A 136092-nucleotide genomic window follows, 5' to 3' on the forward strand; every position below is an offset into this window, starting at 1 on the left:
TTATAGAGTAATTATTACTTAGGTATAGCTAAAAGTATTATAAGTAATAATTATAAGTTAATTGCTAAAGAGCTATAGAAGTTTATCCTTAAGCGGACTTAAGTCTATCCTATATATAGGTCCTGGGTAGTCCTATTGCTGGGTGCCGTACATGCCCTGTACGGCTCCCGTATCCTTGGCATACGGCTTCTGTCTTTCTGGAATATGGATGCCGTATCTTGATCATATAGATCTAATCTCTTATCTTATCGTCACGTAACCTATACCATAGTTCTCCCGTTCCCGAGGGATCCTTGCGTGTTCCCGTGATCCTGCATACAAGTGTGTTGTTATAACCGCCTAGTATCCTAGTGGGGCGTCCTTTGTTGGTTATGCCTAATGGGTCGTAACACTAGAATAATATCTCTATTATAAATCCCTCTTTATAATACCCTTAAGGTCCTTTAGCTAGAATAATATCTCTATTATATTATTAAATAGGCCTATAAAGCTAGCTATTATTCTAACTCTTAGGCTAGAGGCTTATTCTTTATCTTTTTATAATCCTTTTTTATTACTATATTTAAATTTTTTCTTTAAGATATTATTTAGTATATCTCTTAATAAATATAATAATATAAAGGCTTTAGCTACTAAAGATAATATTTAGAACTTAAGCTTTAAATATAAAGACTTAGAGACTTTAGTTAAAAAAAAAACTCTTATAAAATTTATTTTTAACTATAAATAGCTTTTAGGGCTTATCTTATATTTTTTAAAGTAATTAAATAATTTAGAAGTTAATAAAGTAAAGCTATTTATATAGATTAAAGTTAATTTATCTATTTATAAATATCTTATAGGCTTCCTCTAAATAGCTATAGATCTAAAGCCTAAAGTAGTTAAAAATCTATAAGTTAAGTCTATTTAGATAATATATTATAAATATAGCTAATAATAAGTAATAAAACTATAATAGCCTTATTAAATAGTAATAATAATAATAATTAGTAAAGAGTTTTCTATAAATAATTTTAAAAAGCTTAATATTAATAGTATAATAGTATAATAGTATAATAGTATAATAGTATAATAGTATAATAGTATAATAGTATAATAGTATAATAGTATAATAGGGTATTAGCCTAATAGCCTTAAGGCTAATTATCTAGTAGATAGCTAAGAGAAGTAGCTTAGAGGAAGAGTATTAAAGTATTAGATATATCTTAATAAAAAATCTATTATTATTATTATTATTATAATAGGGGAAGTTAAGGTATAAAGTAATAAACTAATAGCTAAAGTAGAAGCTTAGGCTTATATATAGGGTCTATAAGTTATATAGCTAAATAGCTATTAATTAGTTAGTAAGCTAAGCTAAACCTAAAGTAAGTTAAATATATAGTTTAAATTATAATATAGTGCTTAAAGGTGCTTTAATATAGTTATAATAATAAAAGTTATTATTATTATTTATATAATATTTTATAACTTTAATATAATAATTAAATATTAATTATAATATTAAATACTTTAAATAAAAGACTTTAAAATCCTTAATAGTTTAATAACTATTTTATTTTTAATAATTAATTTTATTACTATTAATATTATTTAATATAGCTTTAAAATATTTTTAGAACTTTTAAATAATATTAACTATATTAAAGTTAAAGATATAATAGAGATTTTTAAAGATATTTAATAATAGCTATTAAATAGCTTAAGATATAATATAATAAGAATACTATAAGTAAAAAACTATATAGTACTATAGAGAAAAGAAGTTTTAATAGAAGTTTAATAATTATAAGTATAATTAATATTAATAAATAAATAATAGTTGATAATATTATTTATTTATTTTAGTTATTATAAAATAATTAAAATAAATAATTAATAACTAAATAGAGTAAGGCTTAAGAGAGTATACCCTTAGTGATCTTAATAGCTTTAAGCCTTAAGTAGAAGTAGGACTGATTTAATGCGGCTTAGTAAGGAGACCTAAGACTTGTGTGTTTCGACCTTGACGAAAATGGACTTTAACCACCATTTGGAGACTTCTGTGGTAATAGGAAGGGCCGCTAACGGTTGATGGCGCTTGTTAGACAACTTGAGACTAAATACCTAGCATTCCAGCTCACTGGGGCTTCGATTTGGCCAGCCTAAAGACAATAGGGGCAATGTGTTTGAGAATCTGTGTGGCATTCCCGTTGAGGCAAACGATACCGTAATTGCGAGTTTTTCGGTCGCCATTGATTCTCATCGCTTGCGAACCGCAACTGCCGTTCCTTCCACAGCAGGTTGCCGGTTTGACGTCTGACAGGAATAGTAATTTCAGCAACTATGCTATTGGCAGCGTCCGGAGCAACACATAGCCAGACGACGGTTGCCGACTTCCGGGTCATAAAATCGGATCAGCGTGCATCCCAACTCTTCATGCAAGGGTGATTTCGAGTAAAAAGCGACATGCTGTAGGTAAGATAGACTCGGTTACATGTGGTGACACAAAAAAAGCACGACAAAGATGACACTCTGGGGATGAATGATATGATTTTGGGTTCATGTAGGTTGCCTATCGGCTTGCAGTATGCAGGTAAGACAAGCTGTTTGGGGATGATGAAGACCAACCAACCCTCATCAACGCGGAGGATGGAGGATTACTGACCTGCTGGCAGGCTCGGGTTAAGTATTGTGAGACCTTGGCGAATATAGAATCTTACGCCAGCAATAAGCAACCGAAAAGCAGATTGACCAGCTGATGATGGCTGTCGGCCTGCGAGCTGACGATAGGCGAGTCCGTAGCTGGTCGGTTGCAGAAGTGATTACGTACGCCGTGATAAAGGGAACAACGGACGACGACAAGCCTCGTGTTTTTCATTAGCCCGTGTTGCGCGGCCCAGGGCTCTGAGTCGCGCTGCCGTCGTCGACGACGGCTTCAGCCTTTGTCAATCACAGTGATCCGAGCGTCCGCAACGGTGTTGATTGTCCTGATGCAGAACGGGAGCCGGCATGGCAGTCCCGGGGATGGAGCTGGGTGGCATTCCGAGGCTCTAGCTTCGGCGTGGCGCAGTGTTGCCATGGGTGTCGCATCCCGGCACCAGTTGCCAGTTGCCAGGGCTGGGACGCGGTCGAAATCCTGCTGGGTGAACAAGCTTTGGATGATCCGGAGAGCTGGCCCTCACCGGCTTCCTCAGCTAGGGCAACACGGCAGCCGCGTGAGGGATGTGGGCGGCGCTGTCGAGAAAGGGCCAAACAGCTGAGAGCGGATTGCCAAAATGGCAGAAGGGGCGCCGTATTCGGGGATAATCGATGGGATTTGTCCAGCAGATGGCCCGTGGCGGCGGGATCTCATTTCGCTTAGGGTTTCACAGCCGGCGCCCCAGGGCTTGGAGTTGGCCAACTTGGCCCTGCCGGGACTGACGTTGTCGGGACTGGAAGAGTCGACGGCCCCCCAAGTCTTCCAAGTCCCGGGCTCGCTGGGCTGGACTGGATCCGTTCGGTTCCACGTAATCGACCAAACGCAAAAGGGGATAGGCTCAAAGGAAGAGGAAGACAACGACGTGGAACCAACCCAAAGTGGTGAAACGGGTCCGAAGGGCGGGTCTTATCGTGTTCTCGGTGGCCTCGCATTCGTCCCATTTTCCTCACTGATGGCATCAGTCTCTTCAGTTGATCAAAGCGCCTGGGCTGCCGTCCAATCTTTCGTTTCTGTCATCTCTCGTTCGTCTGATGCTGCGGGACTGATACGAAGAGACAAGGTATTCGCAGCGTAGGGCGGACCCCGTAGGCTTCTCAGCCCTGGATCAGCGCAGCTGAGAGAGCGTGAGACCGGGTTTTTCGAGCGGGTGAGGGCCTCGTCAGTCGGGACTGCCTTCAAAGGCGCCAGGGCGAGTGACTCGTCGTCGATGAGGCTTTGCCTGGGGGGCAGGCAAGGGATACGCAGGCGGTAATGTCCGCAAACGGCACTGGCCTCGTTGATTGTCTGCGTGTCTCCCCGGTGATGGCGTGGAGGTCATGGAGGGTGAGAGGGTAACTGAGCAGGAGCATGGTGGGTGAAGAGAGTGACTTTTCGAAGATTTGGTAGGCACATCTAAGAAGTTGGTGGAGGCCAAAGCCAGGTTTTCGAGCGAGGCCAAGGCGTAGTTGAGTTGCATACAGCAACGGACCCAAACAGCTTTAGGGTTGGAAGAAGTTGCGGAGGTGCAGGTTGAACGGACGGGAACAGGCAGGAGAGAGGGATTTTTCTTGCTGATGATTCTTACCTGCATCACGCTTGCAGCTCCTACCGTTCCTGACATATCTACCGCCGACCTACCTACCAAGGACTGCCACCTGTGTCTCTTGCCAGCCTGTGCGGATGCATCGTCGTCTGGCAGCCGCTGACTGGACTGGTCGATGGGGGCACGGGGGCCAGGAGGGCGGTTGAGGGGATTAAGCAGGGAAGCAGTCAGCTGAGGAGACTTGTGGTGCGTGGACTTGGCCTGTATCTCTTGGCCGTAAAGGCCGCGGCGGGATACTTTCGGCAGATGTAGCGGCTCACCGAAGTATCCTTGGCGCCCGGTGTTCCAAGGTTGCGCCGCGGTTCCGGTTCCTGCAGCAGTTTGCCCCCCGTTCCTGCATAAGCCAGGGGTGAAAATGGCGCTTCTTGCTCGATTGGCTGTCCGGTTGGCCAACTTTGCGGTTCTTCGACCCTGCCAAGTTGCAGTCCCCCTCCCTCTTCCTGCCGCACCGGTTGCTGGCAAAAGGTCCAGGCCAGCAGGTGTTGCAACGCGGAAGGAAGGAAGCGCTGCTTGTGCTTGTTCTTGTGATGGTGGGTGGGCGGCAATCAGAAACACCCAAGAATGCAGCAGTTTGTTTCTCTCCCTTCGTTTGGACGCCGAGTAGCCGTATTCGTAAGGAGCGCGGGGATTGAAGACGAGTGAAACCGAGACTCGGACTATTAAGGATTAGAGACAGATATCCGGAGAAGAAAGGGATTGTTCAATGGTCCTCCTGATGTCTCGGCATCCTGGGACCTGACGTCGACTAACACGCAGAATTCCAAGCGTACTATGTCACTGTGGGTGTCTTCTGCCCTGCGACGAAGTGAATGAGTGCGGCAGTTTCTTGATTCTCCGCCGTGGGCATCAAGTCTCTGGGGAATTGTGTCGAGGAAGTCCTGGGTAATCTTCTGTCATCAGGTCGTAACGCCAACACAGTGATCCCAGTTGTCGCGGACGTCTCCCGCCCCTGTGCCCAGTGAGCGCTTGCCAGAGAGTCAGTTGAGTGTCCAGACCCTCCAAGCCATGACGAGGTGCCACAAAAATAACCGGGACTGGCCCGAGAAGAAAGCACGGCCTGCAGGGCGCTCGCTGATCTCTACCCCCCGAAAAACGAAAAACGAAAAAACGAGCAGGAAAAAAAAAAGGTGTCAAAGAAAAATCGGATGAAAAAAGATTTGATGAACTGGGCAGGGGGTTTCCACTCGCCAGTTCCGTCCCATCTGTGCCACCACCATGAACCATCGACCTCCATCGACCACCGCAGCAGTGACGGTGACGGCTCCACCTGCCAGTGCCAGCGCCATTTGATGTTGGCAGTGAAGTAGGTATGAAGTGGGAGCGAAGGTGAATCAAGAGAAGATGGCGCGTCCATTGCTCCTGTGTGAGAAACCACTACCGCACCACTTCCTTTCCCGGAAAGCGCGACACCTCCGGCCCGTCCTGAGCCCCTGCCTTTTTAGCGTCGTGATGTTGACCTTCTGTGCGCGCGAATAGGCAAGTACGGATATTTGTAGATACCTCAGGTAGGTACACTACAAGTAGGTAGGTGCGGATAGACGGGGATAGATGGTACCTTCCACTTCTACGAATATTCGTACCTCCTTCCTCGTGGTGAATCGACAATCAGCCCCGTTTACCTGCAGCGCCCCCGTCGGGACCCACAGTCCGCACTTGCTCCCGCGTTGCTCACCAGTGACCAGTGGCAGTGGCCGCCGCCCTTCCCAGTCCCACTCCCACACCCGATCGTTCGCTCGCTCCTTCTCCCGGTCGACTTCATCTGGGCCGCCAGCGCCCAGCGCCCAGCGTCTAGACTCCACCCACCTTCACCTGCACGTTTCCTTGCCTTCCCTTCCACGTCCACGTCCTTGCCATTTGTTTCCCCCGGTATCCATGGACACTCCTCTCCCTTCTTAAACTCCTTCTTTTCCCCCACACAATCTCTGCTTGTTTCCCCTTCCTTCCCAACATCAACCGGCTCGTCACTCCCTTTTCCAGCCATCAACACATTCCTTCAGCAACCGGTCGCCAGCTTCGACCTTGCCTTCGCAGTTCGTTGTTCCACTAACTCATCGACAACAACCGCACCACCTTCCTTATTCGCGTCTTTGATAGACCGAACAACAGCAGAGATTAAACACTCCTTCCGTGTATCTTTAGATATCACAACATTCACTCCAGCGGCCGGTATCAACGCGGATTCGACATCTTCGGGAAAGAAACAGTCAACGGCTTTACAAGCACCAATCTCGATAGACCTTAGTCACGCAAACACCACCTCGGAAACCACACCTCGATTTCATCGACCACTTACAACAAAATGTACGCCAAGAACGTTGTTCTCGCCGCCGCCGGCCTCGCTCTCGTCGAGCAGGCCCTGGGCTTCAACGCTCACCGTCATGCCCACCAGCAGGCCAAGGAGAAGCGTGGTGACGACTGGGTTATTGCTACTATCGATGGCCAAGTCGTGTCCTGGATCAACAACTGGCACGGCCCTACCCCTGCCGCTCCCGTCGCCGCCCAGTCTACCACCACCGTCCCCGTCGTCGTTCCCACTCCTGCCCCCGTCGTTGCTGCTGCCGCCCCGACTACCACCTTGGTGACTTCCTACGCTCCCAAGGTCCAGGCCCTCGCCGCCTCCCCTTCCTCCTCCAAGGCTGCCGCCGCCACCGGTGCCGTCAGTGCCAAGGGTGCCTACTCTGGCAGCAAGCGCGGTCTCGCCTACAACGATGCCAGCCTCGTCTCCAGCTTCATGTCCAGCGCCGGTGAGAAGTGCGGCTGGGCCTACAACTGGGACTCCAGCTCCAACGGTCTTTCCGCGAACCTCAACTACGTCCCCATGCTCTGGGGCCCCATTCCCACCCACCTTGAACGCTGGACTAAGAACGCCAACGCTGCCATCGAGGCCGGCTCTACCCACATCCTGAGCTTCAACGAGTGCGACCTGCCCGCTCAGTGCAACATGGGCGCCTCTGCCGCTGCCGCTGCTCACATCGAGCACATGAACCCCTACAGCGGCAAGGCCAAGATCGGTGCCCCTGCCATCACCAACAGCAACATCGCTGGTCAGGGTCTCGACTGGCTCAGTGATTGGGTCAAGGCTTGCAAGGAGGCCGACCCCGAAGACACCGAGAAGCAGTGCAAGTACGACTTCTGTGTCACTCACTGGTACTCTCCCGCCGACGCCGCCGACACCCTCTTCTCCCACCTCGAGAAGGTCAACAAGATCTGCGATGGCAAGCCCGTCTGGCTCACCGAGTTCGCTCCTCTCGGCAGCGACGACCAGATCTCCAGCTTCGTCCAGGCCAACGTCCCCAAGCTCGATGCCGTCAGCTACCTCGACCGCTACGCCTACTTCATGGTCAAGGATGGCGTCCTCATGTCCGGCAACTCCGTGAACGCCCTCGGCAGTGCTTACGCTTCCGCCTAAGTCGTCCGAGGTTGATTCGTTTGATTATGAGCGCATTGGGTTATGGGATTTTCGGTTTTCGGGGTTCAAGGTGGATAACTCATCAGGAAGTGTTCATCACTTCCTCTTCTTCTTCTCCTGTACATACAGTTAACATTTTCTTCCTTTTCGGGACTCTCGCTTCACATTCAGAGGGTGGTCGCTCGCTGGATATTTTCCCACTGGATGCTCTTTTTTCGGCTCGGGTTTGGCTCAACAACTTGGGATACCCGACACACAGGTGTTTGCGGACTTTTGAGGCATAGAAAAGGGAAACCGGCTCCGGGACGATCCTACGAGGAACCAAAAGGATAGACTCACGAGCTACGAACGCATTGAATGGAATACCAGGCTACAAAGCCACGTTAAAATCGCCCATCATGATGACTGTCGTCCGTAATGCTGTGATGTCCGAGGACAATGTGCGGAATAACTATGAGACCGTTGGTCCTTGTCTGTTTACATTCCTGGGTCGAACGGTTTCCAAAACGGTGGTCGAAAGAAGGGACCTCCTGCTGGTGATTTGGGGTAGGACGGGTAACTAACTCCAAACGTTCGGTCCCGACAGACACAGCATAGCCCTTCCCCGCGAGACACAGACACAAGCATATGCTGTGGCCCGTTCCAACCGTCTCCGAGTCTCCGCCTAGGTAACGAGAGAAAGCAGGCAAACGTATGAAGCTCGTGCGGAGGGGGAATTTAAGCTTCCGCCGGATGTCACGAGCCCGTGCGCCGATCGAGTCCCGCATGGGGCTTTGCTTTTTGTCCCGTTGGTCGGAGGTTACCAGCAGGAAGCGCTTTTGAGTTGTTATGTTACGTGTGTATGTGAGCTGCCTATGGACCGACGATGTCTATCCTGCGTGGGATGCGTGGGATGCGGTGAGGGGCTTGTTGCTGACACACGCAGGTAAGCAAGCGTCCTCTTCTGCCGTCGCGTTTCGTGCTGTTCGTGGTGAATGAGACGTATTCCGTGGAGGCGTTCGCGATACCCAGTCATGAGATTTGAGTTCTGGTGAAGGAGGGGTTCGGTGATGTAGACATCGCAGATCATGATGCCACAAGGCCGACTTCACCTGCCTTGGCGGATTGCTCTACTTGGCGGTACATGTCATTCTCTCCGTCCAGTAGAGGTCGCCAGGGCCCGAAGTAATTTGCGCTGACGCAGAATCAAAAGCGAGTTCTTACTCAAGAAGGCGTGACTGTTGATGGTGTGCCGACGTGAGGAGAGATGGGGGTTAACTCCATCGGCGTTGTGTCTTTCGGCGTTTTCACTAATTAGCCTCTGAACGATTTTCGGCGTTGTTTTTTATTCCATTTCTCTCATTTCGGCCTGAAGAAGTCGGCGCGCCAAAAGTATCCCACCCGCCGGGCTGTCACAGCTAGCGGGCTTGGAGAAATCTTGAGGAGAGATGGTGGTGGGTGCTAGTCAACGCGGCAGCCTGGTTGGTTGGACGAATGGAAGAAGGATGGAATGAAGTTAGTAGCGGCAGCGTTAGACATCCCGAACATCTCGACGGCTCATCGCCGGTCGTGGGGGGATGGATCTACGATGCGCACACGTGTTTGACATGGCAACGTGCAGAGAACACTAGCAAGAGGCTTAGATCCGTTGTTGCCAGGGGAGGAGTGGGAAGACGAGATGGTGTCGAAGCAGAGAGAGAGAGAGGAACGAACGCACAAGGGGGAGGCGAAAGATAAAAATCGGATCGTGATCTACGGCATTGTGCCATTCTTTGCCATGTGGTTTGTTACAATGGCACTTTTTCGCCACGGCCGGGGGAAGAGACTTTGCAATTTGCCCATTATCATGTTGATCCTGAGGAATGGGATTCTCGCCAATGGCGGCGGCGCCGAGTGAATATACAAACTGCCGATGGGAGAAAGAGGTCAGGCTGCCGAGCGAAGTCGCGCGGCTGCCGGTGAAGCCACGCCGACGATGGGACGTTTGAATGTCGTACAGTCTCTGTAAGGTATGAGTATTTGTGTGCTGCCGGCGGGCTGGAGAGATGCGTGTGTCTCGTGTTTCTCGCATGTAGACTGGACTTGAGGTCGATATACTGGACGAGCGTGGTGGTGTAGATAGTCGCATGTATCATGGCCTTGGGAGTGATAATACGATGAAAGATGTCAGCGTACGGGGGGCACGGGTTATGTGCAGACGACATGTGAAGGAAGTATGGACGAAAGAAAATCCAGAAAAAGGAGTATCAGATGCTGGCCAGTGAGGTGGCCTCGCTCTACGAGACGGGCTCAGCCCACGTCCGGCTTACTATGATGCCGTTGCGGTACGCGGGAAAGACATCCTCTTGGCGCGGATTGCAGGAAACAGAGCAGGAGATATCAAGAAGAGAAGGGAACGGACGAGGTAGCGCCGTGGTATGTCGGGAGAAAAACTGCCTCGAAACCAGTTCGAAGCTTCATTCTCGGAGAAATCTCCCGACACACACACACGGCCACTACGAATACAGACGAAAGAAACCAAGAAAGCCAAATGGGCGTCAGTGACGTTGAAATCAGGCCAAAGACAGGGAGGCAGGGGGCGGAAGGCTCGAGTAGAGTTGCGTTGGGCTGTTGGTTCGAAAAAGCTGAGGACGGGGATGGATGGAGGAAAGCAGCCAAAGAACTGGAGGATTCGCCGTAGGATTTTATCATAATGACTCGCGAGAGGTGGAATGGTGCATGAAGGAGCGTGTTTCTCCCGTCTCTTTGGCCCCGTTACTGTAGGACGAGACGAAAAACGATGGAGGTACGGATACACCGAACCGCCTTTCCCCGGCTGGTGGAGGGGAGGGGGGGACTGCGCGGCGAGGGTGGGTACCCGTGACCCGAACCGAACCGTCGACGGTACTTCCGGTGAAGTGGAGATGGCGGCGGCGGTGGTAGGTATCGTCTTTCCTGTCTGTCTACCTGCCTTGCGTTTTGGTAACACGCCGCAGATGATCCTGGCATGTCACGCGAGCTGAAGAGACGACGTGTTTGAACGCCTCAGGTGAGTCTCTGCGATTTAACCCCTTGAACGAAAGTCCGCCCAGAGTTCCAGGACGGCAGGCGAGAGGAAGGTCCAACGGGCCTCCGACGAGACGAAGCACACGAGGCAAGAAGATGTCACCCTGAGATGTCATAGTAGGCTGACGTGACGTCTGCCGCAGCCTGATAATTCAGCGTCGACGTTGTATCGTTTTCGCACCCTTGCTAGACGACGGGTCCCTCGTAGACTACGTTCTCAAGCTTTTCCTATTCGCTTCTTCTATGCATTCTTAGCGTTGGCGGCTTACCGCAGTAGAGTTGTATCGCTGTACGAAGGGACCACACTCCATGTTTGGAACTTCGCTTCGCCACGGTAGCATCACATCAACAGTCTCCGACTGGCTAGGTGCTGCAAGTTCACACGTGTGTTAAACACGGAAGAAAGATGAGGCTGCACAACGTGCTCCGGCAGATCTCATATCTCGGTAGATAGATCTCTAATTTCATCCTCGTTTCGCCTCCTCCAGGTCTTGGGAGTTGCTACCCTGAACCTTTCGTCCAGTCCAAACCGTTCCGTGTTGGATTCCATCGAATTACCGCTTTGGGACTGGATAGCGTGATAATGCGTTGGTCGAAGGTGCGGACACTCATAGGGCAGAACGCTTTTTGCCCGCGCATAGTAGCGCAACACTTTATCCCATCTCTTGCTTCATCCCGCAGTGACATGGTTTAACGCTGTTACACAGCCTACCAATGGTCCAATACTCTGTCCGCAGAATTAGAAGGAATTCAAGTTCAAAAAACAAGCGATGGAAAGGAAACATACTTCTCCGGCGCGCCTTACTGACCACCTCATGTGTAAGAGACGTTCTTGGTATCTCTGCAGGCCCGAAGCCAATGGGCGTGGCAGAACCGTCTCGGCAGGTCTACCGAGACGAAGAGCTGGTCTCCTTGTCGTTTCCTGTCGCCAAGAAATAGCGAGGAATACGCGAGGATTAACACGGACTGAGCCAGGGTGGCAGCTGTTGCAGCGACACAAGAGGCCAATGCTCGTTTGTATGCTGCTTGGCGTGCCCAATGCTTCATGCCCATGCCTATGCCCAGAGGTGCCAATGCGCCAGCGTCTCGTTTTCTGGTTTCTGTCTGCCCGTCCTTTGCTTGTGATGTGTTATCGAAACCCACCTCTCAATGCCAGATACAAGCATACCCGCAGCCAATATCAAGCGCAAACCGGGGCTGGGTTGAGGATGTTGGCGATAACACTGCTTCTTCGCGATTCCATCATCTCTTGCTACAGCAGCAAATCCCGAGAACGGTCGCTCGAGTTAAAATCGTACAATTCGTACAGCTCGAGGGGCCAAGCCGCGCCTCTTGCGTCGCTGGGCAGACACCGGTGGGAAGCAGGAGCCACTCCACCGTCCGGTCCCCCCCAAGCGGGCACAGTCGAATGAGTGTCGGCCAGTTTCCAGAGTCAGGAAGTCCAACCTTGTCCGACCTCGTTGACTCGGAGAAGGGAGCCGCTCTTCACAGCACACCAGATCGCAGCAACACTCCACGGCACCATGGGTGATGCCTACCGCAAATAGGGACGTCCCTTCCGACGGACGGCAGGCCCACTCGGTGGAGCCACACGGTAGGGCAAACGGAAGGAATGGGGCCGCAAAGTGGGAAAGCCAAGACCGGGGAAGCGACAGGCCCTCCCCTGCCTTCCGTTTGCTTGTCCGGGTTGGCGCGCCGTGGTGGGTAAACATCTGCCAGAAGAGAAGACCGCATGACTTGGGCAGAGAGGTCCAATGTATGGGAAGAGCATGACGACCAGAGTCATGAAAAACGAGAGTGACGGGTGAACGGGCGGCCATCTCTTTACCGGACGAGAGTAGGGCGTGGAATCGCTCTCTGTGCAGCTCTCCAAGAAAAAGAAAAAAAACGGCCCGAGTCTCGAATTCCTGAGCTTCTTATTTTTGGTTTTTTCACCATGTTTTCCATCGCGAAGCCTCCGTATTGGTGAGAATATGACAAGGTTCTGGTCAACGTCAAAGGCACCGGCCGGTCACTCACTCAACCCCACGTGTGTGAAAGGGGGTGTTTGGATCCTTCCGCTGCTGCGCATAAAACAGACGTACCGGAAGGGGCATGTACGTCCAGTCCGAGAGATACAAACTCCGTAGATTGGATGGAGACACAGATTGATAAGGCCGAGAAACAAAAAAGGAAACACGTGGGAAGGGCGAGTACGAGATACCCGACGCCCGCGCGTACTGTGACGCATGGCGTCCCCGACCGTGCAGGCACACTCAGAATGACAAACAAAACGCATTTATATCTTTCAAGGTTCGTTGGAACAGCCGTAGAAGCCCGTTCGGCAGATGTAGAAAGAATACACACCAAGACGTATTTAGAGAGATTGGTGGTGTTGGCTGGCCGGGATATAGCACACACGTGTGAACTGAGGATGGGTGGCGGCGGATCCGCATACCGTGCAGTAGTCTCAGGCCGTGGCGGCGGCTCTTGAGGCTCAGGCAAATCAGGTTGCAGAGGGCAAAACTCAGTTCGTTGAGTATGAGATTGTTCAGATTGAGGTTCGATGTGGCGACTGGCACAGACACGACGAACGCTCACGAGATGACAGAGACACGAGGCGTGTTTTTGAAGCTTTGTTTTCCATGGAATTCTCTGCCTGCTGCTAATGCCTGTAGAGTAACATGGCGGATCGCCAATCCGCTACAGTCCTGTTGAATTTCGTCCCTGCTGTGGTAAACCCCGTGTCTTGTCAACCCCTGATTTTCCCTGATATCGCCGTCTTCGTATGAACAGTAACTGAGAATCCCATTTCTCCAGTAAAATAGCAAGCCCCTCTTGATAAACACCGAAATAATATCATCCCATGAGCCGTGGAGAGTCGTCATTGCCGGATGCCCTCGTGTATACCAAAACCGCATCCAATACCTTCCCGTCGTTCAATAGACCCGTGTATGTAAAAGAAAAACAGGACATCTGGCCCCTGTTGAGCTGATCGTGTCGTGATATCAATGCAAACAAATGACTCCCGTAAGTCTTTCGTCCTAGAACCCCCGTGAGGGCAGTCCGATCCCGGTACATGAAAAGAAAAATAAAACCGTTGCGCCGTAGATGTGGTGTGTACGTTGATCCGTTTCGCGCCGTAGGAATCCCTGGATATAATGCCGCCTGTCAAAAACAAAAGCAGTCGAAATGCCCTTTTTGGAAGATTCCCTCGTCAACGCTTGCCGGCCGTGATTTTCGTCCGCGAATTCCTCCCATACACATCGTACTCTCTCGGCTCCTGCTCGCTCGGCGGACGAGACGCGTTTGATGATGCCGTGTACCCATCCTCGATTTGCATCTCCTCGAAGAGAGCCGGCCCCGGTTTCGACTCGCGCCTAATCGTCGTCGTCACCATTACTCCGCCGTTCGATCCCGCAGACGACGCCTTTCGACTTCTTTCCACCTCGCTCGATGTCTTGTCGCTGTTGGCGCAGTCAGAGCGGGCGCTGCTGTCGAGCGAGATCTCGCCAATGTCGTGCAGCACATGCTTCTGGCTCGGAGCGATGTGCGGCGAGTACTGGCCTTCCGGGCCGTGACGGAACTCGTCGCCGCCGAAGGGGTTCTGGTCGTTGCTATGTGAGACCCCAGAGGAGCCTTGCGTGGCAGCGTTATCCTTGGAGGTCACCCATTGGACGACCACAGCGGAGAAGAGGACTGCACATGGGTCAGCGGAAAGGCGGCAGGGACATGGGGAGGAGGGCGGCATACTATCGCTGTTGCAGCACATGAGGCAAACCCAGCCGGGCTCACCGTTAAGGACCATTAATACGGTCAGGTTCCTGGAGCGAGTCAGAAACTTTGAGCTTAAATCTTACGTTCTGCCCAACTTACACAATGCTGCTGGTCAACGTGCACAGGGCACCGATGAAAGTCCGCAGCGCGACTGTCCTCAAGCGCACGTTGGCTGGCGTCTTGGGGAAGTGTTTGAAAGAGTAGAGACCTTGGTCGATGTTAGTCGTTGATCACGATGAGCGCGGGCTGTGGCTTACTCTTGAGAGGGATGAGGAAGAGGATGGTAAGGTAGATGTTGACGACGGCGTCAAAGGAGATGAGAGGGATCATCGAGACCTTCTGCATTCCGATGTAGCACTGCCCGTCATCTATCCGTGTAATTCGGCTGTGTCACTGTCAGTTGTAGTCCACGCTTCTCGGACGGGTTGCCGTACAAGATGAAGTTCAAGATGGCAATGACGGCATATACGCCAAGCATGCCAAACGAGTTGAAGATGTAGAGCTTCGACTTGAGGCGCGGCTTCGTCCCTCGGATAATATGCTTCGCGAATCGTCAGCACCGACTGCGCAGTTCTTCTGCGGGACCCAAATACGCACTGCTTTTTCGACCAGAAACAGGTAGATCAGCACCTTCGTCGTAATGTAGCACACGAGGCATAGTAAAATAGCGCCGTCGCAAATCTGGATGTTCGTGTTCACGCCGAGGGCGAACTGCAGAACCGCGGTGACGAATACGAACAGGTATGAATCGAGGTAGACAAATAGCACCACTGGAGAACGTCGTCAGTATCCCTGACCTGCCACCGCATGCCGTCGAGTGGTCCAACTTACACCACACCACGAATGGCATCCTCTTCCACTGTTTTAATGCTGCGCCTCTCTGAGCTGTGAAACCGTGTTAGCGAACCCGTCTTCGCCCCCACGCGTCCATCCCGTCGCGATCGACGTACCAATGAAGCCGGAGATGATACTGATGGAGACTAGGCAGATGATAACGCTCATGATCGTGCCCGCGAGGGGCTCTGTCGTGTGCAGCCCCGCGGGGTCTGCCCGGGGAAGCACCATGGGAGCCATCATGTCCCGAGATATCGTGTTCTCGTCGTGTGTCGTCGAAAAGGACGCGAGAAGATCCAGGGGATGTCGGTTTTTTGGGTCGTTTTCCGTGTCACGATCGTTCGGACATGAGAAGGCAGGGCCGCCGGGGAAGGGGGTGTAAAAGGACCCGGAAGAACTATATACGAAAGGCCAACCAGGAATCGCCAAAGGCAGGAGATCGACGGTTTGGGTGTCCGAGCTACCTTCGTCTCGCAATGTCTGGGAGGGGGACACAACCGTCTTTAAGTTTCGTCCAACAGGTGATCGAGGCGTACGTGCAGGGACAGACGGGGGAGAGGACAGGAAGCTAAGGTACGGTGCGGTACAGAGCAAGCCCAAAAAGCCAGTGCTTGCTACAAGGATGGAGGAAGAACCGATACGCTAGAGGCAAGGGGTGGGAAAGAGACTTGCAGGAGAAGTTGGGTCGGTTTGCAGGCTCGTCTTCTTGGGTTTTGGTCTCTTTTCCGCGCCTAGTTTGTAAGAGGGCGATGTCCGGGTGAATGGTCAGTAGTAAGACCCCAGCCCACTTAGCACGAGAAAAGGCGTTTCTGCTTGTTTTTTAGGTGGCAGCTAGTTGACTCGGAAGAATAGCCACGAGCCAAGACCTGCTAGTACGAATGGACGTTGGAACAGTCGACGGCGTGGAAAAAAGGGAAAATGGGCTATCGTATAGACACAACTCGAATAGCGGAGCAAGCCACAGGGAAGACGATTCCAAAGAAAGCTGCGATGTGTTCATGTGGAGAAAACGGTCTGTACACGGGCAGCTCGAGTACATGGACTGGATACTGAGAGATACCATGTAGAAGCTGGAGGGATACAAGGGAGAGTAGTGACGGCTCGGAGAAAGGAAGCGAGAGACACGTAGTAAAGCACCAGCCGCACACACATGAACGTAGGGGACGCCTTGCTTCGAAAAGCACAAACCGTAGGTTCAGTCCCTGACGATGGGGAAAAACGGTAAGGCAATGGGTAAAGCCATCCGTCGGGCACACTGCAGCACCCCAGACACCAAGTGACGACAGGAAACAACCTGCACAGAAAGGCTGTTTCGTCGCCAAGCTCATGTCATGGTGACGGGACGGGGAGGGGGGGAAGAGAGAACAGGGTAATTGAGTCGAGGTGGAGGGGCAAATCGTTACGAGAGATAAACTCTAATCCGATGTTAGTCCTCTCCTTCAGTCCTCTCTGCGTTTCTCGTATGCAGCAATCCGCGACAGGAAGGTCTATTTCACCGAAGCCGTGGTGGTGGATGGCCAGCTTGATTTGGTTGCTTAGTGTGTGAAGCTGACCGGGAGGGCGAGAGCTGCTCCCAGATAGAGCTGTGAGGTTCTGCAACGGAGGACAGGGAACCATGGTCGAGCCCGGCCGTAGATCCCGCCCTCGAACCAACCAGCGTAATTCAACATCGACAAACCTCTGGGCTAAATCATCGAAAGACCCAATTGTTCGCCCTATCTCGCCTGAAGCAACTTAAAGACTGATGATCTTGTTCGCGTTTTGCACGACCCGGCTTCACCGTCTGTCCACCATCCTTGACCAGTCTGACTGGGGATAAAGTGCGGACTTTTCGCACTAATTAGCACTCTGTGGTTCGCATCACCAGCGGGCCGCCACGACTAGAAACCTAGATGTCGAGTAGCTTGGACCCTTCTAATGCTGCCTCCGAGCGCCTCTGACAATCGAGGCACGCAGCGTAGACGCAGCAGCTGCACATACCATCTAGTCCGTGACACACGGGACGCCTCGTAGTCCTGGGTCTTGGTGCTTTTTGTCCCTTCGCGACACAGCATGTCGACGGCATTTCGCGGTTGCGCAGTGTAATGAGGTTTGCGACAAAGAACACCGCAGTCGCGGGATCTATCGCGGAACAGCCGCCAAGGTTCGACGACAAAACCTGGGGGTAAGGGATCGATCAGCGTAGCCGCCTCCTAGCTAAGGAATTGATCGTTCCCGACGCGGATGGATGTGAGACCTCGTGGCGCGCGTTATCCGGGCTCGTCGAGACAGCCCAAAACGGGACATTGTAACCGCCTGGCCACTTAGACTCGCTGCAGTCGCCGATAAAGCCGATTGATAACGACCTTCAGCCGACGGTGACCTCACTCGTCCAAAATGTCGCCCGGGACATGAAAATCCAAAATAGTAGGTTCGCGAGTCAAATCTGTCAAAGGGTTAAATGACCAGAAATATCGACGGCGGAGCAAGAATAAGAGATGGATGGAAGAAAGTGGCAGTGCGCCGGCCGAAGAGAATGTCTCGCGGATTTCTCGTCGCCTCCGAGACTCCCTCTAGAATTATCCTTCTTGCTAATTCGTTCCAAAAAGGCCATGCTGCCGGTGCGCAATCGATTTAGCGTTGGGGTGAGAACTCTTCCGCGATGTGTGGTGTTTCTTGCTTCGAGTCTGTGGGTGGGCGGGCAGACAGGCGGGCAATCGTGCATCGTGGCCGCGATCTAGAGTTCGGTCGACCGTTTGAGCTGTAATCATCCGGCATTGTCAGCCAGCGAGAGACCCTTCAAACATGCCTGCTCTTGAGGCGCCCTAGATGCCCTACTACGCAGTAGATACGCCTCACGCTTCTTCTGTGCCAACCGTCAGCCTTTCGTGGAACATCATGCGCGCGGCGCCATGTCGAGGCATGTCGAGGTGGCATGGAGACAAGCCAAGTAAAACGTCCCAAGAGGTTGCGTAGATGAGGCTTCGACCGGTGCGGCTGACCTGCCATAGCACCACTGGCGAACTGCTTGGAGGCACGAAGGGTTTTCTTCCCGCACCCGCGCGCCCTCAGCCAAGGGGTCGAGCGCTGTCGCTGGCATCCAGATGGCAGCCAGCTAGCCAGCCGCGGTGACGGTAGGGAGATCTTGGTGAGATCTCGGAGGTCTCCGGGGCTAAAAAGCTACGGATGTCGCAATGGCCGCCCTGGAGGGAAAGGCATCTACCGCAAAGTAATTGTGTGCTGCGTATGATATTCGTCCAGTCTTGTTGTGCAACCGGACGCCTTCCCCGTGCTGAGACTTTTCATAAAGCGCGGTCCAGGAGTGAGAGTGGCTGAGAGAAGTGGTTGCCGGCCGGAATATCGTAGGGAGGAACGGCTCCGACGCCATCTTGTTTGCCATCCGCCATGGCTTCGTCGGGTCTCGAGCGCATCTCGTACCGTCTGTACGTCAGACTGCCTGCCCGCTGCTTGCTTGCCTGCCTGCTTGTTTGCCTGCCTGCCTGCCTGGGAGCTTTTTCTCCCGCGGAGATATTGGTGCGGCGCTTGACCCCTTCGTAAATGCAGCATCTTCGTGCGTGTAGCGGCAGTCACGGACGAGCAGAAGAACAGGCCTGCCGTCCCAGAAACGACGCCCGAGCTGAGGTTGCATTCTGCCAGCTGCCCATCATGCACTCGAGGCGGTGAAGATGAGGCAGGTGGTGTGCCAACATTCGTATGCAATCCGACCCCTAATTGCGACGGTACTCGCACCGCGGCTGCCGTTGCCGACAGATAACCGAAAAGGAAAGAGGCGTAGAAAGAGACCAGCGTCACGAGATGTGTGGGAGGTGTGCCAAGAACGCCATATTCCAAGCCCCAGGTATCAGGGAAAGACGCACCTGCTGTCAGCGAATGGTGGAGAAGGAAGCTCGGTTATTGGACAATTGCGCACAAGGAGATCCAGAAAGTACCCGCTTCCAACTGGATACAGCGCAGGGTCCGAACCTTAGTTTGATCTCGTAGCCACGGAAGAACGAACCTCCATCGTTCCGACGACTAAGCAACCAATGACGGCAGGATCTACGGCCCCGCCCAAGATGTGAGCGCATCTCCGAGACCGAAGCCGGACCACACGGACCTGCCACACGGAAATAGGGGACCGTGCGCGTGCTTTCCCCGGATGGAAGGGGCTCTCCACCCACATGATTAGATCCGCAAGCCTCCCATTATTGCGATGTCATCACCGTTCAGCCACACACGGCAAGCCACGCCCGGTGAGTAGTTCACGATGCTCCAAGGTAGGTAGCTTGATTCAGTTCCAGGGTTTTGTCACAGACGCCATACTAATTCCATCGCTAGCTCGACCGTCTAATCACGTATTCCGCTAGAAACAAAACGCCTGGTTTTCGGCATTCTAGTTTATTACGTACAACGCCGTCGCCGTGAAAGTCCCCCCTTTTTCATTCAAATGCCAAGTTATTCTGATGCGACACGGAATGTTCATGACCCAGAAGAGATCACCGGGCCGTCTCTGGGCGATCGACATCTAGTTGGGTCGTTTATTCGGATGGTCCCGTGTCTGAGACCCTGCCTTCCTCTTCGCCGGGGCCACCAGGGACCTGTCTCATTCACGGAGATCACCCCTGGGCAATCTCCAAGACGCCCTCACGTGCTCTGGCTACGAGCCTATATGGACTAGACTGGGAAACGCAACGCGCGTAACGTGTGGGAGAAGCAGCCATACCCCCTAGCCGGAGCCTGACAGAACGCTGGATGAACGAATGGAATCGAGGAGGACGGAGCCCATTGACGCTTCGATCGCGACCTCCTTTGACCTCCGAGACACCCGCGCCTTAGTTCCCGCCGAGAGCTGGTTTGCACAACTGCCGCGATTCTTCGCTGTCGCTGATTGAGAGCAAGTGGTCGGGTAGATTACGACCGTAATCGTGGAAACAAGAGGCTCGCCCAGGGACACTCTCGGGTAGCAGGACTTTCACGAGACGGTCCACAGACAAAACTAAGCAGCCTCCTTCAAAGGCACCTCTGACGATTCAAAGCAGGCAGGATGTATGGGGAAATAAGTCACGATCTTCGGCATCGATCCTAGACGACCGGACCTTCGCATCCACCAGCCCGTTCGCTCCTGCCAAGAAACAGAGATCATAATCAGCATCGCATAGCAAGTCACTTGTGATATATTTTCACATAGAAAGTACTAGTGTACGAAAGAAAACCATTCTTTGGAACGCAATAGTTCAATTCTTGGATATAACCGATACCCAACCTCCACCTGATCTCGTCGTGAATCGAATGCTCTTCCCCTGAGTACAACTCACCAGCCACCCTAAGCAAACAACTCCAAAGCCTCCTCCCCTTCCATCCCGCCCCTCCACGGCAGGCATTCCTTCGAGGGCCCAAGGACGGCACAGCAAACCGGGCTCGAAATCCCCTCCCTGCCCCGCCGCCGCCGCCGCCCAGACAACAAAAGACACACCATCACTCAAAAGCGCTAGCGGGCTTCCTCCAAAGACTTTTGGAATCTTCCTGGAAGAAGAGAACAAACACCTCCCGCTCCTTCGCCGCTCCTTTGGCCAAAACGCCGGCCGGGAAGGATTGGCCGGCCACATCGCGCCTCGCCGCGCCTAGCGGCTTGTCTGTCGTTCTTGGCGTTTCTCCATTCGTGGACGAACAATTACTCAGAAGCTGGAACGCGATGCCGACTGCCAAGATCACATCACCGCCGCTAGTCGAGTCAGGTAATGCAAATTGTCATTCACGTAAGTCTAGCTATGTGTCTCCCCCCTGTGAATGCCACCATAGTCTTGCTTGCTTCGTGATCAGTCGTGGATAATGGTTCCTGGCCCTCTATATCGGCCTCTGTTTCCTCGTTTGCCCGTGGCGAAGTGTCCCTGAATGATATAACCCTATGCTGAGAATGCTCAAACACCAGTCCACCGTATATACAGTCACCTTCCTCCACGGTCGAAAGTATTAGGGCTCGCCAGTGGCACAGTCCGCCATGATGTCGTATCCGCTAAACGCCGTGTAATGCTGTGTGTGTGTGCCAGTGTGTTTTCGTTCCTGTAACGCCAATTTCTATCCGCCGGATAGTGAAAAAGGGACCTTGTCCGCTTGCCAGCGTCAGCAAGGTCCTTGAATCATCAATACGTGTCGACATGCTGTTTTCGTTGTCGCTCTCGGCCTCGTCGGCCTCATCTCAGGCCCAACGTTGTGGCCATCGCCGTCGTCTGTTACGTGGCTCGGTTGTGCATACCGCTCAAGACTGCGGTCCCGTCCGAATGCGGAACTTGTCGCGTAATTTGTCGGCCAACCTCGCTCTGCGGCTCCTCTCATCGGGCGCGCTGCTCGCTCCCTCGGCAGCGTCCTGGCCTTGCTGCTGTGTTCTATACTGACGAAGGACCTGGATGCGCTCCTCGGCCGAAGCGTGCCTCAACCTGTTGAGGTCAAACAACCGGGTCCGCCGTCTCTGCGCTGTTGTCGAAGACCCGTCACTTTCGTGTCCGTCGAGGTCCAGCGGAGGCGGAAGCTCCTCGCTTGCGTCGTTGGTCTCCTCGCCCTGGGGTCGAAGATCGAGACGGCTGGGCATTGTTAGTGAGATTCAATATCTTCTGGAGTCGTTCACTTACCAGAGCGGACACGTGCCCGAAACGTTGACCAGCCATGGGTCAACACAGTTGGGGTGGAACTTGTGATTACAAGGCAGCACACGGACGTCTTCGCCGACAGTGAAGTCCTCCGTGCAGATGGAGCAGCCAAGGTTCTCTTCTTGGCCCTCAGTAGGATTATCAGAGCCTGCCGTCTTTGCGGCGGTCGTGGCAGCGGCCGCGCCTACCGCACCTGTTGCCTCTGGGGCTACGGCAGCCGTCGTCGTTGCTGCCGCACTCTTTGTGTTTACGGGGACAGTATCCTGCTGTCTAGATTCGCCGCGACTCTCAATGCCCCTCTCATTCGTGTGAGCGATCGACGCGCTCTCCAGTTCTATGTTCGGATCCGGCTTCGCGATACCCTCCTGGCGCTCGCCAAACTTGACGATGGGCAGAGTGTCCAGAACGGCACGAGCAAGGCCCTTCGCACGGCTTTGGCGTGGACGGCCGTTGAACGCGCTCCGTGGACCGTACCTCTCGGGGTATCGATGGGCCCTGACGGCACCAGTGGCGATGATGATCAAGAAGAGCAGCGTGATGAGACCCGTTATGCTGTAAAGGATGCTCATGGCGACCGCTGAGTTGTTACCACCTCCGCCATTTCCGCCGTCGCGACCGTCGGACGTCGTGTTTCCCGTGATGGTGACCTTGATTTCGTCCACCTCATTCGTACCGTTGAGAATGTGCAGGGCTTGCGACGCGTCTCCGGCGTCTGCCATTGTGAAGATTGAGTCGAACGGGTGATCGCCGGCCAACGAGCACCAGTTTCCCACAGTGCTGTACAAGACAATGGCCTTTGGCTTATTCTCCATAAGAGTGCCCAGCATCATGTTCGGTTGGATGAAGCCGCTGCCATCGGTGGTGTCGCAGGATAGGTACGCGATTTGGTTTCCATTGATCGAGTTGTAGTTTGACGACGTGGCGGAGACCATGGTCCCCTCGATTCTGATTGACTGCAATAGCGTTAGTGATGTCGCCGAGCCAGACGATATGCCAGGATGATTCATACCCCGCGAACCACGTCGGACTGGTTGAGACCCAGGTTTTGTGTCGAGGGCATGATTATGAACGTCAAAGGCAAGACGTCGCCGCCGGCAGACGCCAGCATCAGCTGCATGGCCGAATTTTTGAGCCACGAAGGGATTTCGTCCTGGGCCGAGATCGTGGCAGCGTGAGCCGTGCCGAAGACGGCAGCGGCGCAGGCCAGGCCGCGCAGCAGCGAACGAGTCATCTTTCCTCGCCGCGGCCTCGCGCTCTTACTCTCTCTCTCGCTCACGTTCGCGCGGCGGTCGACGTCGCTTGCTGCGGACGGAGGAAAAGAAGAAGGGGATTTCGGATGACAGGAGGTCGATGATCGAGGTCGGAAAGCCGATTCGACACGGAAGCCAGATTGAGGAAAAGTGGGAACGGTCTAGGCGGACAAAGGGACGGGCGACGATGGAGGAAGCGCAGCGCGGGAGGGCATGCAGCGCGGTGGGAAGCGGTCGGTGCAGGTAGGACGGGTGGTGGTCGGATTCGCTCGCTACACAGACTGGATGGAGTTGATAGTCGGGATGGGGGGATTGGCGTGTCACATCCCCTCGGAACCGTCAATATCAGATGGACATGTTCCTAAGTGGATTTGCGCTTGGTTTTGATCGTCGCGGCGGGGTGTGATGCGCCGGATGGACAGACGAGCGGTTGGGTGTCGTCGAACGGAAGCGGCGGCGGTTGGATCGCTTTCTCGGCGCACTCTCGTGATGATGTCGTTGAGAAAGGTTGGCCGATAGGAACGGCCGGGTCGGAGGTTGAAATGGTGATGAGTGGTAGTGGTCGTGGTGGTGTGGTAGTCGAAGGAGGCGGGAGGGCAGCAGACAAAAGTGACCGGAAGGGATGGGAACGGTAGTGGCGGCAAGCGCAGCACACACGAGGTACTTTGCTCTCTGGTGGTCGAAGGCAGGGAGAGCCAGGTATCGCACTTCAGCGGAGGATGTGCGAGTGCCAAGACGAATGTGGAGGAAGTGACGGCGGAGGTCAGTCTCAGTCGCAGCGACACAGGCCACTGGCGAGCCCGGGAGGTCTGGTCAGCTGCAGCAGGACGGGGATGCCACCCGGGCGAGTTAAGAGCGCGCTTCAACGGCGTCCACCTCAGTGTGTGATAAGGCACGCAGCACGGCAGTCTCTCTGCAGAAAGATGCTGACGACGACTACGACGCTATCGTAGGTAGGTAACTACACAGACGACAAATGACAGAGCCGCAAGGAGAAGAACCGATGCAGTAAGGTAGCAGCAGACGGGGAGGCTTTACTTCTAGATGCAGTCATTCATCTCTCTCATTCATCCCCATAGCGTATCCCTACCACATCTCACTATGCCGTCCGTTAAGGCACCTTAACTCACACATCGAGACCTGAGATGAACCTGGTCCGGTTCCCAGGCGCCTGCTTACCCGTGCAAGGAAGGCGGTAAACTCAGCAGTCAATTGTGCTTTCTCCTTCTTATTCGCTTGCATCTTACTGGTTTGGAGGCCTCGCTTCTGCCTGGGGAATTGCAACTCAGTTTTGCCGCGGGAATACTGCCGTGCGGATACCTCGCCTACGAGCCAAGGTAGAGAGAGAGCAGAGGTACCCGCACAGCTAAAACCCGGCGGGGAGGTACTTCGAAACCGCGAGGAATGCGAGACGCTGCCGTGATCACCATGAGCCTCTGGCAGGTTCCAGGCTTCGAATGCCTTCCTAGGCAGGTGGACCTCGCCTCGATGGATAAATGTGCCGTGCCGTGTCTGTCGCCCGCCCGCCAAACGGAAAATCCGTGAAAAAAGTCTCCGAAGGCGGGCAGTGAAACTTGTTCGAAGTACAGTGAGCCGTTAAGCGCGAGGTTTCTGATGCTTTGCTTGTTATTTTCCCGAAAAAACGGCAACATCTGGCGATTTTTTCTTGTGAGAGGTCTGGAACCGGAACCACTCTGAATCAAAGGCCAGGTCTAGGCATTCGTTAAGCTCAGAGTCATTGTGTCGTTTTGCATCTCTTCCAGCCAACTTTGACTTTGATGAATCCGACGACATGCAGCATCACATCTCGTTGATCACCCACGTAAATCTAGATCATCAGCAGAATAATCGCGCCATATCAGACCCGATAACCAAATACAACATGACAGCACATCAACACAGCCGCACCCAACCTGGTCATCAATCCGTCTCCCGGGCGAATACGAGACGTGTCGGAAGAGCCTCATGCCCCGACAACACGGAGAACGGCTATCGGGTCCTGACCGAAGCAACTCCCTGGCCCCCTTCCCTCTCATCACCAAAGACGACGCGCTTAAATTCCAATGTTATTACGATGTGTTGTTGGTGTGGCAGGACTTGAGGCTGGCCCCCCTCCGAGCCTCAAAATGCTTCCACTCGAGAGCCCGGCACTGATCGCTGACGCATCTGATGCGACCGTTGGACCCGGTCTTGGCGGGTTTTTCGAGACTCGCCCTGTGACATGTTCAATGGGTTTCCGAACTGAGGCGATACTCACGGCCCCCCCTTCCCTTCCCTTCCCACCTCGGGCGGAAAAAAAAAGACACAGACAGATCTTTCTCCATATTCAGCCCACGGCATCAACGACCTGCAGTCCCTTGATCCATGACATCAAAACCACATCCCCGCCATCCCGTCCGTTCCCTTGTCACAACCGGGGTCGACTCCCCTTCGGCTTTTCCTGAGGTTGGGTGGGTGAGTGGCCAACTGTATGAGAAAGCGAACGTGTTCTGTATGCGGTAGATTGTGGCCCCCAGCTGAGCACCAGCGATCGCGAACCTCCGACCACGCTGAGACGGCGAGCCCCGTTTGAGCGCAACTCAAACGCGATAGAGCTCAATGCTATATTGCACCAACCCGCCAGTTCTCTCCCACGCGCGCTTCAGTTCGTTCATGGGTGATGGCCCCCCCCCCTTCTCACCTTTTTGCTGGCTGTCCTCACTGAAGCACCCTCGATTCTGCGTTGCTTCCTCATGGCTCATCCCAACCGCCAGTCATCACCACGACTCGCACGACGAACAACAGGCACCATCCTCCATCACAGCCGCCTCCTTTTCAATTCCACACACCGCTGGTGTCGCTTGTCGCTATTAACAGAACAATCCCCACCAGCCATGCGCGCGGCAAAAAGAGAATTGACACCGACAAAACGACGATTCCGATCGGGTTGAACCCTCGAACCAAAGTTGCCTCTTCGGCAGTTCGGAACCGCCTTCAAGGACCAACCATAACCACATGAACCGGTATGACTTGTGATACAGTTCGGTCGGATCACGTCCACGGCCACTATCCAGACTTGATTCGGGCTAGGCCCAGAGTCTCTTGACTGCTAGAGTTCAAAACATCAGGTGATGTCGGGCCTCCGGTCGGCTCGGAGGCGCGGGCGTCGTCTGTCGAAAACGGCTTCCTCGGCTTGCTGCTGATTATTATCGTGAACCCGTCGCACTCGTCCTCCGCGTGGCTTGCCTCGTGCTGCCACTTCTTGCTGAGTTTTCCCCATCGCCAGCACCCCTCGCTGCGCATCTCTCGGGGACTCCATCGACGCCGAGCCGAGAAAACACATGATCTAGAATTCGTGGGCGTCCGCGTGGTTGAGTTCGGCCGAATCCCATGTCACGATGCTGCCATCGGTGAGCCTCTTCCGAGCTTGTGCGATCAGCAAAACCCTCGAGTCGCCTCTTCGCCCAGCTCCAGGGCCCGAAGTGCCCGTCTTCAGCATGCAAATGTCTCGCCATCTCCCCGAGGCACAAAAACTCTTACCCCTTACCCCAACTCTGTCTCCCACTTGTCGACCAGCAAGCCCGGCTTTCCTCTCGGCATGCGGGTTACTGGGCTGTTCCCCGTTGCGGCATCAAGAACAGAACAAAAAAAGGACAGCAAACCCTCATTGTCAAACAGCCGGACCCCGGTGTTCTTAGACGCCGCCCCGGCACCCACCTCCGATGTCAAACTTCGAATTGCAAGCTTCGTTCGTCATACCAAAGACGAACTCTGGACGATTCGGTAGGGATGGGGGACGAAAACGCTGTCTCAACTCTCCAACTGACAACATAGCCTTTGCCGTTGCATTATCTGCATTGATCTCACGAGCGCCCTGATGCGCTCTACTCGTCCATCATCGGACAAGTTGACGAACGCCACGCCAATGCAAACATTGTTTTCCTTCTCCCGCCCTCCCATTCGGCTGCTTCGGAACTTTCTTCGCGTCTTTGCTTGGTGATCGACCATTGTTCAGTCTCAGATGCCAAACTCGTGCTCCACGCCACACGCTGAGAAATCCATCTTCCCATCTCCTGCCATCTCAGGACATTTCCATGATGACTCGGATAGGGATCCCTGGCGCCACGTAGATCTGATAGGCGATCGTGGTTGATATCCACTGCCACTTTTGACTGCGGCCAAGCAGATACGAATATGTGAATCTGCGGTGTCATAAGTAAATAGAGCAACTTGACGAGACGTGTTCGCTTTTCAGCCGCATGCCGCGTTTATGGCCTTCGCTGAACCTGGACGTGCTCATAGCTCAGACACATCTTGTGTCTGAGGAGCTGCTCATCCCAGATCCTTGACTGCTGTTCAGGATTCACACCACCGTCCTTTCCCCAGACAGATCCCGTCTCTTAGCCGCTCCCCAGGCTGAGCCGCAAGAAACTCCCAGCACGAAGTCGGCACTTGCCTGTCATTCATGCTCTCCAAACCATAGTACTCGACCCAAAGTTGGAGAATCGAGTATGGTTGCCCGACATTGATCATGATGCTGGTCTTTCTTATGCTCGGTCTCGACGCAAGCTTTTCTTGGTAGCCTCTCCCACACCCCACAAACTCTTTCGTGCTCGTCTCCTCATTCTTTACCTTTGGCCCATCCTCAGAAGTTCAGGCACCGAGAACGAGTTTCTTTGCTTCTTGCCACGATCGAGTCACGTCGAGGGGACGGACCCTGCGTAATGAAGTCATTACCGAAACGCGGTGTTGTAATGTTTCGACGGTTAGAGACAGAGAAGCTCTCTGGAAAGGAATTCCCGTCATCATCTACGTTTGTTAGCGCAAAGTAGACCATCCCAGCTCCAGTCTCCGGGAAACGTCGTGGGAGGCCCGCAAGGAGGAGCGGCTCGCCGAATGGCATTCCGTAAACCACTGTTTCTGGCGAGTCTTCATCGGCGCGCGTTGCCGTCATACCCCGACGAAATCCGGCATGCAGCCCGCGAGCTTGCTGAACGCGTGATGATTCGTCCGACCCTACGAATCGTCAGTCTTGAAATGGTGGGCGTTCGCCAATCGCTCCCGGGTTTCGGACGTCAAAACCAGTGATGGGCATTGTGCGCATCGACCTGGCTCGGGAAGCAGCCGGTCGCAGAGCCAGGCTGTTCTTATGCCGCCGGGTCCGAGTCGGAAACTCTCTGCCCGGCGGGAACGAGAGTTGGTTCGTCAAACCCAGTACATCAGGTCTGATCTTGGGGAGGAGAAACGAACCATACCAGGTAGCCGGTTCATCTGAATGTGCGCCGAAAACAGGAGAAAGCATCGAGTCCTCGAGGAAACCATGGCTTTGGACATCGTCTGATATCGCTGACACAGGTTTGGTCTGGTCGTCGACTCAAATTGTCAAGCCTATCGTCTTGCACACACGGCGATGGACTCGAAATGGGAAAAAGCATCGAAATTGTCTTTACTGCGTCGACGCCCCTTTAACGGTCCTTGGTCAGTGTTTTCTGCGAACAACATGGGATATTCGATCAATGCATGACCGAACTTCCACGTTCGCGTTCGTCTGAAGCCTGCGTTCGGACTTGGGCTGGGGAATGTTCCAGAGAAGAAATGGGGTTCGTTGTTCTCGTCTAGCCTCGCGACCACCTGGTCTGGTCTTTCCCATGGACTCCAAAACGCGGCAGCGTTGGCGCCGAGAGAGCGCCTCCTTAGATCTCCTCCATGTCTTCCAAGTCATCCAGGACCGGCCAGTCGCCAACCTCAACCCGCTCGGGCCTCACGAAAACACCATGCTTCAAGGTTGACTTCTCGCCCCAGTACCGAGTTCCCTCGATGCTGCCGTCGTTCTTTCCAACGGGTTCGTCGAGGTGAATTCCGACCCAGGGACCCAGGCCGCCCGGGATCTCCTTGACGTCGCCGACGTACTTGACGACACCTCTGCGGGAATCCTCGCCGCCTACTCGACACCGCTTGCCGACCTCGATGCCCCGCTGCTCAATCTCTTGATAGAGAGCCGCAACCTTGGCCTGTTCGAGGCTTGGCGCGTCAGGATCGAACCGACCGAGCTTCTGAGCCTTCTTCCAGGCCAGTACGGAGTCGGTCTTCTTGGCGTACTCCTCCTCCGGCATGACATACTTCTCAACACCCGTAGTGTCCGTGAAGTTTGGACGCGCCCCTGCCGGTCGCGTGTCGGCGACCTAAAGACGGGTTTGTCAGCCAAAAGAAATTTGTAAGAGGGTTGACACGAAGCATCACCCTAGGAGGCCTCAATGTGAGAAGAGAGGCTTGGGCGATGACATTGCAGCCTCACCCCCCATCATTGGATATGTGAGGCGGCCGGCCATGAGCGCCTCCTCGGAGGCAGTGGCGATGCCATCCTGCCGTGGTGATGCGCCAGCGAGCCGCCACAGGCGAGCGGAAGGGATATGTGGGTAAGAGAGGTAGGAAACAGGCCTACTTACATGCAGCTCGGCATACGGGGCGAGCGGGAAAGCTGTCAATCGTGCGTTGTCCTCATCGGCCGCCTCAATCGGAATGCTCGCCGAAGCCGTCTTGAGGCTGATTCTCTGGGACGAAGGCGGGACGCCCGTGATGGGCTCCAGCTTAGACCGCAGCTGGGTAATGGTCCATGATGGGGTGATACGACGCTCTGACGACGAGTTTTCCGAAATGACTTGCAGAGGAACGTCGGCCATGGCGGATGACTTGCTCTGGTTTCTGGATCCGGGTGGAATGGAATTCGGACCAAACGGTCTGCTGCAAGGAACACGTGGGGAGGGTGAAGTTCCTTGGACGTTCTGGTCTGTGGTCCCGGTGGTGAGAAGGCGGGATTTGGTCAAGAGATGCTGCCGAGCGTTGCGACGGTACGACAGGGTCCAGGAACCAGGCGTCTTGGGTGTCAACCGGACAATTATCTCGTTGGCTCAGGAAGGAGCAATGCACAATAGGGCTGGATAGTCCCGTCGTATGCAAGTCAGACGCACGACCCAGTCGGTTGTTGGGCTGCTCTAGGGAAATTTAGGTCAGAACCTTTGCCACAGACGATGGCACGCAGGGTTCTCGCAAGTTCCTTGGACGATGACGTTGGGTGGTGTTGCAAAGCGCGTCTCCGGTCAGGTCGGGCTCCAGGAGTTGACGAGGTGTGGTTGAGTTGTCGTGTGCCTGAAATGACTTGAGATGGGCGAAAATCGGTCGAGAACGTGGAGGCCGTTCAAGCCTCACTTACCAGGAAGTGGGTAAGGGAGGGGCGTAGATCTAGCGCGTGCCTTCCATTCACATTGGCGCAGACCCCCAGCGTCAGCCCCACCCATTAGGTCAGGCTCCAGCCACAGCGGGTACGTACTTTTCTTCGCTGTCCGCCCCCAAAAGATACGTTCCTCTGCCATGATGACTTGTCAAACCACCCGCACTTCACCTTTCTCTTCCTCACCCGACCTCTGCCTTGTACACCGCCATATGACAACCATCAGCGCAGGAAAGGAACAGGAACAAAAACGACACGCAACTGCGGCACACCAGCCATTGGCGGGTATCTGAACCTGAGTCCGCCTTGCTTCGTCACCTCCATGGTCCTGCCCGGCAGCACCTGGACGCCAATGTGAAGCTGGGTCATCCACGATACGACGAGATCGAAACATGTCAACCCGGTTCATCAGCTACGGTAAACTCGTCCCGCGAAAATAAGAATCTGGCTTTGTGACACGGTCACACAAGAATCAGGCGCGGCCGTCCGAGACCGCTTCAGACCAGTTTAACCTTTGGCCGGCGGGAACAATACCATTGACAATGATTGGCGAGTCTCCGTTTGCAGATAACAATCTACGGGAACCGTTTGGTCGGGAAGCACAACATGGCATCAGCGGCATCGATGCAGTCAAACGCCAGATTTCGCGCATGCAAAACCCCGTCTGGTCTGCCTTTGTCTGACGACTCAATTCGGGCTCGCCTACGCCTGTGCAGCATCATCAACCACCGGCGACAAACGGAAACAACGCGGCACTTGTGGGAGAGGCGAGGGTGGGTGGAATCGGGCAGAGGCATTGCATCCCACCACCATTCGGATACTACCAGAGAGCCCCTCGCGATCCTTCTCTTGTGTGTGCATCCGGCCGGCAGCAACGACAAGCACCATCACAGTGCATATTCATCCATGATTTCGTCCCTAAAAGAGGCACCACCCTGCGTGCAGGACCGCCAAACAGGATCTAGCCAGTGAGAGGGCGCACAGCACAAACGGATAAGATGAAACATCCATGGTCATGTTCGTTGCAGAATCATGATAACCCACCCACACATCTGCGTAGCGCACATACACATCACCCTCGGGCCCATCTGGATGAGGCATGGGACACTCGCTCGCGGACGACGGGCACGGCAAGGAGCACGTTCTCTGCTCGACTCGGGATGGACAAACACTTTTGACGCGGAGCGCTTGCTTTTCCAGAACAATCCTTGCACCCTTCTTTTGAAGGAAAATCCTTCCTGATGTCTATGCGTTGTCGTCACAATTCTCGCGTCCGAACTCGACAACAGCCCTGAGGAATCACTATTATATTGGTTCTCACTGAACTATTGGAAAGGCCTAGGGAAGAAGGAATTCAGCATGTTCCGTCAGATTGTCAACCGCTGGCCGTCAGCTCAGGGCAGCTCAGCCCCAGGCGTCAGTGACAACTGCGAAATCCTTGGACGATGTTGATGCTCGATCCGTCACGGGCAAACCACCTCCACCACGCGCCAGATCTATCCTTGCTACCCGATCCGCCAGTGGGCTGCCGCTATGCCCAAGAAAGATCCGGTTCTGCAATGTTGGCTGCCGTTCACCGCCACGTTGGGTTCTCTTTGTGTCACCGACAATTCGTTGTTCTCGTCGAGTGGCGCGAATCCGATCTCTGGCTCTCATCCCGAGACGGGAGGAAACACTAGCAGCAGGCCGAAGAAGAACAAGAAGAACAAGAAGCGGAAGACGAGATGTTGTTTTGGTGAGGCCAGCTAGCAGCAGGCGGCATACGGATGACGACAGGGATATGCGGAGTGCACGTATCAGAGGAGCAGCATTTCTGCCCCGGAATTGCACGAGCTTCGCTCAACGCCCCCGCGCTGAACCCGCGCTGGGCAAATGGCCTCGCTGAACAATTGGCGATGCGCCCATCTGGACATGTCTGCCAATCTGTTCGTTCTCGCAGATCCCCTCATGACGTCGGCACCAGTCATGGCGCGGAACAACTGGTGAAGCAGCTCCGGGACAGGGATCTGGCAAGGCGCATAGCCAGCACAGCGCTTTTGGCTATATCACGTCGTATTAAGGTGGTCGGAAGACCTACCGACGACAAAGATGGAAGGCCTCTCGCCCGTTGTCACCCTGGCCCTTGTTTCCAATCTATTGCCAGACCACCATGTAAATGGTTGGAAAGTCTGGTGTTTCGCCTCGGTGATGGGATGAGAACTCCCCAGGGCTGGGTTCCCCTGAGACGACATGCCCTCTGCGCGAAGCCACGATGCAAGGCCAGCAAACGAATGAAAAATAATCGATGGAGCGGCGCAAGGAGATTTTCCAATGAGAATAATTTCTTTTAGACGCCAGCCCCGAAATGGGATGCAACCCCAGCCTAAGCAGTGCCTGGTGGATTGACAGGCGGCTGCTAATTACGTCGAGAGCTGTTTGATAGGCTCCCAGCTCTTTTGGCACCGCCAACGTGGAAAACGACACACATATGCTTCAGCTCACTTGACCTGCTTACTCGTTGACGACACGGCGGCGGCTGTGTTAGATGCCCGCAGGCCGCGCGCAGATTGCGGCTACCAAACCGCCAGAGACAGGGTTCACATTCGATGGCGGATCAGGTTACGATAAAAATGGCATTGTGAGGACGAGATTTGACCAGATCTGGGTGCTCCGCACTCAGCTCGGGTTCGCTCACCTTGTCGACGTGCAAACGAAAGACGAGACGACGACACGTGCGTACAGGCAGCGCCGTGTTCTCAATTGCTTTGTTCGGACAACGACAGGCCAAACATGCCGGGTCGCCCGGTGTCGGTGATCCGCCGTGTTGCTGCCGGGCCACTGGAGAGAGGTTGGACAGATGGGCCCCAAGTTCCGGCGTTTCTGGTCCCCGCGTGGTAGAGCCCCGGTCCCTGGATGATGGGCAGCTGGGCGTCGAAGCTGGCTGGCGGCAGAGGGCGGATGGCTGGCCGGGCACTAGGCCGCTGGACCCCAGCTGTATGTATGTCATCTACCGACTGAACAGGGTCTGGATCTGAGCCGGTAGGAATGAGAGTTGGACGTATCTCTTCGAGCGCGAATCGTCACAACTCATGAGTGTCACGATGCTTCCGAGATGGTGGGCGATATGCTCTCTCTTGCCGAGTCAAGTTCGTGTAAGTCAATGCCTTGGGCAAAGCAGCGGTGAGGTGTCTTAGTCATGTCGGCGACGGCGTCGAGACGAGTCGAGCTGGAGGCAGACGGTCAGCATCGGTGTAGAAGTGTTTGGGTCGGGGAGTAGCAGCAGCAGTGAAGTCATCTCGATGCCTGGGCACCACGCTGCCGGCTGACCGACACGTCCCAATGTCGATAGCCTCGCTTTCCAGACCTCTGGGTGTCGGCGTTCAGCTAAGCACGAAGCGACTTCAATTAGCGTGAGACTTTTCCAGCTGCGACCTCCCGGAAGGTAAGGCAAAGACAATGAGGGTACGGTACCTAGGTAGCTTGCCTACAATGTACTTCTTCTCGAGCGGGATGATGAAGGGGAGTTGCTAGCCACGCACCTCTCCGCCTCATCCCATCCCAAGACTTCACCAGGCTCACCTTCCCCCCTGGCTCAAGCTGGGGAAAGGTTGCAAGAAATCATCCTAGCGCAACTGCCTCACCAGGCCATCGTAAGCAATAGAACACGCGCAAGGAGGAAATGACCGGCGTCCAAGGGATGCGAAAGAGGGAAAGAGCATCAAGGTCGTAGCCCGATGCGCCTGCTAATGCGAGAGGTACGTTGCGCGCGCGATACGTACTTATCTTACCTAAGGTACCTAACTACCGGGACATCTGTTCGGAAGGTGCTCTGGATTTAGGTTGGGAGGAACGGAAAGAGCAATTAGGAAATTGAAAAAAAAGTAAGGAAAGATCGATATCATTTTTCTCAACCTCACACCGCGGTCTTCACCTGCTGTCGGGACTCACCGGGGAAGACGCTTCCGGCACAGCACCCCATATTCAATCTTGGAACCCTATCCAGAAAAGTCTCCGTGTCGCCGCCATCGATGCAGATGTACGACAAACCTGTCTCTCCTTGTACGCGCCTTCGAATCCGAGTGGTCACGATCATTACTTCTTCTCCTTCCGCTGACCTCTAGTCGCTCCCCGATGTACGGACGTACCGCCCCGTCGTCATGTCAGGCACCGATACCGTGGTGGCTGGCGCAGCTTGGAGACCCTGGGAGACAACAGACAAACACCAAACGGCCCAATCAAGCCAATTGTGGCTTGACCGACGGCGAACGACGACGTCCACATCAACGTTCGTGGCCGCCTCGCCGACATGGTGGGTGGTGGTGGATTGATCACCATGGATGATGGTGGTGCGGCAAAAGGGAACAGCAAACTTCCAGGATGCGACGACCCCAAAGGAAAACAAGGGCTGCTGGAAAAGCCGCTAGCCAGCGCAGCACCCAGCACCCAACAAGCATGCCCCAGGCTTGCATGGCGATCATGGTTCATGGCAACTTGATGCAGCCAGGCCAGGCCACTGCACCCTCACTCACACCTGCTCCTGCTCCTGCTCTGCCGCCACGGGAAATCGTTACCGCCCCGGTCCTGGGAGCCTCTGCCGGGCGGACGCTGGACGCTGCAAGCTGCGCACCCGCTGCATATCTGACCGCCAGTTCATCATCAGACCAAGGGCCAAGCCGAAAAGCTTCATACACACACGATAGAGCGAAGCAGCGGACAACTTAGCGGGAGGGCACGCAAACCCCAAGCCACCGCGAGGCAAGACAGACCGACTCCGTGAAGGCTGTTCCTGGCTCGTGGCCAAGGTCATGGATGGTCCAGGACGACGACGACAACGACGACGAGGACATGGGAATCCGGCGAGGCATGAAAGGCATTGATGAATGTTTCTTGAGCCAACCCAGCCCTAGGCTGTCCTGCGGATAGTCAACCGCCCTCGACGACTCGCTCGGCAGTGGCGCATTGTCAACGTGGTTTGTTGGCTCTATGGCCTTGTCGAGACAAGCCTCATCTTACGCCCATTGTCGACCGCACAGACGTCGGGCTCGCTGGGACTGTTCTTCGTTTCTTGTTCTCCCGCTGCCGCTGCCGCTGCCATATGCAGAGCACAGCACCCAGGAGCACTACCGGCGTCTTTTTTCGGACTGCCCAGCGCAGCTCATCAAACCGAATCGCACCGTCGGAGTGTCAGTGGCACTAGCACTAGCCCGCGGAAGAGGAGCCGTCCAAGACAGCACAAGGACAGACATGCAGCCTGATTGCTTGATCGAGCAGGGCCCCGTTTAGCCCGTTAGGATCGGCGGCGAACAGCATAAGCACTTTGAGATTTGGGACTTCAGCGACAAGCTGCCAGAACGCGCACAGGTGCAGACATCATCCGTACAGGCTCAGGCACTCGTGGCGGCGGGGACTTCAAACCAAAATTCGACCTGAAGCAACCAGAGCAAAGCAACCGCAGTTCGCCCTTCACTTCACTTCGGTTCCTGAAGCATGTCCATAGTCCGTCCGGCCCCCAAACATCGGAACCCTCGCTGGCGTTTTCCCCCCCTCTTCGGCCGATTGATCCATCCCTCTTGGTCGAACTCGTCCCGCCGGTGTCCCAGTCTCCGGTTCTCGAGTTGTTTCTTAGCTCTCGCGGTTTGGCTGCTCGACTATGCGCGCCGTCATACTTTCGCTTTTGACTTCTGCGAACTCGTGCCGGATTCAGGGCACCAACCAACCACGGGACCGCGAGTACGAAGCCACCCGCAGTCTCCGGAGTCACCAGAATCGTTTTTGCGAGGCCTTTCCCCGCCAGCTGCCAGACAGATCGTCAGCCGGCGCGAGGAGGATCCCATCCACAGACCAACCCACCAGCCCAGCTCATGTCCACTCAAGTCTTCACTGCATCAGCAACCGCAGGTTTCAAACATGGGCTCCACAGCACCCGTATGCGGTTTCGCGACAACTGCTTGTTGCCCACCACATTCCGCCCTCTCTCTCTCTCCTCTTTCTTGTCCTCTCCACGCTACGCTACGCTTGCTTGTCTTGCCCTAAGCACACACGCCGCCAATTGCCCGGGACCCTACTGGTACGGGATGGGCCTTGCACGTTCGACAGACAGCCTCTTGGTTTTTCAACTCTTCTCGGACACGTCGACGAGATTTCCACCCGCCTCCAACTCGGAATCGGTGCCCTGCGAGGAGCTGTGACCAAGTCTGCCCATCAGACACGGACACGAACATACCCTTATCCAGGCAAATCCCATTGTCTGCGTTTCTCGGATTCCATATTTCGGAGCAGCTGTCATCCAGCTTGCACCATCGATTCATTTGGCTTGGGCTTTGCATTAAACGCGCCGGGTCAAGCTGACCACAGACGGCGGGCTGTCTTCTGCATGACTTCGTGGCTATACCATCAGCACCTAACCCGATAGTCGGCCTTGAAGCCCAGCACTTGGATTTGGACATTTTTTTTTTCTCTTCTCACCGATGCCTTCTTCTTACAATACGGTATTCGGGGTGTCGACGTACGGGAGAACACCAGCCCAAGGCAGACGCTAGACAGGGCAACGGGTCAAGGGGCGTGTGTCGAAAAGAAAGCATGGCAGCCACCTGGTGTCTGTGTGTGCTCTGCGGGAAGGGGGGGCGTGTGTTTTTCAAACATGGGAGCTCAACTAGCCCATCCATGTAGGTTCCCAAACTATGCCTGAGTGAGGTTGTCCTTCCTGAGCCTTATTCGACCACCTCCACCGCATCGCATTCTTCAATGAGGGCAGGGCAAAAGACGGGCTGGCCCAGGCAAGGCAAGGGACGGGCGGCACCAACAAGATCCCATCATCTGCCACTCGTCATTCCCTCCCTATATGCGAGCTCGACATATATGTTCTGCCCTATTGCTACGTACACAGCGTACCATAATGCTGCTGTTGCTGGCTGTTACTGCTGCTGTTCACACTGGAAACTGGACCTGCTTTCCAAAACCTAACCAACCTCTCTGCCCCCTTCTCTTTCACACACCTCCTTCACACGCGCGCACACACGCACACTAGACATTACTCTCGTCGTCGTCGTCTCTTTTTCCTTCTCCACAGCCGTGGTGGCTCTGTTTCTCGCTTTCTTGCTTGCTACTGCTGCTGCTGTCCTACTCTTCTTCCTCTGCTCTTCAATATTTTTTTTTATTCACCGCACCCCCTCCACACGCCCCTCCCTTGCTCCCACTCAAGTCTCCTCTTCGTTTCTTCTTCGATGACTTTCCTCTCGTCAGTTTAAGAGTCTTTTCGGCCCTGGCTGTCACTTTGGTTAACCAGACCCCGGTATCCGTCCCCCACCTCTCATCCACCTCTTCAACCCATCACCGTCCCTCCAACTACTACTTCCTTGGTCCATTTTAATTCTTTTCTCTTCCATTCACAATCTGCAGCACCGCAAGTTCCCGACGTAGACCGGCTTGTACCTTGTTTCGTTGGCCTCTACCGACTTTCCGTAGGAGAACGATGACTCTGGCAAAGCTTCGCTTTCTGATGAAGACTTCTAGCAGCCTAGTTTGACTGACGTATACTTCCGCCGCCGCCCTCCTTTTCTGCCCTGCCCGCTCGCCTGCCTGCCTCATCACCGGGCAAGCTCATTTCTCCCATCATTGGTCACCGGCCTCTCGGACTGGCCCAATCATGTTCATGACTTGCTTCAAAAACACCAGCACGCCGCCGTCTTGATCTGGGCTCAGGTCCTCTTTCCTTTTCAGATCCCTTTCCCCCCTTTCACTCTCCACCAGGACACACGGGACGTTTCCCATTCCACGAGGCCAAAACCGTCCATTGTCCTGATACGACAGACCTACGAGAAACCCGCCGCTCCTCTCGTCCGCAGCAACGGGCTATTGTCACTAATACCCACTCGCCGACGCTCTCTCTCCGTCCTAACCCCTCTCCGCCGCCGCCTTCACACAAACCGCCGCCAGTCGACCTTGCCCGGAGCTTTGCCTGCGAAGTGAGGAGCATTTCCCGACGAGCATCGAGCGTCCGATCCGCTTCCAAGCCAGGTCGGGACGACTGACCGACCACCGCCCCTCCAGCTCCATTAAAAAACCCGTCCGCCTTCTGGGTGTGGCGTCACGCAAACCGAAAAGCTGGCGCGCGTCTATCGCGCCCATGACCCAAGGCCGTATCCCACTTACCTAGGTGGCAAAACCGTCACCGTGGATATCGCGTCTCTCCTAAAGGCCCCCGACTCAGATGAGTCCTCCGCTGCTCCTCCTCAACACGCCCGATCTTTGTCAGTCCCCTCCACAACCGCAACCACGGCGGCCACGGCGCCTGTCAGCGGGCTTCCTCCGTATGTCCCGCCACCCGTAGCGACGGGCCTGGCTGCGAGCGGCAAGCGTGCCATGCCGCCGCACGTCGCGGAGTCTCCGGCCAAGAAGCAGAGCAAGTGGTCGCCGGAGGAGGATGCGCTGATCATCGAGCTTCGGGGGAGCGGCATGAAGTGGGAGGACATCTCGAAACGTCTGCCGGGACGAAGCGCCATCAGTTGTCGACTTCACTACCAGAACTACTTGGAAAGACGCAGCGAATGGGACGAGGAGCGCAAGAACAAGCTCGCACGACTCTACGAGAGGTATGGCACAAGAAGACGTCGGGAGGGGTTGAGTCACAGGAAGCTAACGGGACGACCAGGTTCAAGCCGGAGATGTGGGCCAAAGTCGCGGAGGAGATGGCGGTTCCTTGGCGTGCCGCCGAGGCCATGCACTGGCAGCTCGGCGAGGCCGACATGGCCCGGCGAGCCGGCGTGGTCCCGTTCTCCCTGACGGCGGTCAACGTCGACCAGCCGGGCGGCAGCCATCGACAGTCGCCTTCTCGGGGCCACATGCACACGCAGTCGCAGGGCAGTTTACCTCGGGACATCGGCGGACCTTCCCCACGATACGGCCGACCTCCACCCGGCATATCGCCGATCCCCGGCGGGCGAGTCATTGCCGCCAGGCGCGAGAGCATCCCCGGACGGCCCCCGCTGGGCCCGGACCCGAACGAAGGCGTACAGCTGGCGGGGCTTGGACCGCCGGGCGGCCCCGGATTGGCACCGATCCAGGGCCTCCCGCCCGGCCGAGGCGGAGGAATGCTTCCGGGGGTGGCCGAGCTGACGACCGGCGTGAGCCCGTACAGCACTCCGGCCTACGCGATGGGCGGCATGCCTACCGCCAGCCCCGTGCCCAGCGCCAGGGCGAGCCCCGGACCGCTTCTCCCCGCCCTCCACTACCCGCCACACGAGCCGGCCGGATCGAAACGACGAGCGAGCCCAGGCACCGAGATGGGACCACGCGAGACGAGCCGACGTCGGCACTTGGACCCCCGCCAGGAGGAGATGGAAAGGAGACGCTTAGCATGACCGTAGGGCAAAGCAAACGTGGCGCGGCGAACTTGGAGTTGGGAAAAAAAATCTTTTGTCAGGAAGGGGGGGCGGCTGAACCTCACACGTTCTCCCCCTCCCGTCCTTTTCATGATTGCATGGGGAAACCTCCGGGGTCTGTTTTATCACGTGTTGCGGGAGGCACCACAACCGGGAACACCAGCATGTTGCATCGGGATCGGAGCAGAAATTCTTGTCTCTTTTACCTTTCTTCTCATACACAGCAACCAACATCGTGACCACGCACGCCGTCCCCCCCTCCCCCCACGTGCGGCCGGTCGACGGCGTGTGTCCAACCCTGTTTCCGGCCTCTCAACTTCTACTTCATGTCATTTTACTTTTTTTTTTTTTCCGGGGGAACTTCCTCTTTTTTGTCACAACATTTCTCAGCCGGCGGCGCGGTGTGTGCAAGAGAAAAAACAAAGTTTTGGCCGTTGGGTTTCCACGGTACCCGGCAGGTGGGAGGGGAATTGGGACACGGGCGAAAAAAATCCTTGGCGGCGTGGTCAGGTCGGTTGGGGGTAGTGTGCGTGTGTGTATGTGTGTGTGTGTGGGCATGAAACCTTCAGTGTATGTATTGTCTCTGCGTGTGTGCAGGAGCGCGTCGGCCGTGGCGAGCACGGCGAGCACGGCGAGCTGGCGGAGAAACGAAAGATGCCACTTGATGATGAAGAGATGGGATACGGTCATGATAGAATTGCAGGTCCCTAGATCACTTGTTTTCATTTTGCTTTTTCCGCCCGTCCTCCTTCCTGTGCATGTCGTTCATGAATCCCGGCAGAAGATGGCCCACCAGTTGTCCCTCTCGTAGCCGCTCTCGAGGACCCGGCCCCCGACGGCCACGACGTCCTCTTCGAGCTCCCCCTCGCGGTAGAGGTGGTAATACCGCTGGTACGTCGTATCCGTGGGCTTCTCCTGGGCCTCCGTCTTGGACCCCTTGGTCACCCACGAGACGAGCTGGTCCTGCTCCGCGCCCGAGTCCCACCCGCGCCGGCTGTTGCCCTGCTCCAGGGCCCAGACCATGACCAGGACCTTGCCCTCGCGGGGCCGGACGGCGGACAGCAGCGCGGCGACGGCGGCTTTGCGGCGTTCGCGGGTCGACATGTGGTGGATCACGGCGATGGAGATGGCGAAGTCGAAGGCGGATTGGCGGTAGGGCAGGGCCAGGGAGTCGGCCACCAGGACTTGGTTCTTGGGGGACGGCTTGGGAGGTTCGGGGGGCGGCGCTGCTTCTGCTGCCGCCTTGTTCTTGGCCTTGCCTTTGCTCTTGGGAGCGCCCTCGTTGTAGAACGGCGGCTGGTAGTCCCGGGCCAGCGAGACGAGGTTCGCGCTGCGGTCCGAGGCGATGATGTACACCGCCGGGTTGACGCCGATGTACTTGCCGTTGCCGCAGCCGGCGTCGAGGCCGAGGGAGCCTGGGGCCAGGGAGAGCAGGAAGGAGGAGACGAGGGGCCAGGGCTTGTAGCGGGTGGAGGAGAAGTGAGGGGCGATGGCCTCGTAGACGGTGTGGACGTGGCGGGATTCGTACGACTCTGCGTCTTCTTGTGGTAGTTGTGGCGCCGAGGGTTGGACGTCGCCGGGATCGGCGGCGGCGGCGGACGGGGCCACGGCCGGGCCGGAGCCGGGTTGGGGGCCGGATGAGGAGCTCATGTGGGTTCTCTTCCCTCTGTGGACTGCTCACAGCTAATTTCCCCTTTCAGAAATTCAGGAGGTGAAGCTTCTTGCACTTGCGGTGAAAGCCCTTGTCCGTCGGTGTCGGTGTAGCTCTCCCCTGACGATCCAGCGTTGTACGGATACGGGCAGAAGGAGGTGCAATCTCGGCCGGGGCCCTGGTCTGCGGTCTCGTTAAGGTTGGTATGCGTCAATAATGGCGGCCGTTGTCGTTCCCTCGGCGTCCGGGCGTATGCGTTTGCGCGTGCGCTGCCGGAATAATTATCTAATGCAAGGAAGAAAGCAAGTTTCGAAAGATTGGCGTCAAAGGGTCGTGCGCTGCTGCGAGTTCGCTTTTCTTCTTGGGGGGTGTGGTTGCAAGAAAGGAGTGACGATGTCGAGGAGAAAATTGATGCAACTGGAGACGGTCTGAGCGCGCGTGCGTTCCTGTGGCGCGGCCGCCTCTTCTTCCATTTCTTCCCCGCTGGTTTGCGCGCGAAAATGACGGCTGGCGTCGTTGTGCGGTGGGTCCCGCAGCAGACGCGGGTACGGTGCGGCACGGTGAGCCTCGAACGGGGATGCGTTCCGGGATTAGGGGGGAGAGCCCACATGTCCACCCCCCGGCTCGGAGTACTCCGAGTTCCCAGTCGAGTCCCGGGGTCCGGAACACCAGACATTTTGGTCGTCTTTGGCCAATGGGACGACTTCAGGGCCGTTCGTGCATTGACGAACGGGCGGCATTTGGATGCTTCGGGGACAGGACCGGTGAGAACTGATCCATGGAATGTTTGCTCTTGGACTTTTTCAATCAGCCAGGCCCCCTTGTGCTACATCTGCATGATCGTGTGCGCTGTACTCTCTAGCCGCTGAGGAATGCGGCAAACCACATTCAGGTCGGAAAAAAGGCCGCCCAAAGCGGTTTCGAAAAGGGACAGAGAAGGCTACGTTGCATTTCCTCGACCGGGGCGCCAGACGAATTTGGAATTCCGGGGGGCCGGTACGAACGGATGGAGAATCACCCTAGAGGAACTTCTTGCGTGATTGCCGTCAGGGATCTGGGTAGCCTTCCGGCGGCTCCCACGAACCGTTCGAGGGTTGACTCGGAGCTCGTTCCGGGAGACCTCCTTTCGACAGATCGGCAAGGGCAAAATGTGACGAGGAAATCGAAGACCAGGGGGTGTGTGTGTGTTGGATGTTTGTTGTTTGCCCACATCGGTGCGCCGTACGTCGGACAAATTGCTTTTCTTTTATTCTGTTACGGACGTTGAAGAAGTCTCACCTTAATCGCCGCCCCCTGTTCATTCTCTTCCTCTTTCTCTTCTTTCGGTAAGTAGCCATGTCAGATTCAGGCGAACCACTCTGTGCGTTTGTCGCTGCCGAAAAAATAGAGAGGTCACCGAGTCCTTGGGACCAGATTAATCTCCGATCAGCCGCAACAAATGCGCGGCCAGGCGAGATTATGCTGTGCTGTGCCGCCCCGGTCGCGTGAAGCGCAGGCCGTTCCATCTCACGGCCGAACCGAACGGGGTGGTTTGGTGGTTGCTTATTATTGGCAATGCCGAGGAGGGTGTGACACTGAGGTTTGGGGATCTTGGCGATAAGTTCAACTGCGCAATCTCCACGACCACGTGCGGTTTCTCTTCTAGAATGCCGTGTGCGAGGACTGGTATATGGTGTTTGGAAGGAAATTGCAAAAAACGCGTGCTTTGATGCGGTTTGCTCCTTTACCGCGTGGCCAGCTGGCGTTACTTTTTTCTGGCGATCAGGGAGGATTCTTCGGGGACCGGGAGGGGTGTAAGTAGGAGCAAACTGACGAACGGTTCCTGCTGAGTAAGTTCATGCCGCGAAGATACGTGTTCTTGTCACAACGGATCGAGAAGAAGCATTGATACGGTGACTGTGGAATCGCTTATTTCATTAGGTTCTTAGGCCGCCCGTCTCCGTCCCGTTCCGAAACTGCGGATCGGCGCGGCGGATCCGCATCTCCGGAACCGAGCCCGGACCGAACTTCCCGTGTACTTTATCTCGTCTAGTCACACAGTACTCTGTCATTTTCTACTCATGCGTTGCCTAGGTTCAACGGGCTCTTGGGGTCGAACTCGTGCGTGGTGATCAGGTCGGGATACTTGATGCCGCCCTGCTTGATCACGCTGTCCATCGTCTCCATAATGACGAGCGACTCCGACAGCGGCAGGGAGTCGCTCTCGAGCTTGCCGTCACGCAGGCAGCGCGCGCACTCGTCGGCCTCCCAGAACATGCCGTGGCCCCAGTTGCGTGCCGGGTCGGTGGGAATCGGGCAGTCAACCGTCTCGATGGGGCCGTCCTTCTTGATGACCTTGTACGACAGCGGCCTGTAGGCGGGGTGGGCGACCTGGATCTCGCCTCCGGAGCCCTGGATGCGGATGGCGGGCGCCGACTTGCCCTCGCCGTCGGGGTCGGTGGCCACGCGCATCGACGTCGTGGCGATGCCCGTCGTCTGGTGCTTGGGGAAGTTGAGGATCATGCTGGTGGACTCGTCGGCGCCGGTGGTGTACTTCTGCACGGCGGCCAGGACCTGAGGTGCCTCCTTGTCGGCCTCGGGCTGCAGGTGGTACAGGGTCTGGAAGATCCACGTCAGGGAGTAGATGCCCAGGTCCAGCAGGGCGCCGCCGGCCAGCTCGGGGTTGACCATGCGGTGGGAGTCGGCGAAGGACAGCTTGGCGGGGTCCTCGGTGTTGGCGTTGAAGGACAGGTCGGCGGTGGCGCGGTAGACCTTGCCGATGGCGCCGGAGGAGATGAGCTCGCGGACCTTGATGCTGAGGGGGAAGTAGCGGGTCCAGACGGCCTCCATGAAGAAGAGCTTCTTGGCGCGGGCGGTCTCGATGAGGCGGCGGGTCTGCTCGGCGGTGACGGTCAGGGCCTTTTCGCAGAGGACGTTCTTGCCGGCGTCGAGGGCCAGCATGGCGTTTTGGAAGTGGTGGCTGTGGGGGGTGGCGACGTAGATGATGTCGACGTTGGGGTCCGCGACGAGGTCGGCGTAGGAGCCGTAGACAGCGGCGTCTGTGGGGCCGTCAATCTTCTTGATGAAGTCGCGGGCTTTCTGGGCATCGCGGGAGGACGAGACGGCGACGATCTTGTGGGCGACGTCGGTGACTTCGCGGGCGGCGGGATTGGTCAGGAGATCCTTGCAGAAGGCTGGAGTTTGTTAGCCCTTGGACATTCGGAGGATTGAAACCATCGCTGGGAGGAGGTAACCTACTCTCGGCGATCCAGCCGGTGGCCATGATGCCCCATTTGACAGTGTGCGGCGCCATTTTGGTGATTGTGGTTACGAGCGGTGGTGTATGGTTCGAATTGACCTGAAATAACACGAAACAGAAGTCTAGGGAAGGTGCAACAGCAGGGTATATAAAGGAACAGGACAGCTCCGGCGTAAAGAATCGGACGGGAAGGAAAGGTGCGAATCGGCGAGGGTGTCTGCTTCTTTTTCAATCCCGCGTCGTCGCGCACCCCGCCACACCACCCGCACGCAGTGCTCGGAGGCAGCTGCTGCGGGGTTCAATAACGGAAAGCAAGGGTGATGCGACGATGCTGGAGCTGCTCTGGCGGAGATCCCGCCCAGTTCCGCCCAAGCAGCCGGGTAAATTGCTCAGGTAACACGATGATGCTTAGAAATGCCACCGGCGTCAATTTCAAACCCCAAGACTCATCAAAACGCCTTACTGGTGCGCCTTGAAAGTTGCGAACAACGATGGACCCCACCTCCACGAAAGGTGCCGTCTCGACTCTTACAACTTCCCGTTTGGGTCGTGTTGGAGAGCTTTGGCGAAGCTGCGTGGAAGGTCGGGCCTTACCCCGCGGCGGGGCTTTCCTTATCGGGTGCGCGATAAGACGTCATTCAGACATCTCCTCCGGACAGGCAATCCCGCGCGTGGGCGGGAACGCGCGAACCGAAACTAACGCCGGGGAGTATCGGCTCGAAACGAAGACGCTCCGCGACATGGAATTTCCAGAAGCCCATACTCGCAGCATCTAAGCGTTTGTCTTGCATTTCTGAAAGTCAGGGTTTCACGTCTGAGTTGCGCGCCGCTTGAGCCTCAATGCTTGATTGCGCGTCTCATCAGATAACCCCTCACAGGTCCCTGACATCACCTCTGGTAATCCACTCCGTCACATATCCCTAGCAACGCGGTTGTCGACGCCATCTACCGCGAAGACTAATTCTAGCATCGAGAAATGGCATCCACCACTGTCGCTCCTATTCCCCGCCTGATATACGGCACGGCCTGGAAAAAGGCTCAGACCGCTCCCCTCGTCGTCTCGGCGCTGTCTGCCGGCTTTCGCGGCTTGGACACCGCGGCATCCCACCATTATTACGAGGAGGGCGTTGGCGCCGGCCTCCGAACATGGCTGACCCAGAACCCAAGAACCATCTCCCGCTCGTCACTCTACATCCAGACCAAGTTCTCCCCGGCCCCTTCTGAGCTGCCGATTCCCGATCAAGTGCACAGCCAAATCGCCACCTCACTTAAGCGCTTGTCCGTCTCAGACTCCCTGTTCAAAGACGGTCCTGAGGCATCAACACCACCGGATGAGAATCCAGACTTCTATCTGGACTGCGTCCTTCTCCACTCGCCGTACGCAGCTCACGAAGACACGCTCTCGGCCTGGCGCGCCCTAGAGTCATATGGTGAGATACTTCGGAATACCACAGGACATGCCCCATGCTGATGAACACTTAGTTCCCCACCGTATTCGTACTATTGGCATCTCCAACGTGGATCTGGATGAGCTGCACGCACTCTGTAACGACGCTGCTGTGAAGCCTGTCGTGGTCCAGAACCGTTTGAATCCGAAAGAGGCTTACAACACCCCGGTCCGAGTCTTCTGCCGTGAGCATGGTATCAATTTCCAGTCTTTCTGGACTTTGACTGCGAACCCGGGCATCGTCAAGAGCGACTACGTGGGAAAGATCGCCGCAGCAGTCGGTGTCAGTAACGAGACGGCCATGTACAGCCTCGTCTTGGGCTTGGGAGACCACGTCAGTGTTTTGGACGGTACCACGAACGAGTCTCGCATGAAGGGCGACCTCGAAGGCGTGGAGAAGGTGGCCGCATGGGCTGCGGGCGAGGGTTCAGCTCTCTGGAAGGCGAGTCTGGGGGCGTTCAAGACCGTCCTGGGCGACACCGACTGAAGCCAAAGTCAATAACGATACCAAATAATATTGTATTCCAGTGGGAGGTGCTTCTTCCCAGCATCCACAACGAAACGCCCGAGAATGCATTCTGCCGTGGGGTATTCCGTAGCTCGCAGAAACGCGCCAGAGCTGTCACTCAGCTCTCATGCAACAAATACACCTTTCCCGATGCTGTCCCCGACCGATAGTCGAGATCGCACCCAGCGAAACGAAGACTCGCAGTGGTATCTCATAATCCAACAAAGGAAAAACCAATCCGATCCGAGATGGTTGCCGCGCCATCTGTACCCCTTTGCCCCTGTATCCTATCGAGTCGTCATCATATCAAGGTTGCTCGTGTTGTCATCAATCATCGTCGTCGTATTCTTGGCTATCCACCAGTATTACGACTGTCAAAGTAGCGGCGTATGCCTCGCGAATCGCGCAAGCCATGCTGTCGAGCATTAGCATAAGTCACTTTTGCCATGAATCTGGCGCAGACTTACCACGTCTTTCGAAGGTCTGCAACAACGGCACTGAGGCCCCAATGTGAACACCAAGCCCTTGCCAATACTTCATTGTCCCTGACTCCAAACGCTTCCACCACCAAGACTTGCTCCTCGTCAATCTGCTCTTGGCTCGTCGCCGTGTGGGGCCCTCCCGTAGAGCTAGTTCGAGAACTGCGCGCGCTCTGTGAGTGACCGTATAAGCCACCCCAGTCCTTGATGCTCATAATCTCGTCGGCTCGTACGGTTTGGTGAACGTAATCAAAGAACAGCGGATGGGGACCCTCAGAACAGGGCCACGCAGAGATAAAGGATACGTCGTATGTGAGACGCATCGGCCAGGAAACCCCATCGATGGCGAACTGGATCATGGCGTCGTACACTTTCGGCGCCGGCGGCGGTTCCTGGAAACGGTCTGGAATAGCCTTGAAGCTGAGCAACTCGATTCGCACCGTATCGATCACGTCGTCGATTTCCGGGGCAACAAGTTTGTACTCCTTGACGGGGAAGACTTCGGCAGGCGGTCCGAGGGGGTCAGATCGTTCGCTCATGGACTGTACGTCTTCCGGAGTCATCCGCTGACGCGGCCGACGGGATCGCACTCGCGCAATCTGGGAACGGCCAAGGTCCGCAGTCGGGCGAGCAGGCCCGACCCAACCCGCCAAAGACCGGCACGTCGGAGCGAGGACCTTGCCGACTATGGAGGCGGCAGTCCAGTACGTGTAACTGTTCCTATACTGAAACCCGCAATGTGGATGGGCGTGAGTGAGTAGAGCCAGAGAGTCGGTTGCTTTGTCGGGATCGATGTCTATGAGGGTGTTCATGATGAGGAACGGGAATGTGGCCTGGCACGGATTAGCACGGCACAGCTGGAGCATGTGGCAAGGCTTACACCCGGGAGGACGAGGCCACTGAAGAAGGCCAAAGCATCCGAGCTGATGATGTCGAGGCTTGCCTCGATATCTCGCTGCTTCATGTTGTCGAGAGTCTGGCCCAGGTTTGGCCATTTCATCATCTGCGCAAACCGTCGTAGCATCTTGATTTGCCGCTTCTTCAGTCTGAACCTCAGGCTGACTGTTGCAAGTTAGAATCTGCGAGTGAACGTGTGCGAATATCCTTACTCTGATCCACCGTCTTCCCATAGCCTTCCACCCTGACGTGCTCTCGCCATCGTCTTGCCAGGGCGAGGTTCCATTGAATCGTCGGCGGGAGTTGCGGCACCAGCTTGTCCTTCGCCCAGTCGCCATGCATTCGGGAGCTGATGCGTAGGTCAAGCTCCATGCTGAGAAGCAGCTGGTGGCAGAACTTGATATACTGCGCTTGGCTGGCGTGGCTCGGGTCGAAGATGAACCGGGTAACGACTTGGTTTTTTGGGTTTGTGAAATCGATCCAGTCTGGCCGTGTCAGCACCATGATCAGATCAGTAATCTGCTTGTCGAGTGTCTTGTGTGGGTTCACAAGCTTGTCGGGATCGCGAAGAAACCGGCGATATAAGCTTTTGTACATCATCTCCTCGTCGTCGTCCTCCAATCCCGACTCCAACTCTTTGAGACGCCTGAAAATGTGACTCAAGTCAACTTCGCGGGCCGTCACACCCGAATCTCTCAAGGCGATAGTCGGAGGCAGCACGCTGGCCATGGACGCCCATTGGTTCAGGGTGATTGTGCCGGGGCGTTGGCCGTGGAAGAAGGAGTAGCTGGGCTGTTCCAGCGTCTCCCAGGGGTAGTCGGCCAATCCGGGGCCCTGCATTCGGAGGGTCATGAGCTGGGTCATGGAGTCGTGGAGATTGGCAGAGTCGGATTCTTCTGTTTTGCTACCGTTTGAAGATGTCGTGAAAAGGGCGTAGTAGTGATCTGATGCGTGCGGAACGGGTCGCTTGTGCCCCTTGTGAGCCGGCACCCCGCGGGACACGAGCGCGACAGCGTCGCCAAGGGTGAGCTCCTCTTCACTCGACATGCCGGATGGTGGCCACTCGGTCAGAGGTCCCTGGTTCAAAACCTGCCCGTTTGGATGCGCGCGACCTTTGCCCTTCGCCCTGGCCGGGTCGGGTCTCTTGGGCCTGCGACGTGAATTGGGTTGAGGTGTGTGGCCGTTGGGAGACTCGACGGTTCTGGTGCCGCCGGACATGTCGGGCAGGGACCGACGCCTCCGGGGAATGACATCTCCATCGCTTGCTCTGCGCGATTCTGGTTTTTCCTGGAGCGAAGTCAGTCAAAAACATTCGGAAATGAAGCGCGTGACGAACGCGATGATCCCGAGTGCGCACCAGTCTCCCTTTCCTCGCCATGCTCCTGTTCCTGAAGATGCTGCCCCAGAAGCTCTTCTTCTCGGGGCGACTTTCTCGGTCCTTCTCCTCGCTGACTTCGGCCATGTCTCATTAATGAATTAAAGACGTCAGAACTCAAAGGCGGGCCAAGCTCGAGGTAGAGACTGCGACGCGGGAGAAAACGCAGTGTTGGGCAATCGGTTGAAGGCCTGGCGACGGCGGGCGTAAGTGAATTCGTCAGTCGCGTGGCTGCGCAACATGTGTGTCACGGGGAATGCGCCTGTCGCAGACAGACTAGGCCGCCCGGCATCAGCTCGGATTCCGCAGGAATGAACGTATCGGTGGTAGATGATGGTTTTTCGGGGTTACAGCAGCGATTGTCTCATTGTCCAGGCCGGAGCGGCGGACTTGTTGTTTATTAGGGACTGCGAAGCGGTGGTCGTCGGAGGGATGGGGAAACGGGTGTCTGTGTGTGTGAACGTCTGTGAGGTATCTGAACATCAAAGACGCATCTCAAAAGTTGAGAAGAGCAGGGAAAGGCAAGGTCTGGCTGGGCAAATAGCATGCGCAGGAGTAATCGTAGCCGTGACCGTAACCGTGGCTCTCGGTCGGCAGCGCAGCGTTCGGGACGCAATAGGTCGCTCAGTAAGAACGGGCAAGGTAGAGTTGGACGCAGTAATCCAGTCGTGGCGCTCTCTCGAATTCGAGGTGGTGGTTCACGTGTCGCAGCGGCATGAGATGACGGAGTGAGTCCGAGCGGCGGCGGGTCTCTCTGGTTTTTGGGTTTGGCTTTGGTTGATTGAGGGAGGGACGGTTGGTCTGGGTGGGCACTGAAAGAGGAAGGGACTGTCCTTTGGTCTTCACCTTGGGTATTACTGCAGACAGACGACTGCGCGATTAGCTGACAATTTTTCAGGGCTGCAGTTGCAGTCGCAGTCGTGTTGCTGTAGTCGTCGGTTCCTTGCTTCGCAGTTCCTTCTATTCTTTCCATCGCCGTAACATAACAAATATTGTATGTACCTTCCTTGCACGGCTTACACTGCTTGGAGCAGGTGGGTTGGCCAGACCAGCGGCAGGTGCCACCTTCCTGTGGATGCTCCTCAATTTGGAGCGTGCGCTGTACCGCGCAAGGCAAGAGGCAAGCCTGTCGTTTAGGTAAGGCGGTACTCTGTACGAATACCCTCCCAAACTCCATCAACGCCATCTTAAAGTATTCGCAAGGCAAGCAATGCGCGGGCAGCGCAAACTTACCTGCTGTGCGGGATCAACACATCAGGTGGCTGTGGGCAAACCATGCTTCGTTTCTGCAGACGAGGTTCGTCGTGATAGGACACTGCGCCGCGCAGCACAAAACCAAAAGAATGGATGAGCCTGCATGCTTTGACGTACAGGAAGGAATAACCCAGTCTTCCTTACCGGCTGCAAGAAATCCAAACCTGCCACGTCGTATGTCATCCCGCGCTCTCCACGTTCTCTGACTCGCCTAGCACCAACCTGAGGACCGGCCGTCTGCCCAAGCTTCCATCCCTCTTCTGTTTTTCTTTTTTGCTTCATTCTTCTCTGCTTCATCCTGCGCTGAACCGCGGCCGTTCCGGCTCTGTCCCGAACCAAGGACCCTAACCCTGGCTTGACCCAAGATTACCGCCAACAACAAACCGCCTCACGCTCCACTTCCTTCCTCCACGACCCCGACCGTACCCAGCTTTCTGTTACCCTCGTCCATGCACGTCAACAGCCGAATCCGCCCTGATGACGCTCTGCGACTTCGACGGCCACCCGAAGACTGTTTGATCGAGATCGAGCCCCGAAGTGCTACCTGCTTTGTCTTCTTCGGACCCGGTCGCAGCGAGCGAGACCCGCGCAGACCGCTCAGGGACAGCCATCACGCGCGAAACAAACGCCCAGAGTCAAGTTCTATGTCGTGATACCCGCCATCGGCCAAACTCACTCGGACGGCCGCCACCGGATGACAACTCTCTCCTTCCCAGAAACCAACTTCCGACACTTCCGGCATCCGCCCCGGCCGTCTCCAAGCCAGCCTGAGTTCTCTGCCGTAAACTACGAAGAACTGCTTTTGCGTTACGAATAGTCGCGATCTGGCACTCTCAGCATATCCAGAATTGCCGCCGCGCTTACCACACCCTTTCGTTGCTCACGACCTAGCGATGTGACTCTCCAGTGGATCGGTGGTCTGACCAGTTCTTCGATCTAATGGATCTTCCTGGTGTAACTCTGGATCTGGTGTTTCGACCTGTCGTCCAGGTGGTGTGACAGCCAGGTCCAGGGTCCGTAGTACTCTGAATGGCGCCTTTCTGAATACCATACCAGACATCTGGTATACGCCTCCAACTGTTCGTACGAGGGTCTGCCGCGCTTGGCGACCCTCTTATTGCCGCGGCATAGCTGGTCAACTCCATGCGTGTCTCTGATATAGTAAGTCATCGAGATGAACCTGAACATCCGGAACACCGAACACCGGAGTCCCAGACCGTCCTATGAAGATGTCCAGGGAACACCTCACCGAGCAGGAAAACGGCCAATTATATCCAACATCAGCGCAACTCTCTGTGCGCATTGGACCCGTCGTGAGAGGCACAAGTCGAGTTAAGCAACGGTAGGGCACTTGGACCCTGAACTCTCTTGTTCGTTACCGTAATAGCACACCTCGCGCTTGGTCCTTCCTCTGAACTCACGAAGTTCCTCCGGAGGTCTTATCTCCCGTCCGGAGTTTGGTCCGCTGGTGATCCACAACGCGACGACGTGCCGCCAAGTTCATGCCATCGTCGTAGTACCAAGCATGTGCTTCATGCCTTGAGGTGAGCTATATAACACGTCGCTCTCTTATACCCATTGCGATCTTGCCGTAGGTATCTGACCGGCAGTTCTTTGTTAGTATTCCGCTCAATATTATCGAGAGTTCGCAGGCGTGCAAGGAAACTCGAGTACATGAAAATTGACAACAACTAGATCGAGGACTACGACGAATTCATTGAGGCCGAATCGATGGACTTACTTGTCTATGACGATGATTTGGCACAAGTCTGAGCTAATACTTTACTTCATTTTCTTGTATTGCTGTATCGATGTCTGAAACTAACTTCGCTAGAGCTCGTCACTTGGCTGGATGATGCCGCCGCAGGCTCCCTTTCTGAGCTTTGAGATCCATCGCTTCCCATAGGGTCGTACACGTCGTTATTGCGACCTTGCTGCCTTCCTCTATCGCCCCTAGTATCGTGCCGGCGTGGCTTACTCGTGGGTGGCCCTCGCTGACATTGGGAACCCTGTTCCGAGCGTGGCGGCTACTGCATCTCCTCCACACGTGAGCTGTAATCAGATGGCTGCATCTCCGGGCTTCTTTCTCAGGGGCGCTTCCCCCAGCAAAGGTGAGCTGACAACAGACGCCTGAGAGGAAGGAGCCATCATAGGCGCTGTGCCTTCCGATTCGTGTTGCGAAGGAGCCATCATAGACGTTGAGGGTCCCTATTCGAAGTGCCCAGAAGCCATCAAAGACGCTAAGTGCCTGCGTCCCGACTCCCACAATCGGGCGGCCTCATCGTTGGTGTCCCGCCTGTCTAGGATCAAGTCCTCGCGCTCTTGCGGGGTCAGCTCGCAGATCGGCCAGTTGCTAATGGTGTAGATCAGGAGGTATTTGTGGCCTGGAAGGCCGATGCTCCAGCAAGGATCCCCATCGGGAGGCGTCATCCCCGTGTAGATATCCGACCCATCGACCGTGAAAAGGCGGAGGTGGTCACGCTCATTGGGCTCGGACCTCATGCGAACCGCCGCCGTGAGAACGTAGCGAATGCTTGCGTGATCGACGCCGTCGTCTGGCTGATTCGCTTCCAGGCGCGGGTCTCGGAAGCTCCAGACCTGCAAATCGGAGAGGTCCTGGACGCCAGCGCCTTCGAACGGCGTGTACTCGATGCGGAAGTAGAGAGGGGGCGGAGGAAAGCGGCGCAGTTTGGCACCGTCCTCTCGGGTTATGATGTTGTCGCACCAGCTGATGACCTCTTTGCCAATGTCTAGCGGCCGAGTGACGGCGTCGCGTCCGATCCGGAAGATGTCGACGTAGGGATCGGTGTCCACGCCCCAGGGGGAGGAGGCCGTCTTTTTGATAAAAGTATCGAAAAGACGATGCTCCGGCCTCGACCACACTTCGGAGTTCATAGGTTCGGAGCAGAACAGCCTCTCAAAGGTCGCCTCCTTCAGATTTGCGGCGCCAAGCTCCCTGATCAACCTCGATATGTCTGCACTTAGGGTTTTCGTATCCTTGATTCTGGCCCATGACAGACGTTCCAGCGTACTGGAGTATTGGCGGGGCTCCCCTCTCCCTGTTTGGGCGGCTCGACGTGGCGAGCTGTGCGGGAGCTGACAGTTGAAGAGCCTGACGAGGACCAGGAGGCACTCGATTCCACTCGCGTCTCGCAATGGATTAGGTTTCGCGTATGGCCAAGACGCGAGTCTCGCATCTTGCCTGTTGGTGTCTTTCTCGACATCTCGTATGTCGTCCATTCTGCTCTTGATGGGCGATCGATGTTGGAGGCAGGTACTGTTTGCAATCTCAAGATTTTCTTAAAGATGAGGTGCCGACTGTTGCCTCACTTCAGCATCTGATGAATCAGGTAAGGTAAGGGCGGTAGGTCGTTTGGCGGTAGTGTCGTCTACTGTGTTTCTGGCAAGCACAATGGACGCTGGCTTGTGCCTTGAGAAAATCCAAGTAAACCGGCAAGAGACAACTTGAGAAAGACACAACTGAAATCTTTAGTCAGTTGCGATTGGAGGGCACCTTGGTGTAGCGCTATAAGACTGTTGGTCTTCTTCTGGATGAAAATTGGTAAGATTGTTTGTGCGAGGAGGAAGGTGAGGTGAAGACGGTAAATAAAAGAAGCTGTGTAGTGACGAGTGGGGCCCACACCGGAGTCGACTCCGTGGTGAATTAAGCTTGGTGCCCACCTGCCCGATCGCACCTTCCATCGGCGTCGCAACATTGACCCTCGCAGAGGCTCGACACGAATGCTATCATCACCAACTTTTCTCAAAGAAGAAACTTTCTACGGAGTTGCTATAAGCATCGGCGAAGTCAACCAGAAGCTGGGTGAGGTGCAGATCAAGGCTGCTAAGCCCCGAAATATCGACACGAGCATTACTAACATTCTTGCCCAGTTCTTTCGCTTGTGAGAGAATCTGAACAAGTCAAAAGAGGCAGCGATGACTTCGGTCGCGCAAGAGCCGGAGCTTTCTCATTGTGACTACGGCGTCCTCGACGAACAAGCTGCATTGAGCAAGGATACGCTGGAGAAAGTCGATCGCGAACTCGGAAATGTCAACAAGAGGGTCGAGAAACGTCCAGGGCCCGAGACTATCGGACGGGGCATAGAGGTGTTGGGGATGAAGCTCCAGGACAGTGATCGAAAGATCGCTGAAGCGCCCACCAAGTTACCCAGCTTCGACGACACCGTAAGCCTCAAAGACGCGGTCGCTCGGCTGGTCGAGTTGTGCACTGGCAAAGAAGGTTTCCACGAGACCAAGGTTGGCATTGACAGTCTGAAATCCTCTGTCAACTCATATCTTCGAGACAACGAGGCCAAAGAGACAGCAAGGGAGACACAAGTGTTGCTCGAGACTCAGGTCCGCGATCTGCAGGCACACGTCAAGCGCCTCCAGAACGAAATAGACGTTGGACAGTTGTACAAGCAGGACATGGACCACGCAAACTTCCGGCTCGGTGTCATGACTCAAAAGCACAGCCAGGCGACCAAAGACAACGAAAGGGCACAACAGGACCTCGAAGCTGCAATCTCGACATGCAAACAACAAAACACAAAACTGACCGCCGACCTGATCAAAGAAAGGACTGCCACTCAAGCCGTCCAAGTTGAACGTGCCCGTCTGGAAACAGACGTCAAACATCTCGAGGAGCACAAGAGCGGCTCTGAGTCAACGAAGCAGCTGTTAGCTCGCGAGCTGAACCGCTTGACAAAAGACAATGAGTCCTTGGCCAAGCGGTGCTCATCTCTGGAGGCCACGGTCGAGTCGCTCAGGACTCGCAACGACGGCTCCGTGGAAACGATCAAGAAGCGACACAAAGAGCTGGTGCAAGCATTGAAAGCAGAAGCAGCACGCAGCAGCGAGATTTCGGATGTGCGCAACGAACTCAACCACTTGAAGGAGGCCAAAGACAGAGATTCGGCTGTGATGGATCAGGTGACCGAAGAGCTGAATGAAGCCAAGAAAACCAAGATGATGGACGACCGCGAACTGTCATCGTTACGTGAAGAGTGCAGCAAGCTGAAACAGAACAAAGTAATCGATGTGGCAACAACTGGCCGGACCGCCGAAGAGCTGACAGACGCGATGATTGCCAAGGCAGCCATCGAGCGCCAACTCTCTTCACTGCAGACCGAAGTCACGGAGTTGAGGAAGTTCAAAGCAGACGCAGAATCTCGGATGACGAATGCCACCAACACAACCACTGCAGAGAACGAACGCGCCAGTGTTGCCGACAATCAAGCTGAGCAGGATTTCTCGAGAATTCGGGCTCTCGAGGCTGAGACGGGCGATTTGCGCCAAGATAAGCAGCGGCTCGCGACTGAACTCTCAACTGCAAACGAGAGAAACTCGCAGCTTCGGATCGACATTAAATGCAGCTTGGCTGAAACAAAGGCAGCCCATACCAGGATTGAGAGTCTCAAGGGAGAGGCCACGCATCTCAGGCTGGACAAGGCCAATCTGGAGCAGCAGGTGGCAGACGCCGAGAGCAGAAATGCCCAGGCAGATGCTAAGATCGAAATTCTTAAGGAAGATGCCGCGCATCTCAGACGAGAAAAGTCTAGCCTAGAGCAGCGAGCGGCATCCGTCGAGATCAGAAACGCCCTGATGTGTAATTTCCAGTGCCCCAGAGACATCGACACCAAACTTGACGCGATGCTCGAGTCCTGTGAAAGGGTCAGGTTGCAGGTAGACGCCCTCTCGAGGAAGCAGCTCGCAACGGACCTCGACAACGACTCTGGAGCCAACACGAAGCCGCCGGATTCCCGCAAGAGGAGACTGCCGCAGTCAGATGGGGCAGATGAAGACCAGATAATCTACGAGAATGAGGAAGCCGACGAGACTGAGGAAGTCGACGAGGACGAGCGTGTGGAATATTCTGAGGAAGTCAACGAGACTGAGGAAGTCGACGAGGACGATTTTCTTCTGGACTATTCTGAGCACCTTCACAATTGGACTGAGTTCTGCAACGAGAAGATTAAGTGCTACCCTAAGGATATTGAGGCTAACCGGCGACTGTTGGACTTGAAAGTCTACAATGATGGAAAGCACATGGCGATGTCTCTTATCTATGAGAAAATCTTGCCCATCGCCAAGCGATCGCATCTCTGGGAGCGAATGAGAGACTTTATTGATATCACAGAGCCCAATGAGATCTACTGCGCCTTTGAGATGGTGGACCAGGAGAACTGTTACAAGCCGGAGCGGCTTAACACTAGAAAGTCCAAGTGCGACTACCACAACGCAAAAGACCAGCTCTGTTTCAGGGTCACATGCATCCTCAAGGATGGCGAGAAGCAGTTCATCATTGGCGAGAAGAAGCACAACTTTGGCTGACGCGCATGAAGAGGAAGCAGTGGACACAAATGTACTTAGCTAGATTGACGCCAATGAACGCCATTCAATCCAAGTCCAGCTATAGAATGAATGAGTACTGATTGGCTGTCTTTTAGTAGCTGCTAGTAAAAGTGATAAGATGGGAGTGTATTAATACCGGCAGATGTTTGTGAATGAGCTGCTTTTTGTTGTATGAAGGGAAAGGTTTTCATTGCTCTGCGCAAACGTATGTGATCTAGAGACAACACACGCCTCCTCCTCCTACGCATGGCGACGAGCTTTATCGCTTGTGAAATTGGTCCTGATATCTGCTGTGATCTAGCACAGTAAGTTGCTAATATTCTTCCATGCAGAGGGACCAATCAGAGACTCAACTACGACACCGTCAATCAAATTTCTTTGACCATCCTCGCCATTGAGCTTAGACCCATTAAAGCCAACTGCTCAAGTCAACTGACGCTTTGAAGATGTCAGGAAATCACTCAGGTCAAAGACACTGACTCCCTTTGAACTCGACCTATCCCCGAGCCTCCTCGCGAGCAACAAATGTTGCACTACTCCCAACGAAGCTATTCCAACCTCGGCAACGCCCATGTACGACGTAACATGACGAAACCACCCCAGGATTGCATGATCGTGGCGCGAAAACCTCCGGACAGCCGCAAGAAAAAGACACGAGCGCGTCAACCACCGTCAGGCCTTGTGTTCGTGCAACGGCGGACTCGTGCGACGTGCCAACCTGTCCTCTTCCAGTACCCCTGCGAAGGCGACTTCGTCCAGGACGACCAAGATTGCGCAAGATATCGATGACCGCTGCAATCCCGTCTCTAATGAGCACAATATCGCTCGTTGGGCCAACACAGGCAGCTAGCCGATGCGTTTCGTCACTGTGATGCCTCGAACCTCCAAAGTCCCCACCGCCAACAGGGGAAAAATCTCGCAAACTTACCAAAAACGAGATCTCTTCAGTCTCGGCGGGAGCCTATCTATGATCGCCGACGACGCCGGCCCCAGATCGCCAATGCCCCCAACAAGGCAATCGTCAAGGGAATCTAAGCCCGCATCGAACCAATCTCCCAAAGAAGCTCTCGACATGCTGACCGATCTGTAGCCAGCCGACCCTCCAACTCCGCTTCATCGGAAAGGTTTCTCGCAGAACGAACGATCCAGCCCGTCGTCGGGGACATTCCCACCAATCCGCCGCGCCAATTCATCGCGGAGACGCATCTCCCACGCCGTACCACCGACATCTCAGACCGGGTGCTCGCATCGATGATGACTCCATCAGGGAAAGAAAAAGAAAGCGGAGGCTCGGTTCCCAGCTAGTCGGTTGCCTTACTCCCACCGAGAGCCCGCACGAACCTCTTCCTCCCCCCGCCCGCTGCGACCAGCCCCGGCAGACCGACACGCAAGGGAGAGGAGACGCCGCCCCGTTCTCCGACCGAATCTGCCGCCGCCCGCGGGGTCCCAGGTTTCCCCATGCCCACCGGTGCGGGGCCACTTGCTCCGGCACTCGCCTTGCCGGCTAGCGACAGCCAGGAAAAAGAAAGCCCGGCCCTCACCGGTGTAGCAGTCTCCTCTGATTATCGCATGGGATTGTTTCTTTTTCCAGGTCTCAAAGAAGATTTGTGTAATCCCCGAATTCTTTACGCGGTCGACACAGCTTATCTCCCATGTTTCTCCCTGAGCCGAGAGCTCTAAACCGCGTCTACCCATGAGGAGAAGATCAGCAGAGAAGCAAATAGCCGGGAACTGATCAGCGAGGTTCTCCGACCATGGCGGAGATAGCGAAACCCTGAAGAAAATTCGCAGGATGTTCTAGGCCCAGCGGCTCGGGAGATGGACGGGTCATCGATTGGACCTCGTCCCCCTCCGGCCAGGCCCGGTCCTTAGAGTAAGGATCACGGCAAATTTCCCAGTCCCAGACTCCCAGCCCAGACGACACTCGTCGACGACAATTCCCGTCACCTGGATTCTGACAGCCAAGATTAACATCATGAAAAAGTATGGGTGGGGAGTATTGCCCGGCTCTGAGGGAGCTTTATAGCAGTTTACCAATGCGAGTTTCTCAGTTCTTTAACACGATTCTAGCACTTCAGCCCGTGCTATCTCTCAATATAACAAATGGATACAAACAACAGTTGTCATGAAAAAGTATGAACGGCTCAGCCAGTCACTGAGTCACTCGGCCCAGCCAAGAGGCAAGTTCCTCATCCCACCACCCTTGGCCATCCCGACTAGCGGGTTGCGTCCCTGGCAGATTCGGCAGGAGACGCGGCCAAAAGAAAAATGCCGATCCGATCAGCACCAGACCGAGATGGGCGTCGTCAATTGGACGTCCGCGGCTGACGTTGGGGAGGCATCCTTCGTCAGGGCTGATAAGCAAGCTGTACCTGCTGTAGTAGAAATCTCCGTACAAGGCTGGCTCGTCATGGGGCCCAGGTGAGCCTGGATAGAGCATTCGGCGGCCGCCATCGTCAGCCCTCACGGTGTGTCCGGTTAGCCCGGTCTGATGCAAGTCACACCTTCACATCCGTATCGGGAAGAGGTGTCCACGAAAGCGGACGGAGGGTCGCGAGAACGAGGGTTGGCTGAGCCTGCTTTTCGTAGTAAGCCGACGAGCAGAGGGAGGGAGAGGCAAAGGTGTGAGGGTTTGGCGTGGATTGACTGGCCGACGAGAGGAGGGGTCGTAACCGCATACTCGGGCTGAGAGTGGGCATGGCGTGCGCAGACATCGTCTCGTCCAATAGTTTAGTTACTGAGGACGGTGGCCGGGAATCTGCACACTCGTGCATCCCGTCACAGATGCGTGCCTCTCCTTCGGGACAGAACCGCGGGCGGAGCGCAGACGGACGACGGCGCAAAGACAGCCCATATGGTGCGAGAAGCAGGCCAGAAAGCTGCGATAGCACAGCCGTGGCGCCTCGCTTGCCCGCCGAGACTTCTTCCTGATGAACGCTCGTCGTCTGCTCGTCATCGTCGTCGTTTCGACGCAAGGGGACGCAATTGACCGAGGGAATTGGAGGGAGAGTGCATGCCACTTCGCCGTCGAAGAATCCTGAACCCCGTTTCGCCACGCTCGAGGTAACAGAATGTGAGGAGAAAACACACCTGCGGGAAAGAAAGCTGAGACTTACGAGGCCCAACGGCGGCCAAAGTAGGGTGCGTTGCGCGCGTGCGTGTGCATTCCCAACCCGCAACGGTCTCAGCCCGCTAGTTCATGTCGTCTTGTGGCGCGGTGCTCTGGAATGTGAACGGTAGTAATGACACTAAGCCTAGCCTCCACACCAGTAGCCGTTGCGACAACTTGTCACGAAGAGGCGACTGTCTCGCATAGCCAAAGTCAGAGAGGAAGGATGACCCGCGAGAGGGTGTCGTCCATCAAGGTCCGTTTCTGGTGCCGCGCAACCTCCTCGACTGCTAGCCATGGGCGCAGCTGATGTCGTTATTGGTAGGCTTTGCAAGTTTGCCCTCCTCCGACCCCCAACCTCACTCCATCTCGTCGGCGGGCTGGCAGGCAACCTATGCAGCAGACCTGCATATCCTCAGAGATGGTGAGACGGGGAGGACGAACGTCGTCTGGGACTCGTCGAACCTCCCGCAGCCGGGCATGATTGGCTCGCGGCGCCGCTATCGACGACGTTCAGTTGGTTGCCTCTATCTCAACCCCTAGAGGATCATCTGGGAGTTGTCACAAAATGTGAGAACGTAATGCACCGGTCTAACTGACTGTACTCTGCGTATATGATAGACCAAGGGGTAAAAAATTACCTGCCCGAAAACAGTCAGGACTGCGTCCGCCGTGTAACACGACATGGCACTCGCCAACGGGCCAAGCCCAGGAACTTTGGTTGCGAGGAGCACTGACAGCGGCCAACTCATTCCTAGGACGACGGGTACTGCCCTGCCCTGCATCCGCAACCTTGCATGGCTATGAGCCTTGTGCGGGCTGGAAGTGCCGAGAGAGAGAAACACAACGTCGAGACAACTTGTTTACGACGACCCCCGCAGCTCTGGTCAGATATCAACGCCGGTCCGTTCAAATCCCGTAATCCATTTGCTGCTCTGCCAGCAAAAGACTGTCGCGGGCCCCCTGGAGGGGCTAGAACGGCAGCGTCGGATGCTAAAGTGTCCGACGACTAGAGCCAGGATGCCAAGCCGCGCGTACTCTGTGTGTCCTTTGCAAGGGGAGCGACATGCCCCAATCCGAAAAGGCCTGCAGAGGGCGTCATCACGAACAATACCGACCGTCAGACTTTGGCTTGTAAGAGAAAAAGGGCCAGGCTCACGTCCAAAGACGCTAAGTGTGCTGTGTGCGTGATCGCCGTCCAGCAAGGCGAACCCAGAAGTCGTGGGTCGAGGCAGGCAACCGCCATCAACTAGAAACCAAAACCTCACGGGTGCCATGGCCCTGACATGTTCGGATATGCAGGTCGCCCATTTCGTGAGGTCGGGACCCCGGTCGTCATTCGCCGGGCCAGGCACTGGAGGAGGCCAGCTTTCGCCGATGCAGCCGTAACCCACCCCGTTCCCCCTGATATGTTGGGGTAACGATAGAGATCGAAACGGGAGAGAGACGGCCATGCTCGTGGCCCTGACATTCAATAGTTGAGGGGCCTTGGATGGTGTGGCGTTACGCCCGAGGTGATGCTATTCATGGACGACGGACGATCTTTTCTTGTTACTGCTTCATCAATTAGCCTTTTGACACTTTGTTCGAGAAAATGACAAGCCGGGGTGAGATATGCAAACCTCAGTTGAGCTTCCATGTCGCGCGCCACCAGGGTCCAACATGGCTGTTGCAATGGAAGCCGTGTTCAGAAACAACAGACGAAAGACCAAGCTCGAGATGAGGAATCCGAGAGCACCCCTGTCGTCTCCTTGATCGAATGCTGCGTCTCAGACTTCAGCTTTTCTTGGCTGCCTGCTGTCTGCTTATGTGAGGTGAGGCCGGGGTGAGGAAACAAGACGGAGGAGGAAAACAACATGGAAAAAGCAAGCTCGTTCGACGCCAACCATGGTTAGACTCCGCTGCCAATCTCGCCAGGAATGCGGGGAAGGGAGAAACAACGTGACACAGCGATGTGCCAGTTCCAAGACGGTTGGCACGATGGTCGATATTTCACCACCTATGCTGCTGCCCCCATGCCTCGTCAGCCGCGCGCCGTAGCGTCTTGAAATGTCTCGCCGTGACTGTGAAGCTGCGTTTAAAATAAAGGAGAACCACCAGAAATGCGGAGAAGTGTTTGGATGCAACGCCATTTGACACGAATAGTGGACCATCACCGGATCACTTCTCAGACCTCGACTCTAAACGAGGCTTAGCATCCCCGGTCTTGAGCGGGCTAAACCGCTTTTATCACGACATTGCGCCGCGCAGGAGATAAACGAGCATGGGAAAGATGAGAAAACGCACAAAAAAAGAAAAGAATAGCGAGACATGGCATCCGGGGTCATCTGCAAGCTGCAGCTCTTGGCCCATCCCCATTTTGCAGTGTGGATAACCAAGGACCAACATCTTTCTGCTTGGAATTGTTGCTACGGTTGGTTCGAGAGCGACGGAGACGCAAACATGCAACGAGAAAGGCAAGAAGACCGCCGGCAAGGCTGAGGCACAGGAGCGGCCGTGACCGATGAGGAAGCACGCCGGACGAACAGAGGCTCGTCGGCATCGGCATGGCGCAAACATGCCTGCCTCCGTCCCTCCCTGCAGTGCGAATTGGCGCTTGTGCGGTTTGCCAGAGGCCTCGTCCAGTTGCGAATGATTCCAGCCGGGTGGTTAGGCAACGGGCACCAGAGCGGCGCCGTGCCCGTGGGCATTCCCGCTTGGGATCTCCTGTGATTGCTGGTTCGCAAGTCAGCAACCCTCGCGCCTTGCTGCATTCGGCGAATTCTCACCTTGAGAGGCTCACATCAGCAAACCTCACCTAATTCCGCAAAGAGACGTCAATATTTGATTTCCTTGTGGGCCATGCAGGGCTCCATCTCGCTGCTGTCCATCTCATTAAGAGGCTCCGGCTCCGATATGAGCCATGGCCAAAAGCAGACACGAAGTTGCAATGTCGTCACCGTCGGTTCTCCGAGTCTGTTCTCGTGAGGCCGGGGTCACGAAGGAGCGGGCGCGGGCGAATCGCCTGCAACAGCTCGGGAGACGGTCGATACGGCTGTCCCAACGCGGACTAAGACGAAAAGCTCAGATGGACCAGGACTCCCCGGCCACTGACTTTTTACCTGGCCTGTTCCTCGCGCCAGTCGGCCATTTTCTTCGCACAAACTCCTGACTCTGGCGTTACACTGCAGCCCCGGGCCTTGAGAGAGGACAAGGGCTAAATTGAACAAACCGCTGGCCGAGAGTCGAGAAAAAGAAAAGAGAGGTCCAGAGAGAGCAGCGTGGGGGCGCTTGGCGCGACAGAGGGGTGGCCGTAAGCGTGACCTGGTCGTCGACATGGCAGGGGCCGCGATCGCGCTTACATGGGAGGAGAGATCGAATCAGAGCGAGGATGGCGTCTGTGTGCAAATAATGTGCTCTGAGCCCTGGCGCTCGTTTCCCTTTCGGTCTAGTCTGTACAGTTGTCAACGCTGACTGAGTCTGTTCATTGTTGAGAGAAAATTTTGACCGTCCATCGAAGACCTCAAGGGTGAAAGGGGCTGAGATGAGTCAAACTTCAATGATTGACGAGCAGGGCCAGAAGACCCTGGATTGTTGAACTCTGTGGCCGGCACCTTTGCTCCTGCGCTCAGGGGTAAGCGAGTCGAATCTGCCAGCAGCAACTCGGCGCAAACTCAATCTGCCTGTCAAGTCGAGTGCCTCCACTGGTATCGGATGAGATGGCATCTTTGGCGAGATGGTGTTGTTCGTGGTCCTGCAAGGTACGTGGCCAAACCCGCGGCGGCCGTCGATTCGCAATTATGCAGATAGATTCCGCGAAAGCGAAGACAACAGCATCGCGGAGCCGTGGATGCCGTTCGGCATGGTTTGATCAGCTGGTAAAATGGGCCAATCTGGGGTACTGCCAGTGCTCTGCCGGGGCCATCGCTGGTAATTCATCAATTGCGTGCGCATCGCCATCACACAACCCTCGGCTGACGCCGTGATGGCTTCGAAACGCGCCCGCACTAAGCGACCAGCTAGACCTTGGTGCTCTGTCTCAGCCCTCTTCTGCCCGCACGGGGCAGCGGCGCATCCGTCGTTTGCCAGCGGGATTGCGATGGCTCGGGGGTCCGTCATCATCTTCTCCGTCCCCGGAGTACCCAACAAGGCTAGTCCTGGCGTTCGTAATCAAGCTGGGAGACCGGCCGTTGTCCAATAGAGCGCAGCCGAGCGTGTCGAGACTCAGCTCAACTCGTCAAGAAATGGTATCATCATGTTACGAGATTCGGTGAGACACGGCGCGCGTTCTGGAGTATTCTAACTTCACCGTGGTAAGCGGGCGACAACAGTCTCGCAGCGGACACTAACGGACACTGTCGTTGGCCTGCCGCTGAAGGCCGTGCGCTTGTCGTTTTCTCTCTTCCGTTGGGAGTGATGGGCAAGAGACTGACCAAGTTGAGCTTCGTTAAAGATTAATGTCCGATATGGATGTTGCAGACAACGAATGAAAACTCTTCCTTGTCGATAACATTGGAAAAATTGCGAGGATCGGGAAGTTCTTCATAGGCCTTTCGAGCTTCTAGCCATTGGCCAGACAGTTCTGGGCTGGCCGTCCGTGTTACGCCACGCTCGCGAGGGGTGTCGATCCCGTTGGAGTGATCGAATTGAGCCATCGCGACTTCAGCATCCATCGACCTGAGTACGCTCCGTTTCACAGGTTTCGTTCTTGGTGCCATATCGTCATAACGATATCTTGCACCAGAAGCACGAAAGATAGCAATTCCTCAGCGCCCCATCTCTTCCGAACGCTCACGGCAACAAGTTCCACCCCCGTACCCAGTCGTCTTTGCGGGCGGACCAGGGCTAGTCCCTGTCCTCCGCATGGCCCGTGCAAGGGGCTGTGGCATCTTCCGTGTGCTTGCTGGGACGGCATGCTGAAGCTGCGTCGTGGTATCTCACATCAGTGGCCCTCGTCACAGGGGTCGGTGATTGCTAAAGGAGCGGGCGCCGCGGCAGACATCGCAATTGTCGCCAGGAAGCATCTTTGGAGATAAGGACGGTCGCAGGCAGATATGGCGGGAGCATCGTGAAGCGTTCGGGAAGATGACGCCCCCAATTGACCCGATTTGAATGACGAAGGGTTCGGAGAAAGGCTCAATCGAGGCCGTTGCCCCATATAGGCTCCGGCATGTCGTCAATTTGTCTTCGGAGCCGTACGGATAATTGTCTGCGACCTTGGTTCCTGATCAACCGCCCGTCCCGTGTCTGCGAGTGGGGTTTATCTTCGCCCAGCCGGTTCTGTGTCGAAATGGTTCGTTGTTCATGCGGGCAGCGCGGTAAATTCTGAGAAATGACATGCTTCGTCGAGCAGCAGAGCTTGTTCCTGCTTCCGTTAGGTCGAGGTGCTACCGTGTCCTAGTTGGACCCTTAGCCCCCTATCGCAACTCGATCGAACTCTATTGCCATTCGCCGTCCGAGCCTCCCGCCTTCAAATTTTTAGAGTTGATGTTGGCAGATCGCTAGCTTCGTAATCTTCTGGTGCGTCGCTGAGAGCCGAGCCGACGTGTCCGCGTTGCCGCCAACTCCGAGTCTCAGTGTTCTCCAATTCGCCACCAGGTCGTCGCTGGACCGTCATTGTCGCAGCGCAATCCAACCTGCCATCAGTTCTCGATCAACCCACCGCGTTTGCATGACGATAACCGTGGTACCGATTTACATTTGTGCAGAGTCCTACGTCTCGAGGTTCCAGTTGCATCCCACCTGGGGCGAAGTAACACAATGGCGTGCGGGCGCTGAGCACGCGTAGCCTACGCCACGCGCGTACTTGGCTGATAGCTCTGTGGGTTTGTCCTCGCATTATTTCCTCGTCTGCATCCCACGTCGAATCGCAGTGGGACTCGCAAAGATGGTCGTATCAACCCCACAGAGAACCGGATATGAGTGGGTTGGCAAGGACAGGCTCCCTCATACGCTCTCGATAGCAGCGGGCGGCGGATTAATCGATCCTCCTGACAATGTCTTTCGTCAGCGCGCCAGCTCCCGGCGCAACGTCTCGGAGAGGTTCAGGCTCGGCAACGTGATTGGCCCGACGCATGAAGACTGACGGCTTATCTGGTGGGTGCCGCCGGGTTGAAACCAAGCTAATTGGAGTCATGGGATTCTTGTCTCTCTTCTATCGTCAGAGACAATATCGAGGTCAAGCGTTGCTGCCATTTGCGCGTGCTCTTTTCTGCGCTTCCCGCGGTAGGCCTGCCGAAAGAGTGGCCGGCACTTGTGAGACGATCACTGTGCAATCGTGACAATGGCGAGATGGATCGCCTTACGAGCTCGTCGTGATTGGCTCCTAGCGTTGAACATTATAAATTCAACCACCAAGAAACCCTCCTTGCCTGCGCTAACAGTCTTGGGTTGCGCGACCAATCATGTAAGTCACGAATCCTCTCGATCCAGTGACGACGACGGGCGAAGACGTCAACTGCTCAGGGGTAATGCTGAGACTGGGAATGCCTTCGAGGTGCTCTTGTTCTCCAATCCCGTCAAAAGGCGTGTCGGCTCTGCTGCGACGGGAACGCAGGTTGGGCGACTGGTCAGGTGGGCAGCCCAGGAGCGTAGGCCAACTCGGGAGGTGGGAGCAAAGCGTCGCTATTGGTGTGGGGAGACAAGTCGTGATGCTGCTTGAGCCTGTTCTGCTCCCCCGCCTCAGGATACATGCGGGTGGAGGCCAAACCGGTTAGCCGCTCTTGGCTCGCAGCAAATTCCAACTGCATGGATAGACGATGAGCTCAACGGCGAATCACGAGCTGCAGTACGTCTGAACGAGGCCGTCAACTGGCCGGGAAGAAGAAGAAGCTGCAATGCACAATAATCCTCCCAGGCTCTGGGTTTGCCAAAGGCGAGAGTCTTCTGCGTGAGGCGACGGACTGGCTAGTCGACTCCGTGACGCCGCTGCGACTGTCCCTGCTGCCGGCCGAAAGTGGAACCATCGGACAGCGGCGTGAAGCACGAGATCTCCACCATCCCTGCCGAAGGCTCCATAGTTGACGGATAGCTTTGAAGAGAATGCATCATGGGGGCGTAGCGGCTTCGTGCAAGAGCTTGGGATCTTTTTCATTTCGACGCTAGTTTCTGGCCCGCATGAGCCCAGCTTGTTTCGCCCTTCCTGCGACAGAGACAAGTGGGCGAGAAGAAGGGACGATGATGACAAGCCGCAGACTGATAAGTCGAGTATGGCATTGCCCCAAGACGATGTTGTGCTGCTTCATTCGTATCGATATTGTGGACAATTGGGATGCCGAGACGGGAGTTGGAGTTGTCCGTGGCCAAATAACCTTTGGCTGTCATGCCAGGTACACCCAGGTTGAACGGGGTCATGAGGATTGTGTCGAAACTCTCGAAACCAGGACATCGCCTTCACGATGGGATGGAGCATGATGTAAGACAGCCCAGAGAGCATTGGAGTCGTTGGAAATCCTCCAAAACGACGACGGCGACACCAATTGTGTGCTGGGATAGGCCGCAAGCACTGGTGAACCCCAGGTTTTCTGCTTCTGACGCCACCCCTCGGGATGGTGTCGAAATTGACATCGGATCTGCACATATTGGACAACGGCCAATGAGAACGACGACAGCGTCCACCTGCCTTTCTCCCCCAACCCTCGCCCACTTGACGCAACAGAGCCGATCGGTTGTTGTCGTGGTTGCGTAGTTGTGGTGGCTAGGAGAGGGGAGACCAGACTGATAGAAGGCTCGCGAAAGGGTCGAGGCGCTTGGTTGGTTGCACGGCGTTGACTTGCTCGAATTGCGTCGAGGCATCCCGAGACGATGCCACCCGGCTACCGCCGCCGTAGCATTCGATGGTCGCTTCCTCTGCGGACTGGCACGATTGGTCTGAGTGTGGTGTGTTCCTGCTGCCGCTGCGGTTGGCCTCTCTCTGATCATGAAATTCTCCATCCGACCCCGGGAACAGGGTGGAGCGCGGAGAAGGAGACGGCCGCTGTGGCTATTATTTTGGGGACGACGCCAACCCCCACGCGGTTCCATGCTTCATGTCATTCGACCACTTGATTTCATGATCAGTTACTGACACCAGGCGAGGCGCCATGCCCTCAAGTGGCCATGGACGATGATTCCGAGGAGACGGACGTTGAGGTTGCGGAAGATGTAGGGAGGCGAGGAATGTTGGGACGGCAATAAGGAGATTGAGTGAAAAGTTTTCTTTCTTTCATTCTTGTCCGGCGGGATCCTGATTTGACGGAATCTCTTTCATGTCCGGGTCCGCCCAAGCGAGAAGGGAGCAACCGTCGTCCAGACTCGCCCAGGCCGGCAGCCAGCCAGCAACCCAGGGCGCCCTATGTTAGCAGTTCTGCGTATGCGTAGCAAGGCAACCTTGGGCAGGTCGAGTGGCGTTGAACGGAATTGAGCTATCATGTTGCTTTGGGCATTTGTGCACTTGCAGTTTCATTGCAATTTGTAAAGCCGCTGCAATATAATTCGTGCTCGTTCGACGGTGGCCAGAACCAACGGTTGGTGGTGGTGGTGGTGGTGCTGCTGCTACTGCTACTGCGACTGCGACTGGCTACTGTAACCAGCAACACAAGGAGGGTTGAAGATGTGCAGACTCGGATCGGGGAAAAACACATGACTGTTTTTGAGAGGAGGCCGGGGTCAGGCACAGCTAGAATCATTTGGGAGGGCGTGGGTGTCGATCATGGGTTTGGGTTGAGCAAGGAAAAGAAGGAGAAAGTGGAGTTTTGGCAGAGAGGAGGGGTGAGACTGAGACCAAAAGAGAAAAAGGAGCAGGGGCCAATGAGAGACACACCCACTAAGCCGAATCAACACTAGCGTTGTCGAAATGAGCTAGCCTTCTTGCGTGATGGCGCGCCCCACTCTGAGAGAAGATGCCAGCTCTTACTGGCTCGAGGCAGCGTTTTTCTGGCTCAGTGTGTCTACAACAGTCCGCTGTACTCGTGCCTGAGGTATTCTTCAGCTGCATAATTCATTGCATCACTCCTCGGAAGGCCACAGCTGTGCTTGGAGATACCTACCGGGAGCGAGAGTCCACGCCATTTGTGTCCACTCTGTGGTGCTGGAAGGCGGCCCTTACCTTACTTCCATACACCCCGCGTCATTGTCGACAGTTGCCATCTCAGGCCTGCTGCTGCTGTCTTCCTGTCTGTTGCATCGAGATCTCAGCAAATGGCACAAGACAGGCAAGCCGGGAGCAGAGGAAGAACTGTGCTTCGCAATGTTGAGAGCCTGGGCCATGTTGAATTGAGAAAAGCATGGATGGACGCTTGGGCAAGTATCTCTCAGCTATGTTTGCACTGATGAATACACAAGGCACACACCAGCTCTGTGCCCCCGCTTCTTCAAGCCTGCCACACCCTTCCTGCATAATTCTCTTTGCACAAATCCAGAGCTCCTCACACCTCACACCCCCTCTCCTGCACACCCTCAGCATAACTGTCGCCTTTGACGCAGAAAATTTTCAGAAGTCATCACACGCCAGAGTCTGCTGGAAGGCCGACTGCTTCCCCTCCATCTGCCCCCCCAAATCTCTCATCTCCCATCTGCCATCTCGCCCAGGCCAGCCCCCCTACCATGAACTTCCTCTCACTTCCATCTCCCACCCCCCTTCCCAGCCCTTCCACACCCCTCTGGTCCTTCCTCCCACCCCCTCCTCTCAGTCTGCGCTATCTGAGGTGCTGCAGGGCATGAGAACTGGGGTGGAGTCCTTGCTCAGCCCATCCAGCAGTGCCAGTGCCAGTGCTGCCAGGACTGACAGTGCCATCCTTGCCGTCCTTTTTTCTGCCCTCCATCTCCATCTCGCCTTCTCCACCCTAGAGGCACCAGCATCTGCACACTAGCGGCCTCTTCCTGCCCTTGTGCTTGAGGTGTGTGTGTGTGCATGTTTGTGTGGTGGGTGCTGGGTTTCTCTTGGTGCCCACTCTCCTCCTGGCAAGTACCGCCCCCCACAAATCCTGAGGCCTGATACTTCCCAACTTCCCACTGGGAGGTGTGCAGCGCCATAGGCCTTGTCTTGGGCGTGCTGCGTGCTGCGTGCTCCTCCACTGAGTGGGCAGGCTGTGCTTCGAGGATAGATACATATGAGCCGACCTCTTCCACTCCTCGATCCACCACTCGTTCTCCCATCATTCGACTTCACTCAACTTCTCCTCCGGCATCTGCTCGTGGCTCATTCTCTTACTTGTGGCTACCAGTCCTCTTCTACTTAATGACTGCAACCCGTCCAACTCTTTAAACATCAACCATCACCCACCACTCGTAACTCGTCCACCATCTCCAACTACTCGCCTTTACACCAACTACCAGTTGACTCGACTCGTATCGACTCAACCACCAACCACAACCACCAACACCACCACCACACACTCAGCAGCCATGTCCGCCTTCGACCTCTGGACCCCCGAGTTCTGCCTCGGCTGCGACAAGCAGACTGACGGCACTGCCTACTGCTCCGAGTCCTGCCGCCTGGCCGACTTCGAGAAGACCTCAACACCCAGCTCCGTTGCGAGCTCGCCCGGCCTGAACGCTCCTCCATACCCGTGGACCAGCTCCTCGAGGCAACAACCCTCGAACAAGCTCTACCTCGCTCCCGCCTACGACTTCACCACCGCTCAGCCGTACGGCTCTACCCCTCAGAGGCAATCCTACCTCTCCGCCCCGAGGACATCCTCAACCCGCCGCACCCTCACCACCTCGAGCTCGAACAGCAGCCTCTGCTCGATGCAGAGCACGACCTCGTCGAACTCGGATGCGAGCCACCTTTCGGAAAAGGCCAAGAGGGAACTCCAAGCCTACGCCGTCTCTTTCGAGCAGGCCCGCCTCCAACGCCGCCGCTCGTACTAAGTCACCACCACAACTACTCCAACTCTTTCTTCGCTACACTGTTCAATATACCCTTAACACTTTTCGCAACTCATTTTTCAACTCGATAACTCCATCGACACACCGACTTCACCTTTTTTTCCTTGGTTCGACTGTTGTAACAAAAACGGGCATTACATCGGAGTATTGCATTATAAAAAAAAGTTTGGGTCAACTACGGGGAGTACTTGGCTTCGGCAGGGCACCTGCTTCATCCGCACGACGGCGCAACAATGGGAATTACCGGGATTGTACCACGACGCACTGGGCTTTTTCACATCAAGGTTATTCGACAAGCATGGCATTGAGGGATCAAGAGGATCGCTTCGGGCTTCATCATATCACGACACTGGGTTTTTTTTACGAAGCGGTCATCATTGAGTGGAATGGCTTGGACTCAAGGAAAGATGGCGGCGTTGGGGAAAAAAGACCCCGACATCAGATGGTACAACAAGGGACGTCGTCCTTCCGAAGGGGCTTGGACTGGCATTTGGGACGGAGAAACATCATGGCATTACCAATTTGACGGGATCACTGGGCATCAAGAGGCAAAAAAGGCCTTGGGGATGGGGTAGTAGCACAGGAATACGTCAGACTGAAGAAAAAATCAAACAAGACCAGTTCAAGACTTCACACAACAATCTCGCTGCCTACAACAATTTTTTCCCATGGTGACATGACTCTAATCGTCGATGACTCTACACGATTGGCATCCACTCTCTAAAGCTTTCGCGACGGAGCCGTGGATCCCCGGGAAAAGGCGTCATAGTGCCGGGAAGTTGAAATTCTCCATCGTGCCCCTGCGGCCAGGCCAAGGGGGGATGGATGTCGTGGTGGGGGACATCAGGCACGGGGGCTCAGGGAGAGCTGTGAGAGGAAAAAAAGAACAACAAAGAAAAAAAATAGCAAGAAAGGCCCATCCCGGGAATGGCCCCGCCCAAGCTTTCCCTCACACCTTCGGAAAGCCGCCAAACATGCCACAAGGCCGAACGGGGATCGGACGCAGCGCACAATTTGGGAAGGAAACGATGGGGACTTCTCGCTTGATGTTGAGAGCGGCTCAAGCCTGAAGGACGCGAATTTCTTATTGCAGATTCTGACAACGGCTCTTTTGCCCACGTTGTCGTCGTGCAGCCCCTGGAGGCCTGTCAGGGCCTGTCAGGGGGCCCAATTCAGGAATTACGAGTGCAAGGGAAAACAGGAAGAAAGATTTTTCTTGACAGAGCGGGCTGAGTGGTGACAGGACATGAGGCTGATGCTGTCATTGTCGTGCATTTTGCATTTTTAGATTTCCGGACATTAGCGAAGGCATTTTTTCGAGTTTTTTTTCTTCCCTGTGGTTGCCTTGTCCGTTCCTTCCCCTCCGTGTCTGCTGGTCCCTGACTTCCCGGATGAGGTAAGCAGGACTGTGTTGGCCGTCAGGGTGAGACTTTCACCACCGCCGACGTCGTTTCTCGCTTCCTGAGACCTTTCTCGGTGGAGGCGACTTCGACAGCACACATCTCGCAATCTCGCACCAAGATTGCAGCAAACAGGGCAACCAAGATGAGATGCTTTCGCTTTCCGAGCCCGTCATCTGTCGGTGGGGGACTCCATCTGGCGTTGCGAATACGTCTTGCCATTTCTGCGTTATGCGTTTCTGAGTTCTGCGTGTCTCCTCGGGCCCTCGGGTCGAACGAATTGGCCAAGCCAAACCGAGCACGAGCACCGACAACTCCGATGCAAGCCAGCAACGCCAGAGTTTAAGCCGAACTACGACTCCGGCGCTGCACATCCCCCGCCAAACGGTATCCATTCTCTGGTTGGTCTTCTTGGCAGGGTATTCGTGGCCATTGGGACTGACCACTAACTTTTAGACGAGAGGCGGGTTCCCTGAAGTTGACACTCGACCTGACTGCCGCCCACATGGCCGCTATGACGTGAGCCGCGAGAGAAAACATGCCATTTCTTTCCCCGTCGTCGGCCGACCCTATGACGACCATCATCATCCGGAGGACCGCAGATTTCGGGAACACTTTTTCGAGATCCACGATCCACCCGGGAACGAGATTGAGGCTCGAGCAGATGCTACTGCACAGACGGTCCATCGAACCATCGAATGAGAACTTTTCGGAATGGACCCCGCCAGACGACAGAGACAAGAGCCGCCTCAGACTTTTTCCTCGTCGTTACAGCCGTACGATCTGATGATTTGCCATCCACCCTCCTTTCGCCTACCGTCAATGAATGAAACGGTGCCCCTGCGGTACGGCGCGTGTAGGGCGACTGCGAGGGGGAGGGAGACGCAAAGGCATTGGGCAATCTGCAGATTAGCTACGGCCAGGCGCTAAAACGGACGATGAGCAGATCATTTCATGACGGCTCCTCATCTCGGTTTGCGCTGCCATCATCACCGACGGCCGTACTCGCTCCCTCTACGAGTCCACGCCCGCACCCACGCCTCCGATGTCCGGCGTCGTCGTCGTCGTCCCCAACCACGAGAGATTCGTGGGAGGCGGATGGGGTCTCGTCTGGCCTCAGTGTCCGTAACGTGTCTGGGCCATTGATTCATGGCAGGGACTGGGACTGGTGAACCTGGACCTCGACCGTGGTCCACAGGCGTCCGTGGCGGATCGAACGCTTTGGCTAAGCGTGATCACGACATTTGCACCTCAATTCACTCATCGTCACTCCAATTCACGTTGGCAATGGCCTAATACTTCCACAGCGTTCGAGGCAGCCGCTATTGGCAAGCGCCGGTCGGCCTTCATGGGTCATGGGTGGACAGGCGGGCGTTCCTCACAGCACTGGAGGGGCGTAGCAGCCCGGCGGAAGTGACGGCGGCAGTGTCACCCCCCACCCCAAGCGTGTGCAGCAGGCCGCCCTGAGGCAGAGTGGTCTTCAGGCGTCTCGCCTGCTGTAGCTGGCCAGATTCGGGGCCCTGAGAAGCCTCAAAACAGAAACGCGGAGGGGACGGGGCGCCTTCGCCGTCAGCCCAGCAGCCCCAAATCAACTCAGCTCGCTAAAGATATGCCTCACGCCGTCAGCACATCTGTCAGTTCAGTCTTCACAGCTGTGACAAGAGCCTCACTCAGCGCCGAGCGTCTTGGCCTTGCCTGATTTGCCTCTCTATGCAGTCAGAACACTTCATCCGGTGCCTGCTTGCATTGGAAAAGGACACAAGTCATTCCGACAGGCCGATAATGCCTCAGTTGCTCGCCACATTAACCGTCATGCTAACGAGTTGTGCTCCAATCCTGCCGAGCATGTCTCTCCTAACGCGCAACACCAAGTACATTGCACAACGGCCAACCGCGAGACACTTTCCCCTTTCGACCGGACGCATTGTTGACTCTGGAAACCGCGTTGGCAACATTCGATACGACACTTCAGAGTTGTTCAATTGGCCTTTTCGTCAATGTGGGCTTGTTGGGGGAGTGGTCACAGCGGAAAAGGAGAGACTTCGTCTCTGGGCGACCCAAATCTGCCCTTGCCGGTCGAACTCGTCAAACAAGCCATTCTGCGTTTTGATCCCTTCCTTCTCGGCTCAAGGCAAGGTAGGACAAGCCGTTGAGAGGATGTGAAAAATTTTCTCTTCTGGATCAATCTGCCTTTTTTTTTTCTGGCTCATCCCTACGGATAATGTGGTACGCTGCGGCGCATCGACCGATCCACGAGCCTGCCTCTGTGCGCCCGGTCAAGGTCTTGGTCTGTTCCTGTCGTCAAATGTCCGCTCTGGGCTTTAGTTGCTTTTGCAGCCTGTCTCGTTTTGCGTGGTGAGTCGTTCCGGAGACATGTATCAAGAGACAATAACAACAAACAAAACAAAACAAACTTTTCACTTGTCTCTGACACAGCAGCACCGGCAGACGGCACAACTAGTTGGCTCGCTTCCGCGGGTGTTCTGAGGCCGTATTTCGCACTCGGCGCCATGGACGTTCGAGAACAAGCTTCTGGTCGAACCAGAGTGGCCACATCGGGCTGCTCCCTCTGGTGACAGCGTGCAGCGCCTGTGGTTTCAGCAAGCAATGCCGTGTTGTGCTCGTTTTACACATTGATTGCTGCGAAATGTGGACGCATACAGAAACACGTCTGACAACGCATCTCTCAGCTTCGACTCCTCACGCCGAGCCAAATATCTCCGCTGGCTTGAATACACCCGCTGTAGCATAAGCACTGCACAGAATTGCCGCAGTAACAGCGCACTCATCTTGCTGCTTTCGAGGCAGGGGCCGTCTCACCAGGATTTCTCACGCTCAATCAAATGGCTCAATTTCAGATGAGACGAAAGAGGCCTCTTGACGTTACTGGTACCCGAACACATGCAGCCCGACATTCTGGACCGCTCGGCGGCCCATGGCTCAGGCTCACGTAATACGCTCCCTTATGCCAGCTCAAGCCGGCCGATGACGTAGCTGCTACTTGCACGTCACGTTTTTGCCCTTTCACGACCCTACGACGTACGGATACCGGTTTCATCTTCATCTGGGCTGATCCAGAGAGGTGCACGCACGGCATTCCGGTTCCCTGGGAAAAGAATAGGGAGCATGCGCGGGCCCGTGAGGCACGGCACGGTCGGATGCTTCAGAACGAACAGAGGAATAAATCAGCAGAAACGCTGACAGGAACCCAGGAAGCCGTCCCGCCGTGCGGTGCGGTGCGGTGTCATCCGTCTCGGCTGGCCAGGAACGAGAAGGGCCTGAGACAGCTCATGCCGTGAGCCTCTCTGGCGTCCTGCAAGGAACATCCTGAGGGCTCATCCGCAAGGCGCATTTGCGCGAACCGCAGAGGCGAAACTGGGCATCCGTCGAGCAGGGTTGAGGCTATTCAGGGCAACGGCTCTCGCCGTCTGCCTTAAAAAAACTCCCCGGGATGAGGACAGGGGTTGGATGCAAGACGGGCGAACCAAACCTTCCTGTCTGCAAACAATGTCAAACGACGGACCCTCTCGTCGAACAAGTCTGGGTCTATCAAAGACGTCGAATCAACGCAATGTTCCCACGACGCAACGCAAGCAATTTCACGGCACTTTCAGGCACACTCGCACTGCCGGTTTGCCAGTCACAGCTTGACACGACCACACGTCGTCGAATCTTGGGCGGGCCCCGTTTCACCACTCAATGGCTGGCTTCATCAACATCAGGCCGAATCGCACTGCACTTTCTCAGAGAATCCGTCCAATCAAAGGGCATTTTGCTATTGCCAAGAATCAATCACATCGAACGTCACAGATCTTATGGTCCAGACCGTCACGCCAGATCCTTACTGTCAGGGCTACTCACACCAATTCAAACAGCGGGAGTTGCCTTGCGGGTTTGCCATTGTTTGTGAAGTCCGCATTGTGAACAACCAGCAAACCCACGGGCCACGCAATTTTCTGTTTTCCAGAGTCTTCGGAACACTGACCACCTCGCTTCGTCTGCCACTCAAAATCCCTCGTTTCACCCGCTTGCGGAAACGGTCGTTGCAGTTCATGTCGGAGTCGGCCTTGGACGTGGTTCGATCATGGGCTGGACCTCGCCTTGTTCTGATGGAACGGTCGTATCCCTGGGCCGCGGGCTCTGCACAAGCTACAACAAGAGTTGAGCAAGATCTTACCCGCCCGCCGTCCCTTCCGCGGGCCGCTCTCTGGTCTCCGGGGAGGGGTCTGCGAATACAGAGACCAGAGAAAAATTTCCCGCCTCCTTTCCAATTGGTACCGAGAGTCCGTGTACGGAATATGATCTGATGTTCTTTTTTTTTTCACCGTCTTGGCTGGAGCCAGCTTCCACTAGCGAACCGCGGATGGAGAAACAAGGGCAGGGAATCGCAAAATTTCTCCTTTTTGCTGCCCGTCATTCATTCAATGCCGGAGACGTGTCACTCTGGCATTGCATTTCTCGCCGCCGCTCAGCTTTCCATTCGCGGGGGACGATCCGTCAGCTCGCCGGTGAAGATGTGGATCTGGAAATTCTCGAAGCGAACGGCTGGGACAGAACAGCTCTGGATACAGCTGGAATGAGACAATCAGAGTCTGCCCCTCCAAACTGACAGCTCCCGCTTCCCCGAGAACTCGAGAGACGTGTATCTAGGAATGCGGTCAATGGCCTGATCCCGTCGTGTCGGGCAGGGCCACATCAACGAGCGGGCCCGGCTGCGGTAGATCATGAAGCTATGAAGCCTCCTCGTCCGACAATTGGCGTGCCTTACGAGTTGCGCGGTACCTGAAGCTTGGGTGCCAGGACCGGACGAGCTCAGGTACCTACACGAACGGCAGACTTTTCTCTGCCGTGTTTAGGGCGGACAAGACATGACCCGCCGCGGGACTTGTGCCTGAAACATGCCTTTCGGTTGTGCACTTGTGCGAATATGCTTCTGCGTCTTCCAATGCAGAAGTATCTTCTAAGCAGAGCAGTCGTCAGATTGCTCCAAGAAGTCGTACAGATTCACCGACCCCCTATCATCCAGAAGCTATGAAGCTTTTCCCCCCTTCAATGGATGGGATGTAAGGCGGTGGAGGGGTTCCCGCAGCCCCGGCAAACACGCCCCGAGCTCTGCGAATGGGAAACTGTTGGGCCGGGGCGGGATGTCCCGGTCACTGAGCTGGCGTGGGTGGATCACGGGGAAGATCTCCCGGCGACAGGACGGCGGGGTCGACCCTCGCTAAGGTTTTCCCAGCCCTGAGGTATCCGTACCTTACGTTTACAGGGCCTCCTCATTCAGGCCTGTAATAGCAACATCTGAAAAACTCGCCCCGGTACGGAGACCGAGAGAGGAGAGGACCCTGAGCTGAAGGCGCGTCGTGTGCAATGTCGGATGCTGAAGCACCAAGCCGTGCTACACGATCTTGAACATTGGCAAATGGCGGGCCAAGGTTTCTAAGTCAATCTCGTGGAACATTGCGGTGTTGTACGAGACCTGTTACCATTACGCGGGCCCCCCTCCTCGTTGCACGTTGCACTTGTGCGAGTGCGACAGATGTGTTATCCAGAGTGGCGGGCTCAGGTTTTGCTATTCCTTTTTTTGCTCAATAAGTGTGCTCATTCATGTTCATCGCAGGGGCGTTCCTCGCTTGCGCTCCCGGCCGGAGAGACAATCGAGAAGAGGAAGAGACACTCCGGCAGGGCGGTGTGAATGATGATGGCTTGACTTCAGCCATGAGCAAGACAGACATTGAAGGAACCGCATTCTTCATGAAATTAAGGCTTGCGAAGGCGGGATGGATGGGAGGATCCGAGGAGCTGGATCGAGACATGGCAGCTCGCGTGGGGGCGCGCTCATCTCGATTTCAGTTCAAGGGATTCTACAATTAAGGGGTTTCCCTCTGACTGATGAGCGTTCTGCAGAGCCACGCAATAGTCAATCACCATATGGGAACAAAAAGAAAACAGGAAAAACTTGGAAGTGAAGACATCCGAGACGTTCAACCGTCACCCCCTGTGCTCCCGAGATGATGAGGTGAAGTGCAATTGAATTGGAGGGGCCGCCGATCTCCTTCCTCCCTTGGAAAGAGGCTCTGCTGACTGGGTCGAGCCTCACTGCACAGTAAGCCCTTCTGTTCGACGCCGATTAGAAGTGCACCCATGACGGGCTCGATTTTCGAGGCAACGGAGAGAAGAATTCACGTCGAAACTGGGAACTCCCAAGGGGGGGGGTCATCATACAGGGTTCCCGGAGCTGTCAAGGCGGGATCCCGCGAAGCTGGGCCTCGATGGGCTGAGGCCGACCCTGTTTTCTTTTCCAGAGTCTTCGACTTCCGGGTTGTCTCTGAAATTCGTGACTCTTCCAACTCGCGTTTCCACTTATTTCTCCTTCTTTTTCCACACTAATCTTTTTTTCCTCCTAGGCAGAGTCCGAAAGTCCTGGACCTTCGAAATGGAGACTCTCATTCTCGCCTAGAACCCAGCAATTGAGAAAAAAAAGCTAGGGAGAGGTACATCCCACTTCACATGTGTCCCGTTTCCAACTTTTATTTTGGGGAACATTTGCTGCTGCCCATCCCCGCTTTTAAAACTTTCCGGCTGGGTTCCCCGTGATGCTGTCACGGTTTTGTGCAGAGTGGTTCTTGTTGTTTTGAGTCTCTCTGGTTTGAGGTTGACTCATCTTTTTTTTTCGCACCAGTGTGTTTCCCCGTCGTTTTCCCGTCAGGGTGTCTCAGTCACGAGGGAAAAGGGGGCTGTGTGCGACTTTGCTTCTTGTTAAACGCATAAGACCACAGCGATAGGCGAGGCCGGCAATATACAGCGTTATGCAAGTCTGTTGTTGTTTTTTTCTCCAAACGAGAGACAGAACGGCATGAAAAACAAAGGCCTCCAGGGTGAAGTCTGGTCGTAAGCGCAAGAACTCGTTCAAGGCCGAGACCTGTTGTTTCAATGCGGGCGGTAGTTGGTCCCCGATTGTGCGCTTGTTTGCGCTGGTATTCTGCTCACCAGCTCTCCAGCGTGCGACGACGGGTTTGTTGCAAACATACGATGTGGAGGCAGTATGTGCAATGCTCTCCGTTGTTGCAGAGACCCTCTGCACAAAAAGGGCGTGGTAGTCGAAACATAGATGCGGAGTGCATGTTTCCCTTCGTCATAGTCTCTGCTCAACTCGCGGCGCCGCGGTATTCTAGACTCCGTGCGTGGGTAAGAATAGTGGCCGTGGTTCCCTCCGTTCGGGTGCGACGGGGAACCACGAGAGAGACATGGATCCCGAATTGCAAAGTCGTCTCATCAGTTGACCACCGGCTCCTGCTCGCTTCAGTCGAGAATGGAACCTTCTTAGTGAAGCGAATGGGGAACGGTGGTTCCAGACAGTCTCTTCGTCGTCACCTGGATCGTTCTACTTCTGGGTCGCTATGCTGCACAACTGTCGTCACGGAATAGCTTCTTCTGTGGAAACGTCGCAAGACGGAGAGTTCGAGACCGCCCGGGAGAAGCAAACAGCGTGGAGCAGCTCGCGAGAGCTACGCGACCGTGAAGCAACGTCCCCCAGCGCTGTGAAACGACGGATGCGTACGTACCTACGGTCGATGAAGAGTCTAGATGCTTCACAGGGCTGGAATACACAGAAGGGGCGCTAAACTAGCTGCGCTGGGGAACAAGTTTTTAATCAATCGAGCACACTGACTTGGAAACAAGTTTGGGCAATACAGTGGACTGTTGTGACTGTTTGCGACGGAAAGCGCAAGTTACCCACTTTCACCGTCCTCCCTTTTTTTCTTCCACCTCACGTCGTGTCGTCTGCCGAGCGAGCGAAATCCGCGATGCGTTGTCTTGGATCGCCGTCACAGGCCGGGGAGAGCCGGCCAGCACCGGCGAGTGGGGAACCGCTGCGGCCCTCCCACTCCCAGCCTCCCCCCCGGCCGCCGCCGCCGCTCCGGGGAGTGAGCGTAGCTGCAGGGGTGTCGCTACGAGCGGAGAGGCCCACAGATGCCCGACTCGATAGGACGACACCTTTTGCACAACTTTTGTGCAATTGTACACAGCTTCAACCACTGCAGTGCGCAGTAGTGCGCAGTCGATGGCGGGAGGAATCATCCTTGGACAGTCCACTAAACAAGAAACCTGCTCGACGATGCCTCCATCCACTTGGCCGCATTGTTTGGGCGTGTTTATTCTGCTTCGCTAGCCTCTGCTCTAAGCCTCCCCCGGGATATCGCGTGTCGATGCAGGGCCTCGGAAAACAACGAAAAAGAAGGATCTTGTTTATCTACGGCTAACCAGGAGGAACCGGTGCTGCGCTGATGAAGCGGCGCCCGCCCGTTGATTATTATTTTTCTGCAGGCGCGCGTGGGATCTTCTAGATCGGGCTGTCTGGCGTCCGTCGTTTCGCGCCGTCCGCGTCTCTGGGTCTTTCTTTCTGACGGGGCGCGCGATCGGTCTTCGTCAGCGGCGCCGGTGATGCCCAAGCCGAGTAGCGTGGGAAGATCGCCGGGCCACATGCAATAAGAAACTGGACCCTTGGTTGACAGAAGGTGTTGGCGCGCGAGGCGTTGGCTCCCTTTCGCAATCCGCCAAAGAGATGACCTTGATCTTCCAAGGGGGCGACTTGCAGATATTTTTGGTCGGAGGTTTTGAAGAAATTCAGGTTTGTTGTCATATGTGATTCACGACGTTGCCATCGTCGCTGGGTCTCGTCACGTCGTAAACGCGCCCGCAAGGGAAAGACTGCGGCAGATCGCATAATGATGCCGAGCCAGGACATATCTTTCCAAGACTTCCCTCGTAAGGATTCCAGCACCGATTTGTTATTCGATGGTTACCGACCAACGAGCTCAGACCAGATGGCAGAAAAATTCTTCTGGCTGGTTAATTAACTCTATCTAAGAAAAGCCGGCGTTGGTCAGCCAGGAATCCTTCAACAAACAATCCGAGTTTTTCCTTTTTTTCTTTGTGCTCCCTGATTTCGGCGCACCCGGCGGCATGGAGAATCGCGCTCATCGTTGCCCGAGTCGATCGTCTAAGCCCGAAGTCTGTAAAGCGGACACCGGGGGAGGAGAAGAGGGGGCCACACACACACACGCGCGCGAGCACTTCTTGGTGGTTTGGCGTGCGAAGATCGGCGGGCCGGCCGGTCAATCGCTCGCTCGCTTCACGGCGCTGGCCGTCTGGGGGAATGCCACGACGGGACCACAGTAGTTGCAGATCCCCTCCGCCGAATGCTACCGGGCCAGGTTTTTTTTCTGCTCCGTTCCTGCTCGACTCGAGTCGTTCGTTCGTAATGTGGGCGGCACGGATATGAGCGTGCGGAGATGGAGTGCCTTCTTGGGGAGGTAGAATGTCTTCAATGCGACATTATTGACATTCCAGGCCTTCAATATTTGGAGAATTTTTTTCTTCTTCTTCCTCCCCTATCTCTGCATATCTTGGGTCTTGGCTCAGTGTGGACGTAGCAGAGTTTGCGGTTGCAGAATGGAAGATGTGCATACCTGCCCGGGGGTTACGGCCACTGCCGTCAAAGTTAATCGTCATCGAACTGGCGGTTTCCCTGGCACCGGCAACGGCGCAGACCCTTGGATCCGGACGAGAATGGCACATTCAGACTTTTTCCTGCTTCTTGGTACGTGGCGATGGGAAAGTTGACAATGCGGGAAATTCGGGTCGCAAGACACTTTGCCCGGAACAGGTTTGTCTTTCCGTCCGAGGTGACAGTCCGTTCCAGAGGCGACATATGGAACTCGTTTGAAGCCCGAAACCCTCAACAGAAAAGAATCCAACAGCGCATTGGGTGGTGGTTGCCTATAGCAGGGGCTATTTTGGGCGATCCTGCATCTCAACACCAAACAGAGAAATTGAAGTTATGTAAGAAGCAAAGCGTTGGAAGGTTAGACTTCCGGGAAGACGTGGAAAAAGGTTGACCAGTCCGTTGTCATCGGAGCCACACAGACTTTTCCCTCGCGAATCCGCGGGAGCTTAACGATGGCGCGATTAAAACTCTGATGTTTATGGTTTGCGTTCGCATGGTGGTGTTTCAGAAGTACGGCCGAAGCTTGAGCTTGCGCTACGGCCATGCGGCGCCGGGCAGCCTTCCCGGAGCTTGCGGGCACGGGGCACCGGCCGGGCGGTTTCGGTCGGAGGGGTCCGGGCGGCGACCCGGCGGGCCGGTCGAGTGGCACGAAAGCCCGAAGGAAGGGACAATCAGGTCTGTGTTTTCGAATGCGGCGCGTCTGCCTCCGTCCGCGCGGGAGCTCTGAAACTGCAGCCTGCTGTGATGAGGTTGTCGGGCCGATGTGCTCGGGCTCCGGCTGGCCGGGACGGTGAGACCCACATCGATCCGTCTCCCGGACGCCGCCCGGCTTCAGGCCGGAGCACAGAGGATTGACGTACGGTGTTTTGGAGTCACTGCCTGTGGATTTACTTTCATGAAACGACTGTCTACCAGTGACCCGTAAGGCTAAGGCGTTTCGTATCGCTACTTGAGTAGAACTTACCAGGATGACGTTTGCTCGAGTGACGCAACATTCACGGTTCTTTCTGAGTTCATTCAATAAATCGCGGGCTTCTTAGGGCGCAACTCTCTATCTGAATATTGGTTGCGTTACGCCTTCGCCGGTGTATCTCTAGGCTCCAACTTACGGCCATGCACCATGTCGTGCGCTGAGTGGTCTCCAATTACCAAGAATAGACACCGGTTAGATTATGGAAAGAGTCATAGAGTTTTGAGATGATTCCCCTGTCATGAGGGTACAGCCTAGCCCATCCGTCAGGAGAGCGAGCGTGATCCGACGACTCACTTGGCTCCTCGCTTGAGGATTGCGGTTGATCTGACTGAGTTGGACTTGGGTGAGCCGGATCAGATTCTGAAACTGTATATCAAATGCTTCTTCAATGGCTCATCTCTGAATGAACGCTAAACATATGCTGACCCTGTTCGTTGACGATGGATCTCATGTGAAAGCAATGGCTGTTGAGCGGTGAGGATATTTATGCGACAAGACTTGCATGTGGTTTTAGATCCGAAAACCCTATAAGTAACTCTTAAGCAACTATATATTTCTCACTATCAGTTTAAATCTTCAGCAAGAATGAACACAAGCCGGACATGGCTTTTCACAGAGCAAGGCATTAGCTACGCTCTTATCAGGTCTCTATGACTTACGAAAATGATCTGTCTATATTGTGAGCCCAGCTTGAATCCGTGCTGAGGTTGCGCAGGCATTTACGCTCTTCGGTAGTTCGGTACGACTTTATTGATATAACAAGAACTCACTTTCAAACCCAAATCTGTGTTTTTGAGGTGATAGGTTTTGATAGCTTGCTACAGGCTATATCCGTCATACTATTCTTCCTTACAGAATGTGGAAGTCTGCGTTAGTTGCTTCAGAGGCTGTCTAAGTTCTGGAACGCATTAGGTATACCAGACAGCACGGGTAATGACCAACGATGTTGCATTCATCATATACAAGATCTCTGAGTAAGTTGATGAAATGTGTCGTGCGAAAATCTGGCTATTGGTCTCAGCTGCGTCATTCTTGTGATGTGAGTGAAATTCATGGTCATAGAATGCAGAACTGTGTGCTGATACAGCCGCGATACTGGTGGATGTACTTGGAATGAGATCATTATCAGAGTCTCGATGCGGAATCACTTGACGGTGTAGATATCGTGGATTATGCTCAATGTGGTGCGGACAAGTTTTACGTAGCAAGTAACACCCTTATCCCTCTCAATGTAAAGGCATTTTACTGGTCTAACTCTATCGTATCACCCTCCTCATCTCAGAAGACCAACAAGGGTGCCTCTTTTCCGAGTTCGTGAGGGTGAAAAGCGTGCAGCAAACCTGCGTACGTGTTGGGCTCACATCTCTGCGAGCAAAAGTCGCAGCCGCACCCTTTTTGAAAGCTTTCATACTATCAGGTTTAATTCATGAAGTGCCATGAGATTCAAATTTTGGATATCGTCCAGCTCAAATATGAAGGATTAAGACTTGCGATCGAGACTCATCCATAAGATCGCCAACTCATCCTAGGTATCGGTGGAGGGAGGCGTCTCATTTTCAACTTTCGGAGGCATTGAGTGATAATCAATATGAAGGCGTTTACTCATTTTTCAATGCCCACGCAAGCGATACGCCTCATATGCGAAAGATATCCCACGTCGTGATGTAGACATGAAGTCGGACCAAGCAAGGTACTTCGGTACCTGCTAACCCGTCCTTATCTTATCTCTCACCTCCGCCCCACATTACACCCGGGGCAATGACGAACATGCCCATTCCCCAGCGGCGGCTTCCCCCTCTCCCCCAAGGTGGACGCCCGCCGCCGTCGCAGCATTGCGCCTCGAAACCGAGCCGAGCAGAGCACGAGACCAACCACCACCGCCACCACCATCCACGACGCCGCGAATCGCCGCCCGACCACCGACGACCTCCGTTCCTCTGACACAAAAACAAAACTTTTCGGGCTGTCGTCCGCCGACACCGTACACGCAAACCTTCCCCGATACACCCCGTCAAATAGTTCGAAAGCTTTCGAGCCCCTCACGATGGGCGGCAACGCGAGTAAAGTCACCGCCCAGGACAAGTAGGTCACCAACCACCGCCGCGCAAGATCGCGCACACGATGCGCCGCATCCCCCAACTCCCCCAAACCGCTAACGCGCATCCGCCTCCTAGGGCCATCCTCGACCTCAAGCTCCAGCGCGACAAGCTCCACCAGTACCAGCGCCGCATCACGGTGTTGACCGACAAGGAAACGGCCGTCGCGAAACAGATGCTCGCAAAGGGCGACAAGCCCCGCGCGCTTCTCGCCCTGCGCAGGAAAAAGTACCAGGAGTCCCTCCTGCAGAAGACGGACGCCCAGCTGGAGCAGCTCGAGAAGCTCACCTCGTCGGTCGAGTTCGCCATGATCCAGAAGGACGTCGTCTTCGGCCTGCAGCAGGGCACAAAGGTGCTCAAGGAGATACACTCCGAGATGGGCGGCATCGAGCACGTCGAGAAGCTCATGGGCGAGACGGCCGACGCCATCGCCTACCAAAAGGTACGTCCTGCCATACGTCAGAGCCGCAGTGTTGTGTCTGTGCTTTTGCTGATTGCGTTCACGTACAGGAAGTCAGCGACATGCTCGGCGGCCGCATCTCGAACCAGGACGAAGAGGAGGTCGAGGACGAGCTGGCGGCGCTCGAGGCCAGCGTCGCGGCGGAGGAGGCGATCCGCAACCCGCCGAAACAGCACAAGCTGCCCACCGTACCCGACACGGAACCCGTGCTGCCCGAAGAGCCAGAGCCAGAACCAGAAGCGCAGGAGCCGGCCAGGGTGCGGCAGGCCATGTTGGCATCATGACGACCGGTTCTCCCTACTTGTTTTGCTTTCTTTTCGTTCCTACTGATGCGGCGCTTTCGTTCGGGGTGGTTCTGTTTCAATGCATTCGTGCGTGGGTCGGTTGCATTTTCATGGAGTTCAAGCACGCGCATGTTTACGTATTTATCAGTCTGCGCGGCGATACGACATTAGATGGGGTTTGGTCGGGATAATTGCTTCTACTTCTTGGATTTACCTATCTGCACTATGACTCTTTCTCTATTGGTTGGCTGCATCGTTCGGACGGTTGATAGACCTATATGGAGGGCAGCGACTGCGAATGAATGGATGATTTTCCCACGCTAGTATTGATTCGAGTGTTGTATGACCGCCGGTTCTCGTGGACTGCTTGATGAAAGCCTCGTTTTGCTTCTCAGGGTTCTCCAGACTTTTCTGTTGACTTCTGCTATCCAAAACCCCAAAAAGACACCAAAAACAAACCAAAGCGACAAAACAGAGGTTCGAACCCATTGCACACAGAAGTGTTGCTGCACAGAGTACAGGAATGAGCCATACTACTACTGAGTGGCCCCCCTCGGCCACCAGGCCAAGGGTTACGTTCAACCGGTCACAGTTTGTAGGTGAAGTAGGATGGAGCGCCGCCAGGATACACAGCAATACGCAACGAGGCACTTTGGCCATCTTGCCTAATATTTATACCAATAGCACACACGGCACTTCCTGCCGATCCTGTCTTCCTCTAACGGGGGTATCAAGGTCGTATAAATCCTTCTCTCTACAATGCCCTTCCTCGTTACTCTTCCACTGCTTCGCGGTTGTCGTCCTCCTCCACATGGGGTATCATGAAAGCATCCGTCTCGATACGTTGCCGCCTGAAACAAAAAATACAAAGCCTCCGTTCACGTATGACCGGACCTCGACTCGCTTATGCTATAGCCACGTAATTCCACCAGAGATGCTGTTGCCTGAACGCCTCAGATGCTGCTGTATCCTCCAACTCCACATCGTGCAAACCGTCGTTACTTCTCGTCGATTCTCAGTCGAGAATGATAATATCCTCGCTTGACCGCGGCCACTGTTGCGGACGGGGAGGGGTTGGCGGGTAGTCCTGAAATATCGGGGGCTCTTCGACCCGCACTGGTCTGGCATGGCGATGGACGGGAATGCCGTATGCTCCTTGGGGTTGTTGGTGGTCAAGATACCTACGCAAGGGTTCAGTAAATACCAAGCTCCAAACTATTCAAGAAACTTACGATCCGCCGTACGCGAGCGGCTGGATTTCACGGTTCGTGGGCCTCTCGTACATCATCCCATCCATACGTCTGGCGCCAGGAGCTGGATATGTTGAACCAGTCGGGGGCATCGGCTCAGCACGTCTCACGTAGATCGCCTGGTCTGGTGCCGCTGGCTGTGTTCGGAACGAACCTAGACTCTGGGATGGCAAATCTCCCAACGAAGACCTGCCGTAGGCCAACTGATTTGGGCGTCTAGGCATGGCATCGGGGTGTTCTCTGATTCTCAGGAAACCTTCCTCTCGCAGACCATCTCGTGGCAGCGGTCGGGGTTCCTCTCTCAGTCGGATGAAGCCTTCATCCATGGGAGCAACACGCTGACGTTCTGGAGCTAGGCCCTCACGTCCTGGACGACGAACTGACAGGATTTCAACGCCAGGACCGAACCTGTCTCGCATACTTTCCCCAGGTCCAAGGATGACGGTTTGCGGGCGGGCATCCTCAATCGTGATCGGATTATGTCTGGCTCCCAATTCAGGCTCGTTTCTCCGAAGCAACGGGTCACTCTGGCGCGGGGCTCCATAGGCCAGCGGCCGAGGAGGTTCCCGTGGAGGACCGCGATACGATGCAGCAGGCTCCCGCGAAAACATCGATTCGTTAGACACAAACATGTTATGACTTGGGTATCCTTGATTCCTCTGGGGATGCGAGAACTGGTCTCGAACGACGGGACCACGAGGGGGTGACTGCACTCGACGAGGGCGATAGTCATCTGCCAGATCCGCGTATTCCACCAAGGGTCGCTGGAAGCGGGATGGGGGACGACCAGCGTCGGGCGATTTGGGCTCAATAGACGGATGCAAATAGTCCTGCAGACCAATGGAGCTCGCTGGCATACCACCAGACTCATTTACCTTGTGCATTGCAGAACCAGAAGGAAAGTGACGAGAAGACGTCGGCGGCGCAAAGGAGTGCTCTGCGCGCTGAGTCTCGTGGGGATTGTTGACGGATGACCCGGGAGCGGGCCGCTGCGGTTGCAATGAGCCAAGGTCATTCGCAGGAGCTCTACCCTCCATGAAAACAACAGACTGGTTTGGGCGTGATCCGTTACTAACGGGACCACTTCCCGCTCCTGCTTGGGATGTCTGGGTGGCCTGCCCGTCAGGCGCCTGGCGCTGTCGCTGCATTGCGCTGTTCCATGCGAGATTGGCGGCAGCCTCGTACCGGCTGAAGTTTCGCTTTTCACGGCGTGCAGCTCTCTTGGCCTTCTTGGACATCTTCTTGGTAATCTTCCTAGGTCGCGGAGGAGTCGCCATCGGCTTTGGAGAGCCCGGACGGGACGGGGCCGCAGTCGACATGCGGTTCCCGTTGGCACGTTCCAGAGGCACGGCTTGTGCCAAAGGTCTTGCGACATTCGCAGATCTGTCAGTGAGCACAGCTGACGAATCTGAATCATCGTCTTCGCCAGAATCGGAATCTTCAGAGTCGTCAGAGAGAACAACCACCTCGCGAAGGATTTCATCGAGTGAGTTTCGTCCGTTCTCGTCATCTCCTCGCCACTTGACGAGGATATCGAGACAAAGTTGTTCAGTCACTCTTCTGGCATTTGCCCAGGTGGTCTCTCGGAGCAGTTGGTCATATCTGGTGTGGTTGTGCCGAATATGAGCAAGGACCGCGAGCTGCACGCGACGCGACAAGGATAGCTCCTGCTGCAATCCCACCACCAGGTCTCCGTTGAACGTCTTTCCCTGCAGTCCTTATAAGCATCGCAGATATTCGTGCAGCCGGCAAGCCTTTACAAACCTTTTTGAATGCGTGATCGATGATCTGCTGTCTGTCTGTGTGCGGAATGCGGGGGAATAATTCCCGCAGGGCAGCATCGGCCTGCCTGTTGATTTCAGCCTGGGAGCGAGGGATTTCCTCGACTTCGTCTTCGCCCTGTCCAATAGTTACGGGTTCGTAGAAGGTGTTCTGTCCGAGTTCATGCATCGCTCGGTCCACAATATACTCGCGAATGTGATGGCCGACCCGGTGTATCTGTTGGCTGAGTTCCGACGCTTCCCTCTTCGCCTGCGTCTGCGTGCCAGAATGTCAGCGTGGGCACGACCATGGTCGGGGCTGTTCGACCTTACCACAATGTAGACCGATGCGCCCACTTCTCTCGATATTTCTTTGCATCTTTCGGTGAGTTCTGGATTCCCAATCGGAATATACTTCATTCCAGGTGGGGGTACCCGGTTCGGCGTGATCTGTGGCGACGCGTTAGTTGGCCGACCGGCGGTCGAGGAGCTCGGCTCGGTGTACCTCGAATAGCAAGGGCTTCTTCTTGTCCTTGTTCTCTATGAACTCGAAGTAGGACTGATGCTTCGAGTTGGTGACGGCATGTATCGGTTTTGCGGCGACGAGTCCTGGCGGCAGGGGCTCGCTGCGATCGATCGGCTTGCTGACCTTGCCAGCGCGTTTGTGCCGGTCCTTGGCCGAGACGGGACCGGGCTTTGCCTTCTTCTGTTTTCCCATTTCTGATGATCCTTTGCAATCAGCTTACCATGGCGCTCGAGAACCGAACCCGCGTAACTGTGCACAAGGAAAAGGAAAGGAAAGCTGGGACGGTTAGTAAACGGGACGGTCGATGGACCGACGCGAGCCACGAAGCGAAGATCAAGTCAACAACGTCAACGTTGAGCGCAAGCGCGTCTAGGTGGGCTAGCACCTCTTCTTCTTTGGGCAAAAAAGGTGACGAGTGAACGTCAGCAAGCGACACTTGCTGCGTGAAAGAACAACAGTAAATCACGTAGAACGAAGATTCAAATTGTCCGGTGGCGGAAATTTGAATCTGCGACTCGTCAAACAAGTTGGGCAAGAGCTGCTTGCCCTTGGAAAAGGAAGGCGCAGGTGCGATTCTTGGATCGAAAGTGCATGAGACTCGACGCCGGGGTTGGGGCGAGGTCAGTTGTTCCGGAGCAGAGTGATGCAAAGCCGCCTAACGAGGTCGGGTTGCAACTTGAACGTCGCTTGGAGCGGTGATATCACGTGGAAATGGTGGGGCGGCGTGCACGGGCCCAGCCGGCGAACGACAGCGTCCGGCGATACACCGAGGAAGGTGAGCTCACCGAGCGCAGTCCGAACTCCTCTCATGCTTCGAACTGGGGCAGCCCGAGGTTGTTTCAGCAGTAAACCTTGGCCACAGGAGACGCAATGAATCATGTTTCTGATCACCGCACCGTCACTGAGGGCATCACGATCAAGGCATGATGTGGTGACGAAGCGCATGAAGTTGAAAATCGTTGTTTCTGTGCTATCAAGTCCAATCTACGAACTGAGCTCTGTTCGTATGTCCGTTCCGTAATTCCTTAAGTTATGTTTGTGTGATATGCCAGTTGTTTCCATCCTAAGCACTGAGCCAAAACGCCGTCGTCCATCGTCAATGCAGCCGTCCATGTTTCCGACAAGTCTGTCGGCGTTGTTTCGTTGTTTTACATAATTCCTTACTCGTCATCCAGCGAATTGACGTGCTTCTTCATGAATTCAAAGGCAGAGAAAAAGATGGCATTTACAGCGCATGACCGTCCCATGGATACTCCCAGGCCGCGGTACATGTGTTTCTTGAAGAATTCAATCTTCGGAGGTGGCTCGACCTGCTGTCCCTTGGAGTACAGCAGAGAATTGCGTTGATAGATGCTCTTTGCCGAGTCGATGGGATCTGCCGCAGCGTTAGCGCTCTGTAACCAGACAGGGGCACAGGAGTCAGTACAGATCATTGCCCAGGACACTATCCCGCAAAGACCTCCAGATACGACAACGGCCAGCTTGTTAGTAGTGGGATGGTCGCCGCCGAATGTAGTTCCGAGCTGCTTGCCGCTCTCATATACCATGAAGTAAATGGCAGTTCCCAGGGTGTCTCGCACTAGAACGGTCAGCTGAGGGATGAATGGGGTTGTACGCGGTAGACTTACACAAGTGCAAGTTGAAGCCAGTGTAAAGCCCCAAAGCACCCCGGTGACGAATGATGTTGGACATGGTTTTGAAGGTGCCCTTATTTTGGTAACTGGCCGCAACCTGGTGGCCATTCGAAGCCCGGCAGTTGGCTTCGGCGAGCTTCTTCTGATCGGATAGTAGGACGGCGACTTGTGCGCTGAGTTTGGTCAATTCGAAGGGGCAGGCGATGAGCGTGATGCAGGAACCGGCGGTTGCACCAGCGACTCCAAAGCAGGCGACGGAGTAAAAGTTCGGATAGGTTCCCTTTTTGTTGACGTGCTGCAGGACGTCGACTCCCCACGCTTGCTTGATCCAGCCAGAGTACGTGTACTTGGCGCGCTGGTAAATCGAAAAGGAAATGGTCCGCACAAGAGTGACGCTGGCCATAGGGGCGAGTACACCTATTCGGGGGCAGCAAGGTTAGTTCGACACGGACGAATCGAGGTGAGGGGTCGTGGTTGCGGGAGCGGTGCAAGGGAGCGCGTACCCCGAAAGAAGCCTCTCAGGTTCTCGGTGCGGTAGGTGTGCTTCACGCAATCGAGGAAGCCTTCATATCTGTAGGTTTGCATTCGCGTTTTCACGCTATCGAGGGGAAATGCGAGGACGGTCGAGAACATGCTCGAAGTGCTTGCGGCGATCTCGGTGCGGTACCGCTTGACCAGCCTCTGCGGGCGCTCTTCTTGAGCACGAGGCATGATCGCAGTCGGTTGGCGGGCCGCCACATGGTGTCTTGGGTGGTATTCGACTTCTGTCGCGGGCATGCTTTCCAGCAATGGCGTCTCGGCAGCACCTTCAGACGGTGATCTCGAGAGAGATCAGGGTCCTCGGCGCGGTCGCGGTACGGCACGTTGGCAGCGGGTATGGGTCCATTCAGACCGCAGTGGTGGAGGTGTTTGCCGGCGGAGAGATGGTGGTTCGCGTAAAGTAGTTGGATGGTAAGGAGAGACGATGTATGTCGAGAGATGGGAGATCGTGTTGGAAGTGCAGACAGAGCGGTTCTAAAATCGAGTTGGGGATCGAAGGCTGAACCCCCGGGAGTTGACGCTGTTGTACCCGCTAACCATTCAAGATTTGCGGGTTATGGGGAAAAGGAGAGAAGAAGTGTAAATCGAACGCTGCGTCAACTATTTTGTAAAGGCACTCTGGGACTGCGGGGTCGGCACTGGAATGATTCTACGACATGGGAAGGCAAGGTTCATGTACCTAAGGTAGCTTCCCCCGAGCGTCCAAGCTAGAGGTCCTCGTGGGTGATTCCCAGAAGTACCGATGCTGCGATTCACACGCGCCGAGGTACACGGCAGCCCAGGCCTATCCGTACAGCTCCAGGGTCGGGCTGTTGCACCTCACAGCTGCACCTGGAGGCCCCCTTCGGCCCCGCCCATCGTCCAGTAAAACGGCAGCTGATTGGCATCTCCAGGTGAGGTCGTCCATTGGATCTCCAGCGATCCTGCACCTCTGATTCGCCGTTTCAATCACGGCCGCTAAAACCAAACTGCCCGGTAGGTACCTACCCACCGTCACAAGCCAGCAGTCCGCTGTCGAGACACCAAGAGTGGGTTCTCTCACCCGACTTGACGCTGTTTTGAGGACATGCATCGCCCATCTTCAAACGGAGGCTCGGTCGACCACCTTACGACAAGTCGGTCGTTTCACGGAGCCATATGTTTTGACCGGCCTCCCGGAATAACACCCGACGAGGGTCTTTATTTTTGTACGTCTCCGTCTTCAATCGGGGAATAGACAAAACACAACAGGACCACCTCAGCAACAGCCCCCCCCACCCCGGCCAAGGGATCCGACACGGCGCGACGGCCGAGACCCTTGGCTCCGACACGGAGGGGTTCGCCTCAACTCCTCAGCTTCTCCAATCCCCCGTGGTCTTAGTCAGGACATGCTTTGCAGTTGCTTCTCACCCAAGCTGCCGTCTCCCAACCCTTGGGGGAAACTCCCACCATGTACGGCAACGTCATTCTCTCCAACGGCGAACCGCAACCCTCGGATTACGAGTTCCTACTGCCGTTCTCGTGCCGTACCATCTGTGCCACCTATGGCCTCATTCGGGTACCCCAAAGGCAGGCTCCCATATTAAGCGGCGAGATCAGATCAGCTCAGGAACAGCAACAATCAGCACTTGACGGGCGCCAGCAGCGGTTCGGCATCAAATTACTGACTACCTATGCAACCACCAAGAGTCATGTCTGGCCTCCCAATCCCAACCTCAACCGCCCATCCCTCTCCCTGCCTTTACATTACCCTCCATGACGAAAACCCCTCGATAACCCCCAAAAGGGCTGCGGCCGCCATCTCGCAGACCTGGCCAGCCAACCAGGTGCGAGCCGTTTGACTTGCTGACCCCACGCGCCTGCAGATCGCCCGGCCTGCAAACGCACCAGCGATCTCTTCACGCGAGACAGTCACTTCCTCCAATAAGTTACCCTCAGATATTGAGAACGCTGCACCTCCGCCCGGAGCTGTTGTGTTCCCTTCCGTCTTCGCCGTCTGTCGACCATGGCACCACAACGAGTTTGCTGTGAGACTTGCTGCGTGAAATCCTGGCCTGATGGTCCCATTTGGATGACTGGGGTAAATCAGAGCCATGGTGACAGAAGAATGCGCTTGGTAGCGGCTCCAACGTGCCAGTCGGGCCGAAATCTTCCTCGACTTTCAATGATGTTTGCTCCCTCTTCCACGGCCAAACATCCGTATTAAGCCGATGAAGCTGTAGGTAGGGTTGTCGGATAGCTCCTGAGTTCCCATTCATACCACTTTCCAAGAGACGTCAAAGTCCAAGCAATGCTCCTGGGCTGACATCCATGCCGACCGAGGAGACGACGGACGAAGGCCTAAGTGAGGCTCCGGGAATCCCGTCGTTGCCAGCTTCGAGATTTCAAGTCCACAAGTTCTAGAAAACTCCTGGCAGTTGCCAATCTCAGTAGACGAGGAATTCAAGTCCCTGGAACCAATCACCTGGGCTCATAAGTCGGATCGCACCGCAGACACATCCCCATCGACTTGTTCAACATGGCCAGCGTCATATCAAAGTGGTAATGAGCCGACTCGTCCATCGCCTTGTTCGCCTGAGCCCTACAACAACCAAGTCAGCGTCGGCACCACATCGCACCATCAAGATACTTACAAAGGCTTCGTGTCGTGGCTGACGCCCTGGAGATAGGTGGACTTCCACGGCTTCAGGCGACTCCGATCCTGCGCCATGCGGATCAGGTTCTTGAGGATCTTGTGCTCGAGCCCTCTCTCCGCGGCCGCCGTCTGCAGAAACCAATTCGTCCTCTGCAACGTGTGCTTGTCGGGTATCTCGTCCGTCCGGCGGAATGCTGCCCTGAGCTGGTCGCGGACGACGTACCGCGACGGCGATGAGAACTGCACCGCTCGAAGAGAGTTGCGGTACAGCCTCCTGTACCAACCTAGGATGTCAGACTTCTTCATCTGCACCAGCTTGAGTGACTTTCCAATTAAATAGGGTAGATTTCTTGAAATGGAAGAAATTGAGACTGAGGTGAAAATTGACGCTGGTTCAAGCTTCCGTGAGCTCACCCAATTGATCCCCGGAACGCACGGGCCACTTCAATATTTCCACCTCATGCACTCTGATCCGACCTCACCCAAAAAAAAATCCATTTCACGACCAGCGTCGACGTCTCTCCCCCAAACGCCCACTCCATCCTCAAGCCGCCATCGCCATGGCACCCCGACTGCCCCCGAGCTGTCTCCAGCTCCTCCGAACCGGACCGACGACGTCGACGATACCCAATGGCGCCCTCGCCGGCCCCCGCGTCCACCTCCTCCCTTTCACCGCGAAGCGAGGCGTAAAGTACGGCTGGTCGACCGCCCCCTCTCGCAGCAAGCCCGCCCGCTTCAACCAGCCCACCGCCGGCCTGCCCGCCCTCACGACCGGTCCCGCCGCCGCCCTCGCCCGCCGCGAGAAGACCACCCCGCTCCGCACCGGCGTCCTCGCCCTCAAGAAGGGCATGACCGCCATCTACTACGGCAAGAAGCGCGTCCCCTGCACCGTCCTCCAGCTCGACCAGGTGCAGGTCCTCGCCAACAAGACGCGCAAGGCCAACGGGTACTGGGCCGTCCAGGTCGGCATGGGCTCCAAGGAGGCCCGCAACGTCGAGAGGCCGCAGCTGGGATACTTCGAGGCCAAGGGCATCGCGCCCAAGCGCCACGTCGCCGAGTTCAAGGTCCGGTCCGAGGACGGCCTGCTGCCCGTCGGCGTCCAGCTGTCCCCGGACTGGTTCCAGACGGGCCAGTACGTCGACGTGCGCTCCAACAGCCGCGGCATGGGTTTCGCCGGTGGCATGAAGCGCCACGGCTTCGCCGGACAGGAGGCCTCGCACGGTAACTCCAAGAACCACCGCACCATCGGTACCACCGGTCCCTCGCAGGGCTCCGGTTCCAGAGTCATGCCGGGAAAGAAGATGCCCGGACGGATGGGCAACGAGCGCACCACGGTGCAGAACCTGACGGTGCTCCAGGTGGACAACGAGCTGGGCGTGGTGCTGGTCAAGGGCGCCGTCGGCGGACCCAAGGGCTGCGTCGTGCGGCTGCAGGACGCCGTGAAGAGGAAAGCGCCGGCGCTGCCGTACCGCGAGGAGAAGTTGAAGGAGCTGTTGGCGAACAACGCGGATGCCGAGGCGAGACTGCAGCAGGCGAGGGAGAGGCACCTGGAGCTGAAGAAGCAGAGGAGAGAAGCGGCGGGATATGTATAGAATAGCTTTTCCCTTTTTACCCGTTGTTTATGAGTCCGTGTACTATACATGTTGTACATTTACCACCCTACGAGGCGAGGTGCGCGTAGCTAAAGGCTCTTCTCGCCCACGTCCCACCCAATGACCATCACCATCACCACGACCTTGGTATCTTTTTTCGTCCTCTCGCACTCGTTACTTAATGTTCTGCCTAAATCCCCTCGTCGCCGCCGAAGCAGGCTCGTCCAGGTCGTCGTCCAGATCGTCCCCGCCAACGATGCCGCGGAACGGATCCGCGCCGTCGAGCAGGTCGATCTTGCGGCCGTCGGGCGTCTCGAGGCTCCACTCGGTCGTCTCGAACAGCCCCTTGTGCGACGTCCGGAAGCTCGTGAACTTCATGACGGCCTCCCCCCTGGTGCCCTTGACGCTGAAGGCGATGTCGATGCGGCCGTGCAGCTGGTTCATCTCGCCCGAGATCCAGGGGATCTGGTGCTTGAAGTAGACCTCGTCGCCCAGCAGCTCGCGGGCCTTGGGGTTCGTGCGCAGCGCGTACATGGTCGAGGCGATGACGGGCGACGACGACTTTTGGTAGTTGAAGATGGCGACGCTGCACACCACGATGGCCGCCGCGAAGATGGGTAGCGACCGGGACCAGCGGAACGTGATCTGGTTGATGTCTTTTGCAGACGTCAGTGGACTGCCGAGCCATGTCTGTATCTTCTCTTTCTCATTCCGAAAACGTACCAGGCAGCTCTCGGTCAGCTCGCCTCTCCATCAGCGGCCCCGAGCCCGGCTTCGGCGCCGCGGTCGCCCATCTCCGTTGTGTCTGGTTTCTGATCTGGGGCTGTCGTCGTGCCGCGGCGGTGCGCAGCGAGGAGGCGAACCTCCTGGTTGCTGTCCTCGAGTACATGATTGACCTCAACGTTCGCAGATCGGCGTTCGATCTGAATATGTCTCTTGGGTGGTTGTCGTGGGATGTCGTCGTGGTCGGAGACGAAATTTCGGAACACCCCGAATCAGGTCATGCAAGTTCGGTCGGCGGGCGGGCGGGCTCAGCTCCAAAAATTCCGGGGAGGGTCCTGCCAGCGAAAAAGCCTCGCTGAGCTCTGGCCAATGGTTTTGTCACTTGTACCCATGTCTGCATGTGCTAAATTAGCTGGCGCATCATAAGGCTGAGGTGTCACTGCTCTCTTGGAGAAAGCTCCCTCACCCCTCAAGCTACATCGCCATGTGAATCTCACCACAGCATCGCACCTTTTCACACCAAACTGCATACACTGTACAACCCACAAAAGCTTCGCGCGGGTCCCGCGACTTCAGAAAAGCCATCGCCGCGACAACGTATCGAATACCCAAATGGCAGAACCACGAGGCGCGGCCGCCCGACTGCGGCGCACATTCCACTACCCCACAGACGATGATTCGGCCGACTCGCAACCCGAAGCGATGGACGAAGAGGGTATGTCTTCAGCCGTACTCCGTCGCGCTTGATGACAGCCGCTGACTTTCATCGTAACAGAGCAAGACCTCCTCATCCAACGCCTAGCCGAAGAAAACGCCGCCCGAAACGCCCAGTTCCGCACCTTCCTCCTCGCCCTACCCCTCCTCACGACGATACCCTACCTGATCTCCATTCTCCGCCTGACCTCCATGATGACCTCGCTCCTGTCCATCACGTCCCTCCTATCGACGGCCTACCTCCTCCACACCCAACCGCCAGGACAGACGGGCATCCCCTTCATCGACGCCTGGTCGCGCCCCAAGACGCCGCGCGCGAGTCCGGCTTCTTCGCTCGAGTCTTCGACGTCGTCAGTGTCCGGGGCATCGTCGCAGGCCTACGCGGGACCGTCCCAGCGCCGACCCAGACGGAGCTCATTCTCCTTCAACGAGGAGCACAAGTCTCCCCTGGAGCAGTACCTGCCGTACCTCAACCTGGGACTGTGTGCGATGCTGGTCTTGACGGGTATGGTGACGAAGCCAGGGGACAGGGGCACTTTCGGACACGTCGGCCTGGGAAACCTCCCTGCCATCGTGTACGTGGTAATCATCATTGCAAAGGTGGTAATGGGCAGCGTAGACCCCGAAAAGGAGTTGGCCGCGCTCAAGTATGACTACAAGGGTGCATAGACAAGCCGCACAGGCGGGGTGGGACTTTCACGACTAATGCCAGAATGATGAACTGTATTAATCACGCGTGTAAAACCTTGGGACGGTCGGGGTTGGGCTGAAAATTATGATTCAGGACGAGAGTGCGTAAACCTGTCTGCTGAACCGCACATAATTACGACACTCTACATATCTATAGACTCGTTGAAGCGCAAAACACCGTGACATTTGAGCACACCATCCACTCCCTTTGGTAACCTAGGAAAGGGGTCGGAAAGCGAGTGGGTTGTTGGCGGCTCCAGCGACTTGTCTGTGACAAGCGCCAGGCCGTGCGACTTGATTGCATCGACCAGCGCGGGCACCATGTCCTAAGGCACGTTAGCAGTTGTTGCGAGAATTTCTAGTTAAAGGGGCAACAAACCAGTAATCTTGAGCAGCAGATCAGGCCCATGAAGTTGTTGCTCTGCGCGATCCGGACAGCTTCCTTGATCGATGCGGATCTCCTGCCATGACTTTGGATGACATCCGGCGGCGCCATCGACTCCTCGCGACCGAGATCGTTGCACAAGAAAACGGGGAAGTTGGGCTGCTTCCAGTTGAGCGCCGTGCAAAGGCTCGGGTTATATGAGCTGAACACGACGGAGCGAACAGACTCAAGGGATTGTGCCCTTTGGGCGCGGGCGTGGTCAAACACAGTCGTGAGTAGAGAGTCGACGAAGGTGTTGAGATCCAGGGAGGGGCCGAGACCCAACGTCCTCTCCTCTTCCAAAGACGGGTACAGGATCTGGACGTTGACGTGCATTCCGTGGGGAAGCAAGGCCAGTGCCTCGTTGAGAGGGATTCCTGCGGTGGCCAACACGCGGTGGACATCCGCAATCGCATCCAACGGCTTCGTTGGCAGAGAGGAAAGTTCTGCTCTGCTCGGGCTCTTGGACGTGATGGTGCTGAACTGCTCCATTGTCAATCTCGAGATCGGCAGGTCGATGCCTCCGCATGGTATCGTCCACCGCGGCCACAACACAGGGATGCCGTCGCTGGTGTGCTGGACGAACAGTCGAACGAAGTCGCCAGACAAGCTCGAGCCGGTTATGAACGTGCTCGGGCTGCGATCGAACTGGCTCGTAGCCTTCCAATACGTCTCGAAGTCGGTAATCTCCAGCGGCTTGCCGTTGAAAGGCTTGATGACCTGTGTGTGGAAGCTGATCTGTCCAATGGCGCGAAGTCTAGGATCGAAGAGAGGCAAACAGCACTTTCCAGAGCTGCTGAGTAGTGCCTTGAACGTATTCGGCAGCGCCACCGTCTTGGCAATGATCTTTGCGCCGTAGGTGGGAAAGACGTCGAAATCCAGGGTGAACGACTCCAGGTTGTCAATCTGGAAGGAAACAAGTCGGGTATCTTCTTGGAAAGGCAGCATAATGTTCTTCGGGATGAGATCGGAGACCTTGGACGAGATCGTGAGGCGGGCGGCCGGGTATTTGCCATCGTGGAAGAACACCAGGGGTTGGTCTCCGTTCTCTTCGAAGCTGATCTGGACGACGGTTTTCGTGTCCAAGAAGTTGTGTCCGTAGCGGCGCAGAGGGATAATCGGCGGCGGGAGTTCGAGTTCGGGGATGGCGTCCGGGTCGAGGGCCATAGGCTCGGGTCCGCCACTTTCCAACATCGGCCCCAATCCATGCTGTACGATCATCGGGCTCGGTTTCGTCCTCGCGTTGTAAGGAGCCAGAAGCTTCATGCACTCCAAGTGACCTTCCCACACTGCGTAGTACATTGCTGGCAAGTCCTTCTCGTCGACGATGGTGGGATCGGCTCCGACTTCCAAGAGACCCTGAAGGCAGGGAACATTGCCTTCGCTCGCTGCATGGACCAAAGGCGTCCATCCGTACAGCTTATCGACCTGATCGAGGTTTGCGCCATAGTTTTTGAGCAGAAGCAGGAGCTCTGGCCGTTGACCGGACCGAGCAACGAGATGTTGGGGATAGAGCCCTTCGGCGTCGGGCAGGATCTGTGCTCCATGCTTGAGCAGCAATTCCACGATTGCCAGCGAACCGTGCTCGCATGCAAGATTAAGCGGTACGTGGTCTGCATCGGACACAGGGTCGATGCGGGCGGACTTCTCCAGCAGACGTTCTACGCACTGCAGATGTCCGTGGATTATCGAGTGCACAAGCGGTGTGAAGTTGTCATGGTCGATCAGATCTATCGTTTGAGCATTTGCTACAGTACACGTTAGCATTTTCGCCTCGGGAGGATCGTTTTCGTCTTACCGCTCGAGAGGGCATCGAGCATGTCCAAGCGGCCATGCATACTGGCGTAGTGCAGAGGAACTCTGCCGTAGACATCGGTGCGGTCAACGGCAACGCCTTTTGAGAGGCCATACTCGAGGACGAAGTTGTTTCCGTAGATCGCGGCCTGGTGCAAGCAATTCCTCTCGTTGATGTCGTCCTCTGACTGGATGTCGACCAGGCCGGTATCGAGCAGGACTTCGAGGGTGCTCTTGGGTGCCTCGTGGATTGCTGCGAGGAAAGTTCGGGTGAACCTTTCCATCAAAGAGAGATCGGAGCCCGACGACGAGCCGGCAGCAGAAGTCCGCATCCGTACAAGCAGGTCTCGCAGGGCCTCGAGGTTCCCGCCGATGACCGTGTCGAGCAGCAGAGTGTCGGCATCGCCCTCGTCGGTTCCGAGCAGATGCTGGCTGCTCACGATGTGGTCAGTACGGGACTCGAAGGTGACATGGTCTCCCTCGGCCCATGCCCCGAGCTCCTGTAGACTGGTCGTGGCCTGGTCGGATAGCTCGCTGATGACGGTGGCGTTGAAGAAGGGCTGGACCTCGACGGCCCTGGAGAGGTAGAGTTCCTTGGTCTTGGACTTTGAAGTCTTGTCCCACTTTTTGAGGATTTTGGAGAAAGCGGTTCCGTTGATCTCGACAAACTGCTGGAGCTTGTTCAGGTCGCTGGCGAACTGTTGGAAGCCCTCTTCGAGAGTCGTGAACTTGGCTGATCGTCTCGAAACGCCATTTCGTGATTGCAAGACTTTCTTCTTGTCGAGAAGGGTCTTCAAGCGGACCTTGAGCTGCAAAGGGGGTTAAGTCAAGTCACGGAAGCATCGCAACCGATGAAAGGAAAAGACAAGTGCATACCTCGGCCTCCTTTTGAAGATAGAAGGCGTTAACTTTTTCGAGCTCCCGTTCCTGATCGAGGGTTAGCAGGTATGGTGGGATATTCATTGCACTGACCCATGGCTAGATACTTACTAATTGGAAGAAGAAGGTGGCCTTGTTGGCCTGAAGAGCAGCCTGGGAGTCTATAGATATTGCGGAGCGGAGGGGATCAATTTGTGCGCTCAGCGTGGGAGTAGCCGACAGTTTCTTGATCAGCTAGAAGAAGGCCCGGTGTCAGTGGCAATGCCGTGTATTGCTTGGTTAATGCCATGGGGTTGCTCCATTTCCCAACCCCTGAGAGGGCTGTATCGGGTACCGAGTGACTAAATCCTCGGAGTGCTTTTCTTTTTTTGTGGTTTCTCTCACCGAACGACCGCCCAAAGCGGACGCGAAGCGACGGATGACAGCGGAGGGATGGGTCTGGGGCTACTGAAGACTTGTACATACCTTCTTGAGAGCCTTGTAATTCACAAAACTCGCGGCATACTCGGGGACCTCGAGCTGGCGCTTCTGGATTTGCTTGCCGAACTTCCTGTTAGGAGATTAGCATCCGCCTACGCGCCCGTGCTCTTGGGCACTTATAAGACGGGCCCCAACGGCCGATGGAGAGACTCACATGATGGACGGACGCCCGTGAAATCACGGCGTCCAAGGGAGATAGAGCACGTTTCCTAGGGCAGCAGCAGTATGCAAGCTCTCCAAGTCTGGCAGGCTGGCAGTGGGAGTCTGCAGGTGGATTTGAAGGGCGGTATGACAGAGGGAAGCTCTGCCGTTGTGCGTATGCGTCGGCGGCAGGCAAAGTGGATGACTAGCACAAGGATGCACTAAGTGACGTCGACCGGCGGCAACGGTGTCTTGGACACGGCTGTAAGAGTGGTGAAGAGAGTCGCACGTGGGGGGCCTCGGGTGGCGTGAGTTATGAGGAGAAGTGAGTTGAATCGAGACGTCCAACGCCGTGGAAGACTCGTTCTCGGGTGGCTTGAAGGATGAGACCTGCGAAAGGCCAGGAATGGGCGAGGGTCGAGACCAGATATCAAACCAACTCGGGGAAGGCTCGAAGCTGCTGATTGAGTCAGGAAATAGGTTGGTGGAAGGACGGAACAGAACATAAGCATTCGGGGTGTGTTTTACGTCCCACAGCGGGCTGGCCGCTTGGCCGACACAGGTATGAGGCAGTTGGGGCTCTGGACCTTCGTCACAGGCGCGGGAAGAGCAGGACCCTGAAGCGGTCTCCATAGAGGAGAGAACAACTCGGGCTGGGTACTGGTAAGGCCTGAGAAGGAGGAGCCTGTGGGGGCAAGACTGAGGCTATCCCGGACACGGCTCGGTGCTCGGTGACAGTCCAGGTAGCGATGAAAGAGGGGAGACAGCCCGGCGCATATGGCACTTGCGGCATAGCACGGGCAAGGTCAGGTGCGATTCTCGAAAGCAGTACGACAAGTAAGTAATAGGAACTAAGACAGGAGGCTGCGTGGGGGCATCGGGAGTGGTGAGTGGACGCGCATACAGGCTGGATGTGGATGACAATATCCCATGTCAGCGCCAGATGCCAGCCGGGCGGTGGTTTTTTCGGGCGACACTGTCTGTTCTGGCCCTCTAGACAAGCGAATCCAGGTTTCGTTCCCCAGACAGCAGGGCACGATCTGGCCGAGTGTCCGTGATGTATTGATCGCGGCAGGGGGGTTGAGCTAAGAAAGGCAGGGTCGAGACCGGGACTTATTGGAGTAGACTGGGGTTGTTCGTTTCTGTTACCTCGTCCCTCGGCAAGACGATGAGAGCAACGGAGATGGCCGTTGATGAGAAAACCAAGCAGGCGGGTATGTGAAAGTGAAGTTGAGGTTTATACGAGAAGGTATGAAGTGAGAGCTCGAGCAACAAGGCTGACTTTTGACGTGTAGCGAATCGGAAAAGATCACGAACGACGAGGGTGGTCACGCGTACCGGAAGTTCAGCGCTTGGCTTGTGTGAATCTGCGGCGGGATGGCAGCGGGAGGCGTCTAAATGCCAATGAGGTGTCGTCGTTGCTGTTGCGGCGTGAGTTGAGCGGTGATGTAAGGTATGAGTGTGAGTAAGAGGTGAGGTAAGTCGAGACAGTACGTCGAGGTAAGGTAGGCAAGGTAGGGTAGGAAAGGAAAGTCTGTTCTGCAACTCTACCGCTCGATGAGAGCCGAGGACGCAGCAGGGTAAGGTAGCAGAGATACCCAGGGTAGGGTATGGGTATTGTTGAAGGGTGGCTCAGATCTGGAGTTCGGGTCGGGTATTGGGAGTTGAGTGATGCAACGGAACAGGATGAACGATTTGCGATGGCCGGAAGATGGACGGGTGACTGACTGGAACTGAGTCTCTCTCTCGTTCTTTCTCTCTGTCCTTTCCACAGTGAGGCGAGTGACGAGGTCCTTTCCTCGACGGACGACACGGGTAGGTAGGCAGGTACCTTCTCTCTCTCTCAAAGTCGAACTGGAAACTGGAGAATGGAGACTGCAAATCGCAGGCCGCAGTCCGCAGACCCGTGAAATCCAATGGGCGCCGGCCGGGGCACCGCTTGGCCAACCACCGTGTCGGTCTGTCCAATTGGAGGGGCCACACGGCTCACTGACGGTCCAATTGCGGGTCACATTGCCGGCCTGCTCTTGCCCATTCTACCCCCCCTTGTCGAAATAGGTACCTAGGTACTTGCGGTAGCGAGAAGGTGCGGGGTACCTTTCTGTCTTCAACCCTTGCTCGTTACACTGCAACAGCAGCAAGAGACCAGAACAACCCGCCAGTCATCTTTGCGAACGGGTCGACAGAACATGCGCTAAACGACGTGTCGAGTGGTTCTTTGGCTGTTCCGTGGCCAGTGCTCCTTTTCCTTGTGCACTTTTTCCTGTCTGTATCAGGCAAGTATCCAAACACGGACACCGAGCATCTCCAACCGCCTGCATCACCAACGAAGCGAATCCGCCATCTTCCACCAAGACCAGTGCCTACAGTGTACCTTCTAACTCGGGAAGCACACGACAACAGAGCGAGAAGGAGAAGGAAAAGAGCCCAAACACTGAGCACTTGTTCTGGAGTCTGTCTCCGCTTCCCGCCGTCTCTCAATTCGCGCGGATACACTTCCCTGATTTGCTGTCGCATAGTAGCCCCGAATCCAAACAAACACCTCACGATGCTCGTGCGTTCCAAGGCCGTATATCGAGAGGTTGAACACGTGGGCTTAGCTTTTCCCCGTGGAGCAGCTTCAGAGTTCAGTTATCAAATTTTCTCTCACGTTCAGATCGGCAAAAGTACCCCTCTACCTGCCTCGTGTCTCTTGTCTCGACAACTCCGCCCGCAGTCGTTAAAAACGTTTGAGCAGCTCTGCACTCGAGCCATACGACGAGCGCAGCGTGCACTTGCCTGTCACAGTTAGGTAGGTACTTGTTCCAACGTCAAATGCAAGGCATCGTCAACGTAGAGTCAAGGAAGAACCGTGGAAACCCCCCTCCCCCCTCGCGTCACCCCTCAAAGCCAAGTCCTCAGATCGCCGGCCAATGGCGGCTCGCATACGAACCACGTTTTTTGCTCGACATGCCAAGTGCGAGGCTGAAGAGCCAAAAGCTTACAAGTACTTTACACTGCAGGACAGAGAGAAGTCCGTGCGTCGAAACTCACTCTGCATTTTTCACGTTTTTTTTCAGTCATTAAGAATTCGCTCTCGTCTTCCCTCAACCTGGTAGTTCCATGCCCTGGCTGCGCAGAAGAGTTGCCGTTGTTATCTTCGGAGCCAATTTGGAAGGCAGAGCTTTAACCCATCCGCTTTCTTCCCGGGGCCTTCGGTAAAGCTCCGTGTTGACTCTACAATTTTACCCGCTGCGTTAGTACTCTGTATAGACGGCATATCGTGCTCCAAGTCCACCGAAATGCTCCGATTATACGTCCCCGGCCTTTCACCGCACTAGCCAGCCACATCCATAATCCGTTTAAAGACGCTGCATTTCCGTTGAAAGCCGACTTACTCCGTCGGGAAAACCGCAATTCTGGAGCCCGTTTTTTACACCATCCGCTTAGCTAACCCGTCTTTACATAACCGACGTCCTGATCCTCGAACATGGTCTAACCCGATTGCCAAGTTCGACGACAACACTTGCAGCAACCACACAGGCACGGAAGTAGCCGGACTGCTGGGCAGAAAAAAAGGGAAAAGAAGAAAACCTACCCCCTGACCTACATGATGCGGGGCATCCTCTAAGCCATGAGGGGAAGTATGACAACCCGAGAGAGTCCTCGTCAAGCCGATCTTCGTAAAAGTCGTAGGGCGAGCGGTGCTCAGTTTCTCAAGGCATCCCTCAAGCACGCGAGGCCCAGCAAAGATGGATGTGCTCTTAACAAACCTCAACCTCTATCTGCACCGTGATGTGACGACGAATTCGCTAGCCACGCTGGCAACCCAGCTCAAAGACCCCTACGTCGAGATGACGAGCCCCTCAGTAGCATCGGATCGTAATCGTCATGCAGTCAAGCCGGGAGTTAAACCCAGATGTTATTCTCAGATGCGCAGCGGGGCCAGCTTTTTCCAATTGCGACGTTACTCAGCTGCCATCCACCTCAGCTCGGCTCAGGAGCATCACCCGGGTCTGGCCATACATGCTGGCCAGACGACCCTCTTACGTCCGCACGCTGCTGTGTCAATCACCGGGATCAAACCCACTTCGATGAATCGTGTCCGCAGAAGCCGAGGTGCCTCCTGTCTACACACTACGTCAGATGCCGGTCTGCTGCCAATGGGTATCGCCGGTACCGTTACTTACTTCGGCACCGCAGCGTCTCTACCGATTCACCATCGTGGGCCTTGCCGGAGTCTTGACATCACTGGCTGGACTTCGCCGACCACTTTGAATAGCACTCAATTTGGATCTCCCGACTACGCTTCCTAAAAATTGATTCGGGGTACCCCAAGTCCCCTTGCCTCCCGAGGCCCCTTTGCCAGGCTCTTGTTACTGCTCAAGCCAGGGGGTGGATATCTGGAAATGAAAGTGTATAGGGACCAAAATTCGCCAGTCCTCCAACTCACGATGCCTCCGCCGATTGCTGCTTAGTTCTTCTTCGCCGCCGCGCCCGCCGCCTCACCCTCCTTGGAGTCGACCAGGCTATCCGCCATTGCCTCAGCGGCAGCCTTCTTGAGCCTCTCGCTGTCCTCGGACTTGACGTCCTTGGTCGCGGCCTTCTCCTTGGCCTCCCTCTCGTCCTCGCTGTCGCCCAGGCTGAACGGGTCGTTGTCGTTGATGGGGCTAGGCTCGACGGTAGAAAGAGGCTGCCACTTGCTGGACTTCGCCTTGGAGCTGTCGTCGGCGGAAACCCTGGGTGACGATCCATACACGTCAATCTCCTCTGCTCCTTCACGGAACGCAACCTTGCGTCCGTCCGGCTTGGGAGACTTGGACGGCGGAGGGGGCTTGAAGAGGTCGGGGTTCGACAGCGGTCGGTTGCCGTCGCGGACGGGAGCTACTCCGTGTTAGCGCCGGACTAGCGGCGGCATGAAAAAGAGTTCTTGCTGGCGTGTACTTACTTCCATCGGCGGTGAACTTCATACCCGCGAAATCGTCGCTCAGAACCTGTGGGTCGGCGTCGTACCTCTCGTAGTCGCCGCTCCTACGGCTCGACTCTCCGGGGCGTCTTCCGTACTGTCCCTGCTGGGCCTGGCCGGGTCGCTGAGTGTGCTCGTCTTCCTCCGCGAACTCCTCGTCGAATCTCTTCTTCATGGTCGTGATCCAGCTGTTGACCTTGCCTTGCGTCTCCATAAAACCCTTCCTCAGCTTCTCCTGGATCACCGGCAGTTCGTCGTCGAAGAAGTTGTGCTCGCGGTCCTCGGCGTTCGGCCTGGGCTCGAGACCAGTCTGCTGGCGTCTGACGCGGCCGCCGGGGCTTCTGTTTGAGGTCCTGGCTTCGTAGTTGCCGACATTATCAAAGTGCTCGGCGAGCTGGCGCGCGTACAGCTCATCGGCCTCGAGCTGGGAGAGCTGCGCCGTGGCGGCGGGACGAGGCGGCTGGGGGGGAGGGTTCTCATCTTCGGGCTCGTTGCGTGCGGCATCGGGGTCGGTCATTTCTGGGACGATCTGTCAGTTGCAATCGGTGCCCAGGTGGGCACGCGACATACCAAGCAGAGCATTGAAAGCAGGGTCAATGCGTCCGCCGCTGGCCCTGAGGACGGCCTTGATGACGGAGATGTCGATGCTCGGGAATGCCTCCTTCAATATGTCCTCGGTCTTCTGGGTTTCGGTGGAAGGCCTGGGAGGCTTCGGAGGGGCGGCCTCGGCCGACGCGGGAGCTGTCGAAGATGCCATGTTTGTCGAGGTGTTGGTGTTCTGGCGGGGCTCTTCACCGCCGAGGATTCCAGTCTCCTGGACGTCTTCGTCGTCGCTTAAATCCAGGGGCTTGACGGTGGTGGGAGATTCAGGTCCACTCGACGACGTGTTTTTGGTCTAGAAATCACAAGGAGATGAGGTGTCAGTCGCAGGGAACATCGCATAAACTAGAGTGTTTCGAGGCGGGATGGCGCACTGTTTCGTTGGGAGCAGACATGACTACGTTGTCCAACTGAGCGTGGAGGCTTCGGATACTATCTGGTCGAAATGGATCGCAATAAAAGCCTTAAAGCCAAGGTGTCTTGTAGGATCTGGAAAGGGTGTCTCCCAAGGTTGTTATGAAAGGCGTTGGTATTGCGCCGAGCGAGGGGTTAGGGAGCTGGCGAGATGATATTAAAGTGGGCTGCAAGCTGATGACGCCGCGCCTCCAGGCGGCCACTTGAGCGAGCTTGAGCTCAGCCACAATCCTTGTTGCCACAGGTGTCAGCAGTTGGACGAGGAACTCCCTCTCGGAATGTCAGCAGCGTCACCGGCTTCTCACGGCTGGTGCCAGCTGTAGCTCTCTCATACCGACTTCACCAGGCAACATCACCGGCCCGAACAGGCAGGCCGTTGACTTACAACATCAAGAATTTGTTTGTGTCAGTTGAAGCGATGTTGAGCTGAGGCCAAAATGATATGCTGAGGCCAAAGAAGTTGGTTTTATTTAGACGCCGATGACTTCTATCTGACAATCTAGATTTTATCGAAGTCCTGGGCGAGGCACTAATTTTTTCTGATTGACGTTCAACCAACAATAAGTCAACAACTAGCAAGCTTCATCGATCATGGCCGACTTTGACCTCAACTCATCGTTCATCCCGGCATTGCACAAGCCGGCAGCACTCCTCCCCATCGCAAAGCACCGGGAGTCACTGCTTTACCTCATCGAGACCAAGCAAGTGACCATCGTCGTTGGCCAGACGGGCTCCGGAAAGACTACCCAGATTCCCCAGTTCCTCGAGGCAGCAGGATGGTGCGCAGATGGCAAAGTCATTGGTATCACACAGGTAAGTCGATGCCGAAATCACTCTACGCTAGAACGATCACTAACATGCAGATAGCCTCGCCGAGTCGCCGCGACGACTGTCGCCATGCGAGTTGCCGAAGAGGTTGGCTGCGAAATAGGCAAAGAGGTCGGCTACGCGATCCGTTTCGAGGACGCAACGTCCGCCCAGACGCGCATCAAGTTCATGACCGACGGCTTGCTCATCAGGGAGGCCCTCGTCGATCCTCTTCTCACGCGGTACTCCGTCATCATGGTGGACGAAGCCCACGAGCGCTCCATCAGCACCGACATTCTTCTGGGACTGCTGAAGAAGATCCTGAAGAAGCGGCCAGAGTTGCGCGTCATCATCAGCAGTGCCACCCTGCAAGCCGACGAATTTCTGAAGTTCTTCACGACCAACCCGGGAGACGAAGGAAAAGAAACGAAGCGGTCAGCGGCGGAAACGGCAGACAATGACACGAAAATGCAGGCTGGCGACGACAAGTGCGCCATTGCTGCCTTGGAGGGAAGGACGTTCCCTGTCGATGTTCTGTATCTCGAGTCACCAGCGGAAGACTATGTCGAGAAGGCCATTTCAACAGTCTTCGACATCCACGAGAACGAGAAAGAGGGGGACATCCTGGTGTTCCTTACCGGGCGCGAAGAGATCGACAACGCCTGTCAAGCCGTCGCCGATCGCCTCCTGGACATGAAATCGCATGACCAGAAGCTACAGGCCCTGCCACTCTACGCGGGTTTGACAACGGAACAGCAGATGTACGTCTTCGACAAGCCCCCCGAGGGCACGAGAAAGGTCGTCTTCGCAACCAACATCGCCGAAGCCTCCATCACCATCGACGGCATCGTCTACGTCGTCGACTGCGGCTTCGCCAAGCTCAGGGCGTACAACCCGCGGACGGGAATCGAGGCCCTCACGTCGACCGCCATCTCCAAGGCCTCGGCAAACCAACGCGCCGGCAGAGCAGGACGTACGAGGCCCGGCAAGTGCTTCCGTCTGTACACCGAAGAGGCCTTCCTGGGTCTCCCCGCGGTCACCGTTCCCGAGATTCAACGGTCCAACCTGGCGCCCTTCATTCTGCAGCTGAAAGCCCTCGGCATCGACAACGTTCTACGGTTCAACTTCATCAGCCCTCCGCCGTCAGAGCTGATGGCCAAGGCTCTGGAACTACTCTACTCCCTCGGCGCACTGGACGAGTACGCCAAGCTCACCAAACCACTGGGCTACAGAATGGCCGAGATTGCCGTCGAGCCGATGATGGGCAAGACACTCCTGAGCGCCTCCTCCTTCGGATGTCTCAGCGAGATACTCACCATCGCGGCCATGACTTCCGCAGGCGGAAACAACGTCTGGTTCTACCACGACGGCGAACGCAAGGCGATGGAGACCTCCCGGCGCCTGTTCGCCGCCGAGGAAGGCGACCACCTGACCCTCCTGAACGTCTACCAAGCCTTCGTCACAAAGGGCAAGAAGGAGTCCAAATTCTGCCGCGACCACAACCTCAACTTCAAAACCATGTCACGTGCGGTGAGCATACGCGCGCAGCTGAAGCGGTACCTGGAGAAGTTCGGCATCACGGTGGACGAGTCGCTCGCCGGTCGGCAGGGGCAGGACAACGCCAAAAAGGCGGAGCAGATCCGGCGGTGCCTCACGGCGGGATACTTCGCTCACGCGGCGAGGATGCAGCCGGACGGCACGTTCCGCAACGTGTCGGGCGAGACGACGCTGCACGCGCACCCGACGTCGCTCATGTTCAACCGCAAGGCTGACTGGGTCATCTTCCACGAGGTCATGGAGACCGGCACAAAGATATTCATTCGAGACATCACCAAGATCGACAAGGGCTGGCTCGTGGAGTACGCGCCCGAGTTTTATCAGGTCGTGGACAATTCTGCGCCGGCGTCGAACACGCGAGGCTGACTGTGAAACCCGGCGAGGACGGCCAGGTGAGGTTGAGAAAAGGGGCGCCCGAGGCGGGGGGAGGAAGAGAGACATGGGTCCGGGAGAGACGAGACGAGACGAGATTAAGCCGCACCCGGGCTGTTCACCGAGGCCCAGGAGCGAAGATTCCCGCGACAGGCCAGGCAGTTTGACGTGGAAAACTTGAAAGAGGCCGTCACGAGCCTGGGACTGCAGCGGACGGTGTTCCTTCGTCGTTGGAGCAGAGACATCAACCCACGCACGCGACTCAGGATGCAGATGTCTTGCCGCAGATAAATATCGAGGCAAGGCCGAACGGCATCGGTCTGCATCAAGGAGGCGGGCCGAGTAAAAGACTGGTCTGCCGGTGGCGATGAGAGCAGGGCCCGAAATTATCCCATCGATCATACCCCTCAGCGAAAGCTCCCGACAAGGGGCCATCAGGGGTTTCGTGGAGTTTATGTACGGATGCAAATACACACAACTTTTATGAAGGATATCCGCATGTTCCCGTTTTACGAGCGCTGCAGCATAAAGCGCGATTGGTGACGATGCAGCGGACCGGAGACGGGGCTTCCCACCGCAAGTCGGCCAATGACAAGCTTTACTCGGCCCATCGAGATTAGCTTATTTGGATGACTGGGAGGCAGTGCCAATGTTTTTTGGGTCCTCCTCACTGGCGAGCCAAATAATCAAGCATTGCGATTGACTTTTTCAGTCTTGGAGACTAGTCTTGGCCCAGCCGTGGGCTGCTTGGCTGTTTTTCCGCACTCGCGATAGAAGAAAGTCAGGAGCTGCCGGGAGTGGCTTCATTGTTCTCGGATGAAGTGATTGCGCCTCGTGTTGGCTGCCACAAGTGAGACAGAACAACGGTGCTTTTCTCCGAGACACGCGGATTTCAGACACATCAGGAATGCGATTGTCTCTCTCTCCAGAGGGCCGGGCAGCATGGAGGACTGTCTGGGGTTTCTTCTCGTCTTCTTTCATCTGCTTGGCGTCAGCGGTACGAGCGGTAAACCCCCGAATGGAGTCATTCAGGCGAGCATTCGTTCGGAGAAAAGAAAACAAGAAAAACCCAACCAACAATCGGCCATGGCAGGAACCTAGACATTGTTGATAGCGTCGTTGTGCGGTGGGCCTGGGTGCTGAATTGCGCTGAAATGCGATTCAGCAATCCCCTCACTGTTGCCAGCAGCGTTACAACGGGAAAAGCAGATTTGTTTTGTGCAGGTGCTGTTCCGGACAACTGCCGCTATCTCTTCCCACCGGCCCCTTAACCCGGCACTCCGTTGTCGCCGTCATGGAACCCCCGTAAAAGGAGAGAGCCGCGGCAGCTTCGAAGCCGGGAGAACCTTGGCCAGGAGGGGAGCCTTTGTTTCCTTGTTTCTTCCTAATTGAACGAACCGCCGCGTCCAGGATGGAGGAAGCGGTTGTGTGCAACCCCCACTGACGGCCGAAATGACGGTTCGCGGTGCCGCGCCCGCGTTGTTGTTGCTTCTCATGTCGTGCTTTTATTTGTACGGACCACGGTCGTGCTGTGCATTTGCAGGCCGCCGTTGCATGCAGGGCTTATGCATCAGATGGAACAGCCGGCAGCAAGATGGTGAGAGGCTAGAAGCGATTCCCGATTTGCACGCGCAAATTAGGAGGCGCGAGGCGCCGTCCAACGCACGGCTCGGCTCCTCACCCTCAAGCCCTATTCATTCTTCTCGTGGGAGTGACGTTCAATAGGCGCATGGCTTGCGAATTCCAGTTGGCCGAAAATAGAAAAGTCGCGATGTTAGCAGACACATTAAGGGAAGAGCGGCATTATCGGGTCGTGGATCGTGTCATCGTAAATGCGGCTGCGGGGAGCGTGGTGGAGAGCCGAAGGGGAGGCTTAGCCTCCAGGACGTTGGAAGTCGCGATCCGTGGACCGTGGGTGAGGTTATCAGCAGAGGTTCATGTCAGTCGGAAGTGCCCGCTTGGCAACCCGCGAGACCCTCACGCATTGCCAGTGATCCCATTGCCAATTGCCCGGTGTCGATGTCGTCGTCACCGCCAGGGCCCCCCCTTGGTAAAATCCCCTCCAGAGCCCCGGATGGTTCCAAGAAGAGGGCAGAACCCCAACACGCGATGAGGGCTTCAATTTCGGTAGAGGCCAGCCTGGGTTTGGGCGCGGTTTCGCATCAAGAGCCTCAGAGACACGGAGACACGCTCTGACTGTGTGTATGAGAGACAGGCGATTGCCATGTCTCGTGCTCTGATGCTCTGATGGGCTTATTGCTGCTTCTTTATTCTCACAGCCGGGGTAGAGTGAGACCAGCTAGATCCAGAAACAGCGGCCGAGGATCTAGAAGCTACTGAAGCCACTAGCCCAACGGGCGCGATGAGCGCTTGTGTTTGTGGTGTTCGCTGTTGGGTTGCGTGCGGTCGGAGTGTGGGCGAGCGGGCGGGTGTTGGGCGAATGGCAGGTAGGGAATGGCCTGTGTTCGTTTGCTTGTTTCTTTTCTCTGGTTCCCCGTCTTTTTTCTGTGTTGCAAAATTGGGATGATCACAGTGTGACAGTGTCTGAAGCAGCGGCGGCAGGTTTGTGCGACGCGCCAAATGTCGACAGGCTTGCAGGAGGCCAGCGACTGATTCGTGGGATGCAAATCATCTGCACGGTGTCGAGCGCTTGTGTGTGTGTTGCTTCTGACTGCTGACTGCTGGCTGCTGTGTCTTGGCCGCTGTTCCTCTCGCTGGCGCGGCGATGGACGGCGTCGTCTGGTGAAATCTGATGAACCATTGGATCTCCACCCCGAGCTTCGAATGGTAGAGGAGGGGCGCGTTCCTGCAGTAGATCCCTGCGGCCGGCGAGGAAAGCCCCTGTAGCACCATGCGCGTGTGTCGATTTTAGTGCAACGTTTGTAGGGAGTGCTCGGGCAATGCAGCCAGTCAGCGTCTGTCTGTGCCTGACTGCTGCGATGGATGGGCGGGATGATGGATGATGGATCGATGGAAGAAGGAGCTGGATTAAGTCGGAGGCGTCTATTGCTGTGATTGCAGTCCGGCGTACGGGTAGTATATGCGAAGTCGAGCATCGACGACGAGAAAGCAAGGCGGTGAAGTGCATTACATAAGATAATGAACGGCAGAGGCAGAGGAAATGAGTTTTCTGGCAGAACTCCGCGAAAGTAAGAAAAAAAAAGTCGACAGAAAATGGAAAGCGATGTCCAGGGGAAAAGGTCGCGCCAGCCCCGGCTCATTTGCTGAAATTGCTTTTCATTCGCCCGTTCCCACAAAACGGCTCCTCACACCCCGGTCCGCCATCCCAAAACTTGACAGGCACCACCCCCCTTTACCCCCTTCGCTAGTGTCTCCTCTCCAATCTTTTTGCTATTGAACTCCATTCGATGGTGGCAGCATTCGACTGCGGTGGTATTAGGACGGCGTCGACGGCTCTTTAGTGCCAATGATCCATTGTCATCCCAACCCTGACAAAGGCCCAGGCTCCCAAGCTCACCCGGCTTGCAGGCACAACAAGCACACACACACGGGCAGGGTCAGAGTCCTTGTCATGGGGGTCCCCATGGCCACTATCCTGGGAAACACCACCATGCCAGGCTCAGGGTCAAGGTCGGACGGTAGGTAGACCAACGAACTGTTGCTATCGTTGACCCAATTTCCCCTCTCCGAACGTTGGCTGGCTCGTTTCGCTTCGCTTCGCTTGAGAGACCCGGTGCTCTTGCCCGTTCTCGCTCTCCTCAGCACGGGAACTCCAGCTCCTCTTGACCCTCTCTGGCCCCATCCACCACCCTTACACCCTCACTCTCACCCTCACCCTCACTCACCCTCACGCTCTTTTGCCTTTGGCACCCCCCCAAAAGGGACTGACTCTCGGTTTTTCCCTTCCCTCCCGTCCTTTCCACATCGTCGGTCGTTACTCTGATCCAATTTGGCCAGTGACATCTTCCGGCTTTCCACATCCAAACAACTGCCTGCCAGCGGGCGAGTCACTCTTTTATATCCTTTCTGTTTGGATTGTGTGAATGGACCGTTGGACTTAATCAACTGTCAAACTCGAAAGTCGTTCTTTACCAACATACACAACCCGCGAGGTCATACAACCGTCTGTCCCGCACTGTCGCTCTTTTTGACCGAGAAAAACAACCCGCTCTCGAATTCGCCTTTGTCCGTTTCGAGGAGGAATAATTCGATTCGACGTCCGTATTCATCGACCGTTGCTTTGGTGTCGCTCAACCTACCGACCCGTCCCCCGAACTCGTACCGATTCATTTACACGACCTTCCGTTGGGCTATGGTGCTATAGACGCGATATCGGTTTCGAGAAGGAAGGAGAATCACCCAACGTCGACCGTCGACATCTCCCGAGACGAACAGCTGCTAGTGGAGAGGTGTGTGACGGAATCACCAACCATCAACCCGTTGATAACATCTACCCACGATGGCGTCAACATCTTTCAACGGCAACGGCTACGTAATGGGCTCCCGGATTCCTATCCGGGACGTCAACCCTGTTGTGCCTGCGCCCTCCCCGGCCAAGCCTCTGTCGATTGCCTCTCGCATCATCGGCGCGAGAGCAGCAGAATGTACTGGATCTGCCAACCAGTGCGAGAAGCCTGTCGACCAGTCCGCTCTCACCCTGCCCATTGCCCTGGGTATCTCGTAGGTTTAAGCGTCTGGTTCACACTGCGGGTGTAGGCTGACATTGCGTAGAATCCCCGTCTTCGGTGCCCTTTGCTTGTTGTTTTACTTCCACCGGAGGAACATGAAGAAGCAGAGACTGGAGGACATCAATGACCCGAACAGAGGCTTGGACTTCGGACTGGGCGAGGGCGGCTCTGACAAGGGCGGAAACGGCAAGGCCAAGCGCAAGAGCATGATGTTCCGTGAGAAGGGAATGGGCGTCGACACCAAGAAACGCCAATTGTCCATGGACATGAACCTGTCAAGCCCCTACCTCCTCCCGCCCGGCGTGCAGAACTCGCGTGAGTCTCTGCACTCTCTCGCGAAGACTCTCCACAACGAAGCAGACCCCTACCGCCACATCGACAAGTACGGCAGCGACGTCGGCTCGATCCGATCTTTCAAGCCGGACGGCTCCGTTTACAGCCGTTCGACCAGCCAGAGACGCGACTCCAGCATGACCGGTCGCACCACCATGACAAACAGGACTCTGCCCCCGAGACAGAACTCTCTGCCCAAGCCCCCCGGCGTCTCTGCCGATCCGTTCGCCACGCCAAAGTCCAGGTCAGGATCTCCCGCGCCCGACGGTCTTACGCCCATCTCGCCAGTCATCGCCACGCCTACGTCTCCCGTCATCAGAAGCCCTCTCATCGCGGAGCCCATCATCCCGCAGATCGAGACGGTGCCGTACCCGGACGACAGGAACAACAGAAGCTCTCTCCCTCAGATCCCCGATCTCCCGGAACCCGCCCCCGTCGCCTTTAAGGGCCTTCCCACCAACCCGCGTCCCTCTGGAGCAAACCCTGCTGCCCCTGAGGCCCGGGAGGCAGACACCGCTCCTTTTGCGGCTGAGCTACCTGGCACCGCAAGAGCGGAGCAAGGCCAGGCCCCGGTCATCCCGGCTGTTGGCCTTGGTCTGGAAGATATGAGCTTCCCCACTCCCACTCACCGCTCCTCCCCCCCTGCCGGCGGCTCGCTTCCCTCGAGCCCCCGGCCCCAGAAGGACGGTACTCCATCGACGCTTCCAGCCATCGTTCCCGAGGAATCGAGTGTTTATAATGACCGTTACGACCAAGATGACTACGAGTATGAGGAAAGGGGTCGGTCTCAACGTCGTTCTGTGGAAGTAGCCGACAATCGTGCGTCTCGTCAACTCGGTATCCCGGCTCAAGACAATAAGAGACTGTCGGTTGGCTTCCGCCCCCTTCCGCCGGACGAGGTCATGGAGTCTGAAGATCCCGAGGAGCGTGCCAACAGAATCAGATCCTTCTACAAGGAGTACTTCGACCCCGACAACCCGGGCGCGGGCGGCCAGCCGCCCCTGCCTCGCGGTCCTCCCATGGGCCCTCCCCGAGGCCGAGGCCCTCCTCCGGGACAGCCTCAGTACTACGAGGACGTTGACCCGAGCTATATGGGAGGTCCGGGAGGCGACGCCTACTTCGACCCCGACACGAACTCGTTCGTCATGCCCTACGCGCAGCCCGTCACTCGTCGCGCCATGACTCCGCCGCCGAACGCTTCCCGTTTCCGCGGCCCGCCCCCTCCCAGAGTCATGCACGGCTCGATGGGTGGTCGCATGGCCAGCCCCGGCCCCGGCTTTAGGGGAAGAGGACCACCCCCGCCACGTGCCGGATCGGCCATGTCTAGCCGTCTTGGGCCCTCCCGACGAGGCTCCGACATGTCCAGCCAGTACACCCCGAGACCCGGATCGTCGGTGTCCAACCGGATGGGTCCCCCACGACAGAAGCCCAAGGGTCCTCCGCCCTCCGACCTCAACACCCTGCCCAACCCGGCCAAGCTCAAGGACGACACCTTCGCCATCATGAACCCGCTCGACTTCGCTCCTCCCGAGAGCTTTGCCGATCGTGCTCGCGGTCGCTCTCAGAGCCCGGCAGGCGAGAGACGTCCGTACATGCAACCGAAGGGTATCCACTCCCCGTTGGTCAGCAGCTTCGAGGAGATGCCTGCTATGCCCAGCCCGTAAGTCACCTCACATGACCCCTACAGCAGCACGAGACTGACAACGGACAGACACTTGTTGAGGAAATCGGGAACATTCACCGCCCTTGACTTTGCTCCTCCCCGCAAGTTCAAGGACTCGGACACGATGAGCGACGCCGGCAGTATCCGTAGCAACCGCAGCGGCATCTCTGCAGTCAACCAAGCCGCCATCCGCAGTGGTGCCGGCAGAGTCAGCCGCCTGCCCGGCGACACCGTCTTCACACAAGCCTCCATGCAGGACCAGCTGAAACCGTCATGGGGCATGCACCGGTAAATGAAGAAAAAGCATAAGGCGTTTGTTTGTTGTTATCATTACATTGTTCACCGCGTATTGATACGGCAGCGCCGAATCTACGGTCACGACTTGGCATGCAAATTCGCAACATAGGGTTTCCATCTCTTAAACACACACACGCTACCATCCATGTACATGACCTCGGAAAGAACAAGGGGGTGCTCCCTGCCCTTGAGTGGGTGTGTGTTGCATCAGGGTGTTATTTCTTCTCGCATTTAGTAGCGACGTACTGCTAATGTCTTTTTGTGCAACTACACCTTATTTTTCTGTTTCGCTGCGTGGAGTATTTGGGTCACGACAACTATTATATTCTCCCCCGCTGTTTCCTGCGGAGGGCTTGCATATAGAAAAAGGATTCGGTACGCCCGATCCGAGCATCAGTTAGATGATGAATACTACAGAAAGTATACTGAGCATGACTTGGGCCTTTGAAGTGAGATTTCAGAACGTGAAGCAGACCGACGCTAACGCCCATCATTCAGGTAAGCTCACTTGAGCACTCTTCATGACCCATGCATCACTCTTACGCTCTGAGGCAAGTCTTCATATCTGTCCACGCCCTACTCATTGGGTACGAGGAACTGAGTTCAGTACTTCACTTCGACTGCCCTTGTCCATCGAAGTCAGGACGACGATCGCCTGCATGGAGGTCGCCTTTGGAAAAGGACACGTCCATGCATTCGACTCGAAGAAGAGAAACAAACAACGATTTCCGTTGAAGAACGCCCTCAAACATACTCAATCTCTCATTCAATGGCAGACATCCGCCGCATAGTAAGCAGCCTGAACATCCTGTTGGGTCCGTGGTTAGACGACGGTAGACGAAGCGGATTCAACTATCCGTTGTAGTGAGCGAGAGATGGCACGATATCGACCAAGCTGGTGTCGCCGGTACTATTGGCGAACGAAGCTCGTCCATTGGGCTTCTCCTCGTGCCATAGCCATCAGCAGGGGACGATCAGCCACTTATCGAGGCAGGATATTCGGGGAACAACGAGGCATCTCGTGCATAAGCAGCAATGTCTTCGCCAGTACGTCGCCATTCGCTCATCACTATTCAGAATCGTCGTCTCTTAGCCCACAAAGGATGCCCAATCGAGGTAGACCGACCACGGCAAATCTCGTCAACCCTAAGACGCGGCTTATCAACTTTGTCGGTTCCAACCCTTCAATGCCAACTCGGGCTTCTTTTCAACTTTCAATCAGAGCCGATAAAACGAGGCCGGACTGGATGGCTTAATAGGAAACGACTACATGAGTGCCTGGCAGACGAAAACATCACAAGACTGTCATTGAAATCGAAGCCAAGGCAAGCGAGCAATGTATCCGGATACCTCCAAGTCCAGCGAGTCAACACGTCAAACAGTATAGCATCGAGGGTCCTCCAGCGAGTTAAAGCTCACGCTACTTTGGTTTGCTGGCATTCCGTAAAATGACTTACTCCCGTGATGTGAAAGGACAATGGGCAGCGAGGCGACAGACCCAAATCAAAACAGACACAATCCATCGACTTCATGTCGAATTATCTGCGTCCAGAGGAAGTAGACAAGCGTGTAAGGATGAATAAACCAGATGCCTCCTCGAAACACTGGTTAATGACCGACACCCCGGACTCACGGCGACGTTGAATATGGTCCCGGCGTTTCGTCTACTTCAAAGCGGTCCAGGCTCGAGCGAGACGAGGCCTCCGGATCAGGTCGAGGACGAAGGAGCCGGTCAACGTCCGAGGCCTGGCGGAGAGCTTGGACGGACCTTCCGTGCTGGCCTCCGCCCTCTGCCGGCGGGACACGTGCGGACACAGCCGCCGCCACCGCTCCGCGCGCATACCCGCTTCCTCGATGTAAACACACGGTCATGCCTATGATGTGCATTGAAAGGGCGCTGACAGATCTTTTTCCGAGGGCCACGTCGTCCCCACGAGTCATTGTCAGAAGGCCATCATCGTCGTTTCGCTTATCTCGCTGCTCTGCAGGATCCGAAGCGGCGACAACCCGTCACGACGTAGGCAGACGGTCGCATTCTTTCGGCTAAGACTTGGCGGAAAGTCATCACCAGAATGCGGAAGTCGATATGGGCCCTTTTCGGCACCGACAAGAGGTTAACTGGAAAGTTATTTTTACAATCGGACACTTGCCAGAACGTGTGGAGCAACGTGGTTTGCGCTTGCGGTTGGTGGTGCAGTCGGTGGCGTTCTCACTGGCGAGGAGCGCGCGCCGCGGCCAATGAGAGCAAGCTGAGTAGGAGTTGGGATGAGTTCGGATTCGAGGACAGGGCACAGCCATGAGACTGTGGCGTATGGGAAAGCGAACGAGAGCTCGGGTACTTTAGCTTAAGAGTAAGCTAATCGCGGGACGTTGAGCCAAACAGTCCTCAGCCTCCAGCTATTCGGGAACCGATAGAATGGTTTGGTCAACAAAGCAGCCCGATAAAAAGAAACAAGCTGGAGGCGCAGTTGTTTGCGGACTTCCACGCCGCTGAAGAGCGGCTTGTGACACTTGCAACGTGTGCCTGTACAGATTTGGCAGGCGCCTAGTTGTGTTCGGATCCTTTTCAGTCTCTGCAGCAGCGTTATGTGCTACGCCGCTTCGTGCCGTCTCCTTGCTTATGGTGTGGTGGTGTGAGAGCTAGATCGGATATGTTTTCAATGGAAAGCGGTTGGAATTTGGTTTGAGCAAGCCGGACAACGCGAATGCATTCGTCTGACTGACACGACGGAAGAATCAGATGCTGTTGAGGGCTGACCCAGCAAGCCGTGGCTACCGTCATCATTCTCGAGCCGAGAATGGGTGAGAGCGATTGGGTTGTCGTCTGGGTAGGCACGACTGTGTTGTCGGATATTCTGCGAAAATTGGGATGAAGTCAAGCTAGCGAGGGGCTGTTGCTTGTTTGAAGGTTTTCCAAGGACAGCGACGGCGAATATTGGAGATGGTGTGGAGGAGGGTTCAGGGGACATGACGTTGCTCCGTGGGATGGTGCCGATCTTTTGCTTCGAAAAGGAGGTGCCGACGTGACGGTATATTGATCTTGATGATATGATTCCAATTCCCCATGAGATCTTGACACGTCGGGGTTATCCCAGCCGTCTTGCTCCCGTGGTTTGGAGATGCCAGGGTTCAATTAGGACGTCATTGAGGGGTATATGTGCCAACGCAATGGTGATAATAGCCGTGTAACCGACAATGGTATTCGCCAGCAACATCGCTGACGTTGCGCTTGACTTGACAGGAGAACAAACCTTCGGGAGTCAGGGCCATGAGAAACCGTCTGGCTTGCTATCTGCATATGGGCGACGTTGTGAAGTCTGAATTGGGCTGATACCGACGGAATGCAGCCACGAGGTCTAAAGGACCGGCTTTCGGCTGTAGGAAAGGATGACAGATGGTGGTCCTCGAGATTGCCGTGCCAAAGATGGAAATTGGGGAGATGTATCGAATAAGCCGTCGGGAAGTAAAGTAAGGTTACACCAATGATGTTTACCACGGAGAAAGACGCGGCGGTCAAGGAGAGACAGAACGGCAAGACGGGTCCGAAAGTTGGTTGTCTTCAAGAACTGTGCGTCGACACTAAGATGGGTCCCCTACCCGAGGTGGCCTGCCGGTGCGGCCGCCGATCGCCACAAGACCGGACGGGTTTCCTATGTCGCTTGGTTTTCCGAGGTTCCCTATTGTCGCTCTTGGATGGACGCACTTTCTGTGCTTGGTCAAGCGGGTCAAACTCCTGCCGATCTGACCAGCAAGAAGCGCGCACTTGACGCAATACCGCTACCTCTGTACGAATAGCCCGATCGATGGGATCGCACAAGAGATCGAATAGTATCCACGCCGAGGATAAAAAAAGGCACAGGCTGAAGATCAGCAGCCCTTCTTGGGATACGAAGCAGTCCACAGGCGCCCGCGAGGAAGAACCCACAGTGAGGCAAATCCGCTTCCTAGTGCGAATGAGTGCTGCAGCTGGAGTACGGCAGGGAGAGACGAGGGCAACAAAATAAACACCCAGACTGGTTGTTTGTGTAGTCGATGCCGAATTCAGCTGCTCTGGCCAAGGAAGCCCGATTCGTGAGGTACGGAGCAGAAATTGAACGCAACAAGCTAGGCTCAGACCCTGTGGACTGCAATTGATCGTCATTCCTGGCAAGTCATCAGCTCCATTACTGTTTACCGCCGTCGAGAGCTCTGAAGTCTGACGGGCCAAGTACGAAGAGAGGAAAGAAACCCAAGACAGTAAAATACAGTTGATGGGCCGACTAATTGTGGGCGTTTCTCGAGCAGTCTCCAGAATTGCGTAGACAGAGCGCGAACGCGCTCTGGCCCTCTTTTCTTGCCCTCTGTTCGGGAACGAATGATGTTGCTTGCTTGGCAGCTGGACCTGGCATCCGGCGTGGTTTGCCAGGAAGAGGCCTGTAAGTGTCTGCAAACTGGCCAAGGGAAATTGGCCAGTCCGGAGCAGTTGCCAATCACTCTGGATACGAGCGGAGCGGACAGACCTTTTGGTGTGCCCGGCGCGGCGTAGCGAAGCGAATCGCGAATCCCAATGATGAATTGATTTCTTCTGGGACTCCGCAGGAGCGAGCAAGGCCGTGCAGCCGGTAACTGTTGGAGCTTGAAGCGGAAGTCTGGCCCAGCCAGATGATTTCGGGGCTCGATACCAGGGTGTTTTTCATCTGGACTTTCTTGGGAAGAAGTGAAACTCGACTGCCATGCGTTGGCAGCATCGCTTGCGTATTTGCCTGGCGTGTCGCGTTTGAGACGTCGTGTTGTGCATTTTCGAGCTCATTGTTCGTCTTGGGACATGTGTGAAGGGCCGGAATGCACCGCAAGTTGCGATTGTCGTGGACTCGGATTGACTCGATCGAGTACGTGTTTGAAATTCATTTCGGAGGCGGCCTGGCGCAAAAGCAGACTGAACGGCATTCGGTTTGATGAATGGAGGATTGAACATTCCCAGGACTTTGATGAGGACGACTCGTGCTGCCGTTTATTCAAGGGACCTGGTTCAGGTGCATTTCTCTTGCCGCGTCTAAGCCTTTTAGGCTTTATGGTGGCCGGGGTCCGTCGGGACTTTGGACGTTGGGATCCTGGCGAGCCCCAAGAAGGCAGCAGTGCAGCAATTCGCAATTTCGATGGGCATGTGCCGCACTTTTTTGCGAAATAACTGAGACATTGTGATATTGGCGGATGTCGTGATGAGCGAGAGACAAGGCATCCAAGGAGGAGCACCTTCTCTAAAGCTCAGATTTGGTCGGAGAGCGAGGAAGGCTGTCAAGGGAAGCCGTCAAAGTCTTCTTTGTGTCGTTACCTGGGTCCATTTGGAACACGATCGAGGTCTCCCAACGGTCGAAGTCGGAAGCCAGCAAAAAGGTACATGATATCGAGAAATGCAGCAGCCTTAGTCAGGTACCTCGAGGTATTTGCTGTAACGTGCCATGCAGTCGGCGCCTGAGCTGTAGATCAGGCAAGTCCAACCAAGTTCTCTGACAGGCACCTCGGCAACAAGACTGCGGAGAGTACACGGGGTACATGGCGTAGGGTAGGTAGGCAGTTTGCAGTTGATGGCGGAGGTACTCGGGCGACCTGATGTGACCTCATGTCGTAGAAGCGGCCTCCAGCACCCTGCCGCCGAAGCCATCGTCCCAAGGCGAATGGATGGATGCTCGATGCTGCTGAGCCACCCACCACTTTCACGGCTGACAGTGGGATCATGGATGAGGGACTGGTCACTGGTGTGCTGCCGGGTCCAGACTGGGCTTCCTGCCAAAAGTAAGACTGGGCTGTGGACGGCAAGGTGAGTTGCGATCATTCAGTAAAGCAGTCGAGCCGATGCAGCTTTGCCTCTGCCTCTGGGTTTGCCTCTGCATTTGCATTTCCACCTGCACTCAGACAAGCTAGAGCAGCCGGGACTCGGGAGGCGGGCGGACACGAGACAGAGAGAATGAACAGGTATCCGTAATAAGGTATGCTGCATTCGCGGAGGTGAGGTGTGCAAATACTGGTGCTGGTGCTGGTGCAAGTACTGGTGCAAGTGCAAAATGAAATGTTGGTGCAGCAGAGCAGCGATGGAAGGCCCCACCCTTTCCCATCTCACTTGCTCAAAACATACATATTCCCGGCTTCCTGTCCAGCTCCTTCGGAGCCTGTCTCCCCTTCGCTCTCCCTCCCTTTCGCTGCCTTCCTCCAATATCCTCTCTTTCCCCATATCCCTCCCGCCATCAACCCCTGCCATCTCTTTCTCAATTGGCAGTAGCAGCAAGTAGTCGATACGCTTCCAAGAAATCCGCGACTTACTACCGATTCCTCCTCCCTTCCCCTCACTTTTCCCGCCTTTTTCTCGCATTTACCTCCCTCCAGTTCTTACTTTTTGTCTAATCTTTGTTTCCTTTTCCCCGTCTTGTTCGTCCTCCAATCGACCCCCTTTCGTCATCCGGGATCGACAAACCACTCTACGGCTGGGCGCTTGTTGCTTCGCAATTCGAAATCGGCCCTGCCAACCGCCCAATCCCACGCCGACCCGCGAATAGTTAGGAGACGGACTTTGCACTTGGTCGCTTCCGCGGACACTACCTGAACTCGACCTGACTCAGCCACCCGCGCCAATTACCGCCCGTTCGTCTTGTCTGAGCATATCGCTCCTCAAACGCGAACATATCCCTTTTTTCTCACACGAACACCCGCAACTGACAACCTACCGCACCGTGCCACTTACGACTCGGCCTTGTCGCTGTCGCTGTCGCTTGTTCCACCTGTGGCCTTCTCTCGGCGACCTGCCCCCGTCTGTCGTTGATCGCTTGCGCTTCCAGCAATCGGCGACGCGCTGTTCTCACCTTCTTGTGCATTGAAACACGCAGTGCTCCGCTCTACGAGCTGTTGCAGCAATGTATTGGGCGTAAGTTGTCCGACTCTGTGTTTCCCCAGTCATGCCGAGTACACCACGGCGCCTTTGCAGGTGCAGATCCGGATCAGCAGGGCCGCCTGACAATCCATGCGTCGCTGACCGAGAATCTTCATCCCATCCTTCTCGCCTGTCAACCCTTCATCATCTCTTCTTGCGCACTTGACGATGCAATGACATTTGCACGTTTATCGTTGCTGACATGGCGTTTCCCTACAGCCGGATTCCTGGTCTCTTCGTGAGACAGGAGACCTCGATCACAAATGCCACAACTCCTGCCACAACTGCGCCCGCAGCCACCACCCCGCAAACGACCGCTGCGGCTACAACTCAACCCGCAGAAACGACTCAGGTTCCTCCCACTACCCTAATCACCACGACGCAAGCACCGCCTGCGACGCCGACCACCGCCCAACAGCAGCCGACGACCACTACGCAACAGGCTGCTCCGACGACGACCACGACGCAGCAAACCCAAGCTCCGTCCTCGCAAACCCCGGAAACCACAGAGCGATCTGTCGTGGCTACCACTGTTGTCGTGACTCCGACTGTGCCTGGAGGTCCGACGAGTACTATCATCATCACACAAACTCAGGCCGTTGACCCGTCCCGGACCGCCGGCAGTTCATCCGCCTCCGCCTCCGCAACCTCGACGAACGGCGCCTCCGGATCCGGCAGCGACTCAAACGGCGGCCTCACCGATGGAGGCAAGATTGCGGTGGCCGTAGTCGTTCCGATTGCGGCTGTTGCCCTCCTAATCCTGGCGGGTATCTACTTCTGGAGGAAGAGGAAGCAGCGCAAGCATGCCGAGGAGGAGCGTCGCAAGGAAGTCGAGGACTACGCCTACAACCCCAACGCTGACCCGACCATTCCCTCTTTGAACGATGGTGGCTCTTACGAAATGAAGGAGGACGGCTCTTCTGGATACCGTGGATGGGGTACCACTACCCTGGCCGGATCGACCGGGCGCAAGGCGTCCACGACAATGTCTGGAGGCAACACAGGTGCGGCTCACTCGGACGGAACATCACCAACCCACGGAACTGACACTCGCTCAGGAGAGCCTCTGATCAACGATGGCTCATACTCCCCCGACGGCGAGATCCTTGGCGCCATGGGCCCTTCGGCCGCTATGAACCGTGGAGTCGGCGTTCACCGTGGACCTTCCAACGCATCGTCTTCCTACAGTGCTGGTAATCACTCCGACACGTCTGATGGAGGCATCGGCATGGCCTACACCGGCGGCAACGCCTATTACGATCAATACGGTAACAACCCATACTCAGATACCCCGTACGGCGATCAACGACCCACCGAGCTTCCCGGCCAACCCGTAATCCGTGACAACCCGGCTCGTCGTAACACTCGGATCGAGAACCCCTCCCACTACCCACAACAGCAAAACGCAGGCATTTCGCAGAACTTTTAGATGAAGTCTAGCGAGCTGCGCTAAAGCTTTTGTTGACTCGTAGTCTGCTGGGGTTCTGTTCTGAAGATACCCACCCTCCCCATCAGACGAACGATCTTGAAATCGGGTTTCGAAAAATGGCGTTCTGGACTCACGGAATCATGGCATACGGCGATAACAATGCCGAGAAAACTTCCACATTATTAATACCATCCATCTCCGCTGCCTTCGTCTGCTTGTCCAAGGAGTACGCAGCCAAAGCGGCACGGAGATCCTAATCACTCGTTCGACGCACATGATTTATTTCGTCATATACATACACCATCTCTGGACTACCACGACCAAAGCTTTCAACGGCGTTGCCATGTCGCTGCAGTTTAATTCAGTGTACATAAAGAACGAAGGCGTACGGACGCCGTGACCTGCTGACGTCCTGGGACAAGAGTAAACAGGATTGTCTTGATTGCAGGAAGTGTTGCGGGGAAAAGTTTGTGAAAAGGGTTTGCATGGATGTAGGACTACTCGAGGTTTATCACTCGAGCCAAAGTTTTCTAGATACGTATGAAATGATATTCCTTTGTCGATCCGAACATGATGCTGTCTACAAGTGACGTGTAACGTCTATCGCCATCATAAACTGTCAATCACAACTTCGACTCGTCCTCTGCTCCGCCCATGCCCTCGCTCAACCCAACATGATCCCACCAGAACCGGAACTGCCGCATCTCAGCCTCCGTCAACGTCCTCACCCGCGCAACGGTGCCGGGCTGGCGCCGTCCCTGACGACCCATGAGCTCATCATTCCCTTCCCCAAAAACAACAATCTTTCCCCTCGTCTCACCCTCCTCGTCCGTGGGTACGTAATCTTCCGCGCCCCCAGCCACATCGCCAAACGGCGAAACGAACCGCGGCCAGGTAATCCCGCTCGAGTTGGCCAACCCGTTCGGCCCTTCTTCCTCGTCGCCGCTCGTCACAAATGACGACCAGAACCCGTGCATGGCTTCAGACACGGCCCACAACCCAGGCGTCCCGCCCGGCGAGAGCACGTCGGCGTCCCTCGTCGCGGCGGGCACATGGTCCCCGTGGTTCGCGGCCCCAAGGTCCGCGTGCGCGGCGTACTCGTACACCCACACCGGCGCGCCCCTCCGGGATGCAAAGTGTGCCGAGTGCAGCAGCGGCGCGATGTAGCCGTAGTGCCCGTACGCGTGCGCCAGCCTGCGGAACTCGGAGCCATGGTGGCGGGTCGGCGGGGCCGGGTAGGTCGACGCGGGCGGGTAGAGGCTGTCGAGGGTCTCGAGATCCTGGGGCGTGCAGGCGGGGATGAGAGCCGCGAAGAAGTTCCTGAATGCCGCGGGTGAGGAGGCGGAGGCCGGGACGAAGGTCGTGCCTTCAGAGGTGTTGAAGCCTGTGATCAGGGGTGGCGGGGTGGGCAGGTCGGAGGACGTCCAGGTGCGGATCGGCATCGTGGGTATGATTGTCTTGGAGCCTGCGCCGCCGTCGATGGAGGGCTGGAAGGGCCACTGGACCGAGGGGGCACATTCTGTCCAGACCGAGAGCGAGGCCTGAAGGAGCTGCGGGAGGGGAAGAGAGCGGAGGGCGGGAAGGATTTGGTCCTCCGGGAGATGGGAAAGTGAGGCCGAGGCGAGAAACTGAGTGAGCTGAGTCTCGTGACGAGGGTGCGTTGCTGCGAGTACGGAACGGGCCGTGGGAGCGCCTGATTCGAGGACTGCGCGGCGGAAGAGCTTTCGTGAGGGGGGAGAAAGGACGTGGTGGCCGACCTGGGGCGGGTGTGTGAGTATCCCGAGAAGCATTGATAATGAGAGAAACATACCGAATGCGCGCCGGCGCTGAATCCCATGACCGTAACATCATCTTCATCACCGCCGAACCGGGCAATGTTCCGATGCACCCACTCCAAAAGCGTCCTCTGATCCAACAGGCCCAAGTTCGCGATCCCCTCCTTCGCCGCCGCACCGCAGGGCAGGAACCCCAACGGTCCAAGGCGGTAGTTGAAACCCACAGCCACGACGTCCTTCTTCGAAAACGACACAAATGCGGCTAAATTGCGGTCCGCCCCGCGCCCAAAGTTGAACGCTCCGCCGTGGACGTATACCAACACGGGCACCTTCTTCGGGACGCCATCCGAACCCCGAGAGATCGGACGAAAGACGTTGGCGCTGAGGCAGTCCTCGCCGGCCGGGAAGGAAGGGTCCGCCGTTGGACAGACGGGGCCGTACTCCGACGCGTCAACGGTTTCCGAGGAAGCCGGCGGGAGCTGGGACTGTCGGAGGCGCTGCGCTGTTGCGTAGGGAATGCCGAGAAATGCTTCCACCTCGCGTGGGAGATCGTCGTCGGTTATGGTCTTACCCACATATATCCCCTGGTCCAAAGAGACCGTGGGCCGCTGGGCCTGGCCGCCTCCGGTGTTCATCCTTGATACCTCGAGTAATCGCTGAGGGTGCGGGGCCCCGGACCTCCGGACTTGAATGAGACGAAGAGGTCGTTAATCAATCTATACCTACGCAATGTGAATCTGTAGTTACCTTGTTGATTGTCAAAGATATAAATTCGGTTCTAAGCCGCGAGCTGTTGTTGTAAAAATTAGAAGTGAAAGACTCACAAACCAGGCCAAATGTCGGCGGATGTCGTTGGCGTGCTCCGCAAGCGCCCGGGCGCTAGTCCGGCGGAGCGGCACTCACCGTTTTCTCCACGCCCGGCCCGGGACGCGGCAATGTTCAAGTGAACTGTGCGGCTCTCTGAAACCGGGTCCAGAGATTGGCCTGTAAATTCTTCATGCGTCTACCATGCGTGAGTCTGTCATGGCCAATCAGACTTTTTGTCTGTTCATTTCCAGACGAGGCATCTGTGACTGTCTGTATTACCGCCCCTACCACACTGCTTCTGTTCATATTCTTCTTACCCGTAATCACCATTGAATCATTCAAGAAGGCGTAGCCGTAGAGAGTTGTAGTCACAGAACATCGCGAGAGCTGCACTTGGGCCAATTATGGATAATGAGATCTTTTCTAACTGAAGGCCGCCTGACCTCAAACTGCACCACGTCCTGAGGGGACGAACCAACGCAAGCTATAAAACTAAAACCATGACTCCAATGCTGGGCACGCATGCTGATCAGCTCTCCGGCCAAAATAAAACATGCTAACTTCAAACTCCAAGTGATCCAAAACAAAAGCAAGCTCAATGCATGAGCCAAAGAATCCACATGAAGGCTGGCAAATGCCAATTACGCAGGATGACTTCTCCTGACGCAACTAATTGGCTCTTTGGACTACCGCATCAGCAGCAGCAAGCTCCTTGCGTCGTTGTCGTTGTTTCTCGGCCCATTCTCGACTCGCTTGTCTAGAACGTTCGGCAGCCTGCTCGCGAGCAAGCTTGGCGTTGATTTCGCGTTCACGGCGTTCTCTCTCCTTGTCTTCCACGTAGCAATTGTCGCGCTGGAAAACCGCTCTGCCCTTAAGCTTCTGCTGTTCCAGTTCCTCGGCGGAGAGCGTGCTACGCTTGCCACTCATGCTGCTCGTGGATGTCGAGGTCGCGCGGCTGGCCTCCGAGGCAGTCGTAGCCTGGGATATGCCTCTGCCTCGAGACTGCGGAGATCTAATTGATCCAGACCTCGTGAGTGGCGTCCGGGGAGTGCCCAAGATCGAGGAGCGCTTGGGAGGACTCTGTTCAACTTCCACCGGCTCGGAACCCTTGCCCTGACGAGCACGGCTAGTGGCGGTCTCTCGAGGGTAAGAGGCAGAGTTGAGGTTTGCTTTGATAGGGCGCGCCTTGAACTCACGACGTTGTCGTTGTCTCTCTTCTTCCGCCTTCAGCTTAGCCTGTTGCTCCTCCCTCTTGCGCTGGGAGATTCGCTCTCCGGGAAGCTCAAAGTTGGGACGGGTCGGTGCTTTGGTCGATCTAGTTCTTTGAGGCACTGCGGCAGCCGTGGCTGTCTCTTGAGCCGCCCGACGGGCTTCGCGTTGCTCCTTGAGACGTCTAGCGACAGCCTCTCCCGGGAGTTCAAAGGAGGGCTTCGTGGGCGCCTTGGTGGATTTTGCGGGAGATTTGGGTGGCAGTAAGCTGGTCGGACGGGACACAGAAGCCCGCTTGGTGACCGCCTTGACCGGGGACTCCGGAGTTGCTTTCGCGGTGACGACTGCGATCGACTGTCTCTGCGCTGCGCGCGCCTGCGAAACGGCGGGCTTGAAGCCGGCCTTGGTGGGTTGCTCGCGCTTCACGAAAGGGCCTGTACGTCCGATGTCGGTCTTTTTCGCAGATGAAGATTCGACAGTCAACATCTGGTGTCGACGGGATTTGCTTGGTGGTGTGATGGCGGCATCTACTAGTTCTAGCTGCTCTTCGAGTCTATCAATGGCTTCCAGAGAATCCTCGATGCGTGACTGCGAACTGGCTGAGGTTGATCGCGATGGCGTGGAAGGAGCCAGGTCGCTGCTTTCATCTGTCGAGACGGAAATGACCCGTGTCTTCGGGTGGTCGATGACCTCGACCGACGACTCCTTCACATGCTCATGACCGCCGGTTGACTTTTGTTGAGTCTGCTCAACAACGGCAACGGTGACATTTGATTGTCCGTCCTTGTTGAATGCAGCTTGGTTCCCAGCCATATTGGGAGAGACAAGTCGAACAATGGGTTCGGCGACGGCCATATTCTCTTCTTGGGCTAGGATTGGCGATGCGTCTTGTGGCACGAGTTCTTCATCACCTAGAGGCGTAGCTAGGAATCGATAGGCATTAGCCGCTTTGCCCTGACTGCAGACAGAAGCCGGGGAGTATTGGCGCTGCGACAAAAGATTGCAGCCATAGCGTTGCGAAGAGTCGCCCTGGTGTTGGGACGATCTGATACGCGTCGCTGAGGCATCTACTGAAAGTACATAGTCATACTGACCTGCCTTGTGTCGCGCGATGGACAATTGAACACAGTGGTTGTTTCCCGGTGAATGGTGTTCTGATCTGGTTAGTGAGAAGACCCGGGAGGAATCAGATGAGCGAACCTTCGGAGGGGAAGCTGGCTTCAAATGGTGCCTGGCGAGTGGCAGCAGCCGTTGATGCGTGTGTTTCAGCCAACGAGGGATCACCCTCGCCGTCGTCGGTCACTCGAGGGCTTTTGGCAAGGAATGGTCCTTGCGCATGAGTGGTCTCAACCGCGCTGTTGTCACACTCTTCAGCTTCTTCCCGGACAACCTCGAACGGCGGGAAGATCTCAGTGTGAATCGTCGATCGAGTCAAGCAACGTTCCCGCAATGATGTGTCGCCGCGGTTCTTCTCAGGACTGTAGATATGAAGCTCTTTGAGTTTGTCGGTTAGCGAGTCGATGAAGTCTGAGGGACTTCGATCGGTGTTAGTGTCAGGTCTGTCGAGTAGAGCAAAGGGATTGGAGCTAAGAGTGACGTTTGCGTTAATTAAAGCGTGTTGGTTGGAAGCAGAGGCCGTGTGGTCTTCGACGACGTCGAAGTCGTGGGCGTGGGCCCTAGATCGAGCACAGCGAACCATGGTGCTAGAACAATCTCCGGATTCGACCTGGATCTGGCAGGGAAGAGCCAACCCCAGACGATTGGCGGGCAAGGGAATGGCAACTTTGGGAACCAGTGGGTGATCTGGAATTTGGTGCCAATTTCGCTTCGGAATAACCGGGGTGCGTGTAATATAGCTGGGGTTCCAATATTGACTGGAACACGATCGAGTATTGATTCGTATGGGCTGGATGATGAATCGAGAGAAAATGAGATGAGAAGTGTCCAAAAAGGGCTCGTCGAGGATGATGGGCAAAAATGCTCTGTCTGTTGTTGTTATGGGTGGAAGCGAGGTGAAGAATGGGGGCGTCGAGAGGTACGACAAACAAACACGAGAACGAGTCATCAGTTTGTGGTTAACGGCCAAGGAAAGAAGCATGACGGAAATTGTATTCAATTTGCACCTTTCCCTCGCGATCTACCTTCCTGTCGGTTTCCGTCAAACGAGCCAGCCCAACGCCGGCGTGCGGGCAAGGCGCCACGGCAAGCTCACTCGGCTTGCTAGGGGAAGGCGGCATGCCCAAGCCGCGAGGGTGAGGCAGCTCCCGTCTCGCCGTAGCAACGGCAACGGGAGAAGGTGTGACTGCCTTATCTAGGGCGCTGCATGATTCGTACGCAGTATCTGTAAGGGCTAAGAAACCAAGACGCGTCTAGCCCGTCGCGTCTTTCTTTTGGAACCCCGCACATGTTTGTTGTCTTTGGTGGAGCCTCCTTGCCCCAATCCAGCGTCGCCTCAGACATGCAGGAGCTGGACGCTAATGGACGCCAGCGCACACTGATTGGGACTCTCATATACTGCCATTGGGTTGCAATGGAAGTTCCCAAAGCTCCTCGGACGACAGGATGATACCCGCGACCAAATGTAAGGCATGTTCTAAGGTGATGTTTTGCTCCAACGGTAGGTGCCGACTTCTGGAAAAGAGCCATGTAGTCTCAAATCAAAGATGACGGAGCAGCCACAGTACCGGATGTCAGCATAAGACATGCTTGCTTTTGATGCAGCACATTGAAAACGTCTCAAGACCGCGTTGGCATCATCATATGGTGGATGAATTCTCGGCGTTCTCTGCCACGTTCTCGGCCTGTGCCTGCAGTGTCGGGGCATGTTCGGTCGGAATGCGAACCAGCGTCTGTGGGAGAGGCATGCTGGGTTCTTCGGTCTCCGACGGCTCGTTTGCTGGCGGTTTCGCGAGTTGGGCTGGGAATGGTAGTAAGCATGATGTACGTCGGTCACTGGTGCACTTCACGTACCAGATGCCATGTTGATGGCGCTCAGCACATTGTGCCAGTTTCCAATAACCATAGCAATCGCTATACGTGGTCAGTCTTGCCGCCGGAGTTCACAAAGTTCTGAGAATGGCTCACCTTCCGTGCCGTCTGACAATGTGGATAGCTTCTGCTCCAAGGCTTCCATCTGACCGGCCACTGCTGCGCTGAGGTCCCGCAACTCCTTCAGGTGCTCCAACTCTGCCTTCTTCTCTGCGATGCGCGCAACCAGCATAGGCGATGCACCTGTCGAGGAGGCGTTTTGCGACCCTGCACCGGGGAGTCGGGTCGATAGCGATCTGGTCGGGAACGACATCGTGATTCGGTCGGGTCGGCCGCTTTGGTCACTTGAAGAGTTCGTCGCGTAAACCGAAGAATTGTGCAGGGCGTGGCGGGGTTTATGTCGAATGCGACTTTCCCATCAAAAATTCGGTGAGATGCACATGTGAGAATTGCACGCAGCCCAGCGCAGCTCAAGGCCGTGGTAGGTCTCTAGTGGGGTGTGTGGTCCATGCTCGCGCGCCCCCAGCAACCCCTCACCCAGGATTCATTGTTTACACTAGTCCCAATCAGGCCGAGTGTAAATAAATGACACTCGGTAAATTTTCTCCCACTCAGACCCGGACCCCCAGCGTCACTGTCCCAGCCTCCTCCGTATCGAGCTTCGCTTCGTTTCTCGCTTTTCATTCCTCAGTTTTTGGCATCGTCACACACCCGTCCGCTCCCTCATCCAGAATGCACCATGGCCCGACTAAACGAACCTCCGGTATCTGCAGATAGCATCGACACATGTATGTTTACTTTTCTCCTTGCTCGCTGGCGATGTCATTCACTAACGCGATGCTGCAGTGCGCAGGAAGTTGTTGCGCCAGAATAGGGATCTCGCCAAGGCCAATGCCGCTCAGTTGGTCAAGCTTCGCAACGTCGAGGCAGACTTCGCCCGATCTCTGTCAGAAAACCTTCGACTGCATGGCCGCATCATCGAGTTGGAAAAAGAGCTGGACGACAATAATGCCAGGAGAGTGGCCGATCACGCTTTGGATATCAAATCCAGGCTCGAAGCACAGCTTCTAGAATGCATGTCGGTGCTTTCCAACCTGGGGCAAGAGCCTCCAACCAAACGACATGCGAGCCCTAGGGGTAGGAGATCATCGAGAGCAAGTCTTCCGCCGCGCAGCCCGCCTCGCAGACGTCCACCACGTGAATTGCTTAAGGAGGCGGGGGCCCAAGCGCAGGATGACGACCGGCTGCCTACTATTACTGAGAACAAGTCGTATCCCAGAGCAACACTAGAGTACGTTGCGCGGATGTATGATTCTATGAATCCTCATTGCTAACGCGTCCATCAGCCGCGAACAAATTTTAGCCCTTTGCTCCGAAGCCGCGGACACATCGGCCACGGCCGACACGACTGACTCCCCCGAGCTTGGTCCCCCGCCCATGTCTCGGTTCGTTGACAGCGAAGCTGTCGACATTGGGTCTCCCAGCCAGCCGACAGATTATCCTGAGCCAGAGCCAACATCATACAGCTCACCAGTGGCTTCACCTTCGCCGTCGCCAGCGCCCGCCCCTACAGTCAGATCAACGTTGAAGACCGACAAGAACATCATCGTCCGCCCCGATCCTACCCCTGTCGTCGAGAACGTAGACCCCGAGAAGCCGCGACCCAAGGAGACGCCGATCATGCCTCCCGCCGTGCCCCAAATGTCTGCTAAGGCTGGCTCCAAGCGGAAGTACAGCATCGGAGAAGACGCGGGCAAGACGAGCCAAACCACTGCCGAGTCGCCAAAGTCGAGAGAAGGGGCGGAGCGCCCGATTATCGGACGCGAACGTCAAAGCGGAAAGACGTTGAAGGAGTTGGCACATATAAGGCGGGAGACGAGAGAGCGCACGACAGCGCCAATCAACACAAGGAAACCCCTGGCGGCCAAGAGCACGAACGACGACGTGACGTCTCCTATCAAGAATACAAAGGCAGCCGCGTGCGAGGGGAAGACCATGGCTGATAAGCCGAAGCCCAGAGCGGCAAGCCAACGGGCCGCGCAAAAGATCAGGGAAGCTGAAGCCGAGGACGAGATGGTTTCTGCCGTCGAAGTGACTATTGCGGCTCCGTCATCGCCCGCGCCAGTTGTTGACGTGCTTCCGAGCACCGAACCTGTTCCCCTAGAAGCTGCTCTACTCTCTCCAGCTTCGCCTGCGCCAACATCCAGGCTGAGCCTCTCCAGCGTCAGAGACACGCCGCCTCCCGCTGAGATATCATCTCACGGCGAAACATCTCGACCGAGCAGACGAGCCCGTTCAGCTGTCAGCTACGCAGAACCCAATCTGCGCGACAAGATGAGGCGACCGACAAAGGAGCTGTATGATGCAGTGTCTGGACAGACTAGGTACCTCCAGCGCAGCGGCAGCGCCAAATCGGACGGCACCACACCAGACGAAGTAGTAATAATCAAGCGCGAATCCATCGATGGAGACTCCTTGGGGAATATCCCCGCAGCCATTTCATCCCCGGAGGATGCGCCTGAAGGACAAGTCATCTCCACCGACGCGACTGAAAGCATGCAGCCCGTGGAACCGACAACAAGCGCAGCGAGGCCTGATCGTAAAAAGCGGACATCGTCGATGATGTCAAGGTCGATCTCCGAGACTGAAGATGAGAGATCAGCCCGACTTGCTCAGGCCGGTTCCCTCGATAGGAGTACGAGTGGCCAGCCGCGCTCACCGGCCGAGGGCGATGTTGACCCCTACGAGTTCACCAGCTCGACCCCCGGCAGCGACAGTTCTCGTATCGCTGAGTTGAAGGAGAACGCCCCTCCAGCCCGTCAGATCAAGTCTTCGAGGCGGCTTTCGTCGGTTACGAGCCAGGATCTCAAGCTTGACAGCTCGAAGGGAGCCGAGCGACCCAAGACCAGCGGATCTAGGAAGAGGGCGTCGATGGTCTTGCCGAAGAGAACCCGCGCGGATGCTGAGGGCTCCGAAGATAGCAGCTTCGAGAGCCTGGATGGCGGCGATATCCAGGACTCATCGAGAGTCTCCATGAGAAGACGAAGGAGCATGATGTTATAATGAACTTGACGGATGGCTAAGCGCCGGAGTTTCTGGAGTTGCAACACGTTGGTAAAATACCACTGCTTGTTTGGTTAATGTTTCTGTAGCGGTGTTTCAGTAGCACTGTCTGGATACCAAGGAGGAACGAGACCTGGTTTTCTGTGCATATACCTAGGTGATAGCATCGAGAGCAAAGGGCCATGGTCGTGGCTGGCTGGAACTGATATTATTATAATGATCATCATTCGCCCACGTTCGCATGAACTTGATTCGTGACTACGGCCTTCATTGGCTGGACCCCCCTTTTGTAAACATCAACGTCTCCTGACGCTCCTCATCACCCACCGATTCATGTTGTAGCAGACGGCTCCACGGGCTTGGTGTAAGTAACCTTCTCCACTGCCACGTTCTCATTCCCCTTGTCATCCTTGCGTAATTGGTAAACGTATAGAGTCAACGAGATTCCTTGGACCTGTACAAATCGTCAGTAGGCTGTCCCTGATGCTTTCCAAGGCTCTCAAACACGTACGTCCATCAAACAGAAACTCGGCACTGGTTCCTCGCCGCCCTTGCCCCATGCCGCAGTGAAAGCTCCCGTGGCGCTGCCCGGGTTGACGAAGAACTTGTCCATGTACTCGAAAGCGTCGAACTTGTGGGTGCCGCCCCAGCAGAGTACGTCGACGTCTAGCTTGTTGGCCTCGGCGAGGAGCAGGTCGGGTTCGTTGGAGACGAGGGTGAAGCCTTCGAGGAAGCCGATCCGCAGTGAACCGTGGGTAACGACTTGCGTTAGGGGAAGGCTGGTGGCCTCGACATCGAAGCGACCCTTGACGATCTTGAGGTCCGGGGCGATGGTGCGGAGGTACTCGTACGTATGCTTATCGGTCAGGTTTCCCAGGCAGAGGGTCTGGCCGATCTTTCCCGGTGCGAGGAGCTTC

At 55.7% G+C, this 136092-nt stretch overlaps 29 protein-coding genes across 29 annotated transcripts in view; 12 read left to right on the forward strand and 17 right to left on the reverse strand.

Annotated features, from left to right (window-relative positions):
* Positions 1–6561: 6561 nt before the first annotated feature.
* CkaCkLH20_12348 (uncharacterized protein) lies at positions 6562–7671 on the forward strand (the record flags this gene model as incomplete). The annotated part of the gene is made up of 1 exon (XM_038895061.1): positions 6562–7671. The coding sequence occupies one exon, from the start codon at positions 6562–6564 to the stop codon at positions 7669–7671; it is 1110 nt and encodes a 369-aa protein (XP_038739575.1).
* A 6220-nt stretch (positions 7672–13891) lies between these two features.
* CkaCkLH20_12349 (uncharacterized protein) lies at positions 13892–15585 on the reverse strand (the record flags this gene model as incomplete). The annotated part of the gene is made up of 8 exons (XM_038895062.1): positions 13892–14373; positions 14470–14498; positions 14551–14659; positions 14709–14836; positions 14886–14992; positions 15049–15221; positions 15283–15336; positions 15402–15585. 8 exons carry the CDS (start codon positions 15583–15585, stop codon positions 13892–13894), a joined length of 1266 nt encoding a protein of 421 aa, XP_038739576.1.
* Positions 15586–21520: 5935 nt separating this feature from the next.
* On the reverse strand, positions 21521–23139 carry CkaCkLH20_12350 (uncharacterized protein; the record flags this gene model as incomplete). Its single annotated transcript, XM_038895063.1, has 3 exons — positions 21521–21842; positions 21891–22861; positions 22918–23139. The coding sequence occupies 3 exons, from the start codon at positions 23137–23139 to the stop codon at positions 21521–21523; spliced, it is 1515 nt and encodes a 504-aa protein (XP_038739577.1).
* Positions 23140–28830: 5691 nt separating this feature from the next.
* Positions 28831–29817, reverse strand: CkaCkLH20_12351 (CAP-Gly domain-containing protein; the record flags this gene model as incomplete). The annotated part of the gene is made up of 2 exons (XM_038895064.1): positions 28831–29319; positions 29584–29817. The coding sequence occupies 2 exons, from the start codon at positions 29815–29817 to the stop codon at positions 28831–28833; spliced, it is 723 nt and encodes a 240-aa protein (XP_038739578.1).
* Positions 29818–38447: 8630 nt separating this feature from the next.
* CkaCkLH20_12352 (MYB DNA-binding domain-containing protein) lies at positions 38448–39703 on the forward strand (the record flags this gene model as incomplete). The annotated part of the gene is made up of 2 exons (XM_038895065.1): positions 38448–38935; positions 38995–39703. The coding sequence occupies 2 exons, from the start codon at positions 38448–38450 to the stop codon at positions 39701–39703; spliced, it is 1197 nt and encodes a 398-aa protein (XP_038739579.1).
* A 786-nt stretch (positions 39704–40489) lies between these two features.
* CkaCkLH20_12353 (tRNA (uracil-5-)-methyltransferase trm9) lies at positions 40490–41374 on the reverse strand (the record flags this gene model as incomplete). Its single annotated transcript, XM_038895066.1, has 1 exon — positions 40490–41374. The coding sequence occupies one exon, from the start codon at positions 41372–41374 to the stop codon at positions 40490–40492; it is 885 nt and encodes a 294-aa protein (XP_038739580.1).
* Positions 41375–43433: 2059 nt separating this feature from the next.
* Positions 43434–44667, reverse strand: CkaCkLH20_12354 (uncharacterized protein; the record flags this gene model as incomplete). Its single annotated transcript, XM_038895067.1, has 2 exons — positions 43434–44548; positions 44613–44667. The coding sequence occupies 2 exons, from the start codon at positions 44665–44667 to the stop codon at positions 43434–43436; spliced, it is 1170 nt and encodes a 389-aa protein (XP_038739581.1).
* A 922-nt stretch (positions 44668–45589) lies between these two features.
* CkaCkLH20_12355 (aldo/keto reductase) lies at positions 45590–46547 on the forward strand (the record flags this gene model as incomplete). The annotated part of the gene is made up of 2 exons (XM_038895068.1): positions 45590–46043; positions 46096–46547. 2 exons carry the CDS (start codon positions 45590–45592, stop codon positions 46545–46547), a joined length of 906 nt encoding a protein of 301 aa, XP_038739582.1.
* A 348-nt stretch (positions 46548–46895) lies between these two features.
* CkaCkLH20_12356 (uncharacterized protein) lies at positions 46896–49406 on the reverse strand (the record flags this gene model as incomplete). The annotated part of the gene is made up of 5 exons (XM_038895069.1): positions 46896–46983; positions 47036–47880; positions 47928–48109; positions 48157–49231; positions 49302–49406. 5 exons carry the CDS (start codon positions 49404–49406, stop codon positions 46896–46898), a joined length of 2295 nt encoding a protein of 764 aa, XP_038739583.1.
* A 3375-nt stretch (positions 49407–52781) lies between these two features.
* CkaCkLH20_12357 (uncharacterized protein) lies at positions 52782–53813 on the reverse strand (the record flags this gene model as incomplete). Its single annotated transcript, XM_038895070.1, has 1 exon — positions 52782–53813. The coding sequence occupies one exon, from the start codon at positions 53811–53813 to the stop codon at positions 52782–52784; it is 1032 nt and encodes a 343-aa protein (XP_038739584.1).
* Positions 53814–54509: 696 nt separating this feature from the next.
* Positions 54510–56906, forward strand: CkaCkLH20_12358 (uncharacterized protein; the record flags this gene model as incomplete). The annotated part of the gene is made up of 1 exon (XM_038895071.1): positions 54510–56906. The coding sequence occupies one exon, from the start codon at positions 54510–54512 to the stop codon at positions 56904–56906; it is 2397 nt and encodes a 798-aa protein (XP_038739585.1).
* A 13492-nt stretch (positions 56907–70398) lies between these two features.
* CkaCkLH20_12359 (uncharacterized protein) lies at positions 70399–70866 on the forward strand (the record flags this gene model as incomplete). Its single annotated transcript, XM_038895072.1, has 1 exon — positions 70399–70866. One exon carries the CDS (start codon positions 70399–70401, stop codon positions 70864–70866), a length of 468 nt encoding a protein of 155 aa, XP_038739586.1.
* Positions 70867–83698: 12832 nt separating this feature from the next.
* On the forward strand, positions 83699–85605 carry CkaCkLH20_12360 (Snf7 family protein; the record flags this gene model as incomplete). Its single annotated transcript, XM_038895073.1, has 4 exons — positions 83699–83739; positions 84548–84847; positions 84940–85303; positions 85372–85605. 4 exons carry the CDS (start codon positions 83699–83701, stop codon positions 85603–85605), a joined length of 939 nt encoding a protein of 312 aa, XP_038739587.1.
* A 1015-nt stretch (positions 85606–86620) lies between these two features.
* Positions 86621–89333, reverse strand: CkaCkLH20_12361 (uncharacterized protein; the record flags this gene model as incomplete). Its single annotated transcript, XM_038895074.1, has 5 exons — positions 86621–86786; positions 86838–88564; positions 88620–88892; positions 88949–89065; positions 89121–89333. The coding sequence occupies 5 exons, from the start codon at positions 89331–89333 to the stop codon at positions 86621–86623; spliced, it is 2496 nt and encodes an 831-aa protein (XP_038739588.1).
* A 968-nt stretch (positions 89334–90301) lies between these two features.
* CkaCkLH20_12362 (mitochondrial carrier protein) lies at positions 90302–91552 on the reverse strand (the record flags this gene model as incomplete). Its single annotated transcript, XM_038895075.1, has 3 exons — positions 90302–90720; positions 90770–91192; positions 91279–91552. 3 exons carry the CDS (start codon positions 91550–91552, stop codon positions 90302–90304), a joined length of 1116 nt encoding a protein of 371 aa, XP_038739589.1.
* A 2202-nt stretch (positions 91553–93754) lies between these two features.
* CkaCkLH20_12363 (mitochondrial carrier protein) lies at positions 93755–94235 on the reverse strand (the record flags this gene model as incomplete). The annotated part of the gene is made up of 2 exons (XM_038895076.1): positions 93755–93875; positions 93928–94235. The coding sequence occupies 2 exons, from the start codon at positions 94233–94235 to the stop codon at positions 93755–93757; spliced, it is 429 nt and encodes a 142-aa protein (XP_038739590.1).
* Positions 94236–94489: 254 nt separating this feature from the next.
* On the forward strand, positions 94490–95521 carry CkaCkLH20_12364 (putative 50S ribosomal protein L3; the record flags this gene model as incomplete). Its single annotated transcript, XM_038895077.1, has 1 exon — positions 94490–95521. One exon carries the CDS (start codon positions 94490–94492, stop codon positions 95519–95521), a length of 1032 nt encoding a protein of 343 aa, XP_038739591.1.
* A 174-nt stretch (positions 95522–95695) lies between these two features.
* Positions 95696–96410, reverse strand: CkaCkLH20_12365 (uncharacterized protein; the record flags this gene model as incomplete). The annotated part of the gene is made up of 2 exons (XM_038895078.1): positions 95696–96177; positions 96245–96410. 2 exons carry the CDS (start codon positions 96408–96410, stop codon positions 95696–95698), a joined length of 648 nt encoding a protein of 215 aa, XP_038739592.1.
* Positions 96411–96856: 446 nt separating this feature from the next.
* Positions 96857–97627, forward strand: CkaCkLH20_12366 (uncharacterized protein; the record flags this gene model as incomplete). Its single annotated transcript, XM_038895079.1, has 2 exons — positions 96857–96959; positions 97020–97627. 2 exons carry the CDS (start codon positions 96857–96859, stop codon positions 97625–97627), a joined length of 711 nt encoding a protein of 236 aa, XP_038739593.1.
* A 164-nt stretch (positions 97628–97791) lies between these two features.
* Positions 97792–101495, reverse strand: CkaCkLH20_12367 (ankyrin repeat protein nuc-2; the record flags this gene model as incomplete). Its single annotated transcript, XM_038895080.1, has 7 exons — positions 97792–97974; positions 98028–99820; positions 99871–100675; positions 100743–100793; positions 100857–100979; positions 101211–101295; positions 101407–101495. The coding sequence occupies 7 exons, from the start codon at positions 101493–101495 to the stop codon at positions 97792–97794; spliced, it is 3129 nt and encodes a 1042-aa protein (XP_038739594.1).
* A 4324-nt stretch (positions 101496–105819) lies between these two features.
* On the reverse strand, positions 105820–107155 carry CkaCkLH20_12368 (CUE domain-containing protein; the record flags this gene model as incomplete). Its single annotated transcript, XM_038895081.1, has 3 exons — positions 105820–106229; positions 106294–106830; positions 106882–107155. The coding sequence occupies 3 exons, from the start codon at positions 107153–107155 to the stop codon at positions 105820–105822; spliced, it is 1221 nt and encodes a 406-aa protein (XP_038739595.1).
* A 761-nt stretch (positions 107156–107916) lies between these two features.
* Positions 107917–110055, forward strand: CkaCkLH20_12369 (helicase associated domain-containing protein; the record flags this gene model as incomplete). Its single annotated transcript, XM_038895082.1, has 2 exons — positions 107917–108138; positions 108193–110055. The coding sequence occupies 2 exons, from the start codon at positions 107917–107919 to the stop codon at positions 110053–110055; spliced, it is 2085 nt and encodes a 694-aa protein (XP_038739596.1).
* A 4426-nt stretch (positions 110056–114481) lies between these two features.
* On the forward strand, positions 114482–116998 carry CkaCkLH20_12370 (uncharacterized protein; the record flags this gene model as incomplete). The annotated part of the gene is made up of 3 exons (XM_038895083.1): positions 114482–114702; positions 114754–116703; positions 116755–116998. The coding sequence occupies 3 exons, from the start codon at positions 114482–114484 to the stop codon at positions 116996–116998; spliced, it is 2415 nt and encodes an 804-aa protein (XP_038739597.1).
* A 7108-nt stretch (positions 116999–124106) lies between these two features.
* On the forward strand, positions 124107–125333 carry CkaCkLH20_12371 (uncharacterized protein; the record flags this gene model as incomplete). Its single annotated transcript, XM_038895084.1, has 1 exon — positions 124107–125333. One exon carries the CDS (start codon positions 124107–124109, stop codon positions 125331–125333), a length of 1227 nt encoding a protein of 408 aa, XP_038739598.1.
* A 623-nt stretch (positions 125334–125956) lies between these two features.
* On the reverse strand, positions 125957–127743 carry CkaCkLH20_12372 (phenmedipham hydrolase; the record flags this gene model as incomplete). The annotated part of the gene is made up of 2 exons (XM_038895085.1): positions 125957–127090; positions 127144–127743. The coding sequence occupies 2 exons, from the start codon at positions 127741–127743 to the stop codon at positions 125957–125959; spliced, it is 1734 nt and encodes a 577-aa protein (XP_038739599.1).
* An 841-nt stretch (positions 127744–128584) lies between these two features.
* Positions 128585–130919, reverse strand: CkaCkLH20_12373 (uncharacterized protein; the record flags this gene model as incomplete). The annotated part of the gene is made up of 2 exons (XM_038895086.1): positions 128585–130278; positions 130325–130919. The coding sequence occupies 2 exons, from the start codon at positions 130917–130919 to the stop codon at positions 128585–128587; spliced, it is 2289 nt and encodes a 762-aa protein (XP_038739600.1).
* Positions 130920–131880: 961 nt separating this feature from the next.
* Positions 131881–132425, reverse strand: CkaCkLH20_12374 (DASH complex subunit Dad2; the record flags this gene model as incomplete). The annotated part of the gene is made up of 3 exons (XM_038895087.1): positions 131881–132041; positions 132095–132154; positions 132209–132425. The coding sequence occupies 3 exons, from the start codon at positions 132423–132425 to the stop codon at positions 131881–131883; spliced, it is 438 nt and encodes a 145-aa protein (XP_038739601.1).
* A 426-nt stretch (positions 132426–132851) lies between these two features.
* Positions 132852–135175, forward strand: CkaCkLH20_12375 (shugoshin; the record flags this gene model as incomplete). The annotated part of the gene is made up of 4 exons (XM_038895088.1): positions 132852–132900; positions 132959–133190; positions 133248–133403; positions 133459–135175. 4 exons carry the CDS (start codon positions 132852–132854, stop codon positions 135173–135175), a joined length of 2154 nt encoding a protein of 717 aa, XP_038739602.1.
* A 331-nt stretch (positions 135176–135506) lies between these two features.
* The window catches only part of CkaCkLH20_12376 (vacuolar protein sorting), a gene marked incomplete at both ends in the record, with an annotated part of 731 nt that continues 145 nt past the window's right edge, over positions 135507–136092 (reverse strand). Inside the window, 2 exons of the mRNA XM_038895089.1 lie at positions 135507–135629; positions 135687–136092. The exon at positions 135687–136092 is cut by the window's right edge and continues 5 nt beyond it. Of these exons, the coding sequence (XP_038739603.1) occupies positions 135507–135629; positions 135687–136092 (529 nt within the window). The remainder of the gene's footprint in view (positions 135630–135686) is intronic.

Source organism: Colletotrichum karsti, assembly GCF_011947395.1.
Source record: "Colletotrichum karsti strain CkLH20 chromosome Unknown Scaffold58, whole genome shotgun sequence".
Taxonomy (NCBI): domain Eukaryota; kingdom Fungi; phylum Ascomycota; class Sordariomycetes; order Glomerellales; family Glomerellaceae; genus Colletotrichum; species Colletotrichum karsti.